Source organism: Coregonus lavaretus (genome assembly GCF_964263955.1).
Source record: "Coregonus lavaretus genome assembly, chromosome: 30".
Taxonomy (NCBI): domain Eukaryota; kingdom Metazoa; phylum Chordata; class Actinopteri; order Salmoniformes; family Salmonidae; genus Coregonus; species Coregonus lavaretus.
The window spans coordinates 39,015,853-39,152,874 of NC_140017.1; the positions used below are offsets into that span (position 1 = coordinate 39,015,853).

At 44.5% G+C, this 137,022-nt stretch overlaps 1 protein-coding gene across 1 annotated transcript; it reads left to right on the forward strand.

The window, feature by feature from the left end:
• Positions 1 to 43,018: 43,018 nt before the first annotated feature.
• LOC311105663 (neprilysin-like) lies at positions 43,019 to 121,100 on the forward strand (the record flags this gene model as incomplete). The annotated part of the gene is given in 24 exon segments (XM_084147878.1): positions 43,019 to 43,061; positions 50,314 to 50,321; positions 50,325 to 50,493; positions 75,586 to 75,621; positions 75,698 to 75,859; positions 96,304 to 96,384; positions 96,538 to 96,633; positions 96,759 to 96,877; positions 101,612 to 101,680; positions 102,958 to 103,092; positions 105,758 to 105,859; positions 107,194 to 107,354; positions 107,648 to 107,741; positions 107,879 to 108,007; positions 110,091 to 110,189; positions 110,348 to 110,425; positions 110,542 to 110,645; positions 110,794 to 110,852; positions 111,479 to 111,598; positions 111,723 to 111,856; positions 112,101 to 112,166; positions 120,468 to 120,563; positions 120,644 to 120,720; positions 121,001 to 121,100. Coding segments are annotated over 24 exon segments (2,337 nt in total).
• Between the last annotated feature and the right edge of the window lie 15,922 nt (positions 121,101 to 137,022).

Here is a 137,022-nt window from a genome sequence, read left to right on the forward strand (position 1 = left end):
TGTAGGTTTTCAGTCCAACCGTAATTTAGAATATCTGATTCAGCTAGTTAAGGTCTTGTTGAGCAGCTAATATGTAGAATCAGGTGTGTTAAATTAGGGTTGGACTGAAAACCCACAGGACGGTAGATCTCCAGGAAGAGTGTTGGACAGCCCTGTGTTAAGGCATTCAATGGTAACATGACATGCAATATTCTGCTTTTGTTCTGTGCAATAATATATTTCTCAGCTGTCTTTGTTTGAACCAGGAGGAACAGTAAATGTGATATTCTCGGAAAAGGGTGGGAGAGGAAACGTAAGTAGATTTTGAACAAGGTGACAATGTCTGAGTGTGAGCTAGGAGGAAATGTTCCGGTAGTGTCACGGTTTCGGCCGAGGCTGCTCCTCTTCCTTGTTCGGGCAGGCTTCGGCGGTCGTCGTCTCCGGAGTACTAGCTGCCACCGTTCTATGTTTCATGTTCATTTGGTTTTGTCTGTTCATAACACCTGTCCCTTATTTGTGTCTTAATTGTTCCCTTATTTAGTTTCGTGTGTTTGGGTCAGGTGTTATGCGTGATTGTTTATTGTCAGCCTGCCTCTGAGAAGTTTATTGTATCTCTCGTTGTTGTTACCCGAGAGCTCGCACTGCGTGCGCTTTTCTTGTTTATACGCACTGTGTTTTTGTGCGTAATTGTTTGCGCCACCCGGTTGGGTTGGCGACTCATTGTTCACGTGTTTTTGAACATTACTAAAGACGGTTGAAGTCATCCTGGTTCCTGCGCTTGATTCCTTCCACTCATCTACACACACCACTCTGACAGAATCACGCATCACCTCCATGGAATCAGCAGGAGCGACCGCGCCGACAGCCGAGATGGCTGAACGTCTTCGTGGTCAGGAGGACCGCATCAACCAGGTCTGTCATGCCCTGGAGGGGGTGATGAATACTCTGCACCGATGGGAGACCAGCGGGGTTCCCACACCTCCACGAACCGAACCAGCCCCATCGGTCAGCCCTCCTGTCTCATCTCCGGAACCTAGTGGGATTCGGCTCTCGCTCCCGAGGGCGTACGACGGCTCCACTGCCGGGTGTCAAGGGTTCCTGCTGCAGGTGGAGCTCTACCTCGCCACCGTACACCCGGCGCCCTCGGGACACGAGAGCGTCTCAGCCCTCATCTCCTGTCTCACCGGCAAGGCGTTGGAGTGGGCCAACGCCGAGTGGAGGAGAATGGACGCCGCTACCACGAACTATGCGGAGTTCTCCCGCCGCTTCCGTGCTGTGTTCGACCATCCACCAGAAGGGAAGGCGGCGGGGGAACGTCTATTCTACCTCCGACAGGGGATGAGGAGCGCCCAGGACTTTGCCTTGGAGTTTCGGACCCTAGCGGCTGATGCAGGGTGGAATGAGCGGGCCCATATCGACCATTTCCGCTGCAGCCTCCGGGAGGACGTCCAGCGAGAGTTGGCGTGCAGGGACACGTCGTTGACTTTCGATCAGCTGGTCGACATGCCATCCGGCTGAAAACCCAGCTCGCCACCCGTGGGCGTTCCGGAGGAGGGGGTTCGCCCATTCCACTCTCCAGCACCTCCGAGCCGAGCCCTATGGAGCTCGGAGGTGCTGGCGCTAGGGAACGGAGGAGGAGGAGCCCGAGGGGACCCGGCCCTTGCACCAACTGTGGTCGTGGAGGGCACACCGCGGCTAGGTGTTGGGGCGGGTTCTCCAGTGAGGGAGAAGGCAGGTCACGCATTGGGGGGTCCCCCCAGGTGAGTAGGCGCCCTGCTTATCCAGAGCTTTCTGTCGTGCACCTAACCTTGCCTGTTTGTTTCCCACAGGTTGCACCTCGTTCCCAGCATAAGGCGCTGGTAGATTCAGGCGCAGCTGGGAATTTTGTAGATCGCCAGTTCTGTATAGAGTTAGGGATTCCCCTCCTCCCAGTGGATAAGCCTTTCCCCGTCCATGCCCTAGATAGCCGTCCGTTAGGGTCTGGGTTGATTAGGGAAGTCACAGCACCCCTTCAGATGATGGCGCAGGAGGGTCATGAGGAGAGAATTCAGCTCTATCTAATTGACTCTCCTGCGTATCCGGTAGTGCTGGGTCTTCCCTGGTTGATGACTCATGACCCTATTATTAGGTGGCGAGAGAAAGCTCTTAAAGGGTGGTCTGCTCAATGTGAGGGGCGGTGTCTGGGTGTTTCCATAGGGGCGACCTCGGTGGAGAGTCCGAATCTAATGCCAGCACTGCAGATTCCCCCCGAGTATGAGGATTTGGCACTGGCGTTCAGTAAGACTAGGGCGGCGCAGCTGCCGCCTCATAGACGGGGGGATTGTGCGATAGATCTCCAGTCAGGAGCAGCTCTCCCGCGGAGCCATGTGTATCCCTTGTCTCAAGAGGAGAGAAAGGCTATGGAGACGTACATCTCTGAGTCTCTTAGACAGGGATACATACGGGCCTCCGTTTCACCCGCTTCCTCAAGTTTCTTTTTTGTGAAGAAAAAGGATGGAGGTCTGCGCCCGTGTATTGATTACCGCGGTCTCAATCAGATCACAGTGAAGTACAGCTATCCACTTCCTCTGATTGCGACTATGACGGAGTCACTGCACGGTGCGCAGTTCTTTACAAAATTGGATCTTAGGAGCGCATATAACTTGGTGCGCATTCGAGAGGGCGATGAATGGAAGACAGCGTTTAGCACGACTTCCGGACACTACGAGTATCTAGTCATGCCATATGGGTTGATGAATGCTCCCTCAGTCTTCCAATCCTTCGTCGATGAGATTTTCCGGGACATGCAGGGACAGGGAGTAGTTGTGTACATCGACGACATTCTGGTGTATAGTCCTACCCGTGCTGAGCATGTAGCCCTGGTGCGCCGAGTATTGAGGAGGCTGTTGGAGCATGACCTATATGTCAAGGCAGAGAAATGTCTGTTTTTCCAGAAGTCGGTCTCCTTTCTGGGTTACCAGTTATCTGCGTCAGGGGTGAAGATGGAGGTAGACCGGGTGTCAGCTGTGCGTAATTGGCAGACCCCAACCACTGTGAAGGAGGTGCAACGGTTCTTGGGTTTTGCGAATTATTACCGGAGGTTTATCCGGGGTTTTGGACAGGTGGCAGCTCCCATAACGTCTCTGTTAAAGGGGGGTCCGGTGCGCTTGCGGTGGTCAGCTGAGGCGGACAGGGCATTTGGGAGACTAAAGGACCTGTTTACCTCGGCGCCGGTGTTGGCGCATCCGGATCCCTCTTTACCGTTCCAAGTAGAGGTGGACGCGTCAGAGGCCGGGATAGGGGCCGTTCTTTCCCAGCGTTCTGGCACTCCACCTAAACTCCGTCCCTGTGCGTTCTACTCAAAGAAGCTCAGTCCGGCGGAGCGGAATTATGACGTAGGAGACAGGGAGCTGTTAGCCGTGGTACAGGCCCTAAAGGTGTGGCGGCATTGGCTCGAGGGGGCTCAACACCCTTTCCTCATTCTAACTGACCATCGTAACCTGGAGTACATCCGGGCAGCTAGGAGACTGAATCCTCGCCAGGCTCGCTGGACTATGTTCCTAGCCCGGTTTGTGTTTAAAATCACATACATCCCTGGGTCCCAGAACGGGAAGGCAGATGCTCTGTCTCGGCGGTATGACGCAGAGGAGAGGTCAGTTGAGTCCACGCCCATACTACCGGAGTCTTGTCTGGTTGCTCCGGTGGTGTGGGAGGTTGATGGTGAGATCGAGCGGGCGTTACGCACCGACCCGAGTCCTCCACAGTGTCCTGTGGGTCGGACGTACGTTCCGCTCGAGGTACGCGATCGCCTCATTTGTTGGGCTCATACGTCCCCCTCCTCTGGCCATCCGGGTATCGGCCGGACAGTGCACTGCCTTAGCACGAAGTACTGGTGGCCAACGTTAGCTAGGGATGTGAGGATTTATGTCTCCTCCTGTTCGGTGTGTGCCCAGTGTAAGGCGCCCAGACATTTGCCCAGGGGTAAGTTACAACCCCTGCCTATTCCACAACGACCCTGGTCCCACCTCTCGGTGGATTTTGTTACCGACCTTCCCCCCTCACAGGGGAATACTACCATCCTGGTCGTTGTGGATCGGTTCTCTAAGGCCTGTCGTCTCCTTCCCATGCCGGGTCTACCCACTGCCCTACAGACCGCTGAGGCTCTGTTCACCCATGTCTTCCGGCATTACGGGGTACCCGAGGATATAGTGTCTGACCGAGGCCCCCAGTTCACCTCTAGAGTGTGGAGAGCATTTATGGAACGGTTGGGGGTTTCGGTAAGCCTTACCTCGGGGTACCACCCGGAGAGTAATGGGCAGGTTGAACGTGTCAACCAGGATGTGGGTAGGTTTCTGAGGTCATACTGTCAGGGCCGGCCGGAGGAGTGGGCGAGATATGTGCCCTGGGCCGAGATGGCACAGAACTCTCTTCGCCACTCCTCCACCCAACTAACCCCTTTTCAGTGTGTGTTAGGGTACCAGCCGGTTCTGGCACCATGGCATGAGAGCCAGATCGAGGCCCCCGCTGTGGATGAGTGGGTGCGGCGCTCGGAGGAGACGTGGGACGCTGCACACGTCCATCTGCAGCGTGCCATACGTCGACAGAAGACGAGCGCCGACCTACACCGCAGTGAGGGGCCAGTGTACGCACCTGGAGATCGAGTCTGGCTCTCAACCAGAAACCTGCCCCTCCGCCTGCCCTGCCGGAAGCTGGGTCGGCGGTTTGTGGGGCCATTTAAAGTCCTGAGGAGATTGAACGAGGTGAGTTATAGGTTAGAACTACCTGTTGATTACAAAAATATTAACCCCTCGTTCCATGTGTCTCTCCTCAGGCCGGTGGTAGCTGGTCCACTCCAGGACTTTGAGATTGAGGAGACTCCTCCGCCCCCGTTGGACATCGAGGGTGCTCCGGCGTACACCGTGAGGTCCATCCTGGATTCTAGACGCCGGATGGGGGGTCTTCAATATCTCGTGGAGTGGGAGGGGTACGGCCCGGAGGAGCGGTGCTGGGTGCCAAGGAGGGACGTATTAGACCAGTCCCTACTGACCGATTTCCATCGGGGTCATCCTGTGCGCCCTGCTCCGCGTCGTCCGGGTCGTCCCCGAGCTCCGGGTCGGCGCACGGCTGGAGCCGCGCGTCAAGGGGGGGGTACTGTCACGGTTTCGGCCGAGGCTGCTCCTCTTCCTTGTTCGGGCAGGCTTCGGCGGTCGTCGTCTCCGGAGTACTAGCTGCCACCGTTCTATGTTTCATGTTCATTTGGTTTTGTCTGTTCATAACACCTGTCCCTTATTTGTGTCTTAATTGTTCCCTTATTTAGTTTCGTGTGTTTGGGTCAGGTGTTATGCGTGATTGTTTATTGTCAGCCTGCCTCTGAGAAGTTTATTGTATCTCTCGTTGTTGTTACCCGAGAGCTCGCACTGCGTGCGCTTTTCTTGTTTATACGCACTGTGTTTTTGTGCGTAATTGTTTGCGCCACCCGGTTGGGTTGGCGACTCATTGTTCACGTGTTTTTGAACATTACTAAAGACGGTTGAAGTCATCCTGGTTCCTGCGCTTGATTCCTTCCACTCATCTACACACACCACTCTGACAGGTAGATTCTGGTAAATGGTTGCAATGCCCCAGAAAAGGACAAAGATTGATTGACACATCATTCTTATTGCTTTCCATTTTGTCTTTCACTGTTTTGTGACTAGACATTATATAAGGTCCTGAGAACAGCCATTTGTTGTACTGCTAGTCACTGCTTCAGCTCAGAATGAAACACACCATCATTGTCTTACTGGCTTGTATGCTGCTCTGCACTGGTAATATATTCTACATCTTTCATTGTGTTAGTTATATGTCTAATAAGACTGTTGTGTTACTTTCAGACCTGGGTTCATATACATGTGTAATTAAGTATTTGCTATTTAAATACTTTCTGTATATTCTGTATATTTGAGTTTTTTCAAATAATGTGTTGCCGTATAAACCTAATAAATTAGAGGTATTTGAAAGTATTTTCAAATAATGTCCTATAATTATCCTATTATTTGAAACAATTTTAAAATACTTGTTTCCAAATACATTATCTCAAATAATGCTAGGACCAAACAAACCTGGGTTCAAATCCATGGGAGTATTTAAATATTTGTATATTTGAGTATTTTCTAATACATGCCAATACGTTTCACTTGTATCTTCCAATAAAACATTTCTAAATATTTACATTGAAATGTATGTGAAAGTAATTTAAAGAATTGAAAGGGTATTTGAACCCAGGTCTGGTTACTTTATATGAATGTTTCTTGGAACTGTCTCTTTTTCAGCAGTTTATGCTCTGCAGTGCTTCACCTGTAAAGATCCAGCAGACCCCACCTGCTTTGAACAAACCCTGGAGACCTGCAGTGTTGGACAAGTGTGTTCTACAAACACCAGCAGCTCTCTGCAATCCTCCGGTAACATAAAACGTATCATTTGATCTAGCCAGAGAAATCCTCTGAGACTGCAGTTGACTACTTGCATAAATAATTTACATTGTACATTTGAATGGACATATTAAGTAGTATTAAACTTGTCACATGTTTTGAAATATCCCCTTTGTTTGACTTTTGACACTGTAGTTGTTACTGCCAGAGGACAAATCACTTTTAGCATTTGGGGATTTGACATTGATATCCGCTGGGGAAATGACCGTAAAGCAACCGTTCCCAATGTTGGTAAGTTAAAACTCTCAAAATCTGTGACTGGAATTGTTTTCATTCATTATGTTTGCAGTTATGATGCCCAATTCTTGATGTACCTTCAGAAACTATTCATACCCCTTTACTTTTTCCACATTTTGATGTGTTACAGCCTGAATGTAAAATGGATTAAATGTTGAGTTTTTTCAACCACCAAAGATCAGGGAGGTTTTCCAATGCCTCACAAAGAAGGGCACCTATTGGTAGATGGGTAAAAAAAAAGCAGACATTGAATATCCCTTTGAGCATGATGAAGTAATTAATTACACTTTGGATGGTGTATCAATACAACCAGTCACTACAAAGATATAGGTGTCCTTCCTAACTCAGTTGCCGGAGAGGAAGGAAACCACTCAGGGATTTCACCATAAGGCGATTGGTGACTTTAAAACAGTTACAGAGTTTAATGGCTGTGATAGCAGACAACTGAGGATGTGGAAAAGCAATTAACTTTTTGTCCTGCATACAAAGTGTTATGTTTGGGGCAAATCCAATACAACACATTACTGAGTATCACATTCCATATTTTCAAGCATAGTGGTGGCTGCATCATGTTATGCATATGCTTGTAATCGTTAAGGACTGGGGAGTTTTTCAGGATAAAAAAATTAATGGAATGGAGCTAAGCACAGGCAGAATCCTAGAGGAAAACCTGGTTCAGTCTGCTTTCCACCAGACACTGGGAGATGAATTCACCTTTCAGCAGGACACTAACCTAGAACACAAGGCCAACTCTACACTGGAGTTGCTTACCAAGAACACAGTGAATGTTCCTGAGTGGCCGAGTTACAGTTTTGACTTATAGTCCCCTGTAGCGCAGTTGGTAGAGCATGGCGCTTGCAACGCCAGGGTTGTGGGTTCGTTTCCCACGGGGGGCCAGTATGAAAATGTATGCATTCACTAACTGTGTCTGCTAAATGACTAAAATGTAAATCTACTCGAAAAACTATGGCAAGACCTGAAAATGGTTGTCTAGCAACAACCAATTTGACAGAGCTTGAAGAATTTTGAAAAGAATAATGGGCAAATGTTGCACAATCCAGGTGTGGAAAGCTCTTAGAGACTTACCCAGAAATACTAACAGCTGTGATCACTGCCAAAGGTGCTTCAACAAAGTATTGACTCAGGGGTGTCAATACTTATGTAAATTAGATATTTCTGTATTTCATTTTCAATACATTTGCTAAAATGTCTACAAATATACAGTACCTTGCAAAAGTATTCATCCCCTTTGGCGTTTTTCCTATTTTGTTGCATTGCAACCTGTAATTTAAATTGATTTTTATTTGGATTTCATGTAATGGACATAAACAAAATAGTCAAAATTGGTGAAGTTAAATGAAAAAAATAACTTGTTTCAAAGAATTCTAAAAAATAAATAACGGAAAAGTGGTGCGTGCATATGTATTCACCACCTTTGCTATGAAGACCCTAAATAAGATCTGGTGCAACCAATTACCTTCAGAAGTCACATAATTAGTTAAATAAAGTCCACCTGTGTGCAATCTAAGTGTCACATGATCTGTCACATGATCTCAGTATATATACACCTGTTCTGAAAGGCCCCAGAGTCTGCAACACCACTAAGCAAGGGGCATCACCAACCAAGCGGCACCATGAAGACCAAGGAGCTCTCCAAACAGGTCAGGGACAAAGTTGTGGAGAAGTACAGATCGAGGTTGGGTTATAAAAAGATATACAAAACTTTGAACATCCCACGGAGCACCATTAACTCCATTATAAAAAAAATTGAAAGAAAATGACACCACAACAAACCTGCCAAGAGAGGGCTGCCCACCAAAAATCATGGACCAGGCAAGGAGGGCAGTAATCAGAGAGGCAACAAAGAGACCAAAGATAACCCTGAAGGAGCTGCAAAGCTCCACAGTGGAGATTGGAGTATCTGTCCATAGGACCACTTTAAGCCGTACACTCCACAGAGCTGGGCTTTACGGAAGAGTGTCCAGAAAAAAGCCATTGCTTGAAGAAAAAAATAAGCAAACACGTATGTTGTTCGCCAAAAGGCATGTGGGAGACTCTCCAAACTTATGGAAGAAGGTACTCTGGACAGATTAGACTAAAATTGAGCTTTTTGGCCATCAAGGAAAACGCCATGTCTAGCGCAAACCCAACACCTCTCATCACCCCGAGAACACCATCCCAGCATGGTGATGGCAGCATCATGCTGTGGGGATTTTTCATCAGCAGGGACTGGGAAACTGGTCAGAATTGAAGGAATGCTGGATGGCGCTAAATACAGGGAAATTCTTGAGGGAAACTTGTTTCAGTCTTCCAGAGATTTGAGACTGGGACGGAGGTTCACCTTCCAGCAGGACATTGACCCTAAGCATACTGCTAAAGCAACACTTGAGTGGTTTAAGGGGAAACATTTAAATGTCTTGGAATGGCCTAGTCAAAGGCCAGACCTCAATCCAATTGAGAATCTGTGGTATGACTTAAAGATTGCTGTACACCAGCGGAACCCATCGAACTTGAAAGAGCTGGAGCAGTTTTGCCTTGAAGAATGGGCAGAAATCCCAGTGGCTAGATGTGCCAAGCTTATAGAGACATACCCCAAGAGACTTGCAACTGTAATTGCTGCAAAAGGTCGCTCTACAAAGTATTGACTTTGGGGGAGTGAATAGTTATGCACGCTCAAGTTTTCTGTTTTTTTGTCTTATTTCTTTTTTGTTTCACAAGACAAAATGTTTTGCATCTTCAAAGTGGTAGGAATGTTGTGTACAGGAAATGATACAACCCCCCCAAAAATCCATTTTAATTCCAGGTTGTAAGGCAACAAAATAGGAAAAATGCCAAGGGGGGTGAATACTTTCGCAAGTCACTGTATTTTCACTTTGTCATTATGGGGTATTGTGCGTAGGTGGGTGAGAGAGCAAAATCAATTGAATCCATTTTGAATTCAGTCTGTAACTCAATTTTTTTTGAATAAGTCAAAGGGGATGAATACTTTCTGAAGGCACTGTGTGTACCTTCTCTAGTAATATCTTACTAAAACATGGTTATTATTAATTGTATTTTTATCTTTTACCTTTCAGGTTCAAATTCCAGTATCAATGAGAGGATCGTGAAGGGATGCATGGATGACCATTTTTGTCAGTCAAGCCCCAAAATGTCTTTGAATATCGGTTTCCAACAATTCACTTCTTCATGCTGCAACTCATCTGGCTGCAACAGTGACACTTTCTCTGGTAAATATTGTTCTGTACTTTCAACTCCATTGTTCTTTGTTGAATTAGATTTTATTTGTCTGATCCTTACATGAGTTGTCCTGTTGTTTCTTCAGATGACCCCCACAATGGACTTCAGTGTGCTTCTTGCACTTATCCAGAAGATGATGTTTGTGATCAGGCTGTGACCTGCCAGGGAGTTCAAGATCGCTGTCTTAACGGCACAGGTACAGTACATGAAACGTATGTTTGTGTTTGGCTGTGTTCATGCAATACTATAGTCCTTGTAATAAATACGGTTATAATACATTTCATTCATATTGTATTATTTTTGATAATATTTTTTTATATTGTTATATTTTCTCTGTAGTGACAGCTAGTAATGGTCGGTCTGTGACTCTTCGAGGCTGTGTCTCCAGGAGTCTGTGTGGTTCCGGTTCTGACTCCGGTTCTGACTCCGGTTCTGACTCTGGGTCTGACTCCGGTTCTGACTCCGGTTCTGACTCTGGTTCTGACTCCGGTTCTGTGTCCTGCTGTGAGGGGAGTCTCTGTAACAGAAACAGGGCTATGAATGACGCCCAGCCTGTAGCACTTACGCTCCTCACTCTGCTAGTTGGGCTAACAACCACCACACTTCTACAATCAGTTAATCAATGAATATCTTGATTGGGGTTTCTTGGAGATTTGCATATTTTCCAATGAGGATTGGCTATGTGGGGATCTGCTTCTGGGGATTTCACTCCCTGACCTACTAGAGTACTGTGGGATCTGTTGCTTGTTGCTCATCAGAAGGCGGCTGAATTGATCAATTCTGTAAAAAAAAAAAAACAAGACAACTTGGTAGTGTTGGTAGTGAACAGAAATTCTTCTGAAATGTTGCAATGAATTTATTAAACTTGGAGGTTGTGTTGAGTAAAGTAATGATGTAATAATAGTGATGTAGTAATCTAACTTTCTTTTCATGTAACCTATTAGGCCGATACATAACCTATTATACATAAGGATACAATCATCGCGTTCTTCTTTTCCTGATCTTTGTGGTCTAGGCCGGGTTACTGTAAAGCTCTTTGTGGTCTAGGCCAGGTTACTGTAAAGCTCTTTGTGGTCTAGGCCGGGTTACTGTAAAGCTCTTTGTGGTCTAGGCCGGGTTACTGTAAAGCTCTTTGTGGTCTAGGCCAGGTTACTGTAAAGCTCTTTGTGGTCTAGGCCAGGTTACTGTAAAGCTCTTTTTGGTCTAGGCCGGGTTACTGTAAAGCTCTTTGTGGTCTAGGCCGGGTTACTGTAAAGCTCTTTGTGTTCTAGGCCGGGTTACTGTAAAGCTCTTTGTGGTCTAGGCCGGGTTACTGTAAAGCTCTTTGTGGTCTAGGCCGGGTTACTGTAAAGCTCTTTGTGGTCTAGGCCAGGTTACTGTAAAGCTCTTTGTGGTCTAGGCCGGGTTACTGTAAAGTACTTTGTGACAACTGTTGATGTAAAAGGGGCTTACATTTGATTGATTTATTGATTGATAAGTTAACAAATGTACATCAACACTTGCATTTAATCAAACATGTTAGTAAATAATAATAAACATTTATTCTACTTACTTCCTATTTTGTTATTGTGTTTAGATTTGATAATACATCCCACCAACATCACACAACATAGACTTGATAATACATCCCACCAAAACCTATTGTCAATTAATTTTGCCAGGAAAAGAGGACAACATTTCCGCCAACACTGACACAGCTATGATTAGATTATGATGTGGCACGCACACACACACGCACACACACACGCACACACACGTACACGCACACGCACACGCACACACACACACACACACACACACACACACACACACACACACACACACACACACACACACACACACACACACACACACACACACACACACACACACACACACACACACACACAGTGAAGTGTGTGTGTGTGTGTCTTGCTCATTTGAGCTTTGAAGTGAGATTGCATCAGCCGAGCCTCCTCCACTCCACATCCTCTCTATTCCAGAATAATATCTAGATGGAAATGGAGCCCTTAAGTAGGTTGATCACAGACTGCTTTTTCAAGATAAATCACTCTGAGAACCCAGCTGGCTTTATGGACGGGGACAGTATATCCAGAGAGAGCCATGATTCTGTGAAACAGAGTATGTTACTGTCCCTTATGTCTCTCTGGAAGGAGATCCTCGCCCTGAGCTCGTCTGCTTTATTGTCCAGGGACTGAACATTAACGAGTAATGTACTCGGAAGAGGTCGATGGTGTGCCCGCCTCCTGAGTCGGACTAGAAGTCCACTCCCAATACCTCTTCTACGCCGGCATGCGTCTTGGAGCAGCCTCTGAGATAAGTTCAATCGCCTTTGGGGGTATAAACAAAGGATCCAGTTCAGGAAAGTCTAATTTCTGGTCGAAATGCTCGTGAGTTACTGCTGCTGTGATATCCAAAAGTTATTTCCGGTTGTTTGTAATAATGCAAAAGACGTTCTGGGCTAATAATGTGAGAAATAACACAAAAACATTGTACACACAACTGACAATTCTGAAATGGTCCACCCACACAGACAGTGTGGTGAAAAAGGCTCAACAGTGCCTCTTCAACCTCAGGAGGCTGAAGAAATTTGGCTTGGCCCCTAAGACCCTCACAAACTTTTACAGACGCAGCATTGAGAGCATCCTGTCGGGCTGTATCACCGCCTAATATGGCAACTGCACCGTCCGCAACCGCAGAGCTCTCCAGAGGGTGGTGCGATCTGCCAAACACATCACAGGGGGCACAATGCCTGCCCTCCAGCACATCTACAGCACCTGGTGTCACTGGAAGGCCAAGATCATCAAGGACCTCAGCCATCTGAGCCAGGACCTGATCACCCCGTTATCATACAGAAGGCGAGGTCAGTACATGTGCATCATAGCTTTGACCGAGAGACTGAGACACAGCTTCTATATCAAGGCCATCAGACTAATAAATAGCCATCACTAGCCGGCCTCCACCCAGTACCCTGCCCTGAACTTAGTCACCCGGTTACTCAAACCTGCACCTTAGAGGCTGCTGCCCTGTGTGCAAAGACATGGAACACTGGTCACTTTAATAATGGAACACTGCTCACATACTGTTTACCCACTTCATATGTATTTCCCTGTATTCTAGTCAAGGCCATCCTATTCAACTATTGCTGTATTCTCTATATACTATTCTATCCTATGTACTCTACAGATATACAACATATTCTATCCACATTCTGTCCATAATGTCTAATGTCACACGTACTGTCCATCCATCACACACACACACACACACACACACACACACACACACACACACACACACACATACACACACACACACACACACACACACACACACACACACACACACACACATACATACATACATACATACATACATACATACATACACACATACATACATATATATACTGTATAGATACAGTACCATTCAAAAGTTTGGACACACCTCCTCATTCAAGGGTTATTGACTGACCTTCATGTCATAAGGTGATGATGGACTGTCGTTTCTCTTTGCTTATTTGAGCTGTTATTGCCATAATATGGACTTGGTCTTTTACCAAATAGGGCTATCTTCTGTATACCCCCCCCCCTACCTTGTCACAAAAGAACTGATTGGCTCAAACGCATACCATAGATGTCCAGTCTTTCAGACCAAAGATGTCCAGTCTTTCAGACCATAGATGTCCAGTCTAGACTATAGATGTCCAGTTTTTTAGACCATAGATGTCCAGTCTAGACTATAGATGTCCAGTCTTTCAGACCATAGATGTCCAGTCTTTCAGACCATAGATGTCCAGTCTAGACTATAGATGTCCAGTCTTTCAGACCATAGATGTCCAGTCTTTCAGACCATAGATGTCCAGTATTTTAGACCATAGATGTCCAGTATTTTAGACCATAGATGTCCAGTCTAGACTATAGATGTCCAGTCTTTCAGACCATAGATGTCCAGTATTTTAGACCATAGATGTCCAGTCTTTCAGACTATAGATGTCCAATCTTTTAGACCATAGATGTCCAGTCTTTCAGACCATAGATGTCCAGTCTTTTAGAATGTCTTTACCTTGTATGTTGAGAATTAACAACATATTTTATGAACAATGACTCAAAACACATACTTCTACTCATACTGCTGTTCATACTGCTATTCATACTGCTATTCATACTGCTATTCATACTGCGATTCATACTGCTATTCATACTGCTATTCATACTGCTATTCATACTGCTATTCATACTGCGATTCATACTGCTATTCATACTGCTATTCATACTGCTATTCATACTGCTATTCATACTGCTACTCGTACTGCTATTCATACTGCTATTCATACTGCTATTCATACTGCTATTCATACTGCTATTCATACTGCTATTCATACTGCTATTCATACTGCTATTCATACTGCTATTCATACTGCTGTTCATACTGCTATTCATACTGCTATTCATACTGCTATTCATACTGCTATTCATACTGCTATTCATACTGCTATTCATACTGCTGTTCATACTGCTATTCATACTGCTATTCATACTGCTATTCATATTGCTACTCATACTGCTATTCATACTGCTACTCATACTGCTATTCATACTGCTATTCATACTGCTGTTCATACTGCTATTCATACTGCTATTCATACTGCTATTCATACTGCTGTTCATACTGCTATTCATACTGCTATTCATACTGCTATTCATACTGCTATTCATACTGCTACTCATACTGCTATTCATGCTCAAACACCAATCTTTCAGCAATTGAATACACTGGGAACATGTTAAGCAGGGCTGCACAACCCTCTTCCTGGAGATATACTGTCCTGTAGGTGTTCAGTCCAACCCTAATTTAGAATATCTGATTCAGCTAGTTAAGGTCTTGTTGAGCAGCTAATATGTAGAATGAGGTGTGTTAAATTAGGGTTGGACTGAAAACCCACAGGACATTAGATCTCCAGGAAGAGGGTTGGACAGCCCTGTGTTAAGGCATTCAATGGTAACATGACATGCAATATTCTGCTTTTGTTCTGTGCAATAATATATTTCTCAGCTGTCTGTGTTTGAACCAGGAGGAAATGTAAATGTGATATTCTCGGAAAAGGGTGGGAGAGGAAACGTAAGTAGATTTTGAACATGGTGACAATGTCTGTGTGTGAGATAGGAGGAAATGTTCCGGTAGATTCTGGTAAATGGTTGTAAAGCCCCAGAAATGGTCAATGATTGATTGACACATAATTCTTATTGCTTTCCATTTCGTCTTTCACTCTTTTGTGACTAGACATTATATAAGGTCCTGAGAACAGCCATTTGTTGTACTGCTAGTCACTGCTTCAGCTCAGAATGAAACACACCATCATTGTCTTACTGGCTTGTATGCTGCTCTGCACTGGTAATATATTCTACATCTTTCATTGTGTTAGTTATATGTCTAATAAGACTATTGTGTTACTTTCAGACCTGGGTTCATATACATGTGTAAATAAGTATTTGCTATTTAAATACTTTCTGTATATTCTGTATATTTGAGTTTTTTCAAATACTGTGTTGCCGTATAAACCTAATAAATTAGAGGTATTTGAAAGTATTTTCAAATAATGTCCTATAAATATCCTACTATTTTAAACAATTTTAAAATACTTGTTTCGAAATACATTATCTTAAATAATGCTAGGACCAAACAAACCTGTGTTCAAATACATGGGAGTATTTAAATATTTGTATATTTGAGTATTTTCTAATACATGCTAATACGTTTCACTTGTATCTTCCAATAAAACACTTCTAAATATTTACATTGAAATGTATGTGAAAGTAATTTAAATAATTGAAAGAGTATTTGAACCCAGGTCTGGTGACTTTATATGAATGTTTCTTGTAACTGTCTCTTTTTCAGCAGTTCATGCTCTGCAGTGCTTCACCTGTAAAGATCCAGCAGACCCCTCCTGTTTAGAACAAACCCTGGAGACCTGCAGTGTTGGACAAGTGTGTTCTACAAACACCAGCAGCTCTCTGCAATCCTCCGGTAACATAAAACGTATCATTTGATCTAGCCAGAGAAAACCTCTGAGACTGCAGTTGACTACTTGCATAAATAATTTACATTGTACATTTGAATGGACATATTAAGTAGTATTAACTTGTCACATGTTTTGAAATATCCCCTTTGTTTGACTTTTGACACTGTAGTTGTTCGTGCCAGAATATGCATCAGTTTTAGCTTTTGGGGATTTGACATTAATATCTGCTGGGGAAATGACCGTACAGCAACCGATCCCAATGTTGGTAAGTTAAAACTCTCAAAATCTGTGACTGGAATTGTTTTCATTCATTATGTTTGCAGTTATGATGCCCAATTCTTGTAACAAGTGGGTATGTACTTTCAGAAACTATTCACACCCCTTTACTTTTTCCACATTTTGATGTGTTACAGCCTGAATGTAAAATGGATTAAATGTTGAGTTTTTTCAACCACCAAAGATCAGGGAGGTTTTCCAATGCCTCACAAAGAAGGGCACCTATTGGTAGGTGGGTAAAAAAAAAAGCAGACATTGAATATCCCTTTGAGCATGGTGAAGTAATTAATTACACTTTGGATGGTGTATCAATACACCCAGTCACTACAAAGATATAGGTGTCCTTCCTAACTCAGTTGCCGGAGAGGAAGGAAACCACTCAGGGATTTCACCATAAGGCCATTGGTGACTTTAAAACAGTTACAGAGTTTAATGGCTGTGATAGCAGACAACTGAGGATGTGGAAAAACAATTAACTTTTTGTCCTGCATACAAAGTGTTATGTTTGGGGCAAATCCAATACAACACATTACTGAGTATCACTTTCCATATTTTCAAGCATAGTGGTGGCTGCATCATGTTATGCATATGCCTGTAATCGTTAAGGACTGGGGAGTTTTTCAGGATAAAATTTTTTATGGAATGGAGCTAAGCAGAGGCAGAATCCTAGAGGAAAACCTGGTTCAGTCTGCTTTCCACCAGACACTGGGAGATGAATTCACCTTTCAGCAGGACACTAACCTAGAACACAAGGCCAACTCTACACTGGAGTTGCTTACCGAGAACACAGTGAATGTTCCTGAGTGGCCGAGTTACAGTTTTGACTTGTAGCGCAGTTGGTAGAGCATGGCGCTTGCAACGCCAGGGTTGTGGGTTCGTTTCCCACGGGGGGCCAGTATGAAAATGTATGCATTCACTAACTGTGAGTCGCTCTGGATAAGAGTGTCTGCTAAATGACTAAAATGTAAATCTACTCGAAAAACTATGGCAAGACCTGAAAATGGTTGTCTAGCAACAACCAATTTGACAGAGCTTGAAGAACTTAGAAAAAAATAATGGGCAAATGTTGCACAATCCAGGTGTGGAAAGCTCTTAGAGACTTACCCAGAAATACAGTGGGGAAAAAAGTATTTAGTCAGCCACCAATTGTGCAAGTTCTCCCACTTAAAACGATGAGAGAGGCCTGTAATTTTCATCATAGGTACACGTCAACTATGACAGACAAATTGAGAATTTTTTTTCCAGAAAATCACATTGTAGGATTTTTAATAAATTTATTTGCAAATTATGGTGGAAAATAAGAATTTGGTCACCTACAAACAAGCAAGATTTCTGGCTCTCACAGACCTGTAACTTCTTCTTTAAGAGGCTCCTCTGTCCTCCACTCGTTACCTGTATTAATGGCACCTGTTTGAACTTGTTATCAGACACCTGTCCAAAACCTCAAACAGTCACACTCCAAACTCCACTATGGCCAAGACCAAAGAGCTGTCAAAGGACACCAGAAACAAAATTGTAGACCTGCACCAGGCTGGGAAGACTGAATCTGCAATAGGTAAGCAGCTTGGTTTGAAGAAATCAACTGTGGGAGCAATTATTAGGAAATGGAAGACATACAAGACCACTGATAATCTCCCTCGATCTGGGGCTCCACGAAAGATCTCACCCCGTGGGGTCAAAATGATCTCAAGAACGGTGAGCAAAAATCCCAGAACCACACGGGGGGACCTAGTGAATGACCTGCAGAGATCTGGGACCAAAGTAACAAAGCCTACCATCAGTAACACACTACGCCGCCAGGGACTCAAATCCTGCAGTGCCAGACGTGTCCCCCTGCTTAAGCCAGTACATGTCCAGGCCCGTCTGAAGTTTGCTAGAGTGCATTTGGATGATCCAGAAGAGGATTGGGAGAATGTCATATGGTCAGATGAAACCAAAATAGAACCTTTTGGTAAAAACTCAACTCGTCGTGTTTGGAGGACAAAGAATGCTGTGTTGCATCCGAAGAACACCATACCTACTGTGAAGCATGGGGGTGAAAAACATCATGCTTTGGGGCTGTTTTTCTGCAAAGGGACCAGGACGACTGATCTGTGTAAAGAAAAGAATGAATGGGGCCATGTATCGTGAGATTTTGAGTGAAAACCTCATTCCATCAGCAAGGGCATTGAAGATGAAACGTGGCTGGGTCTTTCAGCATGACAATGATCCCAAACACACCGCCCGGGCAATGAAGGAGTGGCTTTGTATGAAGCATTTCAAGGTCCTGGAGTGGCCTAGCCAGTCTCCAGATCTCAACCCCATAGAAAATCTTTGGAGGGAGTTGAAAGTCTGTGTTGCCCAGCGACAGCCCCAAAACATCACTGCTCTAGAGGAGATCTGCATGGAGGAATGGGCCAAAATACCAGCAACAGTGTGTGAAAACCTTGTGAAGACTTACAGAAAACGTTTGACCTGTGTCATTGCCAACAAAGGGTATATAACAAAGTATTGAGAAACTTCTGTTATTGACCAAATACTTATATTGCACCATAATTTACAAATAAATTCATAAAAAATCCTACAATGTGATTTTTTGGTAGTTGACGTGTACCTATGATTCATAGTTGACGTGTACCTATGATGAAAATTACAGGCCTCTCTCATCTTTTTAAGTGGGAGAACTTGCACAATTGGTGGCTGACTAAATACTTTTTTTCCCCCACTGTACTAACAGCTGTGATCACTGCCAAAGGTGCTTCTACAAAGTATTGACTCAGGGGTGTCAATACTTATGTAAATTAGATATTTCTGTATTTCATTTTCAATACATTTGCTAAAATTTCTACAAATATACAGTGCCTTGCAAAAGTATTCATCCCCTTTGGCGTTTTTCCTATTTTGTTGCATTGCAACCTGTAATTTAAATGGATTTTTATTTGGATTTCATGTAATGGACATAAACAAAAAAGTCAAAATTGGTGAAGTGAAATGAAAAAAATAACTTGTTTCAAAGAATTCTAAAAAATAAATATCGGAAAAGTGGTGCGTGCATATGTATTCACCACCTTTGCTATGAAGACCCTAAATAAGATCTGGTGCAACCAATTACCTTCAGAAGTCAGGGAAACTTGTTTCAGTCTTCCAGAGATTTGAGACTGGGACGGAGGTTCACCTTCCAGCAGGACAATGACCCTAAACATACTGCTAAAGCAACACTTGAGTGGTTTAAGGGGAAACATTTAAATGTCTTGGAATGGCCTAGTCAAAGGCCAGACCTCAATCCAATTGAGAATCTGTGGTATGACTTAAAGATTGCTGTACACCAGCGGAACCCATCGAACTTGAAAGAGCTGGAGCAGTTTTGCCTTGAAGAATGGGCAGAAATCCCAGTGGCTAGATGTGCCAAGCTTATAGAGACATACCCCAAGAGACTTGCAGCTGTAATTGCTGCAAAAGTTTGCTCTACAAAGTATTGACTTTGGGGGGGTGAATAGTTATGCACGCTCAAGTTTTCTGTATTTTTGTCTTATTTATTTTTTGTTTCACAAGACAAAATATTTTGCATCTTCAAAGTGGTAGGCATGTTATGTAAATCAAATGATACAAACCCCCCCCAAAATCCATTTTAATTCTAGGTTGTAAGGCAACAAAATAGGAAAAATGCCAAGGGGGGTGAATACTTTCGCAAGTCACTGTATTTTCACTTTGTCATTATGGGGTATTGTGCGTAGGTGGGTGAGAGAGCAAAATCAATTGAATCCATTTTGAATTCAGTCTGTAACTCAACATTTTTGGGAATAAGTCAAGGGGGATGAATACTTTCTGAAGGCACTTTCTGAAGGCACTTCTCTAGTAATATCTTACTAAAACATGGTTATGATTAATTGTATTTTTATCTTTTACCTTTCAGGTTCAAATTCCAGTATCAATGAGAGGATCGTGAAGGGATGCATGGATGACCATTTTTGTCAGTCAAGCCCCAAAATGTCTTTGAATATCGGTTTCCAACAATTCACTTCTTCATGCTGCAACTCATCTGGCTGCAACAGTGACACTTTCTCTGGTAAATATTGTTCTGTACTTTCAACTCCATTGTTCTTTGTTGAATTAGATTTAATTTGTCTGATCCTTACATGAGTTGTCCTGTTGTTTCTTCAGATGACCCCCACAATGGACTTCAGTGTGCTTCTTGCACTTATCCAGAAGATGATGTTTGTGATCAGGCTGTGACCTGCCAGGGAGTTCAAGATCGCTGTCTTAACGGCACAGGTACAGTACATGAATTTGTATTTGGCTGTGTTCATGCTATACTATAGTCCTTGTAATAAATACAGTTATAATACATTTCATTCATATTGTATTATTTTTGATAATATTTTTTTAATATTGTTATATTTCTCTGTAGTGACAGCTAGTAATGGTCTGTCCGTGACTCTTCGAGGCTGTGTCTCCAGGAGTCTGTGTGGTTCCGGTTCTGACTCCGGTTCTGACTCTGGTTCTGACTCCGGTTCTGACTCCGGTTCTGACTCCGGTTCTGTGTCCTGCTGTGAGGGGAGTTTCTGTAACAGAAATAGGGCTATGAATGACGCCCAGCCTGTAGCACTTACGCTCCTCACTCTGCTAGTTGGGCTAACAACCACCACACTTCTACAATCAGTTAATCAATGAATATCTTGATTGGGGTTTCTTGGAGATTTGCATATTTTCCAATGAGGATTGGCTATGTGGGGATCTGCTTCTGGGGATTTCACTCCCTGACCTACTAGAGTACTGTGGGATCTGTTGCTTGTTGCTCATCAGAAGGCAGCTGAATTGATCAATTCTGATTTTAAAAAACAAGACTACTTGGTAGTGTTGGTAGTGAACAGAAACTCTTCTGAAATGTTGCAATGAATTTATTAAACTTGGAGGTTGTGTTGAGTAAAGTAATGATGTAATAATAGTGATGTAGTAATCTAACTTTATTTTAATGTAACCTATTAGGCCGATACATAACCTATTATACATAAGGATACAATCTTCGCGTTCTTCTTTTCCTCATCTTTGTGGTCTAGGCCGGGTTACCGTAAAGCTATTTGTGGTCTAGGCCGGGTTACTGTAAAGCTCTTTGTGGTCTAGGCCAGGTTACTGTAAAGTACTTTGTGGTCTAGGCCGGGTTACTGTAAAGTACTTTGTGACAACTGTTGATGTAAAAGGGGCTTACATTTGATTGATTTATTGATTGATAAGTTAACAAATGTACATCAACACTTGCATTTAATCAAACATGTTAGTAAATAATAACAAACATTTATACTACTTACTTCCTATATTGTTATTGTGTTTAGATTTGAAACTACATCCCACCAACATCACACAACATAGACTTGATAATACATCCCACCAAAACCTATTGTCAATCAATTTTGCCAGGAAAAGAGGACAACATTTCCGCCAACACTGACACAGCTATGATTAGATTATGATGTGGCACGCACACGCACACGCGCGCACGCGCACGCGCGCGCGCACACACACACACACACACACACACACACACACACACACACACACACACACACACACACACAAACACACACAGTGAAGTGTGTGTGTGTGTGTCTTGCTCATTTGAGCTTTGAAGTGAGATTGCATCCTCCACTCCACATCCTCTCTATTCCAGAATAATATCTAGATGGAAATGGAGTAGGTTGATCACAGGCTGCTTATTCAAGATAAATCACTCTGAGAACCCAGCTGGCTGTATGGACGGGGACAGTATATCCAGAGAGAGCCATGATTCTGTGAAACAGAGTATGTTACTGTCCCTGATGTCTCTCTGGAAGGAGATCCTCGCCCTGAGCTCGTCTGCTTTATTGTCCAGGGACTGAACATTAACGAGTAATGTACTCGGAAGAGGTGGATGGTGTGCCCGCCTCCTGAGTCGGACTAGAAGTCCACTCCCAATACCTCTTCTACGCCGGCATGTGTCTTGGAGCAGCCTCTGAGATAAGTTCAATCGCCTTTGGGGGTATAAACAAAGGATCCATTTCAGGAAAGTCTAATTTCTGGTCGAAATGCTCGTGAGTTACTGCTGCTGTGATATCCAAAAGTTATTTCCGGTTGTTTGTAATAATGCAAAAGACGTTCTGGGCTAATAATGTGAGAAATAACACAAAAACATTGTACACACAACTGAAAATTCTGAAATGGTCCACCCACACAGACAGTGTGGTGAAAAAGGCTCAACAGTGCCTCTTCAACCTCAGGAGGCTGAAGAAAATTGGCTTGGCCCCTAAGACCCTCACACACTTTTACAGACGCACCATTGAGAGCATCCTGTCGGGCTGTATCACCGCCTAGTATGGCAACTGCACCGTCCGCAACCGCAGAGCTCTCCAGAGGGTGGTGCGATCTGCCAAGCACATCACCGGGGGCACAATGCCTGCCCTCCAGCACATCTACAGCTCCCGATGTCACTGGAAGGCCAAGATCATCAAGGACCTCAGCCACCTGAGCCAGGGCCTGTTCACCCCGTTATCATACAGAAGGTGAGGTAGGCACATGTGCATCATAGCTTTGACAGAGAGACTGGAACACAGCTTCTATATCAAGGCTATCAGACTAATAAATAGCCATCACTAGCCTCCACCCAGTAGCCTGCCCTGAACTTAGTCACTGTCATTAGCCGGCCTCCACCCAGTAGCCTGCCCTGAACTTAGTCACTGTCACTAGCCGGCTACCACCCGGTTACTCAAACCTGCACCCTAGAGGCTGCTGCCCTGTGTACAAAGACATGGAACACTGGTCACTTTAATAATGGAACACTGCTCACATACTGTTCACCCACTTCATATGTATATACTGTATTCTAGTCAAGGCCATCCTATTCCACTATTGATGTATTCTCTATATACTATTCTATCCTATGTAGTCTACAGATATACAACATATTCTATCCACATTCTGTCCATAATGTCTAATGTCACACGTACTGTCCATCCATCACACACACACACACACACACACACACATACATACATACATACATACATACATATATATATATATATATACTGTATAGATACAGTACCATTCAAAAGTTTGGACAAACCTACTCATTCAAGGGTTTTTCTTTATTTTTTACTATTTTCTACATTGTAGAATAATAGTGAAGACATCAAAACTATGAAATAACACATATGGAATCATGTAGTAACAAAAAAACTCTTAAACAAATCAAAATAAATTTTATATTTGAGATTCCTCAAATAGCCACCCTTTGCGTTGATGACAACTTTGCACACTCTTGGCATTCTCTCAACCAGCTTCACCTGGAATGCTTTTCCAACAGTCTTGAAGGAGTTCCCACATATGCTGAGCACTTGTTGGCTGCTTTTCCTTCACTCTGCCGTCCGACTCATCCCAAACCATCTCAATTGGGTTGAGGTCGGGGGATTGTGGAGGCCAGGTCATCTAATGCAGCACTCTATCACTCTCCTTCTTGGTAAAATAGCCCTTACACAGCCTGGAGGTGTGTTGGGTCATTGTCCTGTTGAAAAACAAATGATAGTCCCACTAAGCCCAAACCAGATGGGATGGCGTATCGATGCAGAATAATGTGGTAGCCATGCTGGTTAAGTGTACCTTGAATTCTAAATCAATCACTGACAGTGTCACCAGCAAAGCACCCCCACACCATTACCTCTTCCTCCATGCTTTATGGTGGGAAATACACATGCAGAGATCATCCGTTCACCCACACCGCATCTCACAAAGCCACGGCGGTTGGAATCAAAAATCTCAAATTTGGACTCCAGACCAAAGGACACATTTCCACCGGTCTAATGTCCATTGCTCGTGTTTCTTGGCCCAAACTAATCTCTTCTTCTTATTGGTGTCCTTTAGTAGTGGTTTCTTTGCACCAATTCGACCATGAAGGCCTGATTCACACAGTCCCCTCTGAACAGCTGATGTTGAGATGTGTCTGTTACTTGAACTCTGTGAAGCATTTATTTGGGCTGCAATCTCTTGAGGCTGGTAACTCTATTGAAATTATCATCTGCAGCAGAGGTAACTCTGGGTCTTCCATTCCTGTGGCGGTGCTCATGAGAGCCAGTTTCATCATAGCGCTTGATGGTTTTTGCAACTGCACTTGAAGAAACGTTCAAAGTTCTTGAAATGTTCGGTATTGACTGACCTTCATGACTTAAGGTGATGATGGACTGTCGTTTCTCTTTGCTTATTTGAGCTGTTCTTGCCATAATATGGACTTGGTCTTTTACCAAATAGGGCTATCTTCTGTATACCCCCCCCCCCTACCTTGTCACAAAACAACTGATTGGCTCAAACGCATTAAGAAGGAAAGAAATTCCACAAATTAACTTTTAAGAAGGCACACCTGTTAATTGAAATGCATTCTCAAATATAAAATATATTTTGATTTGTTTAACACTTTTTTGGTTACCACATGATTCAAATGTGTTATTTCATAGTTCTGATGTCTTCACTATTATTCTACAATGTAAAAAATTGTCAAAGTAAAGAGAAACCCTTGAATGAGTAGGTGTGTCCAAACTTTGGACTGGTACTGTATACTGAACAGAAATATAAATGCAACGTGTAAAGTGTTGGTCCCATGTTTCATGAGTTGAAATCAAAGTTCCCAGAAAATGTCCATACTCACAAAAAGCTTATGTTACATTTTTGTCATTTAGCAGACACTCTTATCCAGAGCGACTTACAGTTAATGAGTGCATACATTTTCAACCATGGCCTTGCAAGCGCCATACTCTACCAACTGAACTACATGGGACTCTCAAATTTTGTGCACATCCCTGTTAGTGAGCATTTATCCTTTGACAAGAAAATCCATCCACCTGATAGGTGTGGCGTATCAAGAAGCTGATTAACAGCATGATCATTATGCAGGTGCACCTTGTGCTGGGGACAATAAAAAGGCCAATCTAAAATGTGCAGTTTTGTCACACAACACAATGCCACAGATGTATTAAGTTTTGAGGGAACATGCAAGTGGCATGCTGAAAGCAGGAATGTCCACCAGAGCTCTTGCCAGAGAATTGAATGTTCATCATAAGCCACCTCCCAACGTCATTTTAGAAAATTTGTCAGTACGTCCAACCGGACTCAAAACCGCAGACCACGTGTAACCACGCCAGCCCAGGACCTCCACATCTGGCTTCTTCACCTGCGGGATCAGTTGAGGAGGGGGTAGTGGTTCTGAGGAGTATTTCTGTCTGTAATAAAGCCCTTTTGTGGGGAAAAACTCATTCTGATTGGCTGAACATGGCTCCAAGTGGGTGGACTTGTGCCCCCACCCAGTCGTGAAATCCATAAATTAGGGCCTACAAAAAAAAAAAAAAATCAGTTCTTTTACTTTTTTAGATCTGTGTGTATTGTTGTGTATTGTTGTGTATTGTTGTGTATTGTTGTGTGTTGTTGTGTATTGTTAGATATTACTGCACTGCTGGAGCTAGGAACACAAGCATTTCTCTACACCCGCAATAACATCTAAATATGTGTATGTTACCAATAGCATCTAAATATGTGTATGTGACCAATAGCATCTCTCTCTCTCTGTCGCTCTCTCTCTCTCTCTCTCTCTCTCTCTCTCTCTCTCTCTGTAAGAGAGAGAGAGAGAGAGACAGAGAGAGAGAGAGAGAGAGAGAGAGAGAGAGAGAGAGAGAGAGAGAGAGAGAGAGAGAGAGAGAGAGAGAGAGAGAGAGAGAGAGAGAGAGAGAGAGAGAGAGAGGAGAGAGGATACCGTGGAGTGTGACAGGGAGGGTTGTCGACAGATCCATCAGTCATGTGACCATGCACATCCTAACACTACCCCTGGGTGGGTTATTCCAGGCCTCAACACCAGAGCCAGAAATACCAGCACTGCTAGTGTAATGTTGTGCCAGGTTTGGTGAACCACACTCGCATGATGTTTAGCTCCCAGAGCAAAGGCCTCTCTGACACAGATGCTAAATGTGACTGTGTCATCCTGGGTCCTGTGGGAATGTCATTCTGTAAGACACAGGCCTCTAATTAGCTGTGGTCTCCTTCGACACCACACAGCTCCCTCCAGACACACAGCAAAGCAACAGCACAATAATCACAGAGTGAGAGAGAGAGAGAGAGACAGAGAGAGAGAGAGAGTTGCCACAAGAAAAGGGCAACCAGTGAAGAACAAACACCATTGTAAATACAACCTATCTTTATGTTGATTTATTTTCCCTTTTGTACTTTAACTATTTGCACATAATATGACTTTTGAAATGTCTTTATTCTTTTGGAACTTTTGTGAGTGTAATGTTTACTGTTCACTTTTTATTGTTTATTTCACTTTTGTTTATTATCTACTTCACTTGCTTTGGCTATGTTAACATGTGTTTCCCATGCCAATAAAGCCCTTAAATTGAATTGAATTTGAATTGAGAGAGAGAGAGACAGAGAGGGGAGAGAGAGACAGAGAGAGAGAGAGAGAGGCAGAGAGAAAGAGATGAGAGAGAGAGAGAGAGAGGCAGAGAGAAAGAGATGAGAGAGAGATGAGAGAGAGAGAGAGAGAGAGATGAGAGAGAGAGAGAGAGAGAGAGAGAGAGAGAGAGAGAGAGAGAGAGAGAGAGAGAGAGAGAGAGAGAGAGAGAGAGAGAGAGAGAGAGAGAGAGAGAGAGAGAGAGAGAGAATAGTTTAGAGATCATTCTGGGTAGAGACGGCCCAAAGTCACTCCAAGTCAGTGTGTGTATCTGGGGCTTCTGTATGCCCCTGTGATGGTATAAGGGTGTGTAGCTCAGTTGGTAGAGCATGGCGCTTGCAACGCCAGGGTTGTGGGTTCGTTTCCCACAGGGGGCCAGTATGAAAAATGTATGCACTCACTAACTGTAAGTCGCTTTGGTTAAGAGCGTCTGCTAAATGACGTAAATGTATGTGTTCTCAAGGCCCAGTCAATGTGTCTCTGTTCTGAGACTCTGTATAGAACATGTGTGTCTGTGTTCTTAGTGTGTGTGAGAAAGAAAGGTGTCTGCATTTAAAGCTTAGAATATGTTTGCATATATTATGACAAAATGTTTTGACTTTTTTGTTCGTTTCGGTCTTCGGCAGGTTTTTTTCCAATGTTCGCTCACACCATTTTTTCCCCCAAGGCAAGTCAAAGTTCAGTAGCCGAAGTCTACGCCCCTTCGTCAGTGATTTGTCAATAGTACTACTCCTAGTAGGAGTGGGAACAATCGATGGGATTCTTCAATTAAGTGTTTGTTGTCATTCAAAGAGAGACGACTAGTTTTCATTGAGAAATACCGCACCAAACATCTTAGTTTGAAATACTGCACCAAACATCTTAGTTTGAAATACTGCACCAAACATCCTAGTTAGAAATACTGCCTCAAACATCTTAGTTAGAAATACTGCCTCAAACATCTTAGTTAGAAATACTGCCTCAAACATCTTAGTTAGAAATACTGCCTCAAACATCTTAGTTAGAAATACTGCCTCAAACATCTTAGTTAGAAATACTGCCTCAAACATCTTAGTTAGAAATACTGCACCAAACATCTTAGTTAGAAATACTGCACCAAAAATTAGATGTCAAATTGCGTGACTAATACCTCCTCTGCAAAACCGTCAAAATGAATTACTGATTTCTTAATTAATCTTTATCTTATCTTAATATTTTAATTAATCCAGCCTATTTTGAGGAAATGTTCCTGGGTATGTTGTTGCTATGGTAGCTAAAGAGGGAAAAACAATAGTAATTTGTTCAAATCTTTCAAGCGAAGGTCTTTAGGGAATATGCAAGCGCAGACGTTTGTTTGGCCTAGCCGAGTTCTGCTAGAAGCAACCTGAACATATGTATGTGGACGCCTTTAGTGTTGCGCTCACTCCAAGGTCACACTCAGAATGACGCATCAGCACTTGTCTCCTTCCTGGTTCACTCTGAGGACCTGTTACCACGGAGACACTGATTGAAGGTCACCCTGGGTGACTGCGTGAGGAGGACACACACACACGCGGCAGGTAGCCTAGCGGTTGGGCCAGTAACCGAAAGGATGTTTGTTTGAATCCCCGAGTCGACAAGGTGAAAAATCTGTCGATGTCCCCTTGAGCAAATCAGTTAACCCTAATTGCCCCATGACAGACCCTGGCCGTGACCCCACTCTCCGAGGGTGTTTCAGGGAGAGTTGGGATATGCAAAAAAACACATTTCCAATTCACACATGCGTATTCATACACACTTGTACATGTGTGAAATGGGACAAATATAAACACCCACCAAATTATTGTATTATTATTATAAAACACACAGACTTTCACAGGTCAGAGCTGACACTAGAGGGCGATGTTGGACTGGTGGTTCAACCCCGTGACCTGGTTTTACACAGAGGTTGAATCAAATCAATGAAATTGAAAATAGTAACACAAGAGGAATAAAATACACAAGAATGGAGCTATATACAGGAAGTACCAGTACCAGATCAATGTGGAGCTATATACAGGAAGTACCAGTACCAGATCAATGTGGAGCTATATACAGGAAGTACCAGTACCAGATCAATGTGGAGCTATATACAGGGAGTACCAGTACCAGATCAATGTGGAGCTATATACAGGGACTACCAGTACCAGATCAATGTGGAGCTATATACAGGGAGTACCAGTACCAGATCAATGTGAAGCTATATACAGGGAGTACCAGATCAATGTGGAGCTATATACAGGGAGTACCAGTACCAGATCAATGTGGAGCTATATACAGGAAGTACCGGTACCAGATCAATGTGGAGCTATATACAGGGAGTACCAGTACCAGATCAATGTGGAGCTATATACAGGAAGTACCAGTACCAGATCAATGTGGAGCTTAATACAGGGAGTACCAGTACCAGATCAATGTGGAGCTATATACAGGGACTACCAGTACCAGATCAATGTGGAGCTATATACAGGGACTACCAGTACCAGATCAATGTGGAGCTATATACAGGGAGTACCAGTACCAGATCAATGTGGAGCTATATACAGGGAGTACCAGATCAATGTGGAGCTATATACAGGGAGTACAAGTACCAGATCAATGTGGAGCTATATACAGGGAGTACCAGTACCAGATCAATGTGGTGCTATATATAGGGAGTACCAGTACCAGATCAATGTGCAGGGGTATGAGGAATTTGAGGTAGATATGTACATGAAGGCAGGGTAAAGTGACTAGGCATCAGGATAGATAATAATTAGGTATTTGCGGTAGATATGTACATGAAGGCAGGGTAAAGTGACTAGGCATCAGGATAGATAACAATAAGTTGTAAAATAAAGAACAGAGTAGCAGCAGCATATGATGAGTGTGAAAGTGTGTGTGTATGTGTGCGTGCGTGTGTGTGTGTGTGTCGTGTCGGTGTGCGTTTGTGCGTATATAGTGTATGTGAATGTGTGTGGGTTTGTTTGAGAGTATCAGTTTAGTGTGTGTGAGTGTGTATATAGTGTGTATATATAGTATTGTGAGTGTGCATAGAGTCAGTGCAAGATAGGGTCAATGCAGATAGTCCGGGTAACCATTTAATTAACTATTTAGCAGTCTTATGGCTTGAGGTTAGAAGCTGTCTGGGAGCCTGTTGGTCCGAGAGCCGATGCTCCGGTACCATTTGCTGGACGGTAGCAGGCGGAACAGTCTATGGCTTGGGTGGCTGAAGTCTTTGGCAATTTTTCAGGCCGTCCTCTGACACCGCCTGATATAGAGGTCCTGGATGGCAGGGAGCTCGGCCGCAGTGATGTACCACCCTCTGTAGCGCTTTGTGGTTGAAGGCGGTGCATTTGCCATACCAAGCAGTGATGTCGCCAGTCAAGATGCTCTCGATGGTGCAGCTGTAGAAATGTTTGAGGATCCGAGGGCCCATGCCAAATCTTTTCAGCCTCCTGAGGGGGAAGAGGCGCTGTCGTGCCCTCTTCACGACTGTGCGGGTGTGTGTGGACCATGTTAAGTCCTTAGTGATGTGGACGCCAAGGAACTTGAAGCTCTCGACCCGCTCCAATACATCCCCGGCGGCGCGCTCTCCCGTCTTTCTCCTGTAGTCCACAATCAGCTCCTTGGTCTTACTGACGTTGAGAGAGAGGCAGAGGGAGTTAATAACTGCCTGTTGGACTGGTGTTCAAACCCTGTGACCTGCTGTTACACAGAGGTTGATAACTGCCTGTTGGACTGGTGTTCAAACCCTGTGACCTGCTGTTACACAGAGGTTGATAACTGCCTGTTGGACTGGTGTTCAAACCCTGTGACCTGCTGTTACACAGAGGTTGATAACTGCCAGTTGGACTGGTGTTCAAACCCTGTGACCTGCTGTTACACAGAGGTTGATAACTGCCTGTTGGACTGGTGTTCAAACCCTGTGACCTGCTGTTACACAGAGGTTGATAACTGCCTGGAGCCAGAGTGATACGCAGCCAAGGCCTGTCATTTAGATACACCGTCTAGATCATAATCACTTCTTGAGTTTTAGCAAGGGATACTGCATTTTTCCTTATTCTCACCTATAGTGAGTCACAAACACATTGAAAAGGCTTAAGCTGGGTGATGACATTACCACTGATGAAGAATGCTGCAAGAGGAAGTTCTAGATAAACCACTAAAGCTGGGTTGGGGGACCCTTCATTGACGTTGGTGGCTGTGCGCTAGATAGCTAGCCTACCATTTCCTCACAGGATAGAGTTCCGGCCCCACATCAACAATCCACTTTAGAATCAGCACTGATCACCATAATGAATTCCTGCTGCGCTTCCCTGCTTAACGGAATAAATTACCATGAGAAGAAAAAGTAAATAATCAGATGGAAACAACAAACGCTGAAGCTCAGTCAAGAACAGAACAGTGCTGAACGCTAGACACGGAAGAAGACACAGCGGAATTAAAGATCATTGTAATTCTATGAGGGAGCCCCCCCCCCCCCCCCCCGAGACACAAACATATTAATTCTGTCCTAGCTGCCCAATAATAGGATTCTATTCTATTTTGAGAAACTATACAAGGATCACTTTCTCATGCAGGATCAATGAGGGATAGAGGAGAGGAGAGAAGAGAGGAGATGAGAGGAGAAAAGGATTTTAGGGACCATCTGTTGAGCTCATGATGATGTGGTGTGTGTGAGTGAGTGTGAGCGTGTTGTGTCCTGTTTTGTGTATGTGTGTACATATCGCTGTATGTTGTCTCTCCTCTTTAATGAGCAAAAAATGATTAATTAGCACACATGTACACCTGGCACTATCCTTCTCCTCGGGGTGTATCTCTCACTCCCCCGCTGCAATTATCCCCGTGACAACTATACACAAACAGTAGCTAACGCACACACACAGGGTGAGTCCCTCTCACAACACAGCCGACTGCTACTCTAGCCTACTTAACACCGCTACTGATTCCTACAGGCACACCGCAGCCATTTAGCACTCTCACAATAGGCTCCAATCAAAGGAGGAAAAATTTTGAATTATGAACTGAAAACCTCACTCCCTCTGAAAACAGAGAATGAATACTGAAAACATAAAAAGCATAATCTAATACGCATCAGAATGTATTACATGGTTTGGACTTTAATAAGTCCATCCCAACCCAAAGTAAATAGTGAGTAGAGTTACCTCCTAGTGCTCCGGAATCAGGAGAGGAGATCATCTGAAGGACATGTTGTCATCCACACGTTGCCTCCCGGTCCCAGGAAGCTTTTTTCAAAGCCCTTTTAGACCAACGGACTACTATCACTGGGAAATCCTGTCCAAAACACACACAGTTGGGGAAGTATTGACTTACTCTGTTAAGAAGAGTTTAACTGTGTGTTGAAAAGAACGAACCAAACAGAAAGGTGAAAAAAAATGGGTATTGAAACCTGCGTATCAATTCAGACAGGGTTGACTATTTAATGTTTGACCGCTTTTCAAATTTGTAAAATGTTTCCACAGGAAGAATTTCAAATATATGGGTTCTCTGCATGAGGTGCTATTGGAAAGAAAAATAAATTGCTGTAGTTTCCCTTTGGTGGTTTTACATGGGACAAGGGGGGCATCATATTATGGTCCTGAACACTGTGATTTTATCTCTGTCAATGATTCAGTCTCATCAATCACTCTCCATCTGTTTACCCCATTCTATCCTCTCCATTTCAGTCTCTCTCTCTCTCTCTCGCTCTCCCTCTCTCGCTCTCTCTCCATTCATCTTTCAAAGAGGGACAGAGAAGACAGAGGGATATACTGATTGATTGCAACATCTTTATTAGAGAGAGAGACAAGGTGAGAGAGAGAGAAAGGGAGAGAGAGAGAGAGAGAGAGAGAGAGAGAGAGAGAGAGAGAGAGAGAGAGAGAGAGAGAGAGAGAGAGAGAGAGAGAGAGAGAGAGAGAGAGAGAGAGAGAGAGAGAGAGAGAGAAAGAGAAAGAGAAAGAGAAAGAGAAAGAGAAAGAGAGGGAGAGAAAGAGAGAGAGGGAGAATGAATGAATGAGAGAAGAAGTCAGAGAGAAGCAGATTGAGACAGAGCACCAGAGAGAGGAAAGGAGAGAGGAATGTCCGTGGTGGTCTGATGGTGGGGTCAGTTTCTCAGCAGGAGAGTAACAAAGCCACAGATGACTGCAGATATACTCCTCTCTCAGGGAACTGTGGTTAGAAGGAAACCACATAAACAATCACTTTAGATTTGGACAGAGATCTTTCCTAAGACATGCTCTGCAGAAACCTAGGACTAGAGCCCCCATAAAGCCTCCAGAGGAGTCAATGGGAGGGAACAACTCCTTTGATAGGCAGAAACTCAGAGAGGAACCAGATCAAACAAGGTAATGGTTAAGGTAAGGGTTAAGGTAAGGGTTAAGGTAAGGGTTGAGGTAACAGTTAAGGTAAGGGTTAAGGTAACGGTTAAGGTAATGGTTAAGGTATGGGTTAAGGTAACGGTTAAGGTAACGGTAACGGTTAAGGTAACGGTTAAGGTAATGGTTAAGGTAAGGGTTGAGGTAACGGTTAAGGTAATGGTTAAGGTAACGGTTAAGGTAACGGTTAAGGTAAGGGTTAAGGTAACGGTTAAGGTAACGGTAATGGTTAAGGTAAGGGTTAAGGTAAGGGTTAAGGTAATGGTTAAGGTAAGGGTTAAGGTAAGGGTTAAGGTAATGGTTAAGGTAACGGTTAAGGTAATGGTTAAGGTAAGGGTTAAGGTAACGGTTAAGGTAACGGTAACGGTTAAGGTAATGGTTAAGGTAATGGTTAAGGTAAGGGTTAAGTTAACAGGTAAGGTAACGGTTAAGATAAGGGTTAAGGTAAGGGTTAAGGTAATGGTTAAGGTAATGGTTAAGGTAAGGGTTAAGGTAATGGTTAAGGTAAGGGTTAAGGTAAGGGTTAAGGTAATGGTTAAGGTAATGGTTAAGGTAATGGTTAAGGTAAGGGTTAAGGTAACGGTTAAGGTAAGGGTTAAGGTAAGGGTTAAGGTTAGGGTTAAGGTAAGGGTTAAGGTAATGGTTAAGGTAAGGGTTAAGGTAAGGGTTAAGGTAATGGTTAAGGTAATGGTTAAGGTAAGGGTTGAGGCAACGGTTAAGGTAATGGTTAAGGTAAGGGTTAAGGTAAGATTTAAGGTAAGGGTTAAGGTAATGGTTAAGGTAATGGTTAAGGTAAGTGTTAAGGTAACGGTTTATGTAACGGTTAAGGTAAGGGTTAAGGTAATGGTTAAGGTAATGGTTAAGGTAAGGGTTAAGGTAATGGTTAAGGTAAGGGTAAGGTAAGGGTTAAGGTAAGGGTTAAGGTAAGGGTTAAGGTTTGGGTAAAAAACAACAACAGGAAAATGAATGTCTGGCACTGGGATTGAATACGTGACCCTCGGAGCCGGCTTACACCCATCAACCACCCACCTCCATTACACCCATCAGCCACCCACCTCCATTACACCCATCAGCCACCCACCTCCATTACACCCATCAGCCACCCACCTCCATTACACCCATCAGCCACCCACATCCATTACACCCATCAGCCACCCACCTCCATTACACCCATCAACCACCCACCTCCATTACACCCATCAGCCACCCACCTCCATTACACCCATCAGCCACCCACCTCCATTACACCCATCAGCCACCCACATCCATTACACCCATCAGCCACCCACCTCCATTACACCCATCAGCCACCCAACTCCATTACACCCATCAGCCACCCACCTCCATTACACCCATCAGCCACCCACATCCATTACACCCATCAGCCACCCACCTCCATTACACCCATCAACCACCCACCTCCATTACACCCATCAGCCACCCACATCCATTACACCCATCAGCCACCCACCTCCATTACACCCATCAGCCACCCACCTCCATTACACCCATCAACCACCCACCTCCATTACACCCATCAGCCACCCACATCCATTACACCCATCAGCCACCCACCTCCATTACACCCATCAGCCACCCACCTCCATTACACCCATCAGCCACCCACATCCATTACACCCATCAGCCACCCACATCCATTACACCCATCAGCCACCCACCTCCATTACACCCATCAGCCACCCACATCCATCACACCCATCAGCCACCCAACTCCATTACACCCATCAGCCACCCACCTCCATTACACCCATCAGCCACCCACCTCCATTACACCCATCAGCCACCCAACTCCATTACACCCATCAGCCACCCACCTCCATTACACCCATCAGCCACCCACCTCCATTACACCCATAAGCCACCCACATCCATGACACCCATCAGCCACCCACATCCATCACACCTTAGCAATCCACAAACCTACTTGATGGTAATAGCGCTCACTGTTGCCCCTAGTGGCTAATATCTCTGTCATCTCCCAACGTCTTGAGCAACCTGGCTGTTCACCCATCAAATTCACCCTGTGACCCCCCCTTAAGGTATGCACACAAACACACATACACAAACACACATACACAAACACCCGCACCCAAACACACGTACACAAACACACGTACACAAACATGGCACACCCACACCCATTAAATACGTCCTTTAACCCCTAACCCCCTTTCAGGCACACACACATATTGACTCCTCTCAGGTCATGTCTTTACCCAGAGAGAGGGCAGCGGGTTTGTTTTGTCTCTGATTGGAGGATTTTGATTTGATATGATTTGTCCCTGTGTGTTTTTATTTTGTATGTTAGAGTGTCTGGTCTGTTCCAGGGCTAAAGAACACACTCTCTGAGAGGCACGTCATGCAACCGTGACAGATTAAAGCTATCAGTGTCCATTTCCCTGAGTCCGGACCAACACACACACATAGACACATTGACACACACACACACACCCACACACACACACGCACACACACACACGCACACGCATGCATGCATGCACACACACGCACACACACACACACACACACACACGCAGACTCACGCACACACACACACACGCACGCACGCACACGCACACGCACGCACACACGCACGCACACGCACACACACACACACACGCACAAACACACACACGCAGACTCACGTACACGCACAACCATGTCCTCTAATGCAACAACACTTATATGACAGTACTGTATATATTACAGTATAAATATACAGTATATCAAATGTATTTATATATTTTTAAAACTCTGATCTATACACTAATATGCTGTCATCATTCATAACCCAATCCTCTACATTGAACTACAGTTTTTTACAATCACTTTGGCACTAATTTCAGAACCTTGACGTCATTTTTCAAAACTCTAGACACAAAACTCAAAACGGTCATTACTTGTAACACAGGCTGTCCAATGTTCAAAACATTGCATTGTGCATTCATATCTTTAAAGAAATCTTGCACTTGCACAATCATTGGTTCAAAAAACACATTTATTGTGAAATACCAATGAAACGTTAATTTAGATCACCCACACACAAGCAACCGATAGTTTCATTGTGTCATTGTTTGTACAATCATTAAATATTGTAGTACAAAATAGGTGATACATGTTTCATTATGGTACTACATGTAAATATATCCCTGTAAAAGTACTGCAGTAGTAGAGAGAATACTACAGACAGAGTGAAATCATTGAACAAAATCTGAAATATATTGATGAAAAACAATACAGTACTGTAAAACATCAAATGCAGTGTTCCTCAACTTGCTTGCTTGTATTGAAAAAAGCAAAACATAGGAGTGATTACTGTACTTCTACATTTTCATCCTCTGTCTTGTGGATTTCGCCACAGGTTCTCATCTACATCACAATGGATGTTTTCATTAGCCAAACATCTTGGAAAAAACCTTTGGGCATGGCGAATCCAGGCCTGACACTGGTCTGCCGTGATGTCATTGCATGCGTCATCCATGGCCTGGAGAAGAGTGACTTGTTCATGAGGGTGCCTATCATAAACCTTCCATCTCCATGTGGAGAAAAATTCCTCAATCGGGTTAAGGAAATGAGAGTATGGGGGTAAATCCAGGGTGGTAAATTGTGCATGGGCCTGAAACCATGCTTGCACCATATGAGCATGGTGGAACCTGACATTATCCCACACAATGACATAGGTCACGCCATCAGCTCTACTGACCTGATCGAGCTCATCAAGGAAGGTTACAAGGGGACCATAGAAACGGTGTCTGATAAAGAATGATGATGAAATATTACATCCATAGATAATGTAGTCTAATTGGTTCATGCTCCACGCTAATTGGTGACAATGAATCTCGTTACTTTGAAACTTTCATGATCTAAACATGGAATATTGTTTGTCTGTTTCCATACAACTATGCATTAAGAGCAATGCAACAGTTACTTATCATTTTGAGCAGTTGTATCAATTGATAGTTGGATAATTGTAATAAAATGAATAGACACTCATCTGAAATGTAATGTGTGAATTGCCTTTTGAAATAGTAGTACTTTGATGTTAAGTTGTGTCATATTGAACAGGTGATTTTTGTTAAATGAACAAATTATCTTAGTTTTATGTGTATTGTATCCAAGCAATTGAAAAAAGTGTTAGAGTTTTGAAAAATGTGCATTTTGATCATTGGTTGTGAGTTTTGTGTCTAGAGTTTTGAAAAATGACGTCAACGTTCTGAAATTAGTGCCAAAGTGATTGTAAAAAACTGTAATATGTTGGGCATGATGTATTCCATGCGGGCAGCATTTTCTAAAATGCAGCAAAAATAAGAAAATACCATTGGAAGTTATTCAAACCACCAAACTGAGCCAAATACTGCAACAAAACAACATATTTCATGTGGAGAACAATTAACACCAAATCATCGGTTCAGTTTCAAAATTGAAAAGTCTAATACTTGTGCAGAAACCAAGGTTGTTCCATTTAAATTCTTGTCAGTTCAACAGATTGGGACATGGGCTTTCTCCATAGAGAAATTGATTCCCAGAATTGATTGGAATTTAGATTCCCCAACTTTGGTACACAACACAGAACTCTGTTACGCAACCATCAAACCCTGTTCTTCCAGACTAACTACTGTCTCTCTCCCAAACCCTGTTCTTCCAGACTAACTACTGTCTCTCTCCCAAACCCTGTTCTTCCAGACTAACTACTGTATCTCTCCCAAACCCTGTTCTTCCAGACTAACTACTGTATCTCTCCCAAACCCTGTTCTTCCAGACTAACTACTGTCTCTCTCCCAAACCCTGTTCTTCCAGACTAACTACTGTCTCTCTCCCAAACCCTGTTCTTCCAGACTAACTACTGTATCTCTCCCAAACCCTGTTCTTCCAGACTAACTACTGTATCTCTCCCAAACCCTGTTCTTCCAGACTAACTACTGTATCTCTCCCAAACCCTGTTCTTCGAGCCTAGCTACTGTCTATCTCCCAAACCCTGTTCTTCCAGACTAACTACTGTCTCTCTCCCAAACCCTGTTCTTCCAGACTAACTACTGTCTCTCTCCCACAGTCTGAGATCAAAGGTAGTCTGAAGGAAATCAACTTGACCTCAACAACCTCCAGCCGTTAGGTAAACCAACTTAACCTCAACAACCTCCAGCCGTTAGGTAAACCAACTTAACCTCAACAACCTCCAGCCGTTAGGTAAACCAACTTAACCTCAACAACCTCCAGCCGTTAGGTAAATCAACTTAACCTCAACAACCTCCAGCCGTTAGGTAAATCAACTTAACCTCAACAACCTCCAGCCGTTAGGTAAATCAACTTAACCTCAACAACCTCCAGCCGTTAGGTAAACCACCTTAACCTCAACAACCTCCAGCCGTTAGGTAAATCAACTTAACCTCAACAACCTCCAGCCGTTAGGTAAACCAACTTAACCTCAACAACCTCCAGCCGTTAGGTAAATCAACTTAACCTCAACAACCTCTAGCCGTTAGGTAAACCAACTTAACCTCAACAACCTCCAGCCGTTAGGTAAACCAACTTAATCTCAACAACCTCCAGCCGTTAGGTAAATCAACTTAACCTCAACAACCTCTAGCCGTTAGGTAAACCAACTTAACCTCAACAACCTCCAGCCGTTAGGTAAACCAACTTAACCTCAACAACCTCCAGCCGTTAGGTAAACCAACTTAACCTCAACAACCTCCAGCCGTTAGGTAAACCAACTTAACCTCAACAACCTCCAGTCGTTAGGTAATTGACCTTGACCTCAACAACCTCCAGCTGTTAGTCAAATCAACTTGACCTCAACAACCTCCAGCAAGGGTACCAGTGTGTGAGAAGGGAGTGTGTGTGTGTGTGTGAGAGAGAGAGAGAGAGAGAGCATATACCCACTTGCCTGGTCCTGATAGGACTGTGCCAGATTAAGAGGGTACAGAGGTGGCACTGCCAACATGGGCAAGAAGTGTGTGTGTGTGTGTGTTTGCGCGTGTGTGTGTTCATACTGTAGGTGTGTGTGTTCATACTCTATGTGTGTGTGTGTGTGTGTGTGTGTGTGTGTGTGTGTGTGTGTGTGTGTGTGTGTGTGTGTGTGTGTGTGTGTGTGTGTGTGTGTGTGTGTGTGTGTGTGTGCGTGTGTGCGTGTGTGTGTGTGTGTGTGTGCGTGTTCAATCTATGTAATCGCGGCAGGTAGGGGCGGCAGGTAGCTTAGTGGGTAAGAGCGTTGTGCCAGTAACCGAAAGGTCGCTGGTTCTAATCCCCGAGCCGACTAGGTGAAAAATCTGTCGATGTGCCCTTAAGCAAGGCACTTAACCCTAATTGCTCCTGTAAGTCGCTCTGGATAAGAGTGTCTGCTAAATGACGTAAATGTAATGTAAATGTAATCTAGTGTATAACTCTACTGAGTATGTAATGTTCTATGATGCAATCTACCGCACTGGAATGTTTTCACTCACAAACGCTGATTGGCTGAAAGCCGTGGTATATCAGACCACATACCACGGGTATGACAAAATATTTATTTTTACTGTTTTAATTACGTTGGTAACCAGATTATAATAACAATAAGGCAGCTCAGGGGTTTTGTGGTACATGTCCAATATACCACGGCTAAGGGCTGTGTCCAGGCACTCTGCGTTGCGTCGTTGTATGTTGGCCATGTACCACAAACACCCGAGGTGCCTCATTGCTTAAATAAAGAAGAATTATAAAAGAGAAACGTTAGTACCTCAGTCACAATATTTACCAATATTTAACAATTTAACAATCTTTTATATTATTTTGTGTGCATTTACCTAATGCTTTATCACTTGTATTATTATTGTTACCCTACGTCGGCTTTATTGTCTTCCGCCATCAATGATGACAAGAACGATCAAGAAACATCAAAATCAGCCTTATTCCTTATTGTTAATGGAGGAGGGTGGCTGATGGGTGTAATGGAGTTGGGTGGCTGATGGGTGTAATGGAGGTGGGTGGCTGATGGGTGTAATGGAGGTGGGTGGCTGATGGGTGTAATGGAGGTGGGTGGCTGATGGGTGTAATGGAGGTGGGTGGCTGATGGGTGTAATGGAGGTGGGTGGCTGATGGGTGTAATGGAGGTGGGTGGCTGATGGGTGTAATGGAGGTGGGTGGCTGATGGGTGTAATGGATGTGGGTGGCTGATGGGTGTAAAGGAGGTGGGTGGCTGATGGGTGTAATGGAGGTGGGTGGCTGATGGGTGTAAAGGAGGTGGGTGGCTGATGGGTGTAATGGAGGTGGGTGGCTGATGGGTGTAATGGAGGTGGGTGGCTGATGGGTGTAATGGAGGTGGGTGGCTGATGGGTGTAATGGAGGTGGGTGGCTGATGGGTGTAAAGGATGTGGGTGGCTGATGGGTGTAATGGAGGTGGGTGGCTGATGGGTGTAATGGAGGTGGGTGGCTGATGGGTGTAATGGAGGTGGGTGGCTGATGGGTGTAATGGAGGTGGGTGGCTGATGGGTGTAATGGATGTGGGTGGCTGATGGGTGTAATGGAGGTGGGTGGCTGATGGGTGTAATGGATGTGGGTGGCTGATGGGTGTAATGGATGTGGGTGGCTGATGGGTGTAATGGATGTGGGTGGCTGATGGGTGTAATGGATGTGGGTGGCTGATGGGTGTAATGGAGGTGGGTGGCTGATGGGTGTAATGGAGGTGGGTGGCTGATGGGTGTAATGGATGTGGGTGGCTGATGGGTGTAATGGAGGTGGGTGGCTGATGGGTGTAATGGAGGTGGGTGGCTGATGGGTGTAATGGAGGTGGGTGGCTGATGGGTGTAATGGAGGTGGGTGGCTGATGGGTGTAATGGAGTTGGGTGGCTGATGGGTGTAATGGATGTGGGTGGCTGATGGGTGTAATGGATGTGGGTGGCTGATGGGTGTCATGGATGTGGGTGGCTGATGGGTGTAATGGATGTGGGTGGCTGATGGGTGTAATGGATGTGGGTGGCTGATGGGTGTAATGGAGGTGGGTGGCTGATGGGTGTAATGGAGGTGGGTGGCTGATGGGTGTAATGGAGGTGGGTGGCTGATGGGTGTAATGGAGGTGGGTGGCTGATGGGTGTAATGGAGGTGGGTGGCTGATGGGTGTAATGGAGGTGGGTGGCTGATGGGTGTAATGGAGGTGGGTGGCTGATGGGTGTAATGGAGGTGGGTGGCTGATGGGTGTAATGGAGGTGGGTGGCTGATGGGTGTAATGGAGGTGGGTGGCTGATGGGTGTAAGCCGGCTCCGAGGACCACGTGTTCATTCCCAGTGCCAGGCATTCATTTTTCTGTATTATTATTATTTTTTACCCAAACCTTAACCTTCACTATACATAAGAAAACAGACAACGTATAATGAAAAACCATCATTTTCTAGGTTATTACATTTTCTACCCACAAGAACACTCCCTCTCTTTCCTATTCCCCCTCAATTCCTCCTCTTCTATTTCCCAGTTTTTCTGCTCTCTTCTTTGTTCCAGAAACCAGAGGGTGGTGCGGTCTGCCCAACGAAACACTGGGGGCACACTGCCTGCCCTCCAGGACACCTACAGCACCCGATGTCACAGGGAGGACAAAAAAAGATCATCAAGGACATCAACCACCCCAGCCACGGCCTGTTCACCCCGCTATCATCCAGAAGGCGAGGTCAGTACAGGTGCATCAAAGCTGGGACCGAGAGAGACTGAAAAACAGCTCAAGGCCATCAGACTGTTAAATAGCCATCACTAGCCTCCACCCAGTAGCCTGCCCTGAACTTAATCACTATCACTAGCCGGCTACCACCCGGTTACTCAACCCTGCACCTTAGAGGCTGCTGCCCTGTGTACACAGACATGGAATAACTGGTCACTTTAATAATGTGTACATCCTGTTTTACTCATTTCATATGTATATACTGTATTCTAGTCAATCCTATTCAACTACTACTGTACATATACTATTCTATCCTATGAATTCTACAGATATACAACATATTCTATCCACATGCTGTCCATAATGTCTACACATCCCATCACATCATGTAAACGAACTGTATTGCACATAGGCTGGTTATAAAGAGGTACACTATCACTAAGAGCAATGCAAAGCATCCAACACCAACTACTATCAACTAAGAAATAGTAGCCCAGACTTGTGCAGATTGTGCAGCAATGTGGTTTTAAAATGGGGCTATGTGTCCAGTGTAACAACTTTGTCATTCCTCGATTGCATGTGTAAGCTATTGTGTGAAGTTTGTGATTCCTCCGTTATAAAGACCAGGCAATTTAGGCCTCGTAGACTGAGGCTGCGTCAATGAAGGTAATTGCGCAACACACAATTTGAGCCTGCCCCCTGACACAAGGTTTGTTGCAACTTGCAAGGTATTGAGATATTGGAGTTTGAACAAGGAATACATTAATCATCAGAGGCAAGAAGCAACCATCATCAAACATGTCTGACCGAACCGCGGTATAGGCAGCCTATTCGCTCCAGGCGAAATCCGCTCGCCCCAGCTATTTAGGAGCGACTGGTGGCGCGCTACTCATCTGCTCGCAGCTCGAGCTTCGTTGACAGGCTCACTTCTTAATGCCGCCTTTTAGAGAGACAACGTATCGGTAACCGGTAACGGGGGAACTTCACTGCCAGGTCACACGTTCACACGCCGGTCATTAGAGTTTTCCGTTGGTTTATCCTACATTTCTCGCTCAGGCGTCCGTTCAATAGAGATAGAATAGAAATACAACTGTCTTGTACTCTGGCTTGGGGATATTGTATGCTCGTGGCGTTAACAGGTAGGCGAGATAAGCGTGTGTGAACGTTCTGTGCCAGCAAGGAAAGAGAGAGGCGGGTTCTGCTTGAAACCCACGAAGAGGCAGCGAGAAAGGAAGAGTAGCTGCTGCATGTGCAGTAGATAATGGGGATCCTAATAAACTAATCTAAACAGGTATCCTACATTCTCACCAATATCGATTCCCAGGTCGTATTCTCTCCGCGCATCTGAATTGACGTTTGATGGACATTTGATTGGTTGATGTAATGCCCATATACATCATCGATCGAACATTTCCAGAGACACCTGGTAAGTCGGATACGCTTACCAAAACTGTTCTAAATATTGGTATGTGATTCTCTCTCTCTCTCTCTCTCTCTCTCTCTCTCTCTCTCTCTCTCTCTCTCTCTCTCTCTCTCTCTCTCTCTCTCTCTCTCTCTCTCTCTCTCTCTGTGTGTGACAAGTGGCATTCACAGGTTGATCATCATGTCATCCCACTGAGTTTTTGTTCTTGTTTGATGTGCAACAGTTAGGAAATTCATTCAGTGTCCTATGTGCATTCAGCTCCATTTCCATCTTGGCCATTCAGTGTCTCTCGTCAGATATGATAATGTGTTTATAGATGTCATCATTTTAGACAGATTTTTGCGCACAAAATACATGTTTTATATTACTAGCTTACCCTTTGCACATGCTTCGCACAGACTATAATGTGTTTGCGATGGATCTTTGTCAAAGTATGTGGACATATTTCATACCAGTCAGCTCTGACATTTCTATAAATAAAATACCGTTTGGAGTTGTTATGTTTGGGACTGTCATGGACATATGTGCTCGACTCATTCCAATGGTTCCCAATAGGGGTTAGGTTCTGCGAAGTATAGCCAACTGCTAGCCTACATGATTTTAAAGTGTTTATCCATTATTTGAACGTTGCATTTCAGTAATTGAAACTTTTTTTCATCTACACATTTGTATGCTTAACAATAATATCTTAGTGGAACCATAATTTAAGGGAATAGGCTTAAGATAAGGTATGTGTGTGGTTGTGTGTTGTGGTTACAGTGAAACATGGGTTTAATTTTGAAGTGGTTTGTGAGATCTCAGGGCGATTGTGATGTTTCAGATCCATCAGAGTAACAGAAAAAGATCATAAACAAAGACTGTTTGTCTCCTACACTAAGAGGTCACACTGTCTCACTCCTACGGTAAGAGGTTACACTGTCTCACTCCCACAGTAAGAGGTCACACTGTCTCACTCCCACAGTAAGAGGTCACACTGTCTCACTCCCACAGTAAGAGGTCACACTGTCTCACTCCTACGGTAAGAGGTTACACTGTCTCACTCCTACGGTAAGAGGTCACACTGTCTCACTCCTACGGTAAGAGGTTACACTGTCTCACTCCTACGGTAAGAGGTCACACTGTCTCACTCCTACGGTAAGAGGTTACACTGTCTCACTCCTACGGTAAGAGGTTACACTGTCTCACTCCCACAGTAAGAGGTCACACTGTCTCACTCCTACGGTAAGAGGTTACACTGTCTCACTCCTACGGTAAGAGGTCACACTGTCTCACTCCTACGGTAAGAGGTTACACTGTCTCACTCCTACGGTAAGAGGTCACACTGTCTCACTCCTACGGTAAGAGGTTACACTGTCTCACTCCTACGGTAAGAGGTTACACTGTCTCACTCCTACGGTAAGAGGTTACACTGTCTCACTCCTACGGTAAGAGGTCACACTGTCTCAAGGGGGTACGAGCAACCCCTTCCTCCGTCCTGTCCTCCGACTTGGCATCGGAAGGTCTACCCGTCTCCTCTCCTGAAGCCTCCCGCTCCTTATCTTGAAATGAGAGAATTTGCTCTCTCACTAAACCCTCCCTGACTAGCACCATAAGCTCCGCCTTTAGGGCTTTCTCAGGGACAACAATTCCATAATGGTGAGCAATAGCGAAAATATCTGTTTTCCGAAACCTCACCGAACTATCAACAGAGGGCGCTTCAATGAACTTGGAGATGGCTGAGGCAGCCATCTTGTATACAGCAGCCTCCTGAATACACACAAACTAAACAAGTCACCCAAACTCACAACCTACCATCACACCTCAATCACAACTCAGAGAGCTCAGTGCAGCAGGGTCCGGTGGGTTTAATGAAATACCGGACGAACCCCCATTATGTTACGCACGCCTCTCGGAAGAGGGAACGCAACACCCTGCTCCAACTCAACTCTCCGTGGTGTGAAAGAGGTATGGGACTGTAGGTGTGAGTAAGGATGACAAAAGGCAGAGAATACCGTTAACAGGGAATTTATTCCTTCGCACGGTAAGTTTGGGGAAAAGGGGCTGGACGGAACCAAAGCAAAGAAAGTAAATATCAAAGCCCCCTCTCCTACCTTACTTGCCTACCCACTACTTACTTAACTAGCACCACCTGGTGCACTAACCAAAATACAAGGGATGGTCCGCCCAGGTCTTTCCTAGTGTGCATAAACAGTCAACTTCTACGGGTAATGTATGCCTCTTGCCTAAGCACTCCCTAGGTGCCTTCCCCTTCCCCCCTTGGGAACAAATGAAACAAAAATAGCACAAACTGGTTCACAACAAAAACCTGAGAAAAAAAACTAACTCAGGACATTAAAGAAACTCTGAGCCACAAACTAACACAAAACATTACACTTGGTTCTCAGAGCAACAACAACACAGTACATACCAAACTCTTCGCATACAACCAACATGCTGTAACTCTCAGCAATTCTGGTTACCCTTTCCCTGCCTTTTCTGAGCAACTGGGGCTTATATAGCTTCAGGAGGAGTTGGTAAATTGGAGACAGCTGCGTCCTGACGAGGGCGCGGTGTCAGCTCTCCAATCATCAATGTTTTTCAAATCAATCAGCTGCTTGTTGGGGAATTTCAGGAACCCATTTCCTGAAATACCTACATGAAAATACACAAACCACAACATAGAAACTGGGGAACGTAACACTCCTACAGTAAGAGGACACACTGTCTCACTCCTACGGTAAGAGGACACACTGTCTCACTCCTACGGTAAGAGGACACACTGTCTCACTCCCACAGTAAGACGACACACTGTCTCACTCCTACGGTAAGAGGACACACTGTCTCACTCCTACGGTAAGAGGACACACTGTCTCACTCCTACGGTAAGAGGACACACTGTCTCACTCCTACGGTAAGAGGACACACTGGTTCCTACCATAATAGCCGTGGGAAGTGGGGGGTGCTGAGGGTGTTGCAGCAACCCCTGAAAAAGCTGATTTTTTTTTTCCCCTAATGTTTATAAAAAATATATACAGTACCAATCAAAAGTTTGGACACACCTACTCATTCAAGGTTTTTCTTTATTTTTACTATGTTCTACATTGTAGAATAATAGTGAAGACATCAAAACTATGAGATAACACATATGGAAACATGTAGTAAACAAATCAAAATACATTTTAGATTTTAGATTCTTCAAAATAGCCATCCTTTGCCTTGATGACAGCTTTGCACACTCTTGGTATTCTCTCAACCAGCTTCATGAGGTATTCACCTGGAATGCATTTAAATTAACAGTTGTGCCTTGTTAAAAGTTAATTTGTGGAATTTCTTTCCTTCTTAATGCGTTTGCGCCAAACATATTTTTTCACAAAAGTAGAGCACTGGGCCTTTACTGGTATTAGCTTACCTATATACTGTAGACGTCTGTAGCGCAGGCAACAAAAGAAAAATCAGCATCTCCACTTTGGCAAAACAGGTAGTTGTATAATTAAGAACAGTATCTTGCAGGATTCAATAGTTGGAATTGTAAGAGTTGTTGCCCTGTCCCTTTCTGTAAGAGTTGTTGCCCTGTCCCTTTCTGTAAGAGTTGTTGCCCTGTCCCTTTCTGTAAGAGTTGTTGCCCTGTCCCTTTCTCTGTGATTGTCATTCTAATGGAATCCAGAAATAACAAAATCCTGTCCTCAAACATTAACAAAATGTTAATAAATATTTCAAAGACATAACGTCAAAAGGTGCAAAGTTATGGGCAAAGTCAAGAAACATCCACATCAAATGTAATATTTTTCTTGATCAAATATGGAAAACAGCCACTTTTTGTGCAGTATTAATTTAACATCCTTACAAACCACTTAATGTAAATGTAAATTACTTTATTGTACACAGGCTGGTCATCTAGGTTTGTACATGTAGACTATCCATCACCATGAAGAAAAACAATGCACAATACAGTAATTGAGTACATTGAGACATCAAGTGGTTTGTGATTATGTGGCTCAGTTGGTAGAGCGTGGCGCTTGCAATGCCAGGGTTGTGTGTTCGATTCCCACGGTGTACCAGTATGAAAATGTATGCACTCACTAACTGGAAGTCGCTCTGGATAAGAGGGTCTGCTAAAATGGAAACGGAATTAATAGATCTCTCTGTCTCTCTCTCTCTTTCTTTCTCTCTCTCTCTCTCTCTCTCTCTCTCTCTCTCTCTCTCTCTCTCTCTCTCTCTGTCTGTCTCTCTCTCTCTCTCTCTCTCTCTCTCTCTCTCTCTCTCTCTCTCTCTCTCTCTCTCTCTCTCTCCCTCTCTCTCTCCTTCTGTCTTGAATATATCCTAGTGCCTGGCAGGATTATCACAGATACACACACACACACACACACACACACACACACACTCCTGCTGCACCCCCCATATGGAGACCCTTTCACCATGCCTGAGGGAACGGCACATCTAACACATGATACTTGAAGAGACGGCACATCTAACAAATGGTGTGTGTGTGTGTGGGGGGAGGAGATTTGGTTGAAAGAGAGGCAGAGAGACATTGTCCCCTGGTCAGGTGCTCTCATCTCAGCCAGCTAACAGCAGGACCCTCCCTTCTGCAGACTCAGGTCACCTAACCAGCTTGTAAAAGTGTGTGTGTGTGTGTGTGTGTGTACTTGACCAGTGGGGATCAAGGATGAATTGCCTGTTGAGGAAGAGTTTCCTACTTGCTAAATGCACTTTGCTGAGGAGTTGAACTATAACTTGGTGAGAGGAACATTCTCTCTTTCTCTTTGCTGGTTCTGGAGCCTTGTATTCTTTCTGCTGCACATATTACAGGGATGGTAGTATATCTGGATGGTAGTATATCTAGATGGTAGTATATCTAGATGGTAGTATATCTAGATGGTAGTATATCTAGATGGTAGTATATCTAGAGTAGTATATCTAGATGGTAGTATATCTAGATGGTAGTATATCTAGATGGTAGTATATCTAGATGTTAGTATATCTAGATGGTAGTATATCTAGATGGTAGTATATCTGGATGGTAGTATATCTGGATGGTAGTATATCTAGATGGTAGTATATCTAGATGGTAGTATATCTAGATGGTAGTATATCTAGATGGTAGTATATCTAGATGGTAGTATATCTAGATGGTAGTATACCTGGATGGTAGTATATCTAGATGGTAGTATATCTAGATGGTAGTATATCTAGATGGTAGTATATCTAGATGGTAGTATATCTAGATGGTAGTATATCTAGATGGTAGTATATCTAGATGGTAGTATATCTAGATGGTAGTATATCTAGATGGTAGTATATCTAGATGGTAGTATATCTAGATGGTAGTATATCTAGAGTAGTATATCTAGATGGTAGTATATCTAGATGGTAGTATATCTAGATGGTAGTATATCTAGATGTTAGTATATCTAGATGGTAGTATATCTAGATGGTAGTATATCTAGATGGTAGTATATCTAGATGGTAGTATATCTGGACCATGTTGTGGGCTTTTATAAGATTTATCATGGTGTTGGGGAGGTTTGTGCTTTATCGTGGTGTTGGGGAGGGTTGTACTTTATCGTGGTGTTGGGGAGTGTTGTCCTTTATCATGGTGTTGGGTGGGTTGTCCTTTATCATGGTGTTGGGTGGGTTGTCCTTTATTATGGTGTTGGGTGGGTTGTCCTTTATCATGGTGTTGGGAGGGTTGTCCTTTATCATGGTGTTGGGGAGGTTTGTGCTTTATCATGGTGTTGGGGACAAGTGTCCTTTATCATGGTGTTGGGTGGGTTGTCCTTTATTATGGTGTTGGGTGGGTTGTCCTTTATCATGGTGTTGGGAGGGTTGTACATTATCATGGTGTTGGGGAGGTTTGTGCTTTATCATGGTGTTGGGGACAAGTGTCCTTTATCATGGTGTTGGGGTGGGTTGTACTTTATCATGGTGTTGGGGTGGGTTGTCCTTTATCATGGTGTTGGGGTGGGTTGTCCTTTATCATGGTGTTGGGGTGGGTTGTCCTTTATCATGGTGTTGGGTGGGTTGTCCTTTATCACGGTGTTGGGTGGGTTGTCCTTTATCATGGTGTCTGGGTGGGTTGTCCTTTATCATGGTGTTGGGGAGGGTTGTCCTTTATCATGGTGTTGGGGAGGTTTGTCCTTTATCACGGTGTTGGGGAGGGCTGTCTTTTCTCGTGGTGTTGGGGAGGGTTGTACTTTATCATGGTGTTGGGGGGGTTTGTCCTTTATCATGGTGTTGGGGGGGTTTGTCCTTTATCATGGTGTTGGGGAGGGTTGTACTTTATCATGGTGTTGGGGGGGTTGTCCTTTATCATGGTGTTGGGGGGGTTTGTCCTTTATCATGGTGTTGGGGGGGGTTGTCCTTTATCGTTGTATTGGGGAGGGTTGTGCTTTATCGTGGTGTTGGGGAGGGTTGTTCTTTATCGTTGTATTGGGGAGGGTTGTGCTTTATCATGGTGTTGTGGAGGGTTGCGCTTTATCATGGTGTTGGGTGGGTTGTCCTTTATTATGGTTTTGGGGAGGGTTGTGCTTTATCGTGGTGTTGGGGAGGGTTGTCCTTTATCATGGTGTTGGAGAGGGTTTTCTTTTCTCGTGGTGTTGGGGAGGGTTGTTCTTTATTGTGGTGTTGGGGTGGGTTGTGCTTTATCATGGTGTTGGGGTGGGTTGTACTTTTAGTTTAACAGCTGAGTTGTTGCCACATCTTTCTATGAGATATCATGTTTAGTTGGTTTATGTTTTTCATGGAGATTATTTCACTCCTTCTCCCCTCCCTGGTCCCCCTCCTCTCCCCTCTCCCTCCCTTCCCCCTCCTCTCCCTCTCCCTCCTCCTCCACCTCTCCCTCCTCCCTCCCTCTCCCTCCCTCTCCACTCCCTTCCCCTCCCTCCCCCCTCCTCCCTCCCCTCCCTCCCTCTCCTCTCCTCTCCTCTCCTCTCCTCTCCTCTCCTCTCCTCTCCCTCTCCTCTCCTCTCCTCTCCTCTCCTCTCCTCTCCTCTCCTCTCCTCTCCTCTCCTCTCCTCTCCTCTCCTCTCCTCTCCCCTCCCTCCCTCCGCTCCCTTCCCTCCCCTCCCACCCCTCTCCCTCCCCTCCCTCCCCTCCTTTCCCCCCTTCCTCCTCTCCCCTCCCTTCCACTCTCCCCTCCCTTCCCATCTCCTCTCCCTCACCTCCCTCTCCCTCCCCTCTCCCCCCTCCCCTCTCCTTCCTCTCCCTCCCTTCCCTCCCCTCCCCTCTCCCTCCTCTCCCTCCCTCCCTCCCTCCCCTCCCCTCCGCTCCCCTCCAGGTGAGTTGTGACAGCCAACAGCTGAAGGAGCGTTGAGCATGGCGGAGACCGTCCCCCCTAAGTCGGCTAAGAAACCCCGCTGGACCTCCCTGGAGATCGGCCTGCTCACCATGGTCTCCCTCCTCTTCATCGTCATAGTGACCCTCATCGTCCTCTTCGCCACACAGCGGACTGACAGCAGTGAGTGGAGAAACTCACAGAGCAATCAAAATGTCAATCAATCAAGCAAGCATGCAATTAATCAATTAATCAATCAGTTAGACAGTCAGTCAGACAAATCAAATGGAATTAAAACGTTATGTAAAGTGCGTTTAGCCATCTCAACAGATGTTATGGTGATATGATGACACATGATGTGCTATTTAAAAAATCACAGATTAGTTTACTATTCTTACGGTTGCAATCTTGTTCATTTGTGTAGCCTACTTTCTGGCAGCGAGAACCCTTAAACAGGCTGTTAAGTCAAATGTTATGGCACATTTAATATGTGAGTTTCAGACTTAAAAAGGGCAATATGCGATTGCTACATACATTTTTTGACTTTTATATGAATTATATATATCCATTGATTCTTGAATAATATAACTTATAGATGCCTCATTAGCTAAGGTCAACTGTCGTACCCCATCAGAGCACAATAGATACTATTGTTTTGCTCCTTTGTTTGTAAACATTTCAATTGTAAACAAACACTGAACAGCCTCAAAACATTGCTAAAAATCATTTTGATATCATGGATGGTCAGTCCATGTATCCATAGCTCTGTCCATGAATTTGATAGTGGTTACATTTCTCCAGACCCATCCCACAGCTTTTTACCAAAACAGTGGCAGGGTGTCGGCTTTTTTATTGTTCAAACTGCAGATTTCCCCGTTAACGTTTGTCAGCTCAAGGGGAGCGTTGAAGCGGATAGTGGCCTGAAAACTGAAACCCACTCCACTAAGGAACAGGGTTTTCAACAGGCTGCTAGAGGCCTCTTGAGTGTTGTTTTGGATGGCCAGTACAGAGGGACAATCAATGAGGCATGGAAAGGGAGGTTAATGTCCAAGTGTGTAAAGGTCTTTATTGCTACGTATAAAGTTCCATTTCAGTCCCTAGCGACTTCCCTTATGACCCTACCCCTTTGGTGATCAGGCATTACAGGAGCTATGATTGATGTACTGTAGGCCCTATGGCAGAAGGTCTACTTAAGGCCAATGTATATCCTATGGAGATGGACGGTTCAGAGCGTAGCGCAGTGTCGCAATGCCGTTTTTCATTTAAAAAAAGGGCCGGTTCCTTATAGTGTTCTCCGACATTCAACGTACTCCCGTGTCACATGAAAATTGTAACGCGCCGTATCATTCCTTGCGTAGCCGTGGGAGCAGTGTTGTGTAGCTCGCTTCATTCCTTGATCTGATCTATAGGCTATAACCTATGCGTCAAAGTAGCCTATTTTGCATTGAAAACCAAATATAATCTCAGCAACTGTTCAAACAATAAACAAAACAATATTGTATCCTTTGTTTAGAAGTGACAACGTTATTGTAGGCTATTTTGGAACGGAAAAACCGATAGCCATGTGCTTTTTTCTGTCTGTGACAAAAAATTATGACATTCTATTTTTAGCTAATATGGAAAATAATATATTGAAGCAGCATATCAAACTGGGATAATGTTGTAGGTTACACCGGCAAATAGAATAATATTTGTTACCCCATATTATTTAATTATAAATCTGATTATTTCACTTGGTGATGTAGGAAGCTAAAATGCTAGTTGACTACTGTCTGACCAGCAGTACTGTTTCCTTCAGTATAATTATACTACTGATGACTACTGTCTGACCAGCAGTACTGTTTCCTTCAGTATAATTATACTACTGATGACTACTGTCTGACCAGCAGTACTGTTTCCTTCAGTATAATTATACTACTGATGACTACTGTCTGACCAGCAGTACTGTTTCCTTCAGTATAATTATACTACTGTTGACTACTGTCTGACCAGCAGTACTGTTTCCTTCAGTATAATTATACTACTGTTGACTACTGTCTGACCAGCAGTACTGTTTCCTTCAGTATAATTATACTACTGTTGACTACTGTCTGACCAGCAGTACTGTTTCCTTCAGTATAATTATACTACTGATGACTACTGTCTGACCAGCAGTACTGTTTCCTTCAGTATAATTATACTACTGATGACTGCTGTCTGACCAGCAGTACTGTTTCCTTCAGTATAATTATACTACTGTTGACTACTGTCTGACCAGCAGTACTGTTTCCTTCAGTATAATTATACTACTGATGACTACTGTCTGACCAGCAGTACTGTTTCCTTCAGTATAATTATACTACTGATGACTACTGTCTGACCAGCAGTACTGTTTCCTTCAGTATAATTATACTACTGATGACTACTGTCTGACCAGCAGTACTGTTTCCTTCAGTATAATTATACTACTGATGACTACTGTCTGACCAGCAGTACTGTTTCCTTCAGTATAATTATACTACTGATGACTACTGTCTGACCAGCAGTACTGTTTCCTTCAGTATAATTATACTACTGATGACTACTGTCTGACCAGCAGTACTGTTTCCTTCAGTATAATTATACTACTGATGACTACTGTCTGACCAGCAGTACTGTTTCCTTCAGTATAATTATACTACTGATGACTACTGTCTGACCAGCAGTACTGTTTCCTTCAGTATAATTATACTACTGATGACTACTGTCTGACCAGCAGTACTGTTTCCTTCAGTATAATTATACTACTGATGACTACTGTCTGACCAGCAGTACTGTTTCCTTCAGTATAATTATACTACTGATGACTACTGTCTGACCAGCAGTACTGTTTCCTTCAGTATAATTATACTACTGATGACTACTGTCTGACCAGCAGTACTGTTTCCTTCAGTATAATTATACTACTGATGACTACTGTCTGACCAGCAGTACTGTTTCCTTCAGTATAATTATACTACTGATGACTACTGTCTGACCAGCAGTACTGTTTCCTTCAGTAAAATTATACTACTGATGACTACTGTCTGACCAGCAGTACTGTTTCCTTCAGTATAATTACACTACTGATGACTACTGTCTGACCAGCAGCACTGTTTCCCAGTGTTGTAGTACTCGAGTCCGACTGCACTCAGACTCGGACTTGACCATTGGTGACTCGGACGGCCTTCCCGTGACTATTTGCACTTGGACTGGATAGGCTACAATGATAAGCAGAATGTTACCACTGGGTGCGCAGAGCAGCGTGGGTTCTGTTCTGTAGTAGTGGAAAGAACGCTCCACACCCGGCACACGCAGGCTACGTCAGCTGGTGAGCTGCAGGGGAGCAAGCGATGGGTGTGGGCAGGCTCCACTCCAGCTCCGCCTCTGAACATAGGCTAAACAACAGTCTAGCTATGTTTGTCTCTCTCTCCCCTTGAATATAGAAAAGTAGGCTGCCTTTGAATTTGTCATCTCGCGCTACTGCCCTAATCAAATCAAATCAAATCAAATTTTATTGGTCACCTGCGCCGAATACAACAGGTGCAGACATTACAGTGAAATGCTTACTTACAGCCCTTAACCAACAGTGCATTTATTTTTAACAAAAAAGTAAAAATAAAAACAACAACAAAAAAAGTGTTGAGGAAAAAAAAGAGCAGAAGTAAAATAAGGTGACAGTAGGGAGGCTATATATACAGGGGGGTACCGTTGCAGAGTCAATGTGCGGGGGCACCGGCTAGTTGAGGTAATTGAGGTAATATGTACATGTGGGTAGAGTTAAAGTGACTATGCATAAATAATTAACAGAGTAGCAGCAGCGTAAAAAGGATGGGGTGGGGGGGCAGTGCAAATAGTCCGGGTAGCCATGATTAGCTGTTCAGGAGTCTTATGGCTTGGGGGTAGAAGCTGTTGAGAAGTCTTTTGGACCTAGACTTGGCACTCCGGTACCGCTTGCCGTGCGGTAGCAGAGAGAACAGTCTATGACTAGGGTGGCTGGAGTCTTTGACAATTTTGAGGGCCTTCCTCTGACACCGCCTGGTATAGAGGTCCTGGATGGCAGGAAGCTTGGCCCCAGTGATGTACTGGGCCGTACGCACTACCCTCTGTAGTGCCTTGCGGTCGGAGGCCAAGCAGTTGCCATACCAGGCGGTGATGCAACCAGTCAGGATGCTCTCGATGGTGCAGCTGTAGAATTTTTTGAGGATCTGAGGACCCATGCCAAATCTTTTCAGTCTCCTGAGGGGGAATAGGCTTTGTCGTGCCCTCTTCACGACTGTCTTGGTGTGTTTGGACCATGATAGTTCGTTGGTGATGTGGACACCAAGGAACTTGAAGCTCTCAACCTGTTCCACTACAGCCCCGTCGATGAGAATGGGGGCGTGCTCAGTCCTCTTTTTTTTCCTGTAGTCCACAATCATCTCCTTTGTCTTAGTCACGTTGAGGGAGAGGTTGTTGTCCTGGCACCACACGGCCAGGTCTCTGACCTCCTCCCTATAGGCTGTCTCATCGTTGTCGGTGATCAGGCCTACCACTGTTGTGTCGTCGGCAAACTTAATGATGGTGTTGGAGTCGTGCCTGGCCATGCAGTCATGGGTGAACAGAGAGTACAGGAGGGGACTGAGCACGCACCCCTGAGGGGCCCCCGTGTTGAGGATCAGTGTGGCAGATGTGTTGTTGCCACCCTTACCACCTGGGGGCGGCCCGTCAGGAAGTCCAGGATCCAGTTGCAGAGGGAGGTGTTTAGTCCCAGGATCCTTAGCTTAGTGATGAGCTTAGAGGGCACTATGGTGTTGAATGCTGAGCTGTAGTCAATGAATAGCATTCTCACGTAGGTGTTCCTCTTGTCCAGGTGGGAAAGGGCAGTGTGGAGTGCAATAGAGATTGCATCATCTGTGGATCTGTTGGGGCGGTATGCAAATTGGAGTGGGTCTATGGTTTCTGGGATAATGCTGTTGATGTGAGCCATGACCAGCCTTTCAAAGCACTTCATGGCTACAGACGTCAGTGCTACGGGTCGGTAGTCATTTAGGCAGGTTATCTTAGAGTCCTTGGGCACGGGGACTATGGTGGTCTGCTTGAAACATGTTGGTATTACAGACTCAGTCAGGGACATGTTGAAAATGTCAGTGAAGACACTTGCCAGTTGGTCAGCACATGCTCGGAGTACACGTCCTGGTAATCCGTCTGGCCCTGCGGCCTTGTGAATGTTGACCTGCTTAAAAGTCTTACTCACATCGGCTACGGAGAGCGTGATCACATAGTCATCCGGAACAGCTGGTGCTCTAATGCATGCTTCAGTGTTGCTTGCCTCGAAGCGAGCATAGAAGTGGTTTAGCTCATCTGGTAGGCTTGTGTCACTGGGCAGCTCGCGGCTGTGCTTCCCTTTGTAGTCTGTAATAGTTTTCAAGCCCTGCCACATCCGACGAGCGTCCGAGCCAGTGTAGTACGATTCAATCTTAGTCCTGTATTGACTCTTTGCCTGTTTGATGGTTCGTCGGAGGTCATAGCGGGATTTCTTATAAGCGTCCGGGTTAGAGTCCCGTTCCTTGAAAGCGGCAGCTCTACCCTTTAGCTCAGTGCGGATGTTTCCTGTAATCCATGGCTTCTGGTTGGGGTATGTACATATGGTCACTGTGGGGACGACATCATCGATGCACTTATTGATGAAGCCAGTGACTGATGTGGTGTACTCCTCAATGTTGTCTGAAGAATCCCGGAACATGTTCCAGTCTGTGCTAGCAAAACAGTCCTGTAGCTTAGCATCTGCGTCATCTGACCACTTTTTTATTAACCGAGTCACTGGTGCTTCCTGCTTTAGTTTTTGCTTATAAGCAGGAATCAGGAGGATAGAGTTATGGTCAGATTTGCCAAATGGAGGGCGAGGGAGAGCTTTGTATGCGTCTCTGTGTGTGGAGTAAAGGTGGTCTAGAGTTTTTTTTCCTCTGGTTGCACATTTAACATGCTGGTAGAAATTAGGTAGAACGGATTTAAGTTTCCCTGCATTAAAGTCCCCGGCCACTAGGAGCGCTGCATCTTGATGAGCGTTTTCCTGTTGATTTATGGCCTTGTACAACTCATTCAGTGCAATCTTAATGCCAGCATTGGTTTGTGGTGGTAAATAGACAGCTATGAAAAATATAGATGAAAACTCTCTTGGTAAATAGTGTGGTCTACAGCTTATCATAAGATACTCTACCTCAGGCGAGCAAAACCTCGAGACTTCCTTAGTATTTGATTTTGTGCACCAGCTGTTGTTTACAAATATACACAGACCGCCACCCCTTGTCTTACCGGAGTCAGCCGTTCTATCCTGCCGATGTAGCGTATAGCCCGCTAGCTGTATGAAATCCATGTCGTCGTTCAGCCACGACTCGGTGAAACATAAGATATTACAGTTTTTAATGTCCCGTTGGTAGGATAACCGAAATCTTAAATCATCCAATTTGTTATCCAATGATTGAACGTTGGCTAATAGGATTGATGGAAGAGGCAGTTTACTCGCTCGCCGTCGGATCCTTACAAGGCACCCCGATCTACGTCCACGATATCTCCATCTCTTCCTCACGCGAATGACGGGGATTTGGGCCTTGTCGGGTGTCTGTATGATATCCTTCGCGGCCGCCTCGTTGAAGAAAAAATCTTCGTCCAATATGAGGTGAGTAATCGCTGTCCTGATATCCAGGAGCTCTTTTTGGTTATAAGAGACGATGGCAGAAACATTATGTACAAAATAAATTACAAATAACGCGGAAAAACACACATAATAGTACAATTGGTTAGAGGGCTGTAAAACGGCAGCCATCTTTTCCGGCGCTGTTCTATCACCAAGCAAAAATGAGTTAATGTCATTTTTGCTTCATTAAATACAGTGGGGGGAAAAAGTATTTAGTCAGCCACCAGTTCTCCCACTTAAAAATATGAGAGAGGCCTGTAATTTTCATCATAGGTACACGTCAACTATGACAGACAAATTGAGAATTCTTTTTCCAGAAAATCACATTGTAGGATTGTTAATGAATTTATTTGCAAATTATGGTGGAAAATAAGTATTTGGTCACCTACAAACAAGACCACAGACCTGTAACTTCTTCTTTAAGAGGCTCCTCTGTCACTCGTTAGCTGTATTAATGGCACCTGTTTGAACTTGTTATCAGTATAAAAGACACCTGTCCACAACCTCAAACAGTCACACTCCAAACTCCACTATGGCCAAGACCAAAGAGCTGTCAAAGGACACCAGAAACAAAATTGTAGACCTGCACCAGGCTGGGAAGACTGAATCTGCAATAGGTAAGCAGCTTGGTTTGAAGAAATCAACTGTGGGAGCAATTATTAGGAAATGGAAGACATACAAGACCACTGATAATCTCCCTCGATCTGGGGCTCCACGCAAGATCTCACCCCGTGGGGTCAAAATGATCACAAGAACGGTGAGCAAAAATCCCAGAACCACACGGGGGGACCTAGTGAATGACCTGCAGAGAGCTGGGACCAAAGTAACAAAGCCTACATCAGTAACACACTACGCCGCCAGGGACTCAAATCCTGCAGTGCCAGACGTGTCCCCCTGCTTAAGCCAGTACATGTACAGGCCCGTCTGAAGTTTGCTAGAGTGCATTTGGATGATCCAGAAGAGGATTGGGAGAATGTCATATGGTCAGATGAAACCAAAATATAACTTTTTGGTAAAAACTCAACTCGTCGTGTTTGGAGGACAAAGAATGCTGAGTTCCATCCAAAGAACACCATACCTACTGTGAAGCATGGGGGTGGAAACATCATGCTTTGGGGGGGGGTTTCTGCAAAGGGACCAGGACGACTGATCCGTGTAAAGGAAATAATGAATGGGGCCATGTATCGTGAGATTTTGAGTGAAAACCTCCTTCCATCAGCAAGGGCATTGAAGATGAAACGTGGCTGGGTCTTTCAGCATGACAATGATCTCAAACACACCGCCCGGGCAACGAAGGAGTGGCTTCGTAAGAAGCATTTCAAGGTCCTGGAGTGGCCTAGCAAGTCTCCAGGTCTCAACCCCATAGAAAATCTTTGGATGGAGTTGAAAGTCTGTGTTGCCCAGCGACAGCCCCAAAATATCACTGCTCTAGAGGAGATCTGCATGGAGGAATGGGCCAAAATACCAGCAACAGTGTGTGAAAACCTTGTGAAGGCTTACAGAAAACGTTTGACCTGTGTCATTGCCAACAAAGGGTATATAACAAAGTATTGAATTGATGGAAGGAGAAACTTTTGTTATTGACCAAATACTTATTTTCCACCATAATTTGCAAATAAATTCATTACATATCCTACAATTCATTACAAATCCTACAATGTGGCATCCTAGTATGGTGAAAGGAATGTCCTTTGTTTCAGAGACTTTTGCCGCCCAAAAACATCAAACAATGAACATTGAGACAATATATTTAAACATCCAAACTTTGGGAATGACGAGAAATGGAATATGGGAAGTTAATGTCTATTTTGTGATGTCATAAATTATTGTATAAAGGCATTATAATGAAAACAGTGTGACTTGAAGAGCTTTTACACTGTGTATAATAATAAGCCATTTAGCAGACGCTTTTATCCAAAGCGACTTACAGTCATGCGTGCATACATTTTTTGTGTATGGGTGGTCCCAGGGATCGAACCCACTACCTTGGCGTTACAAGCGCCGTGCTCTACCAGCTGAGCTACAGAGCACACAGTGTGACTTGAAGAGCTTTTACACTGTGTATATCAGGCTTACATCCTTTACCTTGGGTAGAAAATATCAAGGAGGAAGACAATGTTTCCGTGAAGATAGGAATGTGATTTTAGCTTTCTATCAAATTCATAGTGATGATAATACTTTTGCCTTGTAACTAGCCACGCCCGAGGGAGCTCAGAGACCGTGTCAGTATGACGGAAACGCCCCTCTTTACCAGCTGTTGTCCATATTGGTCCCGACCCTCAAAATCAACACGAGGTGAAGACGACAAAGTTGCCTCCACTAACAATCAATGTTACGGATGAGTAGCTTTTCTAAGTACTGTATCTAAGAAGGTGAAATTAAGTGGGACCATCCTGCTCTCATCACCCCACAGGGGTTCATCGACACAGCTTATTAGCCGTCCTCAGAAGACCACTTCCAGAACGAGTGAAAGTAAACAGACAACTAAGAAGAAGGACATTGTGACCTCTTGTGGACAATCTGAGCCTTACATCTAAAAGACCATCCGAAAGAGAAGGACCAATTGACCCCTTCCCACGAAGGCCTGGGTCCAACAGAGATACACGACGGAGACTTCCAACACGTAAATACATGCATTGCTTTTCTTCCCAAACGGGCGGCAGTTCAGGGCAAAGTATTAGGATTACTGTGAGCATAGGAGCAATTAGGGTTTAAGTGCCTTGCTCAAGGGCACATCGACAGATTTTTCACCTAGTCGGCTCGGGGATTAGAACAAGCGACCTTTCGGTTACTGGCACTACGCTCGTAACCATTAAGCTACCTTAACCCTAATTGCTCTTGTTAAGTCGCTCTGGATAAGAGCGTCTGCTAAACGGCTAAAACAAAACAAAACATGTTCTTACTGAAGCATTTTGCTTCATGTCAGTGACTTTTTGCTACGTAACGTTCCTGTAGATTGTTTCTAGAACCATTATTTGGTCAACAGTAATAGCCTATTCATTATGTTCATTATGTGGTCCTCTGTAGCTCAGCTGGTAGAGCACGGCGCTTGTAACGCCAAGGTAGTGGGTTCAATCCCCGGGACCACCCATACACAAAAATGTATGCACGCATGACTGTAAGTCGCTTTGGATAAAAGCGTCTGCTAAATGGCTTATTTATTTATTATATGTTGATTCCTGCTATGTAAGTATCTGCCTGTCCCTGTTTCACTGTCTGCTGCTGCTGTGTGAGAAAGCCACTCTCAGTCCCACTCCCCACTGTGCGCACAGAGGAGGGAGAGATGCATTATGAGAGGCTCAAGCAAATGACCTTTGCTCAAATGCAACTGCGGGAAAAAATACAGTTTTCAAAGCAACACCTGTTATTCTGTAGGCTGTAGTCCAGCATGGCTGTAGCCTGGCATTGTGTTGATGCAGCCGTGGAGCGTAGCACAGTGCACCATTTGCAGTGAATAGGTACCTTAGCACTGGAACGTTATTGTAGGACACATTAGCCTACATTTACTGATAGATTAATCAATTAATGTGGGGTTGAGGTCAGGGCTCTGTGCAGGCCAGACAAGTTCTTCCACACCGATCTCGACAAACCACTTCTGTATGGACCTCACTTTGTGTACGGGGGCATTGTCATGCTGAAACAAACTGTTGCCACAAAGATGGAAGCACAGAATCGTCTAGAATGTCATTGTATGCTGTAGCGTTAAGATTTCCATTCACTGGAACTAAGGGGCCTAGCCCGAACCATGAAAACAACCTCAGACCATTATTCCTCCTCCACCAAAGTTTACAGTTGGCACTAAGCATTCGGGCAGGTAGCGTTCTTCTGGCATCCGCCAAAACCAGATTCGTCCGTCGGATTGCCAGATGGTGGAGCGTGATTCATCACGCAGGAGAACGCATTTCCACTGCTCCAGTGTCCAATGACGGCGAGCTTTACATCACTCCAGCCGACGCTTGGCATTGCACATGGTGATCTTAGGTTTGTGTGCGGCTGCTCGGCCATGGAAACCCATTTCATGAAGCTACAGACTAACAGTTATTGTGCAGACTTTGCTTCCAGAGGCAGTTTGAAACATGGTAGGGAGTGTTGCAACTGAGGACAGATGATTTTTACGCGCTAGGCACTTCAGCATTCAGCGGTCCTGTTCTGTGAGCTTGTGTGGCTTACCACTTTTCGCAGCTGAGACGTTGTTGCTCCTAGATGTTTCCACTTCACAATAACAGCACTTACAATTGACATGGGCAGCTCTAGCAGGGCAGAAATTTGACGAACTAACTTGTTGGAAAGGTGGCATCCTATGATGGTGCCACGTTGGAAGTCACTGAGCTCTTCAATAAGGCCATTCTACTGCCAATGTTTGTCCATGGAGATTGCATGGCTGTGTGTTCGATTTTATACACCGGTTAGCAACAGTGTGGCTGACTGAAATAGCCAGAATCCACTCATTTGAAGGGGTGTCCACATACTTTTTTATATACTGTGTAGTGTATTTAAGGAGTGCATGGTGACTGAAGGAATTGGCTGACCAAATCTATGGATAGTAGACTATAATTTCGTATGTCAAACAGGACTGTAAGTCGCTCTGGATAAGAGAGTCTGCTAAATGACTACAATGTAAATGTAAATATAGGCCTACCTCTTATTTCTTGAATAGAACGAAATAGGTTCCAACACAAACCCCTATTGTTATTAGTAGCCTAAAGTCAAATTAAAATGAAGACTTTTTAAATGAATTAGGACTTCTCGAATTAGCCTCCTTTCAACACCCATGCACTGTCCATCTCCGCGGCTGCCACTTCATAGTAATGAAAGTTATGTAAATTACTCGAATATGGCTTATTGTGAGGTCAATAACTCCGATAGATAGCTTCAATTATAGCAGTAGCAAGCTGACCTCGGGTCCTCCTTTTCGTCTTCGCACTCTCCCTCTCAAACTGAACAGGACAGCAGTAGGCCTCGTTCGTAAAAACACAGATATTGAATTTTTTTGCCCAGGGCTCATATTTGGGATAGCCTATCCATTGCAGTGTGTAATGCAGTGTAGCCTAGTTTTATATACACCATCCCAGCAGCTCAAAAACTTGGGAAGGAAATATAACTTTGCCCTTTGCTTCCCCCGAGCATTCTCTTCGTATAGCCTAGGACTATATCCTATAGTACAAGCAATGGATCATTTTATTGAGACCACACCAGGCACACTTGATATTGCGAGCCCAGCAGAGAATCGGGGGATGATGGGGCAGCATCGGGCACACAGAGATATAATAAGCAACTCATTCTCAAACACTGAGCAATATGACATTCAGGGTTCTATTTTCGTCTGGCCTTAAGGCGGCCCTAGTGTCAAACGCCTGTTCGTTTGCAATTTCGACCTGTTAAAGCCAGCGCTCTGCTATTTTCAAGCTGTTGCGCAAGGATGGCTAATTTACCTGTCATATATCAGTTCAGATGGGATGGGATTGAAATATTTGAGGTGTGACCTTAAAAACATGTTCAGGCAGCGGTAGGGATGTTTAAGACCAACCAAAAGCTGGTTTTTAGCGGTAACGGTTTCTTATGGCATGAATTTTGACAGCGGAAACGCAGCCTATCCAGCCATGACGCAAACTGCCCATATGTGCATGGAACAAGAGTAATGTGCTTTTTGTGCCTGTATACTTCTTATTTAGAAACATTTAAAAAACTCAAGACCGTCGATAAAGGGTTTGGCTCGTGAGACCTCTTGGAAATAAATCTTAATCACGAAAGCTTTATTAAAAGATCAGGCTTGAGAGGAGTAAAACAGTGAGCTGACATTCCCTTTTTATGTATTGTACGCAGGCCAACATTATTTTAGCGATTCTTTGGACGTGCGTAAAACCCCCTCCATGATGTAGGCTACATGTGTCCATGCCCATCATGAAACGAGAGATGAGAACCTCGGTGGTAATCCTTCTATTTAGAAGCTATTTTCCAGTAACAATTGCTTGTTTCCCGTTTCACATTTTTAAAATCCAAATCCCTCCGTAGGCTACGGTTATCCTAGGCCTATTATAATGAAGACTGGTTTAACAGCAATGCGTTGTCTTTTTTTTTTATCCTGGAGGTTTTATGACATCATTACATTTTACATTTTATTAAAACCAAACTTATTAGAATGATTCACACTGTCCTGGTTTTGTGGTGAGAACGGCCACGGCGCGCATGAAATGCATCTTCTGGAGAAGTGTGAATGTGATCTGTAATATGGTTCCAACATGTATATAGAACATTCTATTTGAGAGCAGTATGACGGTGTAGACATTCTCCCTTTCTCTTTGTCCAGCTACTGTGAAAAGTTTTGATGTGTGTAAAACCCTCCATAGTCTGCGTTGTTTTAATATTTTATACCCACAGGGAGCAATGATGGTGCCTGTGAGTGTATTTAGACATAGCCTATTTAAAACAAGTTATTGTTTCGTTTTTGTTTAGAATTTGATTAGAATTATTCACTCTCTTTTTAGGCCTTAACAATATTGAATTGTATCTTGCTTATTGACAACGTTTGGCATGTCCATGCTAAGCTATATCAGTGTGAATGCTATGTATATATTTCCACATTAAAGCCACGCAATTACTTAGAACAATGTTGACTGCAAACAAGTTCAAGTTAACATATTTAGCAAAGATGTGATGGGTCTACATTTTGTTATTTCGTTTCTGTAAGCTGTTTAACAAAACATAATGGACTGACATTGGAATTGGAGTTGATTCCAAGGCAAAACATAAAAGACCGTAAATACAGAACTTGAAGCAACCACATATTTAGTCATGGAGCACGTTCTGATTGGCCAGTGATAGGCCAAGCCTCGACACACCCACAACTGGTTTATTAATAATATCCCAGCCCTTTTGCGCCACCGCCAGCACTGCGCTGATAATTTTTGGATGTGAAAATAGCAAAAATATTTCTGACAGACCCCGGAACCTATAGCTCTTAGATTTACATTGCGTTAGTTTCAGACCCGTCGCCAGACCTCAGTCTTAAGGCGGGCATATGAAATGCATGGTAGGGCAGGGCACAATTATTATTAGCCTACAGTACGTATATTTAATAAAAAATTCCCTCAAGTGGGGGGGGGGGGGGCACAAGCATTTTTGGGGGCGGGCTCGGCCCCCTATGGCCCGCCCATAGCGACGGGTGTGGTTCGTTTTGTTAAATCGATTACAAGTGACATGACCCTCCTCTGGACTAAATAACAAACCACTAAACCCTCTCCCACTGACTGAAATTAAAAAGTATGACCCGCCCCCATTTTCCTCCGGGTAACAATTGTGTACGTTTCTAATAGTCCAGACGTCCTGAAAAAACCTTTGCCCTGCCTACTATAGTGGATACATGTTTAAACAGTCACAGGGAGCTAGTTCACCGCAGGAGCCTCAGCACCCCTCTGTTTGTGTGTCTGTGTGTGTGTGTGTGTGTGTGTGTGTCACTGTGTGTGTGTGTGTGTGTGTGTGTGTGTGTCACTGTGTGTGTGTGTGTGTGTCACTGTGTGTGTGTGTGTCACTGTGTGTGTGTGTGTGTGTGTGTCACTGTGTGTGTGTCTGTGTGTGTGTGTGTGTGTGTGTGTGTGTGTGTCACTGTGTGTGTGTGTGTGTGTCACTGTGTGTGTGTGTGTGTGTGTCACTGTGTGTGTGTGTGTATGTGTGTGTGTGTGTGTGTTTGTGTGTGTGTGTGTGTGTGTGTGTGTGTGTGTGTGTGTGTGTGTGTGTTCTGCCTCTCATCAGGGGTTCACAAACTTTTTTGGCCCACGACTCCATTTTGATATCTGAAAACGCACAGTCAATTGCAAAACATTCTAACAGTATTTCTTATTGTCTTCTCAACTCACCATCACCTACTTTTAATGACAGTCAAAAAAAAAAAGTGCAAATTAGTCATAATGTCTCTTACAGTATCTCACCACCACTAATGAGATGGGTGTGCTTGATGCATGTCGCGTCGGTGCTTCTCAAAGTCAGGGGGAGTGGTCGACAGTGCGTACCTCATCTCTGCTGTCACATCTAACCTGGATCGATATTTGGTTTGAATGCAGACAAGAGTACTGAATCCAGCTTCACAAATACGAGGTCAAATCATGACTTCAGTGACCTTCAGGTCGGAAAGTTGGAGCTCTAGAAAGAGTCTTGAGTTCCGGAGTTGGATGACCATTCAAAACGAGTTCCCCGTTGTCTTGAACTCACTGAAGTCGGAAGTCAGAGATTTCCAAGTTCCCAGTTCAGAGTTCGCAGTTGTTTTGAATGTGGCATTAATGCTCAGAGGGAGACAGCAGGGTATTCCCTTTGAGTCCGAAACCACAACTCCTCCGCAGTGACCCGTGAATGACCCGTCTGCAGTATTCGGTCACATTACAGCTCCATCAGCTGTTCGATTTCACTTACTGGCATGTCAACTGAGCCAGGATCACAATCAAACGGACTGGGAAGTAGGTCCCAAAGTGTTCTTCCAAGCGTTGGACGTGAGCAGTCATCACTCGTGTAGGACACTTTATGATGCTGTTTTCTGTTAGAAACGTACACAGCCGAGGGACGGGGGCATGGTTGGCTTTTGAAAGACTCTCTCCAATAAGAATTCTTTCCTCTGATCTGAATCCACTGATTCGGTCACACATCTGTAGAATGTTTTTGTATTTCCCCTGCATGCTTGCATTCAGTTCATTCAGTTGACCATACATGTCTGTTACATAGGCATTTTCTGATACAGAAAGTTGAGCTTGAAATTGAGCTCAGGTGCATCCTGTTTCCATTGATAATCCTTGAGATGTTTCTACAACTTGATTGGAGTCCACCTGTGGTAAATTCAATTGATTGGACATGATTTGGAAAGGCACACACCTGTCTATATAAGGTCCCACAGTTGACAGTGCATGTCAAAGCAAAAACCATGCCATGAGGACGAAGGAATTGTCCATAGAGCAAATCTGTGCTTCGACACAGGATTGTGTCGAAGCACAGATTTGGGGAAGGGTACCAAAAAGGTTCTACAGCATTGAAAGTCCCCAAGAACACAGTGGCCTCCATCATTCTTAAATGGAAGAAGTTTGGAACCACCAAGACTCTTCCTAGAGCTGGCCGCCCAGCCAAACTGAGCAATCGGGGGAGAAGGGCCTTGGTCAGGGAGGTGACCAAGAACCCGATGGTCACTCTGACAGAGCTCCAGAGCTCCTCTGTGGAGATGGGAGAACCTTCCAGAAGGACAACCATCTCTGCAGCACACCAGCAATCAGACCCTTATGGTAGAGTGGCCAGACGGAAGCCACTCCTCAGTAAAAGGCACATGACAGCCCGCTTGGAGTTTGACAAAAGGCACCTAAGGGACTCAGACCATGAGAAACAAGATTCTCTGGTCTGATGAAACCAAGATTGAACTCTCTGGCCTGAATGCCAAGCGTCACGTCTGGAGGAAACCTGGCACCATCTCTATGGTGAAGCATGGTGTTGACAGCATCATGTGTGGGGATGTTTTTTAGCGGCAGGGACTGGGAGACTAGTCAGGATCGAGAGAAAGATGAACGGAGCAAAGTACAGAGAGATCAATGAAAACCTGCTCCAGAGCACTCAGGACCTCAGACTGGGGCGAAGGTTCACCTTCCAACAGGACAACGACTCTAAGCACACAGCCAAGACAACGCAGGAGTGGCTTCGGGACAAGTCTCTGAATGTCCTTGAGTGGCCTAGCCAGAGCCCGGACTTGAATCCGATCAAATATCTCTGGAGAGACCTGAAAATAGCTGTGCAGCGACACTCCCCATCCAACCTGACAGCGTTTGAGAGGATCTGCAGAGAAAAATGGGAGAAACTCCCCAAATACAGGTGTGCCAAGCTTGTAGCGTCATACCCAAGAAGAGTTGAGGCTGCAATCTCTACCAAAGGTGCTTCAACAAAGAACTGTGTAAAGGGTCTGAATACTTATGTAAATGTGATACATCCTCTGATTTTTATTTATACATTTTCTAAAATGTATTAAAACCTGTTTTTGATTTGTCATTATGGGGTTTTGTGTGTAGATTGATGAGGGGGAAAAAAAACACGTTTTAATCAATTTTAGAATAAGGCCGTAACGTAACAAAATGTGGAAAAAGTCAAGGGGTCTGAATACTTTCCGAATGCACTGTAGTTTTGCGAACATGCGTGGCTCGATGTAATTACAATCAAAGTTACCTGCTGGAGTATATTTCAGAGCTCTGTGCTCAGCTCTTTTGCCGCCAGTTGCTCTCGGTGTATCATGCAATGCATCCATATGGCAGAGGGAGACACATTTATGACAAGAGTCCAGCCATAGATGTGCAATAGCCCACCACTCGATCCCATGGAATCTGATTTTTGTTGTTGTTGTCAATACAGCCAATTCAGCACACTGAACAGCCTCTGTGCCTTTTTTATGCTTGTGAATCGTGAGACGGAACAATATGTCCCCGACATGTATAGCGAACAAAAGTCAATGCATGGGAATCTCGGCCCTAACGTGAGAGCATAAGGTGGGGAGTTTTTGAGTCAGAATTTCCTCTTGATTTGCTAGCAATAGCATAAATTATTTGTTTAACAGTGTTATCTGACAAAGGTCTTGATGTGAGTTTCTGTGCCTCTGCCTCCCCACACATTGTTTTAATTGCGGACGGTAATAGGGGAAGGGATGGTGCCGACAGACATGGCAGCTCCTAAGCAACTTTGCATTATTTTGTTTTTTTGTGTGTTATTTCTTACATTATTAGCCCAGAACGTTTTTTGTGTTATTACATAGAGCGGTAACTCACCAGCATTACGACCAGAAATACGACTTTCCCGAATCGGATCGTTTGTTCGTACCCCCCAGGGCAATACAATTTATCCCAGAGGCTGCTCCAAGACATCCATCTATTATCAGTTGTTATTTTGGTGACTGAGATGAATGAATGCATTACATTAACTCAGGGTGTCTTATCACTGTGATAAGAGTCACTGACTCAAAGCCACAAGGGGGTAGACTTCTAGTCCGACTCAGGAGGCGTGCACACCATCCACTGCTTCTGAGTATATTACTCGCTAATGTTCAGTCCCTGGACAATAAAGTAGACGAGCTCAGGTCCGAGGATCTCCTTCCAGAGAGACATCAGGGACTGCAACATACTCTGTTCCACGGAATCATGGCTCTCTCAGGATATACTGTCCCCGTCCATATAGCCAGCTGGGTTCTCAGTACATCACACAAACAGGAATAAAGACCACTCCGGGAAGAAGAAAAGGCGGTGGTAATGATTGTGATACCGTACAGGAACTCAAGTCCTTTTGTTCAACCGACCTAGAATACCTCACAATCAAATGCCGACCGTATTACCTCCCAAGATAATTATCGTCGGTAATAGTCACAGCCGTGTATATTCCCCCTCAAGCCGATACCACAACAAGGAACTACAGTCATGGTCAAACGTTTTGAGAATGACACAAATATTAATTTTCACAAAGTCTGCTGCCTCAGTTTTTATGATGGCAACTTGCATATACTCCAGAATGTTACGAAGAGTGATCAGATTAATTGCAATTAATTGCAAAGTCCCTCTTTGCCATGAAAATGAAGTTAATCCTCAAAAAACATTTCCACTGCATTTCAGCCCTGCCACAAAAGGACCAGCTGATATCATGTCTCTCGTTAACACAGGTGAGTGTGTTGACAAGGACAAGGCTGGAGATCACTCTGTCATGCTGATTGAGTTAGAATAACAGACGCTTTAAAAGGAGGGTGGTGCTTGAAATCATTGTTCTTCCTCTGTTAACCATGGTTACCTGCAAGGAAACACGTGCCGTCATCATTGCTTTGCACAAAAAGGGCTTCACAGGCAAGGATATTGCTGCTAGTAAGATTGCACCTAAATCAACCATTTATCGGATCATCAAGAACTTCAAGGAGAGAGGTTCAATTGTTGTGAAGAAGGCTTCAGGGCGCCCAAGAAAGTCCAGCAAGCGTCAGGACCGTCTCCTAAAGTTGATTCAGCTGCAGGATCGGGGCACCATCAGTGCAGATCTTGCTCAGGAATGGCAGCAGGCAGGTGTGAGTGCATCTGTACGCACAGTGTGGAAAATACTTTTGGAGGATGGCCTGGTGTCAAGAAGGGCAGCGAGGAAGCCACTTCTATCCAGGAAAAACATCAGGGACAGACTGATATTCTGCAAAAGGTACAGGGATTGGACTGCTGAAGACTAGGGTGAAGTCATTTTATCTGATGAATCCCCTTTCGGATTGTTTGGGGCATCCGGAAAAAAGCTTGTACGGAGAACACAAAGTGAGCGCTACCATCAGTCCTGTGTCATGCCAACAGTAAAGCATCCTGAGACCATTCATATGTGGGGTTGCTTCTCAGCGAAGGGAGTGGACTCACTCACAATTTTGCCTAAGAACACAGCCATGAATAAAGAATGGTACCAACACATCCTCCGAGGGCAACTTCTCCCAACCATCCAAGAACAGTTTGGTGACGAACAATGCCTTTTCCAGCATGATGGAGCACCTTGCCATAAGGCAAAAGTGATAACTAAGTGGCTTGGGGAACAAAACATCGACATTTTGGGTTCATGGTCAGGAAACTCCCCAGACCTTAATCCCATTGAGAACTTGTGGTCAATCCTCAAGAGGCGGGTGGACAAACAAAACCCAACAAATTCTGACAAACTCCAAGCATTGATTATGCAAGAATGGGCTCCCATCAGTCAGGATGTGGCCCAGAAGTTAATTGACAGCATGCCAGGGCGGATTGCAGAGGTCTTGAAAAAGAAGGGTCAACACTGCAAATATTGACTCTTTGCATAAACGTAATGTAATTGTCAATAGAAGCCTTTGACACTTATGGAATGCTTGTAATTATACTTCAGTATACCATAGTAACATCTGACAAAAATATCTAAAAACACTGAAGCAGCAAACTTTGTGAAGACCAATACTTGTGTCATTCTCAAAACTTTTGACCACGACTGTACACTGGACTTTGTGCAAACTGGAAACCACATATCCTGAGGCCGCATTTATGGTAGCTGGGGATTTTAACAAAGCAAATTTGATGAAAACGCTACCGAAGTTCTATCAACACATTGCCTGTAGTACTCACGCATCAAAAACTCTCTACCATTGTTACTCCCACTTCCGGGATGGCTACAAGGCCCTTCCCCGCCCTCCCTTCCGTAAATCAAGTCATGATTCCATCCTGCTCCTCCCTTCCTATAGGCAGAAACTCAAACAGGAAGTACCCGTGCTAAGGTCTATTCAACGCTGGTCTGACCAACTGGAATAAATGCTTCAAGATTGTTTTGATTAAGCGGACTGGGATATGTTCTGTGTTGCCTCTGAGAATAACATTGATGTATACAGGGACATGGTGACTGAGTTCATCAGGAAGTGTATAGAGGATGTTGTTCCCACTGTGACTATTCAAATTTACCCAAACCAAAAACCGTGGATAGATGGAAGCATTCACGCAAAACTGAAAGCGCAAACCACTGCATTTAATCACGGCAAGGTGACTGGGTGGTCGAATGCAAACAGTGTAGTTATTCCCTCTGTAAGGCAATCAAACAGGCAAAACGTCAGTACAGAGACAAAGTGGAGTCACAATTCAACGGCTCAGACACGAGACGTATGTGGCAGGGTCTACAGACAATCACGGATTACAAAAGGAAAACCAGCCACGTCGCGGACACCGACGTCTTGCTCCCAGACAAGCTAAACACCTTCAAAGCCCGCTTTGAGGATAACGCAGTGCCACCGACGCAGCCCGCTCCCAAGATCTGTGGGCTCTCGTTCTCCGTGGCCGACGTGAGTAAGACATTTAAGTGTGTTAACCCTTGCAAGGCTGCCGGCACAGACGGCATCCCTAGCCGCGTCCTCAGAGCATGCGCAAACCAGCTGGCTGGAGTGTTTACGAACATATTAAATCTCTCCCTATCCCAGTCTGCTGTCCCCACTTGCATTGTTCCTGTACCCAAGAAAGCAAAGGTAACTGAACTAATTGACTATCGTCCTGTAGCACTCACCTCTCTCATCATGAAGTGCTTTGAGAGACTAGTCAAGGATCATATCACCTCTACCTTACCTGACACCCTAGACCCACTTCAATTTACTTACCGCCCCAATAGATCCACAGATCGCAATGCACACTGCCCTATCCCATCTGGACAAGAGGAATACCTATGTAAGAATGTGGTTCATTGACTATAGCTCAGCCTTCAACACCATAGTACCCTCCAAGCTCATCATCAAGCTCAGGGCCCTGGGTCTGAACCCCGCCCTGTGCAACTGGGTGCTGGACTTCCTGACGGGGCGCCCCCAGGTGGTGAAGGTAGGAAACCACACCTCCTCTACACTGATCCTCAACACAGGGGCCCCATAAGTGCGCATGCTTAGCACTCTCCTATACTCCCTGTTCACCCACGACTGCGTAGTCACGCACGCCTCCAACGCCTCCAACTCAATCATCAAGTTTGCAGACGACACAACAGTAGAAGGCTTGATTACCAACAATGATGAGACAGCCTACAGGGAGGAGGAGAGGGCTCTGGCGGAGTGGTGCCAGGAGCCTGAAGAAATGTGTCTTGGCCCCTAAGACCCTCACAAACTTTTACAGATGCACAATTTAAAGCATCCTGTCGGGCTGTATCACCACCTGGTACGGCAACTGCACCGCCCACAACCGCAGAGCTCTCCAGAGGGTGGTGCAGTCTTCCCAACTCATCACTGGTGGCACACTGCCAGCCCTCCAGGACACCTACAGCACCCGATGTCACTGGAAGGCCAAAAAGATAATCAAGGACATCAACCACCCGAGCCACGGCCTGTACACCCCGCTTTCATCCATAAGGCGAGCTCAGTACAGGTGCATCAAAGCTGGGACCAAGAGACTGAAAAACAGCTTCTATCTCAAGGCCATCAGACTGTTAAATAGCCATCACTAGCCGTCTACCACCCAGATACTCAACCCTGCACCTTAGAGGCTGCTGCCCTATGTACATAGACATGGAATCACTGGTCATTTTAATAATGGAACACTAGTCACTTTAATAATGTTTACATACTGTATTCTACTGTATTTTAGTCAATGCCATTCCGACATTGCTCATCCTAATATTTCTATATTTCTTAATTCCATTCTTTTACTTTTAGATTTGTGTGTATTGTTGTGAATTGTTAGATACTACTGCATTGTGGGAGCTAGGAACACAAGCATTTCGCTACACCTGCAATAACATCTGCTAAATATGTGGATGTGACCAGTACAATTTGATTTGATTTGATTTAATATGAAAGTCTCTGCAATAGGTTTCATAGCGTAGCGGGCCAAGCCATGACCTAAGGTCTCTGGTTGAATTTTATATTTCATATTTGTATAATTGTCATTTAGATTGTTAAGGTTAACCACATTACAATGATTTTGAGATACAAAGACGATATTATATAATGTATTATATATATACTTTACTATGGATATTTTGTCTCAAATTTCAACCCACTGAAGGACCAACCCCACAGACAATTGGCAGAGTAACTTCAAATATAATTTTATTCAACATTCGTGACAGACAAGGGACTTTTTATGTTTTGCGTGGTTACACAGCATAGTCACAGCAGGACTATGTAGCAGCTAGCTTCACTTGCTATACGTGATCGCTTCATGCCTTATGCATACGGGTCTATTTGGGCAGTGTTTGTATTTAGAACATCATTAATTTCAATATGCTTATTGGATACAGCTTTTACTTAAGCATTCTGTTGTACCATGAGTCACGTCTGAGCTGTATGTTCATAGCATTATTCTGTATTCTCTGGAGTTTCACTCCGTTTCATTAAATACTGGAGGTTTTGATTAGGTTTGGCCTAATGCTGACTGTTGGTTTTTGAACGGAGTCTAATTATGGTTTCACACACCCTAAGGAGGAGTACAGTGAGTGTGTTTGTGTGTGGAGTGATCCTTTTGTGGCAATCAAAACAGAAATTAGCCACAGAAGGCTGATCCAAAATTGTTGCCTTTACATAGGGTCCTTGCTATCCGGTCTCTTTGGGACATCCCTACCCCATTGAAGTTGACATTTAAAATGGTTAGGGTAAGGATTAAGGTTAGGGTAGGGACGTCCCAAGGATCCCATATTGCCATTTATAGTCCAATTCTGATATTTTGACACTAATTGGTCTTTTGATGAATCACAGCAGATCTGAGTTTGGGAAACCCTGTTCTATTGTAATCCCTTCATTACAGCACAGGAAACCAAAGCAAAGTTCATGGGCTCCCTCCTGGTTATTTCCTAGAAGGCGATCAACAAGGATTAGACATAAATTATGCCAAACATTCCTTACAAATAAACCACGGAGTGCTCTCATGAGCCAAATGTTCATTCAACCAAGTCAAACATTTCATTCAGTTCTGTTCACGGAGATGTGCATTAATACACTACCAGTCAAAAGATTGGACACACCTACTCATTTAAGTGTTTTTCTTTATTTTTTACATTGTAGAATAATAGCGAAGACATCAAAACTATGAAATAACACATATGGAATAATGTGGTAACCAAAAAAGTGTTAAACAAATGAAAATATATTTTATATTTGAGATTCTTCAAATAGCCACCCTTTGCCTTGATGACAGCTTTTTACACTCTTGGCAGTCTCTCAACCAGCTTCACCTGGAATGCTTTTCCAACAGTCTTGAAGGAGTTCCCGCATATGCTGAGCACTTGTTGGCTGCTTTCCCTTCACTCTGCCGTCCGACTCATCCCAAACCATCTCAATTGGGTTGAGGTCGGGGGATTGTGGAGGCCAGGTAATCTGATGCAGAACACCATCACTCTCCTTCTTGGTAAAATAGCCCTTACACAGCCTGGAGGTGTGTTGGGTCATTGTCCTGTTGAAAAACAAATGCTAGTCCCACTAAGCCCAAACCAGATGGGATGGCGTATCGCTGCAGAATGCTGTGGTAGCCATGCTGGTTAAGTGTGCCTTAAATTATAAATAAATCACACACAGTGTCACCAGCAAAGCACCCCCACACCATAACACCTCCTCCTCCATGCTTTACGGTGGGAACTACACATGCGGATATCATCCGTTCACCCACACCGCGTCTCACAAAGACACGGCGGTTTGAACCAAAGATCACCAATTTGGACTCCAGATCAAAGGACACATTTCCACCGGTCTAATGTCCATTGCTCGTGTTTCTTGGCCCAAGCAGGTCTCTTCTTATTAATGGTGTCCTTTAGTAGTGGTTTCTTTGCAGCAATTCGACCATGAAGGCCTGATTCACACAGTCCCCTCTGAACAGCTGATGTTGAGATGTGTCTGTTACTTGAACTCTGTGAAGCATTTATTTGGGCTGCAATCTCTGAGGCTGGTAACTCTAATGAACTTATCCTCTGCAGCAGAGGTAACTCTGGGTCCTCCATTCCTGTGGTGGTCCTCATGAGAGCCAGTTCCATTATAGCGCTTGATGGTTTTTGCGACTGCACTTGAAGAAACTTTAAAAGTTATTGAAATATTCAGTGTTGACTGACCTTCATGTCTTAAAGTAATGATGGACTGTTGTTTCTCTTTGCTTATTTGAACTGTTCTTGCCATAATATGGACTTGGTCTTTTACCAAATAGGGCTATCTTCTGTATACCCCCCCTACCTTGTCACAACACAACTGATTTGGCTCAAACACATTAAGAAGGAAATAAATTCCACAAATTAACTTTTAGGGAGGCACACGTGTTAATTGCAATGCATTCCAGGTGACCACCTCATGAAGCTGGTTGAGAGAATGCCAAGAGTGTGCAAAGCTGTCATCAAGGGTGGCTATTTGTTTAACACTTTTTTGGTTACTACATGATTCCATATGTGTTATTTCATAGTTTTGATGTCTTCACTATTATTCTACAATGTGAAATGTTTTAAAAGTAAAGAAAAACCTTTGAATGAGTAGGTGTGTCCAAACTTTTGACTGGTAGCGTAGGTCCTGTAGTATCTTGAGGTTTGTGACAGTGTGATCCATCTTCAACATATTCTGGATGATGTAATATACATTTAGAGTGCTTAAAGGAGAAGTTCGCTTTTTTACAACCAAATCTCTATTTTTTATCTAAGTGGAACTTAATAGAATGGTCCAGACACTTTTTTTTGTGATTTCAATTGTTTTGAGAAACTTACCCCAACCAGCGATTAACTTCCTCATCCTCATTGTACAGTATGGGGGCTCTGAAAAAAACATGATACGAATGGTCCAAAAACACCCAGATACGTCATTTTAGAAACAGAAACGCTCTAAGTATAGTGATGCAGATCTTTAGATGTTGTACACATGAAATTGTGTCATTGAACTTTATCTGCAACATTGTAGTCCACTTTGTGCGATTCGAGCTGTTTCCCCTAGCCAGCTTTTCCATTTTCCGTGTAGCCTGCTGCTAGACTGGACGGAGATGTATCACTCGAGTCGCTGGAAACAAGTGAAATCGCAAAAAAATTATCTGGAACCTTCTATAACATGCCATTTACATCAAATAGAGATTTGTTTGTAAAAAAATAAATAACGATCCTTTAAGTTTGCATTGACGAATAAACAGATTTATGTTGTTTTCCCTTTTTAGATGGTGTCTGCACCACGGCGGACTGCACTCAGTCAGGTATATACACACCAACACACACACACACACACACGCACACACAGGTAGAATATGAGCTGTATTTGTCTGTGTGCAGCGTCTCGTCTGATAGAGAACATGGATGCCAATGTGGACCCGTGTGACAACTTCTACCAGTACGCCTGTGGAGGCTGGTTGAAGAAGAACATCATCCCAGAGACCAGCTCCCGGTACAGCACCTTCGACATCCTACGAGACGAACTGGAGGTGGTCCTCAAAGGTTAGAGACACACAGGCTCATAATGTTTTGGAAGCAGAATGTGTGTGTCCAGGTCAGAGATATTTTTTGGGATCCAGTGAGTTTGCCAAGGAGGTGGGAGTGAGAGGGGGCTAGGTTTGGATCTGTTGGCCAGGGAGGTGGGAGTGAGAGGGGGCTAGGTTTGGATCTGTTGGCCAGGGAGGTGGGAGTGAGATGGGGCTAGGTTTGGATCTGTTGGCCAGGGAGATGGGAGTGAGATGGGACAAGGTTTGGATCTATTGGCCAGGGAGAGTGAGTGAGGGGGGGCTAGGTTTGGATCTGTTGGCCAGGGAGAGTGAGTGAGAGGGGGCTAGGTTTGGATCTGTTGGCCAGGGAGGTGGAAGTGAGGGCTAGGTTTGGATCTGTTGGCCAGGGAGATGGGAGTGAGGGCTAGGTTTGGATCTGTTGGCCAGGGAGGTGGGAGTGAGGGCTAGGTTTGGATCTGTTGGCCAGGGAGGTGGGAGTGAGAGGGGGCTAGGTTTGGATCTGTTGGCCAGGGAGCTGGAAGTGAGGGCTAGGTTTGGATCTGTTGGCCAGGGAGGTGGGAGTGAGAGAGGGCTAGGTTTGGATCTGTTGGCCAGGGAGGTGGGAGTGAGATGGGGCTAGGTTTGGATCTGTTGGCCAGGGAGGTGGGAGTGAGATGGGGCTAGGTTTGGATCTGTTGGCCAGGGAGGTGGAAGTGAGGGCTAGGTTTGGATCTGTTGGCCAAGGAGGTGGGAGTGAGATGGGGCTAGGTTTGGATCTGTTGGCCGGGAGGTGGGAGTGAGGGGGGGCTAGGTTTGGTGTGGTTGGAGGATTTACTGGGGTTAAAGCAGCTTGTCCTTCAGGGAAAGACAGGGACTCTATGAATAGCCGTTGGTGTTAATGGGGGCATCTAGATACAGCGTTTTACTGTGAATGCGGTCTCCACCAACGCAGGAACATTTCCTTTAAAAGGTGCATAGAGGACAAAGCACGATCTGATTAGAATAGTTGGATGCCTTTAACACCTGCTAGGGTGATGTCTCTGATGCAGATGTGGCTCTTGCCGTCTGACCAGGAATGAGCACCTTGTTAGCTCCATCTTGACAGTGGATTTACAGGATGGGTCCCCTTACACCTGGGTGGTGGGAGGTGTGTGTGTGTCAGTGCTGAGTTACATGTTCCCTACAACGTTACCTGCTGCAGGTTTTTGAGAAGGCCAGTGGAATCCTGAGCAAGCTGACCAAGTGGAAGGGCAGAGGGGGTTGTCTGACATTTACCATCTGTTAAAGTGCCCCTAAGTGTAGAACATTTACCTTCTGTTAAAGAGCCCCTACAGTGCACATGATAAGAATCCTAGATATTCTTCATCCAAGATGAGTCTGAATAATGGTAGACAGGTGTTTACGGATGGCAATATCAACCCTCTCTTTTAGCTTACTTTACAGTCGACCTCTCATCACTTTCTATTCCCTCAATCACACTCTGGATCACCCCTTTATCTTTCCTGCTGTCTCTCCTCTTCTCCTCCTCCTTCTTCCTCTTATGTTCTCCACCTCTTATTCTCCTCCTTCTTCCTCTGTTATGTTCTCCACCTCTTATTCTCCTCCTTCTTCCTCTGTTATGTTCTCCACCTCTTATTCTCCTCCTTCTTCCTCTGTTATGTTCTCCACCTCTTCTTCTCCTCCTCCTTCCTCTGTTATGTTCTCTACCTCTTCTTCTCCTCTCTTCTCCTTTCTATCTCTTGACATCTCAAGTGTCTGTCGTGAACTTGTATGGATTTTTTAACCGTACTATAATTAGCGGTAGAGTACTCTTGGGGGTCCTAATTTGTCTGAGTGAATAGGCATGATTGTCCACTGCCAAAGCCTGATTTTAAAAAGGTGTCTGTGAGTCTTTGATTCTCTGGTTTATGTCTCTGATTACTGTAATTCTATCAGTCTCCACTTTCTCTATCAGACGTCATTATCACCAGAACAACGCTGTCAGGAGAAAAGCCCACCCTGGTAACAGACGGGTAGACAATGTCCCAGCGAATAACAGTCAAGGTTAAGACAAAATTCACACGAACAAACTGTATGAAAAGATAACAGGAGGGGGGTTGTTCTTTTGTCATTCCTGTCCAGATAGTCCAGTCTTCTGCTGCGGCACACTGAATCCACATGTGGTGTTTTTCAGGGCGTATCAAATTCAATGAAACGCGCTTTGTGCAATAGGAAGAATATTGCATTTCAAATCCTGACTGACATTTACCATCTGTTAAAGAGCCCCTACAGTGTAGAACAGGATGTGGGATGCTGTGTGTGTGCACGCATGCAGTAACCACAGACAAACGCAACACAGACATGGCTTGCACACACACACACACACACACACACACACACACACACACACGCATGTGCCTGTGTGTGTACCTGCTGCTATGTCTGTCTGTCTTTTTGTTGTTGTGTGGTTACTGTTATATCCTGGAGGATCCAGTCAGTCAGCTTCCATGGTCCTGGAGGATCCAGTCAGTCAGCTTCCATGGTCCTGGAGGATCCAGTCAGTCAGGTTCCATGGTCCTGGAGGATCCAGTCAGTCAGATTCCATGGTCCTGGAGGATCCAGTCAGTCAGCTTCCATGGTCCTGGAGTATCCAGTCAGTCAGCTTCCATGGTCCTGGAGGATCCAGTCAGTCAGCTTCCATGGTCCTGGAGGATCCAGTCAGTCAGCTTCCATGGTCCTGGAGGATCCAGTCAGTCAGCTTCCATGGTCCTGGAGGATCCATACAGTCAGCTTCCATGGTCCTGGAGGATCCAGTCAGTCAGGTTCCATGGTCCTGGAGGATCCAGTCAGTCAGCTTCCATGGTCCTTATTCATTCTCCTTGCTCCATATCCTCCATCTGGAACAGTGGCGTGTGTGTGTGTGTGTGTGTGTTGTGTGTGTGTGTGTGTGTGTGTGTGTGTGTGTGTGTGTGTGTGTGTGTGTGTGTGTGTGTGTGTGTGTGTGTGTGTGTGTGTGTGTGTGTGTGTGTGTGTCTTATAGCATTCAGGGTCAAAAGTGAATGTGTGTGCTCAACTATGTGTACAGATAGGGTTATGCATATTGCTGGCCGGTAAAGAGGAAGTCAAAGTTGGAGAAAGTTTGAAACATGATTTAGGACACAGAATATTTATCCAGGTAGAATTTGCGTATACGCATGGATCTAGGATCACCCAATCGAACCATAACCATTAGTTAAAGAGAGACATTTTGGCAATAAATACCTTTTTCTACTTACCAAGAGTCCAGATGAAATCATCGATACCATTTTTATGCCTCTGCGTGCCGTTTGAAGGAAGTTGAATGTAGTTTCTGGAGCTATTGCTAACTAGCGTTAGCACAATAAATGAAATGATACAAACCCCCCAAAAAATCAATTTTAATTCCAGGTTGTAAGGCAACAAAATAGGAAAAATGCCAAGGGGGGTGAATACTTTCGCAAGCCACTGTAAGTTCTCAAAGAAGGTGTCGAGTAAGGTAGCATTACCAGCGGATTCCGAAGTGTGTAATTGTGAGTTATGACAGCATGAATTGACCTCTAAATGACCTCGTCAGTTATCTCAGGGACGGTTTGATTTGCGGTTCTCTGACGCAGCTGGTGTGATAGCATTTCCCCTGATTTCTCTCCAAGTTAATTTTTGTGTCGATTTTTACTAATTAGATTTTCAACTTGTCAAGTTGAATGAAGATCCAACTCTGTCTGAAGTGTCAAACGTTGTTTGAGTAAATCTGCGGAAGAAGAGCTTGAATATGCCATATCCAAGATTTTATTTGTAAATTCCACTAGGTGTTGAATATTGCACTTGCTTAATCTGATTGGCTCAAACGCATTAAGAAGGAAAGAGATTCCACAAATTAACTTTTAACAAGGCACAACTGTTAATTTAAATGCATTCCAGGTGACTACCTCATTTACATTTACATTTGAATCATTTAGCAGACGCTCTTATCCAGAGCGACTTACAGGAGCAATTAGGGTTAAGTGCCTTGCTTAAGGGCACATCAACAGATTTGAAGAATCTCAAATATAAAATATATATTTTGATTTGTTTGGTTACTACATGATTCCAAATGTGTTATTTCATAGTTTTGATGTCTTCACTATTATTCTACAATGTAGAAAATAGTAAAAATAAAGAAAAACCGTTGAATGAGTAGGTGTTCTAAAACCTTTGACCGGTAGTGTAGCTCAGTTTGAGATGAAAAAAAAAGCAGCAAAGGTTTCTTCTGATAGCAGTAGTAAGTTAAGCCACCAAGGGTGATAATTAGGCTGTGTATTTGGTGTAAGTAGTGTCAAGGTAAGTGGAGAATGATCCGAAATGACTATAGCTTGGTAATCACACTCCGTGATAAGTGGCAGAAATCTATTGTCTAGGAAAAAGTATAATATACGTGAGAAGGTCTTATGAACTGGTGAGAAAAAAGAATACTCCCTAGCTGTGGGATTGCGGAAATGCCACGCATCACATATGCCATATGTCTTAAGAAATAGCTGAATTGTGGATACTGTCTTTGACGAAGATACCTTAGGAGAGCTACGATCCAGATTGGGCGACAGTACACAATTCATATCACCACCTAGTATTAGGAAATAAGTTTGTGAAGAATGAAGTGTTATCCCAATTTGGTGCATAAATGGTAGCCAAGAGAACAGGTGTATTATATGGTCTTCCTACTACAATAATGTAATGGCCTCTTGAGTCTGCCTCTACACTTGACATTGCGAACGGTATGTTTTTACTAATTAAAATGGCTGCTCCTCTAGTTTTAGAACGAAAATTGGAATGATATGATTGACCCATCCACCCTCCTTTTAAACGAGAATGGTCGAAAGTGCGGAGATGTGTCTCCTGAAGAAAGAAAATATCTACTTTCAGGTGATTTAAATGAGAAATAACCCTTTTATGTTTCACTGGGTGATTTAAAGATGTAACTTTCCAGCTAGCAAAAGTGACGGAGCAACCAGTTGTCCCTCTCATGAGATTAGGCCTAGCCATGTAAAGTCACATGGGAAAAGGATAGATGCCAGATTACAATAACAACTGATCCATTAAACATTTTTCTAAAATACCAAATAAAATAAAAATAAAGTTGAAGAAGAATAAAAAACATAAACAAACAAAACTCTGAAGTCTGGTATGAAAAACAAGGTAACCACTAAAACCCACCCTGGTCACCCTGGTAACCACTAAAACCCACCCTGGTCACCTAGTAGAACAAGGTAACCACTAAAACCCACCCTGGTCACCTAATAGAACAAGGTAACCACTAAAACCCACCCTGGTCACCTAATAGAACAAGGTAACCACTAAAACCCACCCTGGTCACCTAATAGAACAAGGTAACCACTAAAACCCACCCTGGTCACCTAATAGAACAAGGTAACCACTAAAACCCACCCTGGTCACCTAATAGAACAAGGTAACCACTAAAACCCACCCTGGTCACCTAGTAGAACAAGGTAATCACTAAAACCCACCCTGGTCACCTAGTAGAACAAGGTAACCACTAAAACCCACCATGGTCACCTAGTAGAACAAGGTAAACACTAAAACCCACCCTGGTCACCTAGTAGAACAAGGTAACCACTAAAACTCACCCTGGTCACCTAATAGAACAAGGTAACCACTAAAACCCACCCTGGTCACCTAGTAGAACAAGGTAACCACTAAAACCCACCCTGGTCACCTAGTAGAACAAGGTAACCACTAAAACCCACCCTGGTCACCTAGTAGAACAAGGTAACCAATAAAACTCACCCTGGTCACCTAATAGAACAAGGTAACCACTAAAACCCACCCTGGTCATCTAATAGAACAAGGTAACCACTAAAACCCACACTGGTCACCTAATAGAACAAGGTAACCACTAAAACCCACCCTGGTCACCTAATAGAACAAGGTAACCACTAAAACCCACCCTGGTCACCTAATAGAACAAGTAACCACTAAAACCCACCCTGATCACCTAATAGAACAAGGTAACCACTAAAACCCACACTGGTCACCCAATAGAACAAGGTAACCACTAAAATCCACCCTGGTCACCTAATAGAACAAGGTAACCACTAAAACCCACCCTGGTCACCTAATAGAACAAGGTAACACTAAAACCCACACTGGTCACCTAATAGAACAAGGTAAACACTAAAACCCACCCTGGTCACCTAATAGAACAAGGTAACCACTAAAACTCACCCTGGTCACCTAATAGAACAAGGTAAACACTAAAACCCACCCTGGTCATCTAATAGAACAAGGTAACCACTAAAACCCACACTGGTCACCTATTAGAACAAGATAACCACTAAAACCCACCCTGGTCACCTAATAGAACAAGGTAACCACTAAAACCCACCCTGGTCACCTAATAGAACAAGTAACCACTAAAACCCACCCTGGTCACCTAATAGAACAAGGTAACCACTAAAACCCACACTGGTCAACCAATAGAACAAGGTAACCACTAAAATCCACCCTGGTCACCTAATAGAACAAGGTAACCACTAAAACCCACCCTGGTCACCTAATAGAACAAGGTAACGCTAATCCCCACGCAAAGATATCCACACATGATGTGCTTGTTGTGGGGAACACTAAACCTATCGAGTAGCTTGTTGTGGGGAACACTAAACCTATCGAGTAGTTTGTAGTGGGGAACACTAAACCTATCGAGTAGTTTGTAGTGGGGAACACTAAACCTATCGAGTAGCTTGTTGTGGGGAACACTAAACCTATCGAGTAGTTTGTAGTGGGGAACACTAAACCTATCGAGTAGTTTGTAGTGGGGAACACTAAACCTATCGAGTAGTTTGTAGTGGGGAACACTAAACCTATCGAGTAGAGAGCCCTGCTGAAATAGTGAAGGATTTAAAACAAGTTGATCATAATAAATAAATACTTATTTACAACCCAAAACTAGGCTGTATTAAAATAAAGTATATAACATTTTACAGCAATACCACTAAGTTAGCAGCAACATCTTTAAAGAAATGACGTAACCTAATAATAGAACTGTGCTTCATCTACCCTGGATACTGGTACCATCGATAAATAGAAATGAGCAGCTTCATAGTAATAAAATAAACGTTAAAACAAAAGGAGAATTGACTCACCGGAACTAAGGCACTAACGTTACCTAATAATAACAATATCAACTGATACCACTGGCAACGCTATAAAGTATCTACAAAAGATAGACTGAGTCTGCAGTGGTAGACACATTCGTCCATTACCCTAATCGCCAAATAGGTGAACATTCAGTCATGTGCTTCGTCCGACCTCAGTAGAATGTTCGCCTTTACGAAGACCATCGTCTTATGAGGGTCTTAGAACTCTTTCTTGGTGCCGTTATATGGAGCTGGGCAGGAAAAGCCGCACCATACCGAACGTCGGTATGTCCACGGAGCAGACTCTTGACATCATTGAAAGCGGCACGGTCATGAGCAACGCTGGGGGCATAGTCTGGGAAGATAGAGATGGGTGCTCCGTAGCATCGAAGTGGGCCAAATTATCTGGCACGCCAAGGAACATCAATACAATCCTGATAGTAGTGTAATTTAGCCACAATTACGCAAGGTTTTCCACCAGGCTTTCTTGCTTGAGAGCCCCGATGTGAGCGGTCAACAAGGACGTCTTTATCCAAATTGAGGGCTTCCTTCAATAACTTTGAGACCGATGAAATGGAACTTGAGCCTGGGTCCTCAGCTAACCCCATGATCCTGATATTGGATCTTCACATATAACCTTGTAAATTGATGCGTTGTTCCTTAAGGCTAGCCACATCAGTTTCGAGCTCCTTAACCGTGTTTTATAGCGTAGTCGTGTCGTCTGAGCATGTTGACAAGTCTTGTTCCATGTCGGAGACAGTTTTCTTAACTTTATCCTGTTCAGTACGAACCATTGCTGTATGCTTTGCAAGTTCATTCTTGACTGCTTGTAACTCCGACTTAATACAATTAAAGTCCTCACTGAGTTCCGACTTGAGTATAGATGAAATGTCTGCTCTGAGGGCAGCAAGAATCTTGGCCTTCAAATCCTCTGTGTTCATTTTTTTGCCGAGGGGATGAGCCGCTGTTCCCACTTGTTAAAGAACTCGAGCTCCTCGTCTTGGGCCTAGTTTTCTCTTTTGTCAGTGATTCCGCTGAACTTAAACTTTTGCAGGTTATGCGCCATTTATGCATTAAAATTAAAATAAAAGTTGAATAAAGTAAAGCACGTCATCCAAAGGCTGTGTTTCCTAGTTAGTTTTGGGTCAAAGCGCAAAGAAAGTATTCAATAAATGCAATTTAAGCAGGAGCTCGGAAAAACGTGACCTACTCCATGGCTTGCTCACTAGCGCCCCCCGCAACAATGAACTCTGCCTCCGGGAATGCAGTCTCCAGTTTGTTCAGGGTCCAATGAAGATCTTTGAGAGGCTTTTTTGGTGTCTGCTTGGGGTGGGAACTCTCTCGTAAAGTAAAAAGGGTGACATTTGACGACCAAGTATTCCAAGTCGGAGAGCAGACTCTCTCAGGTTCCTGTACGTTTCCTCCTTGTGTTGTTGGTAATAAAGCAGAGCCCACCACCTTTACTCTTGCCAGAGAGAGCCCGCGTCCTATCCGCACGAAAAACTGTAAAACCTGCTGGTTGTATATAATCCGTCTGGATGTCGGAGGAAAACCAAGTGTCAGAAAAACAGAATATGTTGCTGGATCTGATGTCCCTCTGGAAGGAGGTCCTCGTTCTGAGTTCATCAAGTTTGTTCATTTAATGATTGAATATTGGCAAGTAGTATGCTGGGTAATGGAGGACGGATCGCCCAGCGTCTTCATCTCACTAAGACCCCGCCACGTCTGCCTCTCCATCTGCGTCTTCGCTTCCTACTCTCCGGTGCGACTCCCAAGGAGCTCGGCACCTTGCCGAAGAAGCTAGTCCATTCTTCTGTTGTCTCAGGGAATTCAGGGAGGTCGGGTGGATGGTGAATACCCAGTGATTCGTATTCCAGTGGTACTACCCGGGTGTATGTAGTAATGCACGAAACAAACTGATGAAGAACATTTTAGAAAAACACTAGAAAAAAACACAAAGTAGAAATCTGCAATGTTTTGTCGGAGCTCGAGGCGAGGCACCCTCTGTAGGCACCATCTTAGCCCCCCCCCCCAGGGCGCTGGCCACACCTGGACAGTTCACATTAGGTGTTAAGCAGCAGGGCGCTGGCCACACCTGGACAGTTCACATTAGGTGTTAAGCAGCAGGGCGCTGGCCACACCTGGACAGTTCACATTAGGTGTTAAGCAGCAGAGCGCTGGCCACACCTGGACAGTTCACATTAGGTGTTAAACAGCAGGGCGCTGTCCACACCTGGACAGTTCACATTAGGTGTTAAACAGTAGGGCGCTGGCCACACCTGGACAGTTCACATATGGACACCGTAGATGGAAATGGCTTGCACTGAGCAATAGCCCTGGTTCTCACAGACACAGTAGTCTGTTTGAGCATGTGTCTGACGTAGGATGTGAAATCTGAAACTACTTGAAGCTGGGATGTTCCTCCTATCATTTCATTCGCTCTTCCGATTGTCCATTAACTCCTGGCTGAACCCTACGTCACAGTTACTTACAAAGCACGTGCACGCAATCCTTACATTGTAGCGCAGCAGGAGAGAGTGGTTTCATCACTGTAGCACATTCAGAGATCGATTTATAGCCATTAATCTGAAATAATTCATAGATTAAAAAAACAAAAAAACATTATGTTTGTCATAGACGGACAAGAGTAATATGGATGAAAGGCCGAGTTCAGCAAGCCAAGCTAGAGCTCTGTGAGTCCTTCACAGCGATGGGGCAGACATTTTGATCAAGAGACCTTTAGAAAATACGCACATTTTACATACAAATATGTATTTTACAGTTATAAGGAAGGTGAAATCTTAGTTAGTAATTTATAATTTGATTATACTACATATTTTGTTTTTGTTGAATAGGAAATGCGTCATATAAAATATTTCAAATTTTTATAATATTTGTACGGTATACTTGAGCTTGTGTCGTGTATTTTTATCAGAAAAGTTAGATTTTAATATTTATTTATTTGGAAGAGGAAAGTGGAAGGGGGAGAAATATATATTTTTTTAAGGATATGTGTGTGTGTGTGTGTGTGTGTGTGTGTGTGTGTGTGTGTGTGTGTGTGTGTGTGTGTGTGTGTGTGTGTGTGTGTGTGTGTGTGTGTGTGTGTGTATGTGTATGTGTATGTATATACAGTGGGGAGAACAAGTATTTGATTCACTGTCGATTTTGCAGGTTTTCCTACTTACAAAGCATGTAGAGGTCTGTAATTTTTATCATAGGTACACTTCAACTGTGAGAGACGGAATCTAAAACAAAAATCCAGAAAATCACATTGTATGATTTTTAAGTAATTAATTTGCATTTTATTGCATGACATAAGTATTTGATCACCTACCAACCATTAAGAATTCCGGCTCTCACAGACCTGTTAGTTTTTCTTTAAGAAGCCCTCCTGTTCTCCACTCATTACCTGTATTAACTGCACCTGTTTGAACTCGTTACCTGTATAAAAGACACCTGTCCACACACTCAATCAAACAGACTCCAACCTCTCCACAATGGCCAAGACCAGAGAGCTGTGTAAGGACATCAGGGATAAATTTGTAGACCTGCACAAGGCTGGGATGGGCTACAGGACAATAGGCAAGCAGCTTGGTGAGAAGGCAACAACTGTTGGCGCAATTATTAGAAAATGGAAGAAGTTCAAGATGACGGTCAATCACCCTCGGTCTGGGACTCCATGCAAGATCTCACCCCGTGGGGCATCAATGATCATGAGGAAGGTGAGGGATCAGCCCAGAACTACACGGCCGGACCTGGTCAATGAACTGAAGAGAGCTGGGACCACAGTCTCAAAGAAAACCATTAGTAACACACTACGCCGTCATGGATTAAAATCCTGCAGCGTACGCAAGGTCCCCCTGCTCAAGCCAGCGCATGTCCAGGCCCGTCTGAAGTTTGCCAATGACCATCTGGATGATCCAGAGGAGGAATGGGAGAAGGTCATGTGGTCTGATGAGACAAAAATAGAGCTTTTTGGTCTAAACTCCACTCGCCGTGTTTGGAGGAAGAAGAAGGATGAGTACAACCCCAAGAATACCATCCCAACCGTGAAGCATGGAGGTGGAAACATCATTCTTTGGGGATGCTTTTCTGCAAAGGGGACAGGATGACTGCACCGTATTGAGGGGAGGATGGATGGGGCCATGTATCGCGAGATCTTGGCCAACAACCTCCTTCCCTCAGTAAGAGCATTGAAGATGGGTCGTGGCTGGGTCTTCCAGCATGACAACGACCCGAAACACACAGCCAGGGCAACTAAGGAGTGGCTCCGTAAGAAGCAGCTCAGGGTCCTGGAGTGGCCTAGCCAGTCTCCAGACCTGAACCCAATTGAAAATCTTTGGAGGGAGCTGAAAATCCGTATTGCCCAGCGACAGCCCCGAAACCTGAAGGATCTGGAGAAGGTCTGTATGGAGGAGTGGGCCAAAACCCCTGCTGCAGTGTGTGCAAACCTGGTCAAGACCTACAGGAAACGTATGATCTTTGTAATTGCAAACAAAGGTTTCTGTACCAAATATTAAGTTCTGCTTTTCTTATGTATCAAATACTTATGTCATGCAATAAAATGCAAATGAATTACTTAAAAATCATACAATGTGATTTTCTGGATTTTTGTTTTAGATTCCGTCTCTCACAGTTGAAGTGTACCTATGATAAAAATTACAGACCTCTACATGCTTTGTAAGTAGGAAAACCTGCAAAATCGACAGTGAATCAAATACTTGTTCTCCCCACTGTATATACATACACATACACATACACACACACACACACACACACACACACACACACACACACACACACACACACACACACACACACACACACACACACACACACACACATATCCTTAAAAAAATATATATATTCCCCTTTATTACTTTCCAACCCCGCCACCCTTTCCCCACTTGGACTAGTGAACAACAACGCCTTGGCCTCTACTTCCAGCCCATACCCACTATCTACATTTTATGGACACAGTCAATTTTACAGTAATTACATTTTGTTTGTTCTTTCTCCTGAACTTCCCTTCTTCTACTCTCAACCTCTCCGATCATTTTCATGATGTCCATCCGGCCATATCTTTCTAACTGTGCTCCTTCACAAAAGCTCCCAATCTACAACCCATACACTTATTATGGACACAGTGTGCCTACATTATTAGTTATCTTCTTATTGTTTGTTGTTAGTTGTTATTAGTCCCATCCTTCAATTCCATTCAACACCTCCCATCTATCTTTTAACACCATCCATATAGGATTTCTCTTTGCCATATATATTTCAACTGTACTGTGAAGTCTTACAAAAGTTCTGAGCCTTTCTATTCTCATTGTTTCTACAGATTGTGAATTGAAAATAAACATTTTTGCTAATAGTATTATTATGTTATTGATCGATTGACTATGACTTTTCAGATCACCCAGTAGTGCTATCTGCAGGGTTAGCTCCAGGTAAATATTGCAATCCTTTAGCCATTCCTGGACACGTGTCCAAAAACAAGCTACAAATGGACAGTAGCAAAACAAATGATCTAATCATTCTGTCTCTTCGCAGCAAAATCTGCAGAGCTGGGACGATTGTATCCCCCATATAAATAACATTCTATTGGTAGCAAGAATTTTATATAATAATTTAAATTGAAAGATTCTAAGTTTTGAATCCGGTGTCGTTTTGCGTATCAGTTCATAAACACTATGCCATGGGATCGGTACGTCAAAAATCTCTTCCCAACTATTTTGCAATCTATATGGGACGGCTGTTAATCTTTTGGTCCTTAAATGAAACTGATATATATTTTTATTTATCACAGTTTTCCTTAACCAATAATGTTCTTTAATGCAAGGCCGACAGACGAGTTCCTTACTTTCTCCCCCTTCCACTTTCCTCTTCCATTTTTGCGGTAAGGCTACAATTGGAATGGAATTTTCTTTTCTCATATAATTTAAAAAACTGTTCGCTAGGCGTAGGAAAGACCATAAGCAAATAGGTAAACTGGGATAATACTAAAGAGTTAATCAGGGTGATTTTTCCACAAATTGACAGAGACCCACCTTTTCACGGTAGCAAGATCTTATCTATTTTTGCTGACTTTCTATTATAATTTATTGAAGTGAGATCATTTATTTCCTTTGGGATATGTATTCCGAGTATATCCACATCACCATCAGACCATTGTATTGGTAAACTACATGGCAGTGTACATTTTTTATTTTTTATTGATCCAATATGTAATATAGTACATTTGTCATAATTTGGTTGTAATCCAGAGAGGTTAGAAAATGTATCTAGATCCTCTATGAGGCTGTGGAGTGATTCTAGTTGTGGATTTAAAAGAAAACATGAATCATCAGCGTACAATGACACCTGTGTTTTTAAGCCCTGGATTTCTAATCCCCTGATATTATTGTTGGATCTGATTTTAATAGCTAACATCTCGATGGCCACAATAAATAGATATGCCGATTGTGGACAACCTTGTTTCACTCCTCTTGACAGTTTAACATTTTCTGAGAAATAGCCATTATTTACTATTTTACACCTAGGATTACTATACATGATTTTGACCCATTTTATAAGAGATTCACCAAAATTGAAATGCATATACACCCCAGTCGTACTTTATCAAATGCCTTTTTGAAGTCTGCTATGAATAGCAGGCCTGGTTTCTCCGATTTTCCATAATGTTCTATTGTTTCCAATACTTCCCTTATATTATCTCCAATGTATCTTCCATGTAAAACACCTGTCTGATTAGAATTAATAATATCCGACAATACCTTTTTAATTCTATGCGCTATACATTTTGCTAGAATTTTTGCATCAAAACACTGAAGTGTAAGGGGCCTCCAATTTTTTTAATGGACTGGATCTTTATATTTTAAGTAATAATGAGATCAGACCTTCTTATTGAGTGTCAGATAATCTACCATTTACATAGGAGTGGTTAAAACATGCTAATAGCGGTCCTCTTAGTATATCAAAAAAGATTTGGTATACTTCGACTGGTATGCCATCCAACCCTGGAGTTTTCCCAGACTTAGTCTTTAATTGCATCCAGAAGTTCCTACTCTGTAATTTCACCTTCACATGAGTCTTTCTGTTTGGCTGTTAATTTTACATTGTCAATAGAAAAAAAAATCTCTACAATTAGCTTCAGTTAGAGGAGATGGAGGCGACTGAAACGAAAACATATGCTTAAAGTACCTTGTTTCCTCCTTCAAAATATCATTTGGTGAATCATGGGTTACTCCAGCATTTGTAACCAATTTCATTCAATTATTTTTGGTAGCATTCCTATGTTGAAGATAAAAATATAATTTGGTGAATTTTTCCCCATATTCCATCCAGTTTGCTTTATTTTTATAATATATTACACTTGATCTTTCTTGAATAAGTTTCTCCATTTCTTTTTATTTTTCCTCTAATTTATTCTGAGCCTCTATGTTACAGTTTTTATTGCTATCTATCTGTTCTGTTAGACTTTCTATTTCCTTTGTTAGTATGAACTCTTTTGACCTAAATTGCTTTTGTTTTCGAGATGAGTACTGAATTGCATGGCCTCTAAAGGCACATTTAAAGGTGTCCCATACAATAAGGGCATTTGCTGTACCTATGTTATGTCGGAAAAAGTCAGTTATAAATTCCTTTGTCCTAGTTAAAAATTATCATCCAATAGGCTTTGATTAAATTTCCAATATCCTCGCCCACGTGGACATTCAGTAAGAGTAATGTATATGCCAATTATATGATGGTCCGACCGCATTCTGTCCCCTATCAACACTTTTTAAACTTTTGGTGCCAACGAGAATGAGATAAGAAAGAAGTCACGACGACTAGCTTGATTGAGTCTCCGCCATGTATATCTCACTAGATCAGGATATTTAAGCCTCCATATATCTACTAGTTCTAATGTATCCATGACATTCACGATTTCCTTAAGAGCATGAGGGTGATTGTTTGTGGTGTGATTTCCTTTACGGTCCATTGAGCTATTTAAAACAGTATTCTAATCCCCCACCATAATAATATTGTCTTGAATTGCTTGCAGGGTTGATAATTTATTATATATATTGTCAAAGAAGTGTGGATCATCATTATTTGGTCCGTAAATGAGCCATATCTGTTTATTGTCCAATAACATATTTATAATAATCAATCTACCTTGCGTATCTATTTGGACAATTTGCACTTTCGGATCGAAATTACTATTAATTAATATCATCACCCCTTTTGAATTTCTTTGCCCATGGGAGAAGTATATTTCGCACCCCCCATTCCCTTTTCCACGCAACTTCATCTAGAATTGTTGAATGAGTTTCCTGTAAACAATAGATATTATATTCCTTCTCTTTGAGCCATGTAAATATTGTTCTTCTTTTGTTATTATCTACTAAGACATTACAATTATAACTGGCTATACTTATTTCACCATACACCATATTGAGATACAAGTTTGAAGTCTATTTATCATTATATATGTTTGTAAATTTACCGGGGGGGGGGGGGGATTGTGTGCACTAACAGCCGGAAAAACCCATGCCGAACACTAAAAAACTACAACATTTTGTCATAATATATGCACAAACTGTTTTCACTGGAAAGCATGTGACGGGCTTAATGAGGCACTGCTCTTGGCTCTTAACCACAGCTGTGTGGGGGTGGGTGGGAGGGACAGTTTTCCACCTCTGCTTTGTTTCAGGTATGGCATACTGTGCAATAATTTGCCCAATTGACCGTGAGCTTTATAATTATACCTTGTGTGTGTGTGTGTGTGTGTGTGTGTGTGTGTGTGTGTGTGTGTGTGTGTGTGTGTGTGTGTGTGTGTGTGTGTGTGTGTGTGTGTGTGTGTGTGAGTGAGTGAGTGAGGACATGTGGTTGTGATCTCTGTGAGTAGGTCTAAGCCCTGCGTGACACTGCACTGTATGACTGCTGTGACAGGCTAAAAGGGAAACAGATCTACTCACTACTGATGGAACATTACATTGAGACACAATTGCCGCGTTCAAAACAACTGGGAACTCTGGAGAAAAAAAAACGAGCTCCGACTGGGGAAAAACCTATTTGAATGGTCATTCAGGAACTCTAACGTCTTTCTAGAGCTCCGACTTGATGTCATGATTTGACCTCGTATTTTTCAGAGTTCCCAGTTTTGAATGCGGCAAATGTCTACAGACAGACAGCTGTGACATCACATCACAAAGGTTCAGCGCGGTCTGTCAATCAGACAGCTGTGACATCACAGTGGGTCAGACAGTGGCTGTGTTTGAGAGCATCAAATCCATGATGCATTGTGAGTAAATGGTGACTGATTGATCTACTAATAAAAATGAGTAGTTATTTATGATACAAGGTGATTTGTAGATCAGTTGGCAGTCGCCTGCACTGTCGGCTGCAATGTCGAACAAGCCCAATGTCTGTCAGTGACATCACAAAGGGTCAGACAATGGGCGAGTTCGAGCGGATCACTTTTGTCAAGATGGTCAAGTGGCCAAAGTGCGTTGCATTATGGTTATAAGAATTGTCAGACAGCACCTACAGTTGAAGTCTGAAGTTTACATACACTTAGGTTGGAGTCATTAAAACTTGTTTTTCAACCACTCCACACATTTCTTGTTAACAAACTATAGTTTTGGCAAGTCGGTTAAACATCTACTTTGTGCATGACACAAGTAATTTTTCCAACAATTGTTTATAGACAGATTATTTCACTTATAATTCACTGTATCACAATTCCAGTGGGTCAGAAGTTTACATACACTAAGTTGACTGTGCCTTTAAACAGCTTGGAAGATTCCAGAAAATGATGTCATGGCTTTAGAAGCTTCTGATAGGCTAATTGACATCATTTGAGTCAATTGGAGGTGTACCTGTGGATGTATTTCAAGGCCAACCTTCAAACTCAGTGCCTCTTCGCTTGACATCATGGGAAAATCTAAAGAAATCAGCCAAGACCTCAGAAAAACAATTGTAGACCTCCACAAGTCTGGTTCATCCTTGGGAACAATTTTCAAACGCCTGAAGGTACCACGTTCATCTGTACAAACAATAGTACGGAAGTATAAACACCATGGGACCACGCAGCCATCATACCGCTCAGGAAGGAGTTCTGTCTCCTAGAGATGAACGTACTTTGGTGAGAAAAGTGCAAATCAATCCCGGAACAACAGCAAAGGACCTTGTGAAGATGCTGGAGAAAACAGGTACACAAGTATCTATATCCACAGTAAAACGAGTCCTATATCGACATAACCTGAAAGGCCGCTCAGCAAGGAAGAAGCCACTGCTCCAAAACTCCCATAAAAAACAATGGTTTGCAACTGCACATGGGGATAAAGATCGTACTTTTTGGAGAAATGTCCTCTGGTCTGATGAAACAAAAATAGAACTGTTTGGCCATAATGACCATCGTTATGTTTGGAGGAAAAAAGGGATACCTTGCAAGCCGAAGAACACCATCCCAACCGTGAAGCATGGGGGTGGCAGCATCATGCTGTGGGGGTGCTTTGCTGCAGTTTGGACTGGTGCACTTCACAAAATAGATGGCATCATGAGGAAGGAAAATTATGTGGATATATTAAAGCAACATCTCAAGACATCAGTCAGGAAGTTAAAGCTTGGTCGCAAATGGGTCTTCCAAATGGACAATGACCCCAAGCATACTTCCAAAGTTGTGGCAAAATGGCTTAAGGACAACAAAGTCAAGGTATTGGAGTGGCCATCACAAAGCCCTGATCTCAATCCTATAAAAAATGTGTGGGCAGAACTGAAAAAGCATGTGCGATCAAGGAGGCCTACAAACCTGACTCAGTTACACCAGCTCTGTCAGGAGGAATGGGCTAAAATTCACTCAACTTATTGTGGGAAGCTTGTGGAAGGCTACCCGAAACATTTGAAGTTAAACAATTTAAAGGCAATGCTACCAAATACTAATTGAGTGTATGTAAACTTCTGACCCAATGGTAATGTGATGAAAGAAATAAAAGCTGAAATAAATCGTTCTCTCTACAATTATTCTGACATTTCACATTCTTAAAATAAAGTGATGATCCTAACTGACCTAAAACAGGGAATTTTTACTAGGATTAAATATCAGGAATTGTGAAAAACTGAGTTTAAATGTATATGGCTAAGGTGTATGTAAACTTCCGACTTCAACTGTACATGTCGACTGCATGAACTTTACAAGTTTTGACCGCAGTCGACTGCATGACCTTTACAAGTTTTGACTGCAGTCGACTGCAAGTTTCTGCAGTTGCTCTTCACCAACTTCCTCCTGCATTGTGGGAGGCTCTATTGTCAACCAATCATTCTTTGTTTTGTTTGACTCACGCGAATGTGACCAAAGACATGACTGAAACAGGAACCAACTTTGCCGTGATTCATGTTCACAGTGGATATATACAAATGATATGCATATATATATATATATATATATATATATATATATATATATATATATATATATAGTACACATGGTTTCAGTTTGTGAGTGTGTGATATGGGGGTTGGAGACTTGTTTATTTCAACATTATAAAGAACAACTTTTATAAACGATGACAACACTGACATGTTGATCTGAGCCTTGCTATTGGACAACCACGTCAATGTCTGACTTTCAGCTGTCGCAGATGCACCTCGCTTAACTTCACTCACTGACTTTGTTCTACAGTGAGCTTCCTTAGGCTTACCGCTTGAACACACCCAGAATTCTTGTCAGTCAGACGTCTTATGACATCACAAAGGATGTGACAGAATGGGAGCCTGCGTTCCCGAGTTGGATGACCGTTTTAAATAGATTGTTTTTTTTTCTCCCCAGTCGGAGCTCCTTTTTTTCAGAGTTCCCAGTTATTTTGAACACACTGAAGTCTGAGATTTTAACGGTGCGTCAGGCATCTTATGACCATCACAGAGGGTCAGACAGCACTAAATCAGACAGATCTGTGCTCCATATTCAGCTCTTCAGCAACAATGCAGTTGTTTCCAGTGTGATCTACCCTAGTTGAGTCCATGTGGTGGACGTGAGGGACGGGGGCTCTGCAGTGTTCTGTGTTGAATACATATTACGTGGAGGATTGGCTCTGGGGGAGACACTTCCTGTTTAGTTCCTTTTTATCAGGATGGGCCCTGAGGTTGGGGCCAGATAAGGTCACATTATTTAACTGTGTGTGTGCATGCACGTGTGTGCGTGTGTTCTGGGTGTCAGGAGTTATACCACAGCACCGTAAACAGCGTCAGAACCACAAAGTGGAAAAAGACATCAAAATAACTCCTCTCCACTTTCCAAAAAAAAAGTGTTAAACGTGCAAAAAGTAAAGGGTAGCCCCAAAAGCTTCCAAAGAAGGTGAACTTGTATTTAAAGGGGTGTTTGCAACACGAGCATCAGGTGGTCTTTAATCCAAACAGACCCCCCCCCCCCCCCTATTCAGTTATTAATCCAATCACACATGATCTGCGCCCTTTGGCAGGAAGCACCTAATGAAGGGTTCCTAACCCAGCGCTTCATTACGATTACATGAGCACATAAATAGTGTGCCCACTAGGTAATGAGATCACAGGGGTTCTGCCCTAACCAGAACAGGGGATGAGGAGAGGGAATTGGGGTAGAGGGGAAAGAGGAAGAATGAGAGTTGAGATGGCAGAGAGCTGTTACTGTAAAAATGAAGAAAGAGTTGAGATGGCAGAGAGCTGTTACTGTAAGAATGAAGAAAGAGTTGAGATGGCACAGAGCTGTTTTCTGTAAGAATGAAGAAAGAGTTGAGATGGCAGAGAGCTGTTACTGTAAGAATGAAGAAAGAGTTGAGATGGCACAGAGCTGTTTCTGTAAGAATGAAGAAAGAGTTGAGATGGCAGAGAGCTGTTACTGTAAGAATGAAGAAAGAGTGTGGGGCATAGGAGAGGTAGAGAGAGAGAGAGTGGGCGATACAAAAAGGGTATAGAGCAAAATAAAATTATTCTTTGGCTCTAGGAAATGGGTTTCTTCCTACTATTACCAGTGCGTGTGGGAATGACCGCAGATTTAAAGCATTGGTTTTTCCTGCTTGTTTTTGTATTTCCACAGTTCTGTGATGTTTCTCAATGTTTGTTATGTGGTGAAAAGCAGCGGTGCCAGCAGACTGACAGCTCCTTGGCTTGGAGTCTGGCTGCATTCTGTCTGGTCTAAAGAGACCTGTTACAGTCCCTCAGAGGGGGACATTCTCTGTCCTCCAAAACACACAGCTCACATGCTCCATGTTACTCACAACACTCACAGTTGAACTGATCTCTGAACCTCTTTTTTATTTTCAGTTTAAAAACAAACAACATAGATGTGCTGCAAATATTTTGCCCCCCATTGTAGGTGTTCTGGAGAGAAGCGTGGAGGGGGAGGCTAGCGCCCTCACTAAAGCCAAGACCCTCTACAAATCCTGCACCAATGAGAGTGAGTCTGCTGGTCTGTTTTGTTGAGGTCAATTTACATTTCAATTCAGTCAGTCATTTCAGTCCAATTAGTTGTCTACCTTTAAACTGTGAGTTAACCTGGGTCACTTTGTCCCCCCCCCCCCCCCCCCCCCCCCCCCTCCCTCCTCTGAAGGTCAGATTGAGAAAAGGGGCGGAGCTCCTTTACTAGACATGCTCCCTAATGTGTTTGAGTGGCCAATAGCTACAGACCAATGGGAGACTGTCTATGGTAAACTACACTATACACTTCTACCACTGTGACTCCTACGCCTATTTTGGTTTACCCGTTCTCAATCCTCTCCTCTCCTCTCCTCTCCTCTCCTCTCCTCTCCTCTCCTCTCCTCGCCCACATAGGTGACACATGGAAGTTGGAGGATGCCATTGCCAGACTAAACGAGAAATACGGAACTCAAGTCTTGGTTAATTTTTTTATCGGCACTGATGACAAAGATTCCAATTCACACGTCATTCATGTAGGTGTGCAAAAGAATAGTCGCCGTCACATGCACAGTCACATGCACAGTCACATGCACAGTCACATGCACAGTCACATGCACAGTCACTTGCACAGTCACATGCACAGTCACATGCACAGTCACATGCACAGTCACATGCACAGTCACATGTACAGTCACATGCACAGTCACATGCACAGTCACTTGCACAGTCACATGCACAGTCACAGGCACAGTCACATGCACAGTCACATGCACAGTCACTTGCACAGTCACATGCACAGTCACATGCACAGTCACTCGATCACACCTACCTATAGAAAGGTCTACACCCCCTTTAACTTGATTCACATTTTGTTGTGTTACAAAGTGGGATTGAAATATGTATTTACATTTTTTTTTTTTTTTTCATTGATCTACACAAAATAGTCCATAATGTCAAAGTGAAAACAAAATTCTACACATTTTTGCAAATTAATTTAAAAAAAAAAAAAAAAATGTTTTTTTATAATATATATATATATATATATATATATATATATATATATATATATATATATATATAGTCTTTGCATAAGTATTCCCTCCCTTTATTTAGGCAAGCCTAAATTAGTTCAGAAATAACATTTGGCTCAACAAATCACATAAGTTTAATGGAATCATTCGGTGTGAAATAATAGGGGTTGATATCAGTAGAGGCTGCTGAGGGGAGGATGGCTCATAATAATGGCTGGAATGGCGTGAATGGAATGGCATCAAACACATGGAAACCATGTTTGATGTACCGTATTTCATACCATTCCACTGATTCCGCTCCAGCCATTACCATGGACCCGTCCTCCCCAATTAAGGTGCCACCAGCCTCCTGTGGTTCACATCATTTTTTTATGACTACCCCTTCCTCTGTTTCCATAAATACATCTGTAAGGTCCCTAAGTCAAGTATTGCATTTCAAGCACAGATTCAACTACAAAGACCAGGGAGCTTTTCAAAAGCCTCATGAAGAAGGGCAGTGGTTGGTAGATGGGTAACAATATCAAATCAGACATTGAATATCTCTTTACGCATGGTCAAGTTAATAATTATGCTGTGGATTATGTATTAAAACCACCCAGACACATCAAAGATATACAGTTGTCCTCCTGAACTGAGCTGCAGGACAGGAATGAAACTGCTCAGGGATGTCACCATGAGGCCATTGGTGATTTTAAAATGGCTACAGAGTTCAAATGGCTGTGATGGGAGAAAACTGAGGATGAATCGATAACGTTGTAGTTATGTTTGAGGCAAATCCAACACAACACGTCACTGAGTAACTGCCAACCCTTTTTTTCAAGCATGGTGGTGGCTGCATCATGGTAAGGGTATTGTTGACATCGGCAAATGCTGGGGAGTTTTTCAGGATGAAAAGAAACGGGATGGAGCTAAGCACAGGCAAAATCCTAGAGGAAAACCTTCTTGTCTGCTTTACACCAGACACTGGGAGAGGTGGCAGGTAGCCAAGCAGTTAGAGCGTTGGGCCAGTAACCGGAAGGTTGTTTGTTTAAATACCCGAGCCGACAAGATGAGAAATCTGTCTGTGCCCTTGACAAGGTGAGAAATCTGTCTGTGCCCTTGACAAGGTGAGAAATCTGTCTGTGCCCTTGACAAGGTGAGAAATCTGTCTGTGCCCTTGACAAGGTGAGAAATCTGTCGATGTGCCCTTGACAAGGTGAGAAATCTGTCTGTGCCCTTGACAAGGTGAGAAATCTGTCGATGTGCCCTTGAGCAAGGCACTTAACCCTAATTTGCTCCAGGGTTGCTGTACTACTATGGCTGACCCTGTAAAATGACACATTTCACTGCCCCTATCTGGTGTATGTGAAAATATTTCACCTTTCAGCAGGACAATAACCTATAACACAATTCCAAATCTACACTGGAGTTGCTTAGAAGAAGACAGAGAATGTTCCTGAGCGGCCAAGTTACAGTTTTGACTTAAATCTGCTTGAAAATCTATGACAAGACTTGAAAATGGCTGTCTAGCCATGAACCCCAACACCTTGACAGAGCTTGAAGAATTATGAAAATAATAATGGGAACATATTTCACAAAGCTCTTATGAGACTTACGCAAGAAGACTCACAGCTGTAATCACTGCCAAAGGTGTTTCTAAAATGTGTTGACTCAGGGGGGTGAATACTTATCTAATCAAGGTATATTAGTGTTTTACTTTTCATTAATATTCTTTATTTTTAATGAATTTTTCTTCCACTTTGACATCACAGATTATTTGGTGTATTTATTAGGGATTCCCATTAGCTGCTGCCAAGGCAGCAGCTACTCTTCCTGGGGTCCAAACATATTAAAGCACTTACATTACATATAAAACAAAATATAAAACAGTACATAATATGACATTATTACACCACTACCTATCTACAATACAAAATGTTTAATACCACCATACAACATTATCACAATGCATGTATCTGAACCCTTGTCTCTTCACAGTCGTAGATCCTTGAAAAAAACAAACAAAAAAAGACAATAAAATACATTTTAATCCCCCTGTAACACAATAGAATGTTAAGAAATCCAAGGTTGGTGTAGACTTTCTATTGACACCTGTACCCCATCACATGACAGACACATGAACATACCTGTACCCCATCACATGATAGACACATGAACACACCTGTACCCCATCATTCTGAAAGTATTCAGACCCCTTCCCCTTTTCTACATTTTGTTACGTTACAGCCTTATTCTAAAATGGATTACATTTAAAATTGGTCCAAAACAATCTGCACACAATACCCCATAAGGACAAAGCAAAAACATGTTTTTAGAACTTTTTGCAAATGTATATATTTTTTTAAACAGAAATACCTTATGTAGATACGTATTCAGACCTTTGTCTATGAGACACGAAATTGAGCTCAGGTGCATCCTGTTTCCATTGAGCATCCTTGAGATGTTTCTACAACTTGATTGGAGTCCACCTGTGGTAAATTCAGTTGATTGGACATGATTTGGAAAGGCACACACCTGTCTATGTAAGGTCCCATAGTTGACAGTGCATGTCATAGCAAAAACCAAACCATGAGGTCGAAGGAATTGTCCATAGAGATCCGAGACAGGATATTGTCGAGGTACAGCTCTGGGAAAGGGTATCAACAGATTTCTGCAGCATTGAAGGTCCCCAAGAACACAATGGCCTCCATTATTCTTAAATGGAAGATGTTTCGAACCACCAAGATTCTTCCTAGAGCTGGCCGCCCAGCCAAAATGAGCAATCAGGGGAGAAGGGCCTTGGTCAGGGAGGTGACGACGAAACCGATGGTCACTCTGACAGAGCTCCAGAGTTCCTCTACGGAGATGGGAGAACCTTCCAGAAGGACAACTATCTCTGCAGCAATCCATCGATCAGGCCTTTATGGTAGAGTTGCCAGATGGAAGCCACTCCTCAGTAAAAGGCACATGACAGCCCACTTGGAGTTTACCAAAAGGCTCCTGAAGGACTCTCAGACCATGAGAAACAAGATTCTCTGGTCTGATGAAACCAAGATTGAACTCTTTTGCCTGAATGCCAAGCGTCATGTTTGGAGGAAACCTGGCACCATCCCTACGGTGAAGCATGGTGGTGGCAGCATCATTCTGTGGAGATGTTTTTCAGCGGCAGGGACTGGGAGACTAGTCAGGATCGAGGGAAAGATCAATGGAGCAAAGTACAGAGAGATCGTTGATGAAAACCTGCTCCAGAGCGCACAGGACCTCAGACTGGGGCAAAGGTTCACCTTCCAACAGGACAACGACCCTAAGCACACAGCCAAGACAACGCAGGAGTGGCTTCGGGACAAGTCTCTGAATGTCCTTGAGTGGCCCAGCCAGAGCCTGGACTTGAACCTGATCGAACATATCTGGAGAGACCTGAAAATAGTTGTGCAGCGACGCTCCCCATCTAACCTGACAGAACTTGAGAGGATATGCAGGGAAGAATGGAAGAAATTCCCCAATTACAGGTGTGCCAAGCTTGTAGCGTCATACCCAAGAAGACTTGAGGCTGTAATCGCTGCCAAATGTGCTTCAACAAAGTACTAAGTAAAGGGTCTGAATACTTGTGTAAATGTGCTATTTAAGTTTGTTATTTTTGATACATTTGCAAACATTTCTACAAATCTGTTTTTGCTTTGTCAGTATGGGGGTATTGTGTGTAGATTGATGAGGGGGGGAAAAACAATTCAATTCATTTTAGAATAAGGCTGTAACGTAACAAAATGTGGAAAAAGTCAAGAGGTCTGAATACTTTCCATATGCACTGTATACCCCATCACATGACAGACACATGAACACACTTGTACCCCATCACATGCACCCTTTCAACCCTCTCTCCGGTTAGGGATTTAGTGTACCAATTTGCTCAAGAAACTACCGTAAATCTAACCTTTGTATACCCTAAATCTAACCTTTGCAGTGTTAAGTATTCACACACTAATCTCGCTGAACCTCCTACATCAACAATACACGCTCTGACTCTAGACATAGCCTCTTACAGAATTACACACAGGCACACACATCCATCTACACGTACTTACCAACCCTATTGCATGTCCATGAATGAGCCATTGTATTTCCTGTTCAGTTTTCCAGTCATCTCAACTATCAACGATGCAGTTTCTGACCATGGATGATATGTCTTTATGGTCCAGTGAGTGCATTGTCTTTCCCCTGCTGTTTAATGAATGGCTGCTTGTGTCTCTCCTTTGACAGTTTGACCAGCAAACCAGCCTTGGTCTCTTATCCAGAGATTACTATACCTGCACTGGGTCCTATGCAGAGGTAAGCCTTTGCCCGCTACACACATCAATGATATCCACACCAGTTCTCTGTCTGGATCTGTGTTGGAAATTATTCCTCTGGCCGGGTATGTCTGTGTTTCAAGGAAATGAGTTCTCTGGCTGGGTATGTCGGGGTTTCAAGGAAATGAGTTCTCTGGCTGGGTAAGTCTGGGTCCGGGTTTCAACCCCCTGTTGTTCTGATCACTGGTCCATTCACCCAGAACACAAAATGACCCACATCAGCATTGATTACAAGCCGTCAGCATCAGTTTAGGATAAGATCAACATGCCCTCTAGATAATTATGCTGGTGCTGGGTTCAAACCTCCAGCGTGGGTTAATGAACATCCAGAACTAGATGTGAAGAACTCTAAAGCCGTGAGGTTTGAACCTGAAGATATTACTGTAGTTTTAATGATTGAACTAATCATCAGCGTAGACATGCTCGAATGGGTTCTAAGCCTCCTGTGTTAGTGTTGTTTACACAGACCTCCAGATAAGCCTGTTTGCCTGAGGTCTCTGTTATGGAGAAACAATAAACCACAGTATTATCCATTTCCACCCTAAACACCAGTCTGACGTTTGGATAATCCACGCTCCAATTTATCTTATTGTTACTCATGTCAATGTGAGTGTGTGTGTGAAAGTGTGTGTGAAAGTGTGTGCGAAAGTGTGTGGGTGGGTGAGAAGCCCTCTGGAGCAATGTGATCATTACGATCGTAAACGGATTTGGTCGCAGCCCAACTCAAACCAGATGTGAGTGTTTGGGGTGGATATTCTCTTGTATGGTTTCACTTTACTGACTACCACCACTGATTGATATTCTGAAAGGATTCTGTAGTTGACACACTTGGCCTGGAGGGGATAGGAGTGTGTGTGTGTGTGTGTGTGTGTGTGGTGCTTTGAGGTTCATTGATTAGACAGATTCTCCTTTCATAGTGTTGTCTTCCTGTCTCTTAATACCAAACAGAAGATGATGGAGCCTCATGTATATTTCCAGTGATGTGAATACAGTAGATCTCATTCTTCTTCATCTACCCAACTACTTTATGATATGACTGCTTTTTTTCTGTTGATACTACATATACAGGTCCCCTGTAACTCAGTTGGTAGAGCGTGGCGCTTGCAACGCCAGGGTTGTGGGTTCGTTTCCCACGGGGGGGGCCAGTATGAAAAATGTATGCACTCACTAACTGTAAGTCGCTCTGGATTTGAGCGTCTGCTAAATGACTAAAATGTAAATGTGTCTGTGTGTGTGTCTGTCTGTGTGTCCTCCCAGCCATGTAGAGCGTATGAACAGTTCATGATAGACGTGGCCAAGCTGATCCGCACCGACCGCAGCCTGGTGGTCAACGAGACACAGATCAGAGAGGAGGTCACCAGGGTCATTGAGCTGGAGAAGGAGATCGCCAACGTAAGTTCAACACCGCTGCTCTAGGAACACCTGCTTTACTTACGATCTGCTTTAGTTCTGCTGTGTTTATGAAGCCAGACTTCAGCCCTTACCACCTCTCCATCACTGTGTTTATGAAGCCAGACTTCAGCCCTTACCACCTCTCCATCACTGTGTTTATGAAGCCAGACTTCAGCCCTTACCACCACCTCCATCACTGTGGTTATAAAGCCAGACTTCAGCCCTTACCACCTCTCCATCACTGTGTTTATGAAGCCAGACTTCAGCCCTCACCACCTCTCCATCACTGTGTTTATGAAGCCAGACTTCAGCCCTTACCACCTCTCCGTCACTGTGTTTATGAAGCCAGACTTCAGCCCGTACCACCTCTCTGTCACTGTGTTTATGAAGCCAGACTTCAGCCCTCACCACCTCTCCATCACTGTGTTTATGAAGCCAGACTTCAGCCCTTACCACCTCTCCATCACTGTGTTTATGAAGCCAGACTTCAGCCCTTACCACCTCTCCATCACTGTGTTTATGAAGCCAGACTTCAGCCCTTACCACCTCTCCATAACTGTGTTTATGAAGCCAGACTTCAGCCCTTACCACCTCTCCATCACTGTGTTTATGAAGTCAGACTTCAGCCCTTACCACCTCTCTGTCACTGTGTTTATGAAGCCAGACTTCAGCCCTTACCACCTCTCCATCACTGTGTTTATGAAGCCAGACTTCAGCCCTCACCACCTCTCCATCACTGTGTTTATGAAGCCAGACTTCAGCCCTCACCACCTCTCAATCACTGTGTTTATGAAGCCAGACTTCAGCCCTTACCACCTCTCCATCACTGTGTTTATGAAGCCAGACTTCAGCCCTTACCACCTCTCCATCACTGTGTTTATGAAGCCAGACTTCAGCCCTCACCACCTCTCCATCACTGTGTTTATGAAGCCAGACTTCAGCCCTTACCACCTCTCCGTCACTGTGTTTATGAAGCCAGACTTCAGCCCTCACCACCTCTCCATCACTGTGTTTATGAAGCCAGACTTCAGCCCTCACCACCTCTCCATCACTGTGTTTATGAAGCCAGACTTCAGCCCTTACCACCTCTCCATCACTGTGTTTATGAAGCCAGACTTCAGCCCTCACCACCTCTCCATCACTGTGTTTATGAAGCCAGATTTCAGCCCTCACCACCTCTCCATCACTGTGTTTATGAAGCCAGACTTCAGCCCTCACCACCTCTCCATCACTGTGTTTATGAAGCCAGATTTCAGCCCTCACCACCTCTCCATCACTGTGTTTATGAAGCCAGACTTCAGCCCTTACCACCTCTCCATCACTGTGTTTATGAAGCCAGACTTCAGCCCTCACCACCTCTCCATCACTGTGTTTATGAAGCCAGACTTCAGCCCTTACCACATCTCTGTCACTGTGTTTATGAAGCCAGACTTCAGCCCTTACCACCTCTCCGTCACTGTGTTTATGAAGCCAGACTTCAGCCCTTACCACCTCTCCATCACTGTGTTTATGAAGCCAGACTTCAGCCCTTACCACCTCTCCATCACTGTGTTTATGAAGCCAGACTTCAGCCCTTACCACCTCTCCATCACTGTGTTTATGAAGCCAGACTTCAGCCCTTACCACCTCTCCATCACTGTGTTTATGAAGCCAGATTTCAGCCCTTACCACCTCTCCATCACTGTGTTTATGAAGCCAGACTTCAGCCCTTACCACCTCTCTGTCACTGTGTTTATGAAGCCAGACTTCAGCCCTCACCACCTCTCCATCACTGTGTTTATGAAGCCAGACTTCAGCCCTTACCACCTCTCCATCACTGTGTTTATGAAGCCAGATTCAAGCCCTCACCACCTCTCCATCACTGTGTTTATGAAGCCAGACTTCAGCCCTTACCACCTCTCCGTCACTGTGTTTATGAAGCCAGACTTCAGCCCTTACCACCTCTCTGTCACTGTGTTTATGAAGCCAGACTTCAGCCCTCACCACCTCTCCATCACTGTGTTTATGAAGCCAGACTTCAGCCCTCACCACCTCTCCATCACTGTGTTTATGAAGCCAGACTTCAGCCCTTACCACCTCTCCATCACTGTGTTTATGAAGCCAGACTTCAGCCCTTACCACCTCTCTGTCACTGTGTTTATGAAGCCAGACTTCAGCCCTTACCACCTCTCCATCACTGTGTGTGGCTGTGGTTCTTACCAGTTGTTGTATTAACCAAGCGGCGCTGGTTCTTACCAGTTGTTGTGTTAACCAAGTTCTGAGCCCATGGTCTCTTTCTAAACAGATTTGTAACAATATCCCTGTGTTTCCCAATAGCTCAGTGCTACGCTGCTGCTTTTTACAAGACATTCAGGCTGTTCTGGTACTGACATTTACAGGGTTCGGACCCCTGGGCCTCCAAACATGCTGTTGGTGTGTCTGTGTGTCTGTGTGTCTGTGTGTGTGTTTGTGTGTGTTTATTGACAGACAGGCATTTATGATGTGGCCAGCAGTGCCTGTTTTTGACTATTGTACTCTGTGACAGCAAGAGGGCAGATCGTCAAAAAAAACCTATTGAATGCTTTATTGGATATACAGTTAATGGCGTTGGAGCTGAATTGGCAAATTGCTCTCTCCCTCCTCTCCTCTCGCTCTTTCTCGCCCTCTCTCGCTCTCTCTCCCCCAGGCAACTGATACTCCAGAAGACCGTAACAACCCAGTTCTCCTCTACAACAAGATGGAGCTGAGTGTTCTCAATGCTAACTTCAGCCTGGAGGTAGACACACAAGTAAGAGACTGTGTGTGTGTTGCCTGCTCTGTTAAATATGTCTGATAAACCCCTCCTCTCAGATGACTATAAACCCCTCCTCTCAGATGACCATAAACCCCTCCTCTCAGATGACTATAAACCCCTCCTCCCAGGTGACTATAAACCCCTCCTCTCAGGTGACTATAAACCCCTCCTCTCAGATGACTATAAACCCCTCCTCTCAGATGACTATAAACCCCTCCTCTCAGATGACTATAAACCCCTCCTCTCAGGTGACTATAAACCCCTCCTCTCAGGTGACTATAAACCCCTCCTCTCAGGTGACTATAAACCCCTCCTCTCAGGTGACTATAAACCCCTCCTCTCAGGTGACTATAAACCCCTCCTCTCAGGTGACTATAAACCCCTCCTCTCAGGTGACTATAAACCCCTCCTCTCAGGTGACTATAAACCCCTCCTCTCAGATGACTATAAACCCCTCCTCTCAGATGACTATAAACCCCTCCTCTCAGGTGACTATAAACCCCTCCTCTCAGGTGACTATAAACCCCTCCTCTCAGGTGACTATAAACCCCTCCTCTCAGGTGACTATAAACCCCTCCTCTCAGGTGACTATAAACCCCTCCTCTCAGGTGACTATAAACCCCTCCTCTCAGGTGACTATAAACCCCTCCTCTCAGGTGACTATAAACCCCTCCTCCCAGGTGACTATAAACCCCTCCTCCCAGGTGACTATAAACCCCTCCTCTCAGGTGACTATAAACCCCTCCTCCCAGGTGACTATAAACCCCTCCTCCCAGGTGACTATAAACCCCTCCTCTCAGGTGACTATAAACCCCTCCTCTCAGGTGACTATAAACCCCTCCTCTCAGGTGACTATAAACCCCTCCTCTCAGGTGACTATAAACCCCTCCTCTCAGGTGACTATAAACCCCTCCTCTCAGATGACTATAAACCCCTCCTCTCAGATGACTATAAACCCCTCCTCTCAGATGACTATAAACCCCTCCTCTCAGGTGACTATAAACCCCTCCTCTCAGGTGACTATAAACCCCTCCTCTCAGGTGACTATAAACCCCTCCTCTCAGGTGACTATAAACCCCTCCTCTCAGGTGACTATAAACCCCTCCTCTCAGGTGACTATAAACCCCTCCTCTCAGGTGACTATAAACCCCTCCTCTCAGGTGACTATAAACCCCTCCTCTCAGGTGACTATAAACCCCTCCTCTCAGGTGACTATAAACCCCTCCTCTCAGGTGACGATAAACCCCTCCTCTCAGGTGACTATAAACCCCTCCTCTCAGGTGACTATAAACCCCTCCTCTCAGGTGACTATAAACCCCTCCTCTCAGGTGACTATAAACCCCTCCTCTCAGGTGTTTGACTGGAGTTACTTCACCAGGAAGATCATGGGGACGGTCGGCATCACTGTACCTGACACAGAGCGTGTCATCAACTACGCACCTAACTACTACAGACGACTCAACCCTGTCCTAGCCAAGTACACTAAGAGGTGAGAACATTGACTCAACCCTGTCCTAGCCAAGTACACTGAGAACATTGACTCAACCCTGTCCTAACCAAGTACACTGAGAACATTGACTCAACCCTGTCCCTGTCCTAGCCAAGTACACTGAGAACATTGACTCAACCCTATCTTAGCCAAATACACTAAGAGGTGAGAACATTGAGAAAAGCACAGAATTAGAATGTGATGATAAGCATCAGTTAATCAAACGTTCTAATCTAGTACATTGTAGATCAACTATAGTTGCTGGTGTAGTACTTCCATGTTGTTGTTTCCAGAGACCTGCAGAACTACATGGTGTGGCGTTTTGTCATGAACATGGTGGTGGGTCTGAGCAGGCAGTACAGGGACACCAGGAAAGCCTTCCGCAAGGTACGCACACCATCTACTTCTCCTTTCATTCTCCCTCCCTCCCTCCCTCCCCTCTACTCAAATCCTCTCTTCCTACATCTCACCATCTCTGGTGTGTGATGTCATCAGTGTGAGCCATGCTGTGCTGCCCCCTGCAGGCGCTATACGGTACCACGTCAGAGGCGGCAGTGTGGCGGCAGTGTGCCATATATGTCAACAACAATATGGACAACGCTGTGGGAAGACTGTACGTGGAGGAGGCCTTCTCTGGGGAGAGCAAAGAACTGGTGAGGTTAACAAGGGGGGGGGGGAGTGTGTGACACTGCGGAGTGTGTTTGTGTGAACTCCAGCCTTTGTGTGTTTACTTGCGCTACAGCAGCAGTGGGGTAGAGTCTCCTAACCACCTGTTACAATGCTGAGCCTCTCACACACTGTACACCTCATGTGTGTCAGCTGAGTGTGCAAAACATTAAGAACACCTGCTCTTTCCATGACATAGACTGACCGGGTGAATCCAGGTGAAAGCTATGATCCCTTATTGATGTCACTTGTTAAATCCACTTTAATCAGTGTAGATGAAGTGGGAGGACACCGATTTTAAAGAAGGAGGCACTACCCACTAACACCTGGAACCACCACCCACTGTAACTAACACCTGGAACCACCACCCACTGTAACTAACACCTGGAGCCAACACCCACTCTAACTAACACCTGGAGCCACTACCCACTCTAACTAACACCTGGAGCCACTACCCACTACCCACTCTAACTAACACCTGGAGCCACTACCCACTACCCACTCTAACTAACACCTGGAGCCACTACCCACTCTAACTAACACCTGGAGCCACTACCCACTACCCACTCTAACTAACACCTGGAGCCACTACCCACTACCCACTCTAACTAACACCTGGAGCCACTAACCACTACCCACTCTAACTAACACCTGGAGCCACCACCCACTCTAACTAACACCTGGAGCCACTAACCACTACCCACTCTAACTAACACCTGGAGCCACTAACCACTACCCACTCTAACTAACACCTGGAGCCACTAACCACTACCCACTCTAACTAACACCTGGAGCCACTACCCACTACCCACTCTAACTAACACCTGGAGCCACTACCCACTCTAACTAACACCTGGAGCCACTACCCACTACCCACTCTAACTAACACCTGGAGCCACCACCCACTCTAACTAACACCTGGAGCCACCACCCACTCTAACTAACACCTGGAACCACTACCCACTACCCACTCTAACTAACACCTGGAGCCACCACCCACTACCCACTCTAACTAACACCTGGAGCCACTACCCACTACCCACTAACACCTGGAGCCACCACCCACTCTAACTAACACCTGGAACCACTACCCACTACCCACTCTAACTAACACCTGGAACCACTACCCACTACCCACTCTAACTAACACCTGGAGCCACCACCCACTCTAACTAACACCTGGAGCCACCACCCACTCTAACTAACACCTGGAACCACTACCCACTACCCACTCTAACTAACACCTGGAGCCACTACCCACTACCCACTCTAACTAACACCTGGAGCCACCACCCACTACCCACTATAACTAACACCTGGAGCCACTACCCACTACCCACTCTAACTAACACCTGGAGCCACTACCCACCACCCACTCTAACTAACACCTGGAGCCACTACCCACTACCCACTCTAACTAACACCTGGAGCCACTACCCACTACCCACTCTAACTAACACCTGGAGCCACTACCCACTACCCACTAACATCTGGAGCTCCTTTCACACCCTCATCTCCAGCACAAGTCGCAGAAGAGAGAGAGCGAGAGTGTGTGTGTGTGTATTTAAATGCCACTGTGTGTGCGTGTGTGTGTGTATTTAAATGCCACTGTGTGTAAAGGTGTCTGATTGCATGGCTACCCTTTTTGTGTCTTAACTGCCCTGTACGTCCAAATTAACTTGAGCATGCAGCGGCAGCATGCACTGTGTGTTTGTGTGTGTGTGTGTGTGTGTGTGTGTGTGTGTGTGTGTGTGTGTGTGTAAGCCTGTTCAGATGACCCGTTGGCTGACACAATAGGGTCTCATACCATTGAGTTTACGCTCCCACAGATCATGATCCAAACACATGATCTATTAAACGTTCAGTCAGGCCCCTCGTACGTACACAGCTATTTTAAGCTCATGAGGACAACTCTAACATTTCATTGTTCACTCTAAAGCATTTCTTTCCTTAACATTCTGAAAGAAGAGATCTCTATCACATTCTGTTCCATGAGGAACCTGGTCTGAGATCCACAATAGTGACATTATCAGTACATGCTGATCTGTCTAGTGTGTGTGTGTGTGTTAGATGGAAGAGATGATCTCTGTGATCCGGGAGGTGTTCATCAGTAACTTAGACCACCTGAGATGGATGGATGCAGCGACCAAGAAGGCTGCTGAGCAGAAGGTGAGACATTGATTTCTACCTGTTGACTTCAGGCTGACCTGTTCAACTGTCTCTGTTTTACCTGTCTCGGTTTTACCTCTGTCAACTGTTAAAATTACAAGCTGAATTCATACATTCTGTTTTGTTATTCCCCTTCAAACTCTCAAAATCTTCTGTAGGCACAAGCTATCCGTGAGCGGATTGGCTACTCCGACAACATCAAGAATGACACCTACCTGAACAACGAGTATAAAAATGTGAGTGTTGAAAGGTGAAAGAACATGATGACAATGCATTTCGTCAGTGGACGTGATACATTGGACAATATCATATCTGATATCTGTCATTGACACTGTGTGTGTGTTGATGCTAGTTGAGCTACAGTGCAGAGGAGTACTTTGAGAACATCCTTCAGAACCTGGAGTATGTTCAGAAGAAACGTCTGAGGAAGCTACGGGTCAAAGTCAACAAAGAAGAGTAAGATCCTCTCTTTCCAAAAACCCATTGTCAGTGCTGTCTAAAATAGCAGCCACAGCACTAAGATTAGAGTAGATATTAATTTAAGATTAATTTGGAACTATTCTGTGAATTATCAATGTGAAACATCTTCCTGCCTTATCCCCAGATGGGTAACAGGAGCAGCCATTGTCAACGCCTTCTACTCCTCAAGCAAAAACCAAATAGGTAACAGAGAAACCTCTGTCTCCTCCCGTCTCTTCTACTGTCACCTCCCGTCACCTCTACCGTCACCTCCCGTCTCTTCTACTGTCACCTCCCGTCACCTCTACCGTCACCTCCCGTCTCTTCTACTGTCACCTACCTTCACCTCTACTGTCACCTCCCGTCACCTCTACTGTCACCTCCCGTCTCTTCTACTGTCACCTCCCGTCACCTCTACTGTCACCTCCCATCATCTCTACTGTCATCTCTACTGTCACCTCCCATCATCTCTACTGTCACCTCCCATCACCTCTACTGTCACCGATACTGTCACCTCCCATCACCTCCACTGTCACCGATACTGTCACCTCCCATCACCTCTAGTGTCACCTTTACTGTCACCTCCCATCACCTCTACTGTCACCTCCCATCATCTCTACTGTCATCTCTACTGTCACCTCCCATCACCTCTACTGTCACCGATACTGTCACCTCCCATCACCTCCACTGTCACCGATACTGTCACCTCCCATCACCTCTAGTGTCACCTTTACTGTCACCTCCCATCACCTCTAGTGTCACCTCCCATCACTCTGAAGATGAAAGATATGAGATGTGAGATCCTTTCTTTCTCCCTCCTATCCTCTCAGTGTTTCCAGCAGGCATCCTACAGCCTCCGTTCTTCGGTAAGGGCCAGACCAAGTCTCTGAACTTTGGCGGTATTGGCATGGTGATCGGACATGAGATCACTCACGGGTTCGATGACAACGGTAAGAGACTGTTCTCATGAAATTAGCTTTATTAGAATGGACAGTCCAATTCAAAGTGTTGTTTCATGACATGTGGACTAGCTGGTCAGCTGTCCTAAACATAGTTTATTTGACCTGTTGCCAGGTCGTAACTATGATAAAGATGGTGACCTGAAGGACTGGTGGACGCCAAGCTCCACCCAGAACTTTGTTGAGCTGTCGAAGTGCATGGTGGACCAGTATGGAAGATTCTCCTGGGACCTGGCCAACGGACTGAACGTACGCTTTACTCTCCTCTCCTCTTCTTTCTTTTCCCTCTGTCTCATCACGTCTGCTCATCTCCTGTCCTCCCTTGACTTGTTTCCGTGAAACAATAGCATTTTTTCATCCTCTGAGAAAAACCGCCAGTTTGCCCGCAGCGTGGGAAATGGTTTTCCTGGAATAGGATGTGGAACTGCTGAAATACAGAGATGGCTCAAAATTACAGTCTGAATTGATCTGCCTGTTTCTTTTCTGTAAGCAGCTCAATGGGAATAACACTCTGGGAGAGAACATTGCAGACAACGGCGGGATTCGCCAGTCATACCAGGTAGGGATGCACACTGTAGAAAGATACATTTTACAGCAAAAAAAAATATGTGCACACACAATCTGAAGACTGAGTCCTTTACCCCAGGCGAGAAATCTATTCCAGTAACCTGTTCCACAGTCAAGTTTTCTCTATATCTCCCTCGTATGTACATTGTTTTAGCATTTGATGATTACCTGTAAGTCTGAGTGACCTCGTGTGAGATTGAATGAGATTGGATGGACTAATTGCCATCTGCCAGTAATAGTCCAGTCGAGGTCAAAAGTTTTGAGAATGACACAAATACTAATTTTCACAAAGTCTGCTGCCTCAGTTTTGATGATGCCAATTTGCATATACTCCAGAATGTCATGAAGAGTGATCAGATGAATTGCAATTAATTGCAAAGTCCCTCTGTGCCATGAAAATGAACTTAATCCCCCCCCCAAAAAAACATTTCCACGAGACTTCCGTCTCGCTTCCGCATTGTCTCCGTGCTGCTGTGCTGTTTGTTGCTACTTGGCTACCTGCCAAACTATTCACGTTTTACTTTTAATAAACGTTTAATCAATCTCTGTGTTCAACAAATTTACCAACTTTTTAGTTTTGTCCTCACTCATCTTTTTTCGTTAAACTTTTTCACCCCGGACGTTTATCCCGAGACAGAAGAGTCATTTTCCTGTGCGTTTTAGCTGCCAACTTTACGTTATTTTCCTTTTTTCCATCGCAACTTTTTTCCCTTATTCAACTTTTTCACTCCGGACGCTTTATCTGGACATGGTTCATCAACATCTTCAACAGCCGAAGCTAAGTAGTAACATTAACATGATGTCTTCTAATTGCAGTCGCTGTACTCATAATATACAGGAGAACGATCGCCTTACGGCGAGAATAGCTGTGCTACAAGCCCAGCTTCAGACGCAATCGTTAGGCAAGGGTAATCTCAGTGTAGGAAAGGAAGAAACAGCGTCTGTGCCACCAGTAAGTACAGACAGTAACGTTAGTATAAATCCCCCCGCACAGTCCCCGCAGCCGGACAACTTTCTCATGGCTTCTGGAGGGAAATACTGTTGGAATGCTCAACCGGTGTCGCTCATTCAGCCGACAGAAACCTTCAACCGGTTTTCCCCATTATGTAGCGAGTCGGAGTCTGAGTCTGAGTCTTCTCTAGTCTCTACTCCTCCCGTTACGGGGTCTGAGACGCCGAAGGCTCCCACCATTAGCTCTGACAAATTGAAAACCCTAGTCATTGGCGACTCCATTACCCGCAGTATTAGACTTAAAACGAATCACCCAGCGATCATACACTGTTTACCAGGGGGCAGGGCTACCGACGTTAAGGCTAATCTAAAGATGGTGCTGGCTAAAGCTAAAACTGGCGAGTGTAGAGAGTATAGAGATATTGTTATCCACGTCGGCACCAACGATGTTAGGATGAAACAGTCAGAGGTCACCAAGTGCAACATAGCTTCAGCGTGTAAATCAGCTAGAAAGATGTGTCGGCATCGAGTAATTGTCTCTGGCCCCCTCCCAGTTAGGGGAAGTGACGAGCTCTACAGCAGAGTCTCAGCACTTAATCGCTGGTTGAAAACTGTTTTCTGCCCCTCCCAAAAGATAACATTTGTGGATAATTGGCCCTCTTTCTGGGACTCACCCACAAACAGGACCAAGCCTGACCTGCTGAGGAGTGACGGACTCCATCCTAGCTGGAGGGGTGCTCTCCTCTTATCTACCAACATAGATAGGGCTCTAACTCCTCTAGCCCCACAGTGAAATAGGGTGCAGGCCAGGCAGCAGGCTGTTAGCCAACCTGCCAGCTTAGTGGAGTCTGCCAATAGCACAGTCAGTGTAGTCAGCTCAGCCATACCCATTGAGACTGTGTCTGTGCCTCGACCTAGGTTGGGCAAAACTAAACATGGCGGTGTTCACCCTAGCAATCTTATTAGGATAAAGACCTCCTCCATTCCTGCCATTATTGAAAGAGATCGTGATACCTCACATCTCAAAATAGGGTTACTTAATGTTAGATCCCTCACTTCAAAGGCAGTCATAGTCAATGAACTAATCACTGATCATAATCTTGATGTGATTGGCCTGACTGAAACATGGCTTAAGCCTGATGAATTTTCTGTGTTAAATGAGGCCTCACCTCCTGGTTACACTAGTGACCATATTCCCCGTGCATCCCGCAAAGGCGGAGGTGTTGCTAACATTTACGATAGCAAATTTCAATTTACAAAAAAAAAAATGGCGTTTTCATCTTTTGAGCTTCTAGTCATGAAATCTATGCAGCCTACTCAATCACTTTCTTTAGCTACTGTTTACAGGCCTCCTGGGCCATATACAGCGTTCCTCTCTGAGTTTCCTGAATTCCTATCAGACCTTGTAGTCATAGCAGATCATATTCTAATTTTTGGTGATTTTAATATTCACATGGAGAAGTCCACAGACCCACTCCAAAAGTCTTTCGGAGCCATTATCGACTCAGTGGGTTTTGTCCAACATGTCTCTGGACCTACTCACTGCCACAGTCATACTCTGGACCTAGTTTTGTCCCATGGAATAAATGTTGTAGATCTTAATGTTTTTCCACAAAATCCTGGACTATCGGACCACCATTTTATTACATTTGCAATCGCAACAAATAATCTGCTCAGACCCCAACCAAGGAGCATCAAAAGTCGTGCTATAAATTCTCAAACAACACAAAAATTCATTGATGCCCTTCCAGACTCCTTCTGCCTACCCAAGGACGTCAGAGGACAAAAATCAGTTAACCACTTAACTGAGGAACTCAATTTAACCTTGCGCAATACCCTAGATGCAGTTGCACCCCTAAAAACGAAAAACATTTGTCATAAGAAACTAGCTCCCTGGTATACAGAAAATACCCGAGCTTTGAAGCAAGCTTCCAGGAAATTGGAACGGAAATGGCGCCACACCAAACTGGAAGTCTTCCGACTAGCTTGGAAAGACAGTACCGTGCAGTACCGAAGAGCCCTCACTGCTGCTCGATCATCCTACTTTTCCAACTTAATCGAGGAAAATAAGAACAATCCAAAATTTCTTTTTGATACTGTTGCAAAGCTAACTAAAAAGCAGCATTCCCCAAGAGAGGATGGCTTTCACTTTAGCAGTGATAAATTCATGAACTTCTTTGAGGAAAAGATCATGACCATTAGAAAGCAAATTACGGACTCCTCTTTGAATCTGCGTATTCCTCCAGGGCTTAGCTGTCCTGGATCTGCACAGCTCTGCGAGGGCCTGGGATCGGGAGAGACACTTAAGTGTTTTAGTACTATATCTCTTGACACAATGATGAAAATAATCATGGCCTCTAAATCTTCAAGCTGCATACTGGATCCTATTCCTACTAAACTGCTGAAGGAGCTGCTTCCTGTGCTTGGCCCTCCTATGTTGAACATAATAAACAGCTCTCTATCCACCGGATGTGTACCAAACTCACTAAAAGTGGCAGTGATAAAGCCTCTCTTGAAAAAGCCAAACCTTGACCCGGAAAATATAAAAAACTATCGGCCTATATCGAATCTTCCATTCCTCTCAAAAATTTTTGAAAAAGCTGTTGCGCAGCAACTCACTGCCTTTCTGAAGACAAACAATGTATACGAAATGCTTCAGTCTGGTTTTAGACCCCATCATAGCACTGAGACTGCACTTGTGAAGGTGGTAAATGACCTTTTAATGGCGTCAGACCGAGGCTCTGCATCTGTCCTCGTGCTACTAGACCTTAGTGCTGCCTTTGACACCATCGATCACCACATTCTTTTGGAGAGACTGGAAACCCAAATTGGTCTACACGGACAAGTTCTGGCCTGGTTTAGATCCTACCTGTCGGAAAGATATCAGTTTGTCTCTGTGAATGGTCTGTCCTCCGACAAATCAACTGTACATTTCGGTGTTCCTCAAGGTTCCGTTTTAGGACCACTATTGTTTTCACTATATATTTTACCTCTTGGGGATGTTATTCGAAAACATAATGTTAACTTTCACTGCTATGCGGATGACACACAGCTGTACATTTCAATGAAACATGGTGAAGCCCCAAAATTGCCCTCGCTAGAAGCCTGTGTTTCAGACATAAGGAAGTGGATGGCTGAAAACTTTTTACTTTTAAACTCGGACAAAACAGAGATGCTTGTTCTAGGTCCCAAGAAACAAAGAGATCTTCTGTTAAATCTGACAATTCATCTTGATGGTTGTAAAGTCGTCTCAAATAAAACTGTGAAGGACCTCGGCGTTACTCTTGACCCTGATCTCTCTTTTGACGAACATATCAAGACTGTTTCAAGGACAGCTTTTTTCCATCTACGTAACATTGCAAAAATCAGAAATTTTCTGTCCAAAAATGATGCAGAAAAATTAATCCATGCATTTGTTACTTCTAGGTTAGACTACTGCAATGCTCTATTTTCCGGCTACCCGGATAAAGCACTAAATAAACTTCAGTTAGTGCTAAATACGGCTGCTAGAATCCTGACTAGAACCAAGAAATTTGATCATATTACTCCAGTGCTAGCTTCCCTACACTGGCTTCCTGTTAAGGCAAGGGCTGATTTCAAGGTTTTACTGTTAACCTATAAAGCGTTACATGGGCTTGCTCCTACCTATCTTTCCGAGTTGGTCCTGCCGTACATACCAATACGTACGCTACGGTCACAAGACGCAGGCCTCCTAATTGTCCCTAGAATTTCTAAGCAAACAGCGGGAGGCAGGGCTTTCTCCTATAGATCTCCATTTTTATGGAACAGTCTGCCTACCCATGTGAGAGACGCAGACTCGGTCTCAACCTTTAAGTCTTTACTGAAGACTTATCTCTTCAGTAGGTCATATGATTGAGTGTAGTCTGGCCCAGGAGTGTGAAGGTGAACGGAAAGGCTGGAGCAACGAACAGCCCTTGCTGTCTCTGCCAGGCCGGTTCCCCTCTCCACTGGGGTTCTCTGCCTCTAACCCTGTTGCAGGGGCTGAGTCACTGGCTTGCTGGTGCTCTTTCATGCCGTCCCTGGGAGGGGTGCGTCACTTGAGTGGGTTGAGTTACTGACGTGATCTTCCTGTCTGGGTTGGCGCCCCCCCCTTGGTTTGTGCTGTGGTGGAGACCTCTGTGGGCTATACTCGGCCTTGTCTCAGGATTGTAAGTTGGTGGTTGGGGATATCCCTCTAGTGGTGCGGGGGCTGTGCTTTGGCGGAGTGGGTGGGGTTATATCCTTCCTGTTTGGCCCTGTCCGGGGGTTTCTTCGGATGGGGCCACAGTGTCTCCGGACCGCTCCTGTCTCAGCCTCCAGTATTTATGCTGCAGTAGTTTATGTGTCGGGGGGCTGGGGTTAGTTGGTTATACCTGGAGTACTTCTCCTGTCTTATCCAGTGTCCTGTGTGAATTTAAGTATGCTCTCTCTAATTCTCTCGTTCTCTCTTTCTCTCTGAGAACCTGAGCCCTAGGACCATACGTCAGGACTACCGGGCATGATGACACCTTGCTGTCCCCAGTCCGCCTGGCCTTGCTGCTATTCCAGTTTCAACTGTTCTGCCTGCGGCTACGAAACCCCTACCTGTCCCAGACCTGCTGTTTTCAACTCTTAATGATCGGCTATGAAAAGCCAACTGAGAGACCTGAGCCCTAGGACCATACGTCGGGACTACCGGCCGTGGTGACTCCTTGCTGTCCCCAGTCCGCCTGGCCTTGCTGCTATTCCAGTTTCAACTGTTCTGCCTGCGGTTATGGAACCCCTACCTGTCCCAGACCTGCTGTTTTCAACTCTTAATGATCGGCTATGAAAAGCCAACTGAGATTTATTCCTGATTATTATTTGACCATGCTTGTCACTTATGAACATTTTTGAACATCTTGGCATGGTTCTGTTATAATCTCCACCCGGCACAGCCAGAAGAGGACTGGCCACCCCTCATAGCCTGGTTCCTCTCTAGGTTTCTTCCTAGGTTTTCGCCTTTCTAGGGAGTTTTTCCTAGCCACCGTGCTTCTACACCTGCATTACTAGCTGTTTGGGGTTTTAGGCTGGGTTTCTGTACAGCACTTCGAGATATTAGCTGATGTAAGAAGGGCTATATAAAATAAAATTGATTGATTGATTGATTGACTGCATTTCAGCCCTGCCACAAAAGGACCAGCTGCCATCATGTCAGTGATTCTCTCGTTAACACAGGTGAGAGTGTTTGACGAGGACAAGGCTGGAGATCACTCTGTCATGCTGATTGAGATAGAATAACAGACTGGAAGCTTTAAAAGGAGGGTGGTGCTTGAAATCATTGTTCTTCCTCTGTTAACCATGGTTACCTGCAAGGAAACACGTGCCGTCATCATTGCATTGCACAAAAAGGGCTTCACAGGCAAGGATATTGCTGCATCCGGAAAACACCTTGTCCGGAGAAGACAAGGTGAGCGCTACCATCAATCCTGTGTCATGACAACAGTAAAGCATCCTGAGACCATTCATGTGTGGGGTTGCTTCTCAGCCAAGGGAGTGGGCTCACTCACAATTTTGCCTAAGAACACAGCCATGAATAAAGAATGGTACCAACACATCCTCCGAGAGCAACTTCTCCCAACCATCCAAGAACAGTTTGGTGATGAACAATGCCTTTTCCAGCATGATGGAGCACCTTGCCATAAGGCAAAAGTGATAACTAAGTGGCTCAGGGAACAAAACATCGAAATTGTGGGTTCATGGCCAGGAAACTCCCCAGACTTTAATCCCATTGAGAACTTGTGGTCGATCCTCAAGAGGCGGGTGGACAAACAAAACCCCACAAATTCTGACAAACTCCAAGCATTGATTATGCAAGAATGGGCTGCCATCAGTCAGGATGTGGCCCAGAAGTTAATTGACAGCATGCCAGGGCGGATTGCAGAGGTCTTGAAAAAGAAGGGTCAACACTGCAAATATTGACTCTTTGCATAAACTTAATGTAATTGTCAATAAAAGCCTTTGACACTTATGGAATGCTTGCAATGATACTTCAGTATACCATAGTAACATCTGACAAAAATATCTCATAACACTGAAGCAGCGAACATTGTAAAGACCAATACTTGTGTCATTCTCAAAACTTTTGACCACGACTGTAGTAATTACCATGTCCTCCTGCCAGCTCTCTGATTGGACCATTAGACATGCTCCCAGAGCATGGTGTGAGTAATGAGCGATGTGATTGGCCAACCAGGCGTCTCGGGTTAGTGTGATGACAGAGGGATGGAGAACACATCTTCACAGATTCTGAGAGCCCTATGCTTACTTTAAACGTTTTCTAAGAAGGTGGGAGAGTCTGAGATCATCTGATGTGTTTGGTGTTAAATAAAGTACCCATCTATCTATTGTCAAGTATTAAAGGCTAATATTAAAGGCTGGAGTTGTAATGATTTAAGGCCAGAGAGGCATGAAGTGGACTTGTAATGATTTCAGGGCAGAGAAAATTGAAGTAGTCTTGTAATGATTTCAGGCCAGAGAGCATTGAAGTAGTCTTGTAATGATTTCAGGCCAGAGAGGATTGAAGTAGTCTTGTAATGATTTCAGGCCAGAGAGGCTTGAAGTGGTCTTGTAATGATTTCAGGCCAGAGAGGCTTGAAGTGGCCTTGTAATGATTTCAGGCCAGAGAGGCTTGAAGTGGTCTTGTAATGATTTCAGGCCAGAGAGAATTGAAGTAGTCTTGTAATGATTTCAGGCCAGAGAGCATTGAAGTAGTCTTGTAATGATTTCAGGCCAGAGAGGATTGAAGTAGTCTTGTAATGATTTCAGGCCAGAGAGGCTTGAAGTGGTCTTGTAATGATTTCAGGCCAGAGAGGTTTGAAGTGGCCTTGTAATGATTTCAGGCCAGAGAGGCTTGAAGTGGTCTTGTAATGATTTCAGGCCAGAGAGGCTTGAAGTGGTCTTGTAATGATTTCAGGCCAGAGAGGCTTGAAGTGGTCTTGTAATGATTTCAGGCCAGAGAGGCTTGAAGTGGTCTTGTAATGATTTCAGGCCAGAGAGGCTTGAAGTGGTCTTGTAATGATTTCAGGCCAGAGAGGCTTGAAGTAGTCTTGTAATAATTTCAGGCCAGAGAGGCTTGAAGTGGTGTTCTAATGATTTCAGGCCAGAGAGGATTGAAGTGGTGTTTCTAATGATTTCAGGCCAGAGATGATTGAAGTGGTGTTGTAATGATTTCAGGCCAGAGAGAATTGAAGTGGTCTTGTAATGATTTCAGGCCAGAGAGGATTGAAGTGGTGTTCTAATGATTTCAGGCCAGAGAGGATTGAAGTGGTGTTCTAATGATTTCAGGCCAGAGAGGATTGAAGTGGTGTTCTAATGATTTCAGGCCTACCAGAATTATGTGGAGAAGAATGGGAACGAGCCTCTCCTGCCTGGAATAGACCTCAACCATCAACAACTCTTCTTTGTCAACTTCGCCCAGGTCAGACTGGATGGATGGATGTGGATGGATGGATGGATGGATGTCACACCCTATCTCACTCTCGTCTCTTCCTCCTCCAGGTTTGGTGTGGAACACATAGGCCAGAACAAGCTGTCAACTCCATCAAAGTAGATGTACACAGTCCAGGGAAGTTCAGGTATGAGCTCTCACTCCTCATTACCATTCATCTCCTGTATCACTCAATGACACTTCCTCTTCCACCTCATTCCATTCACTCCATCTCTGTCCATCTCAACTCAATGCCACTTCCTCTTCCACTCACCCCATCTCAGTCCATATTAACTCTTTGCGTTCCTCAGTGTCTCTGGTTGTCCTTATTTCATTTGATTGAGTGTCTGATTTAGACCTAGGACACCAGGTGCGGTGATTGCCTAATCATTCTGGCCAGTGATGACCGTTTCCTGTTTCCTGTTCAGGGTCCTGGGGTCCCTCCAGAACTTCCCAGAGTTTGCCAAGGCCTTCAACTGTCCCAGGAACAGCTACATGGTGCCTGACAAGACTTGCCAAGTCTGGTGATACTGTAGTCCTGACGCTCGCCTGCCCTGAGGCTGGTAGGGGGTGAGAGTTGGGCTTGTGTCCTTTCCCCCTCACCACCTAATTTCCCTTCTGACTGTTAGAGCGCTAGTCTGGGACAGGGGGGTATGGTCGATGTTCCCCAGTTCACTGCAGGGTGGGACCAGGACTGCTGCTACACTGACCAAACAGCTTCAAGAGACTGCAGAGTGCTGTTCCTATCCAGCTCCCAGGCTCTTCACCCAATCACCCAGGTCACCGCTTTCCACCGGATACAGTCACGCCAAATCACTATATATATTTTTTGTTGTTGTTGTTTGAAAATGTACTTTTCAATGATTGTTTTTTTCCCTTTGCATCTCTATCATGATTCATTATTGGTATTTTTTTGAGAGAGACTAATTTGAGCAATTTGAACCACAGGCAAATATACACTTATTCTAAACTATCACTCTGTTTGTCCAAAATGTTATTTGTTTTACACTATATATAAACAAAAATGTATACTGTATATCAATACGTTCTAGATGAATATACATTGACAGTAATCAATAGTAATCAGTTACAATAGGGGGATTATTTTTTATTGTATATTTAAGAAAATAACTTTTTATTTGACTGAATATACACCAATGACTATAATTAGAATTGCGTAAATGTTTTGTATGTAAGGTAAATGTAGTTTGAAAATGGGTGCCAACTGTTTATGTCTACAAGCATTAAACCAAAATGAAGTTGTTGCCTTGGAATCAGTTGGGCAACCTATCTGGTCAGGAATTGACATATACCAAACATATTCATCTTTGTCTTTTACAGAAAGAATGTGGCCTTTATTCAAACTGCACCATATGTTCAGCAGAAGAGGCTGGTTGGAGGAGCTATAGGAGGACGGGCTCATTGTAATGGCTGGAATGGAATTAATGGAATGGAATGGCTCTGTCGTAGCCGGCCACGACCGGGAGACCCATGGGGCGGCGCACAATTGGCCCAGCGTCGTCCAGGGTAGGGGAGGGAATGGCCAGCCAGGGTTGTGGGTTCGCCAGGGTTGTGGATTCGATTCCCACGGGAGGCCAGTATGAAAAATAAATAATGTATACGCTCACTAACTGTAAGTCGCTCTGGATAAGAGCGTCTACTAAATGACTAAAAATGTAAATGTACCAAACACATGGAAACAACGCGTTTGACTCCATTCCGTTGATTCCATTCCAACCATTACAATGAGCCTGTTCTCCTATAGATCCAACCTCTTCTGGTGTTCCTTGTGTGGGTGTTTGTATTCGTTTACGTGTGTGTTGATGTGTGTTTTTAGTCCGGGTGTGACTGCTATATTTTTCAACAAGCTTAGGAAGCCTTACATAACCTCTAGAGCAGGGTTGCCCAACCCTGTTCCTGGAGAGCTACCCTTCTGTAGGTTTTCGCTCTAATCCCAGATGATACTTACCTGATTTATCTTATCAACCTGCTAATTATTAGAATCAGGTGTGCTAGATTAGGGTTGGAGCAAAAACCTACAGGACGGTAGCTCTCCGGGAACAGGGTTGGGCAGTACTGGCATAGAGCTACTGCTGTTTTGTGTGTGGGGGGCAGAGGAAGTCTGGTTTGTAGTGAAACCACACACCAACCCACCAGTGGAGGCTGCTGAGGGGAGGACTGCTCATAGTAACGGCTGGAATGGAGTCAATGGAATGGTATCAATCACATGGAAACCATATATTTGATACCATTCCATTTACTTCATTCCAGCCGTTACTATGAGCCGTCCTCCCCTCATCAGCGTCCACTGACACACACACTGTTTACGCCAAAGATGTCCAATTTCAAATCCCTATGTGAGCCTGTGTGTTTTCAACAATCTGAAATAATATTTTCCTGATTTAAAAAAAAACGTGCCACGATTAACCTCTCTCTTCTCGCTGTTCTGATTCTCTCCATCTCTCTCTCTCTCTCTCGCTGTTCTGATTCTCTCCATCTCTCTCTCTCTTCTCGCTGTTCTGATTCTCTCCATCTCTCTCTCTCTCGCGCGCTCTTTTTTCCCCCCCTCATTCACATTCACTCTTTCACACACGCAGACACGGCAAAACAAATCAAGCTTGTTCTCCCTGTTGATTTGATCATTAGCATGGTGTCTTTGAAATACAGATTTACTAAGTGTTTTAGTTTTTTTTGTCTTTTATTCCTGTAGAATCCCTGTAAAGGTGTCTGGTAAACCCGGCCCTAGGTTGTTTAAAACACACTAATATCCTTTTGATTTTCTTTGTATGGGAAAATTAGGTTCAGTCCACGATGTGTCATGGAACTCAAAACATGCTGTTTCTCAAAATGTCAGCTGTAAATGTTGCCATGTTCGCTCACACTGCTTTCTCTGTGTATGGTCACACACACACACACACACACACACACACACACACACACACACACACACACACACACACACACACACACAACCATCTCACCTGTAGAAGGACAGACAGATATACCTCAGTTGCCTGTATTTAGATACTTTGTAATAAATAAAAAATCATGTTGACAATGAGCATCTTGAGGAACGTTTTTTGTTTTAATAATAAATCCTTCAGGAGCAGGTGGTATGTTTGGAGTTATTGTGTGTGTGTGTGTGTGTGTGTGTGTGTGTGTGTGTGTGTGTGTGTGTGTGTGTGGTACGTTCATGCGCGAGAGAGACAGAGGGAGAGCGTGTGTTACTGTGCCACCAGGGTCTATCTGAGATGTAAAACCAGTGGCTGGACATCCTTTACAGCCAGTTACCAGGCAACACAGAGTTTTCCCTTGGCTTTTCCCTAGTCTCTGATACAGCCCAGCTCCGTGAGATCCAACGCTGCTCTTTTTCCATCATCTCATCGTGCTACTATTGGCAACGGCGGCGCTGGCATAGGCCTACCTTGTGTTTTGGTTGAGGAGGTCCTGTATGATTTAAAGCTACTGCCACCTGCCCTGGGGGGCTGCCCTGGATGCTGGCTCTCATCCGCCTCTTCTGATTTGCGGTTAGCCTTCAAAATAAAAGTCTGTCATTGACAGTGATGCAAATTAATTACAATTAGTGCCATAATTGAATAGATAATGCTAAACCATATATACATTCAACAAAAGACAATAATTTGATAAAAATCTGTTGAAATCACACAATGTATTAGACTTTAGAATTGCATTGGGCACATACTTATTTCACTGTACAGATTTGAGTCGTTTAGCAGACGCTCTTATCCAGAGCAATTAGGGTTAAGTGCCTTGCCCAAGGTCACATCGACAGATCTTTCACCTGGTCGGCTCGGGGATTAGAACCAGCGACCTTTCGGTTACTGGCACAACGCTCTTAACCGCTAAGCTACCTGCCGCCCCAGCTACAGCCTTACCTACGCATTGTTGATTAACGACATATCAGTCTACTCAGCGACACCCAGAGAACATTAGCATCGTAGCTCTTATTGCGGGACTCTGAAACCACTGTGAATTGAGCCACATGTATTGTACCAATCACCCTAGTATGTGTATTGAACACTATTCCAGAGGAAAAACAATACAACGTGGATGTTTTGGAGTCTGATAACTCTGAGGAGGACGTTGGGGGAAAAGCTATTGGTAGTGAGTAGACTGACACCCCATTTCATTGATCCCCAATCCTTAGGTAAAGCTGTACAGTGCAATATGAACGTCAGTACGCACAACAGGCTGACTGGGGATGTGATTTCACACAGTCACAGTCCCGCGATATGAGCTACAATGCTAATATTTGCGTAAACTCTTCACAGCTGTGTTCTGTGGGTGTCACCGAGTAGACTGATGTCCAATTTCATTGTTCCACATTCCAACCCTGTTTAACATTATCTACTCTAAATATTGCATGATTCCACCAATTGTAACCTTCTGCGTCACTTTCAAAGAGATACTTTTATTTTGAATGGCGAACCGCAAATTCCACTATTGTGGCTAATCCTTGTTGTGGCTATTTTCACAACACATAACCCGGTCCGGTCAAACCTCACCAGCCAGATGAAGCTTACAAGCTGCTCATAAAGGGTTAAGGGTTAAGTAGCTGGCTAGCTAGTTATTTTCATGAACTGAAGTTCAATTTCAAGTTCAAGTGGCTACCTAGCTAATACTTACTCACATAGATTTCTAAATCATTTCTAAGAATATTGAAAATGACTGCAGCTTCTATTGGTCATTGTTTTCAGGCTAGTTGCATTGGTGCTAGCTAGGTACCAAGCTAAAGCTAGCTAGCTACCCCAGAAGTTGCTAATAACATCTGTATCAAAGATATTAGCAAAAAAAAATTATCCTGCTCGTTTTGTCCTGATCTTATTTCAAATGCTCACACAGACGTGTTCCCATTCGGTCTAACAAATAATGCTTTATTACCAACGCGGTATTGTAAACACATCGTTCGTGGCCGGCGTGTGCTTGTTTGCAGACTTTTTCTTGTACTGCTTTGACAGTGCTACTGATCCTAGTGGTGGTGCTTGGCTTGCACGTGCAAATTCAGCACACAAAACATTCTATAATAGAATTGTATTATTTGACGTGTCAAATTAAAATCTTAACGGCGTTCCATAGTGGAGAGAGTATCTGCGGAATCTTAATGGCCACCCCAGGGACATGTTAAATATACCCTACACTGCCCTGCACCTGATTAAAGCACATTTGTTGGCACTCAGGAGAGACAGACACTGACACATGCGAGGTGGAGCGATAGGCCTACTGAGAGGAGGAGAGAGTGACAGAGAGGGAGAGATAGGCCTACTGAGAGAATGAGAGAGTGACAGAGAAGGAGAGAGATAGGCCTACTGAGAGAAGGAGAGAGAGGGAGAGAGATAGGTCTACTGAGAGAAGGAGAGAGAGGGCAATAGATACATGGAAAGAGGTAGATAAAGGGAGAATGCAGAGAGAGATACAGAAAGAGAGAGAAATACAGAAAGAGAGAGAGATACAGAAAAAGAAAGGGATACAGAAAGAGAGTGGGAGAGTGGCAGGAATAGTGAGACATTTGTTGTCACAGTTTTGACAGCCAGCAGAGAGAGAATAAAATATGAATCTCCAGCCCTCCCTCCATACCCAGGTCAGCAATCTGTGAACTTCAGCATATCTCTACGTGTCTCGACCTCTGTCCCTCCATCCCTCCGTCTCTCCCTCCTCTCCCATCATGTGTATTATATGTTTTCAACCCAGGACACCTTATTATCTTCATTTTCATTCAGCCTCAGAAAAACATTTTAATGACCGATTTTTTTAATGGTTCTAATTCTAATGGTTATATTGCTTTTCTCTCTTCCATCTCTCTCTCCCTCTCTCTCTCTCTCTCTCTCTCTCTCTCTCGTTCTCTCTCTCTCTCTCTCTCTCTCTCTCTCTCTCTCTCTCTCTCTCTCTCTCTCTCTCTCTCTCTCTCTCTCTCTCTCTCTCTCTCTCTCTCTCTCTCTCTCTGTTTGGCAGCTTGCTGTAGGTTAACACCACCCACTATCCTATGGCTGCAGCAGATGCAGCAGCAGCGTATCCACACCATTCCCACTCTCACCTTCAGCACTATTATCAGCTACGCTACCTAGCATCACAGCTGGCATTACAACACCTCAGCATGTTCCCGGCAAGCTGCCTGCCATGTGGAGGGAGTTGTTTGTTGTGTGTTGAGTCACTGTGACCGAGTCAGAGTAGTTTGGTTGGGGCTGGTAGACATAGTCCAAATCCCTTTTTATGTTTGCCTCTCAGAGTGTTGAGAGTTTGATCATTTCAAGTCTCAAAGACCTGTACTACTGGATAATAATAGACTCTTTCAATGGTAGTATTCAATGGTACTATTCAATGGTACTATTCAATGGAAGTATTCAATGGTAGTATTCAATGGTAGTATTCAATGGTAGTATTCAATGGAAGTATTCAATGGTACTATTCAATGGTAGTATTCAATGGTAGTATTCAATGGTAGTATTCAATGGTAGTATTCAATGGAAGTATTCAATGGTACTATTCAATGGTAGTATTCAATGGTAGTATTCGATGGTAGTATTCAATGGAAGTATTCAATGGTACTATTCAATGGTAGTATTCAATGGTAGTATTCAATGGTAGTATTCAATGGAAGTATTCAATGGTAGTATTCAATGGTAGTATTCAATGGTAGTATTCAATGGTAGTGTTCAATGGTAGTATTCAATGGTAGTATTCAATGGTAGTATTCAATGGTAGTATTCAATGGTACTATTCAATGGAAGTATTCAATGGTACTATTCAATGGAAGTATTCAATGGTAGTATTCAATGGTAGTATTCAATGGTACTATTCAATGGAAGTATTCAATGGTAGTATTCAATGGTAGTATTCAATGGTAGTATTCAATGGAAGTATTCAATGGTACTATTCAATGGTAGTATTCAATGGTAGTATTCAATGGTAGTATTCAATGGAAGTATTCAATGGTACTATTCAATGGTAGTATTCAATGGTAGTATTCAATGGTAGTATTCAATGGAAGTATTCAATGGTAGTATTCAATGGTAGTATTCAATGGTAGTATTCAATGGTAGTATTCAATGGTAGTGTTCAATGGTAGTATTCAATGGTAGTATTCAATGGTAGTATTCAATGGTAGTATTCAATGGTAGTATTCAATGGTACTGTTCAATGGTAATATTCAATGGTAGTATTCAATGGTAGTATTCAATGGTAGTGTTCAATGGTAGTATTCAATGGTAGTATTCAATGGTATTATTCAATGGTATTATTCAATGGTAGTATTCAATGGTAGTTTTCAAAGGTAGTTTTCAAGGGCCTTAGGTTTTCAGCTCTTCTTTTTTAACAGAGACACATTGGAAGCTGGGAAAGCAGCTGTGTAGATGATTTGGCCAATCAGTGACATAACGTAATCAATTAAGTACTAGGAAGGGGAACATATACACGGAGTGTACATAACATTAAGAACACCTTCCTAATATTGAGTTGCACCCCCTTTTGCCCTCAGAACAGCCTCAATTCATCAGGGCATGGACTGTACAAGGTGTTGAAAGTGTTCCACAGGGATGCTGGCCCATGTTGACTCCAATACTTCCCACAGTTGTCAAGTTGGCTGGATGTCCTTTGGGTGGTGGAACATTCTAAATACACACGGGAAACTGTTGAGCGTGAGAAACCCAGCAGCGTTACAGTTCTTGACACACTCAAACCGGTGTGCCTGGCACCTACAACCATACCCTGTTCAAAGGCACTTAAATCTTTTGTCTTGCCCATTCACTCTCGGAAGGGCACAAATAAACAATCAATTTCTCAATTGTCTCAAGGCTTAAAAATCCTTCTTTAACCTGTCTCCTCCCCTTCCTGTACACTGACTGAAGTGGATTTAACAAGTAACATCAATAAGGGATCATAGATTTTACCTGGATTCACCTGGTCAGTCTATGTCATGGAAAAAAAAGTGTTCTTAATGTTTTGTCCACTCAGCATATTACTAAATGTACCCTTCACAGGAAGTAAGAGAGAGTCTGAGACTGGATGGAAGCAGTGAGAGAGGAGGAGTAGTTCTGTGGTCAGCCCTGTAGTCAGCCCTGTGGTCAGCCCTGTGTTCAGCCCTGTAGTCAGCCCTGTGGTCAGCCCTGTAGTCAGCCCTGTGGTCAGCCCTGTGGTGAGCCCTGTAGTCAGCTCTGTGGTCAGCCCTGTAGTCAGCTCTGTGGTCAGCCCTGTAGTCAGCCTTGTAGACAGCTCTGTGGTCAGCACTGCAGTCAGCCTTGTAGTCAGCTCTGTGGTCAGCACTGCAGTCAGCCTTGTAGTCAGCTCTGTGGTAAGCCCTGTGATCAGCCCTGTAGTCAGCAGTAACAGACAGATGATGATAATAAGCCAGCTGGGACGATGTCGGAGAACTAAATAAATGAACATCAGTTCAGTCCAGTGTATTGTCCAGTTTAGGGGATGAGAGGAAGCCAGGTGGTCAGCATCAGGTTGACACCACTTCCTTAGTTCTCTGAGGATCTAAGGCAGCGTTATCTCACGACTGTTTGAGAACGTTAACATGAGTTGGTAACAACAATCAATGGGGACTAAAAACATTCTTCATACTACGTTTTATGGAGACAGATCATAGAATGTACGACCAGCAAACATTTTCTCCACCCCATTGAATGTAAAATTAAAATGCTTTCTCTCTGTCGTCAAGCGGGGGGGGGGCCCACTAAAATGTTTTTCCTGCTAGGTGGGGGGGACCCGCAACTAAATCTCGCTTAATGCCCCCAAAAGATTAGGGCCGGCCCTGGCTGTACCTGTGTAAAGGTTTACTGCCTTGTCAAATTAGGCCAGTTAGTCGTGTGCATGTGCATTTGTATGTGCGCATGTAACTTCACTTGCTTACCTGCATAAGTGCTTGTGTGTGTGTGTGTGTGTGTGTGTGTGTGTTTGCGTAAATGCATGTGTATGTGCATGTGTGTGTGCAGTATGCATGAGGGCAGAGGGATGTTGTGGCATTAGAAGGTAATTATGCCACCTGTTGCCAACAGGCTGCCCCTGGGGTTAGGTGGCCAGCCAGGGAGGGGAGGGCATCCAAAACACCGAACCCAGGGAGGGGAACCCAGTGCATCACTCTGCCAAGGCATGTGGGACAGATGGGAACAGGGTTGGGTAGGCTACTTTCTAAACGTAATCCGTAACAGTTTTTTGTTTTTTTGTTTTTTTGTTTTTTGTTGGCTAGATCAGCTTTAATATTGCAGATAGATTGTAACTTCCATCAATGTAATTGTCTGCATCACTTCCAATCCACCATATGTTTATTTTCCTCCACCCCTTCCCTAATTGGAGTAAACTAAGTAATCCGATACAGTTACTAGTTACCTGTCCAAAAGAGTCATCAGTAATGTAACTGTTGGATTACCCAAAATCAGTAATGTATTCTGATTACTTTCAGTTACTTTTAGATTAGAAGAAGACAAAAAGGATCCATCAAACACATTTGGTGTGTCATCATAGTGGTCTCTGATTGGTGGTCATCATTTGGTGTGTCATCATAGTGGTCTGTCAGAGTGCTGTGTGTGGATGAGTGTAGGAAATCAAGCGCAGGAACAAGGATGACTTCAACAGACTTTAGTAAATCCAAATCAGGTAAAGAGTCGCCAACCCAACCGGGCGGCGCGAACAATTACGCACAACACACAGTGCGGAAAACAAGAAAAAGCGCACGCAGTGCGAACTCTCGAAAATTACAACAAACGAGAGAGAACAAACTCCTCTGTGGCAAGCTGACAAAATACAATCACGCATAACACCTGACCCAAACAAACGAAACTAAATAGGGAACACAATCAAACACAAACAAGGGACAGGTGTTACAAAGAGACAAAACCAAACGAACATGAAACATAGAACGGTGGCAGCTAGTACTCCGGAGACGACGACCGCCGAAGCCTGCCCGAACAAGGAAGAGGAGCAGCCTCGGCCGAAACCGTGACAGTACCCCCCCCTTGACGCGCGGCTCCAGCCGTGCGCTGACCCGGGGCTCGGGGACGACCCGGACGACGCGGAGCAGGGCGCGCAGGATGACCCCGATGGAACTCGGTCAGCAGGGACTGGTCCAATATGTCCCTCCTTGGCACCCAGCACCGCTCCTCCGGGCCGTACCCCTCCCACTCCACGAGATATTGAAGACCCCCCATCCGGCGTCTCGAATCAAGGATGGACCTCACGGTGTACGCCGGAGCCCCCTCGATGTCCAACGGGGGCGGAGGAGTCTCCTCTATCTCATACTCCTGGAGTGGACCAGCTACCACCGGCCTGAGGAGAGACACATGGAACGAGGGGTTAATATTCCTATAGTCAATAGGCAGTTCTAACCTGTAACACACCTCGTTCAACCTCCTCAGGACTTTGAATGGCCCCACAAACCGCCGACCCAGCTTCCGGCAGGGCAGGCGGAGGGGCAGGTTTCTGGTCGAGAGCCAGACTCGATCTCCAGGTGCGTACACAGGCCCCTCACTGCGGTGGAGATCGGCGCTCGTTTTCTGCCGACGGATGGCCCGCTGCAGATGTACGTGGGCAGCGTTCCATGTTTCCTCCGAGCGCCGTACCCATTCATCCACCGCAGGGGCCTCGATCTGGCTCTCGTGCCAAGGTGCCAGAACCGGCTGGTACCCTAACACACACTGGAAAGGGGTTAGTTGGGTGGAGGAGTGGCGGAGAGAGTTCTGTGCCATTTCGGCCCACGGAACGTATCTCGCCCACTCTTCCGGCCGGCCCTGGCAATAAGACCTCAGAAACCTACCCACCTCCTGGTTAACACGTTCAACCTGCCCATTACTCTCCGGGTGGTAACCCGAGGTAAGGCTTACCGAAACCCCCAACCGTTCCATAAACGCTCTCCACACTCTGGAGGTGAACTGGGGGCCTCGGTCAGACACTATATCCTCGGGTACCCCGTAATGCCGGAAGACATGGGTAAACAGAGCCTCAGCGGTCTGTAGGGCAGTGGGTAGACCCGGCATGGGAAGGAGACGACAGGCCTTCGAGAACCGATCCACAATGACCAGGATGGTAGTATTCCCCTGTGAGGGGGAAGGTCGGTAACAAAATCCACCGAGAGGTGGGACCAGAGTCGTTGTGGAATAGGCAGGGGTTGTAGCTTACCCCTGGGCAAATGTCTGGGCGCCTTACACTGGGCACACACCGAACAGGAGGAGACATAAATCCTCACATCCCTAGCTAACGTTGGCCACCAGTACTTCGTGCTAAGGCAGTGCACTGTCCGGCCGATACCCGGATGGCCAGAGGAGGGGGACGTATGAGCCCAACAAATGAGGCGATCGCGTACCTCGAGCGGAACGTACGTCCGACCCACTGGACACTGTGGAGGACTTGGGTTGGTGCGTAACGCCCGCTCGATCTCGCCATCAACCTCCCACACCACCGGTGCAACCAGACAAGACTCTGGTAGTATGGGCGTGGGCTCAACGGACCTCTCCTCCGCGTCATACCGCCGAGACAGAGCATCTGCCTTCCCGTTCTGGGACCCAGGGATGTATGTGATTTTAAACACAAACCGGGCTAGAAACATAGTCCAGCGGGCCTGGCGAGGATTCAGTCTCCTAGCTGCCCGGATGTACTCCAGGTTACGATGGTCAGTTAGAATGAGGAAAGGGTGTTGAGCCCCCTCGAGCCAATGCCGCCACACCTTTAGGGCCTGTACCACGGCTAACAGCTCCCTGTCTCCTACGTCATAATTCCGCTCCGCCGGACTGAGCTTTTTAGAATAAAACGCACAGGGACGGAGTTTAGGTGGTGTGCCAGAACGTTGGGAAAGAACGGCCCCTATACCGGCCTCTGACGCGTCCACCTCTACCTGGAACGGTAAAGAGGGATCCGGATGCGCCAACACCGGCGCCGAGGTAAACAGGTCCTTCAGTCTCCCAAAAGCCCTGTCCGCCTCAGCTGACCACCGCAAGCGCACCGGACCCCCCTTTAACAGAGACGTTATGGGAGCTGCCACCTGTCCAAAACCCCGGATAAACCTCCTGTAATAATTCGCAAAACCCAAGAACTGTTGCACCTCCTTCACAGTGGTTGGGGTCTGCCAATTACGCACAGCTGACACCCGGTCTACCTCCATCTTCACCCCTGACGCAGACAACTGGTAACCCAGAAAGGAGACCGACTTCTGAAAAAACAGACATTTCTCTGCCTTGACATATAGGTCATGCTCCAACAGCCTCCTCAATACTCGGCGCACCAGGGCTACATGCTCTGCTCGGGTAGGACTGTACACCAGAATGTCGTCGATGTACACGACTACTCCCTGTCCCTGCATGTCCCGGAAAATCTCATCGGCGAAGGATTGGAAGACTGAGGGAGCATTCATTAACCCATATGGCATGACTAGATACTCGTAGTGTCCGGAAGTCGTGCTAAACGCTGTCTTCCATTCATCGCCCTCTCTAATGCGCACCAAGTTATATGCGCTCCTGAGATCCAATTTTGTAAAGAACTGCGCACCGTGCAGTGACTCCGTCATAGTCGCAATCAGAGGAAGTGGATAGCTGTACTTCACCGTAATCTGATTGAGACCGCGGTAATCAATACACGGGCGCAGACCTCCATCCTTTTTCTTCACAAAAAAGAAACTCGAGGAAGCGGGTGAAGTGGAGGCCCGTATGTATCCCTGTCTCAGAGACTCAGCGATGTACGTCTCCATTGCCTTCCTCTCCTCTTGAGACAAGGGATACACATGGCTCCGCGGGAGAGCTGCTCCTGACTGGAGATCTATCGCACAATCCCCCCGTCTATGAGGCGGCAGCTGCGCCGCCCTAGTTTTACTAAACACCAGTTTCAAATCCTCATACTCGGGGGGAATATGCAGTGCTGTCATTAGATTCGGACTTTCCACCGAGGTCGCCCCTATGGAAACACCCAGACACCGCCCCTCACACTGGGCAGACCACCCTTTAAGAGCTTTCTCTCGCCACATAATAGTAGGGTCATGGGTCATCAACCAGGGAAGGCCCAGCACTACCGGATACGCAGGAGAGTCAATCAGATAGAGCTGAATCGTCTCCTCATGACCCTCCTGCGCCATCATTTGAATGGGCGCTGTGACCTCCCTAATCAACCCAGACCCTAACGGACGGCTATCTAGGGCATGAACAGGGAAAGGCTTATCAACTGGAAGGAGGGGAATCCCTAACTCTATACAAAACTGGCGATCTACAAAATTCCCAGCTGCGCCTGAATCTACCAGCGCCTTATGCTGGGAACGAGGTGCAACCTGTGGAAAACAAACAGGCAAGGTTAGGTGCACGACAGAAAGCTCTGGGTAAGTAGGGCGCCTACTCACCTGGGGGGACCCCCCAATGCGTGACCTGCCTTCTCCTCCACCGGGGGACCCTCCCCAACACCTAGCCGCGGTGTGCCCTCCACGGCCACAGTTAGTGCAGGGAACGGCCCCCCTCGGGTTCCTACTCCTCTGTTCTCTAGCGCCAGCACCCCCGAGCTCCATAGGGCTCGGCTCGGAGGTGCTGGAGAGTGGAATGGGCGAACCCCACCCGGGACGTCCACGGGTGGCGAGCAGGGTATCCAGCCGAATGGCCATGTCGACAAGTTGGTCAAAGGTCAACGAGGTGTACCTGCACGCCAACTCTCGCTGGACGTCCTCCCGGAGGCTGCAACGGAAGTGGTCTATATGGGCCCGCTCATTCCACCCTGCATCGGCCGCTAGAGTCCGGAATTCCAAGGCAAAGTCCTGGGCGCTCCTCATCCCCTGTCGGAGGTAGAACAGACGCTCCCCCGCCGCCTTCCCCTCTGGTGGATGGTCAAACACAGCACGGAAGCGGCGGGAGAACTCCGCATAGGTAGTGGTAGCGGCGTCCATTCTCCTCCATTCGGCGTTGGCCCACTCCAACGCCTTGCCGGTGAGACAGGAGATGAGGGCTGAGACGCTCTCGTGTCCCGAGGGCGCCGGGTGTACGGTGGCGAGGTAGAGCTCCACTTGCAGCAGGAACCCTTGACACCCGGCAGTGGAGCCGTCGTACGCCCTCGGGAGCGAGAGCCGAATCCCACTGGGTTCCGGAGATGGGACAGGAGGACTGACCGATGGGGATGGTTCGGTAGGTGGGGTCGTGGGTACCCCGCTGGTTTCCCATCGGTGGAGAGTGTTCATCACCCCCTCCAGGGCATGACAGACCTGGTTAATCAATTACGCACAACACACAGTGCGGAAAACAAGAAAAAGCGCACGCAGTGCGAACTCTCGAAAATTACAACAAACGAGAGAGAACAAACTCCTCTGTGGCAAGCTGACAAAATACAATCACGCATAACACCTGACCCAAACAAACGAAACTAAATAGGGAACACAATCAAACACAAACAAGGGACAGGTGTTACAAAGAGACAAAACCAAACGAACATGAAACATAGAACGGTGGCAGCTAGTACTCCGGAGACGACGACCGCCGAAGCCTGCCCGAACAAGGAAGAGGAGCAGCCTCGGCCGAAACCGTGACATGGTCTCTGATTGGTGGTCATCATTTGGTGGGTCATCATAGTGGTCTCTGATTGGTGGTCATAATTTGGTGTGTCATCATAGTGGTCTCTGATTGGTGGTCATCATTTGGTGTGTCATCATAGTGGTCTCTAATTGGTGGTCATCATTTGGTGTGTCATCATAGTGGTCTCTAATTGGTGGTCATAATTTGGTGTGTCATCATAGTGGTCTCTGATTGGTGGTCATCATTTGGTGTGTCATCATAGTGGTCTCTGATTGGTGGTCATAATTTGGTGTGTCATCATAGTGGTCTCTGATTGGTGGTCATCATTTGGTGTGTCATCATAGTGGTCTCTAATTGGTGGTCATAATTTGGTGTGTCATCATAGTGGTCTCTGATTGGTGGTCATCATTTGGTGTGTCATCATAGTGGTCTCTGATTGGTGGTCATCATTTGGTGTGTCATCATAGTGGTCTCTAATTGGTGGTCATCATTTGGTGTGTCATCATAGTGGTCTCTAATTGGTGGTCATAATTTGGTGTGTCATCATAGTGGTCTCTGATTGGTGGTCATCATTTGGTGTGTCATCATAGTGGTCTCTGATTGGTGGTCATAATTTGGTGTGTCATCATAGTGGTCTCTGATTGGTGGACATAATTTGGTGTGTCATCATAGTGGTGTCTGATTGGTGGTCATAATTTGGTGTGTCATCATAGTGGTCTCTGATTGGTGGTCATCATTTGGTGTGTCATCATAGTGGTCTCTGATTGGTGGTCATCATTTGGTGGGTCATCATAGTGGTCTCTGATTGGTGGTCATCATTTGGTGTGTCATCATAGTGGTCTCTAATTGGTGGTCATAATTTGGTGTGTCATCATAGTGGTCTCTGATTGGTGGTCATCATTTGGTGGGTCATCATAGTGGTCTCTGATTGGTGGTCATCATTTGGTGTGTCATAATAGTGGTCTCTGACTGATGGTCATCATTTGGTGTGTCATCATAGTGGTCTCTGATTGGTGGTCATCATTTGGTGTGTCAACATAGTGGTCTCTGATTGGTGGTCATCATTTGGTGTGTCATCATAGTGGTCTTTGATTGGTGGTCATCATTTGGTGTGTCATCATAGTGGTCTTTGATTGGTTGTCATCATTTGGTGTGTCATCATAGTGGTCTCTGATTGGTTGTCATCATTTGATGTGTCATCATAGTGGTCTCTGACTGGTGGTCAGACTCGCTCAGGTGGAAGAAACTTAAACTTGTGCCTTTCTTCAATGCTGAATTGAATGCCGTTGAGAAAACAGAAAGGTATCATATTAGTTTTTTCTCGCAAAAATCCTTTCTGAATTTAAAAGTAATCAATTAAGTAATCATCTAGATCTTCAAAACTATCTGTAATCTGATTACAATATTTTTGCTGGTAACATAACTGATTACAGTTATAGTTTTTTTTTTGTTATCAGTTATTCCCCAACCCTGACTTTCAACCTAATGAACCCTACCAGTAAACCCTAGATCTGTATATATTGCTCTGGAGTCTGGATAATCTCTACATCAGGGGTCTCCAACAGGTCGAATCGTGAGGTACCAGTAGCTACCAGCCCACCTATGAGTAGCACACCAATCAATTCTGAAAGTGCATGCTTTTTCTTCCTGTGTTCCATCGCAAACTGTCATAAACATAAAGCTCCCGGCTACCATCCAATCAAAGCCACATTTACATTATCCCACCCCTGGTTAGCCACTATTGGCTTAAAAAGCCAAACGTAACACACATTATCTGCCAATTAATTTCCAGCAATATTGCCCCTGTCTGTTTAGGGTGCTCATTTGTCTATGAGTCCGTATGTAGCCAGTTAGCGATGCTAACGATAACCGGCGTCTTTTGGGTAGACTGAAAAAATATTCTCAATAAATGCAAAACTGCAAAGTAGGCTTACTGACAGAACTATATCATCATTATTTGTATCAAT